At 43.4% G+C, this 132929-nt stretch overlaps 2 protein-coding genes across 3 annotated transcripts; both read right to left on the reverse strand.

Annotated features, from left to right (window-relative positions):
* Positions 1-22054: 22054 nt before the first annotated feature.
* Positions 22055-36291, reverse strand: NEK2 (NIMA related kinase 2). Its single transcript, XM_028724707.2, has 9 exons — positions 36085-36291; positions 33817-34034; positions 31484-31724; positions 30356-30438; positions 30027-30153; positions 29511-29733; positions 28473-28527; positions 28326-28396; positions 22055-23070 (listed from the first exon to the last, which is right to left on the reverse strand). Exons 1-9 carry the CDS (start codon positions 36178-36180, stop codon positions 22841-22843), a joined length of 1344 nt encoding a protein of 447 aa, XP_028580540.2. The 5' UTR covers positions 36181-36291; the 3' UTR covers positions 22055-22840.
* A 20490-nt stretch (positions 36292-56781) lies between these two features.
* LPGAT1 (lysophosphatidylglycerol acyltransferase 1) lies at positions 56782-121549 on the reverse strand. 2 transcript variants are annotated; one of them, XM_028724706.2, is made up of 8 exons: positions 121235-121549; positions 118082-118349; positions 91385-91503; positions 85864-85959; positions 83984-84257; positions 71560-71686; positions 65692-65798; positions 56782-63761 (listed from the first exon to the last, which is right to left on the reverse strand). In XM_028724706.2, exons 2-8 carry the CDS (start codon positions 118317-118319, stop codon positions 63610-63612), a joined length of 1113 nt encoding a protein of 370 aa, XP_028580539.1. In that variant the 5' UTR covers positions 118320-118349; positions 121235-121549; the 3' UTR covers positions 56782-63609. The 2 variants fall into 2 exon arrangements, with proteins under 2 accessions (XP_028580539.1, XP_077781687.1); XM_077925561.1 differs by lacking the exon at positions 121235-121549 and adding an exon at positions 119364-119587.
* Between the last annotated feature and the right edge of the window lie 11380 nt (positions 121550-132929).

Here is a 132929-nt window from a genome sequence, read left to right on the forward strand (position 1 = left end):
GCTCACCAGGCCCAACTGTTTGTGCTGAACTTATATGGGCCTGTGAGAAAAATTGGGAGGCCACTTTCATGCAAGTTCTTATGAAAGGGGAGAGGGAGTCAGACTGAACCCCGACAAAAGGCCTGGCAGAACAGCTCCGTCTTGCAGGCCCTGCGGAAAGATGTCAAGTCCCGCAGGGCCCTAGTCTCTTGTGACAGAGCATTCCACCAGAATGGAGCCACAGCTGAAAAAGCCCTGGCTCTGGTTGAGGCCAGCCTAACCTCTCTGTGGCCTGGGACCTTCAGGATGTTTTTATTTGAAGACCGTAAGTTCCTCTGTGGGACATACCAGGAGAGGCAGTCCCGTAGGTATGAGGAGAATGAAAGTTGGGGGGGGGGGGATGAGAAATAGAGAGAAACCAAAATTGAAAGTTTTGTCCCAACCAAAATTGAAAGTTTTGTCCCAACAGTTTGGCCCTGGTTCCCCTCCTGTTTCCTCTTGCTGCCTACCTCCTGACTGGACATAGACAGAATATGGCAATCAGAAGCAACGTCAGGGGAAATTGCTGAAATGTCCAGTAAAATCCAGATGTATGGCAACCCATGTAGATTTTGGTGTATTTTCTTTAAAATAGCTGAAAAACTTGTTCTTATTCTTTAGATTTTGCCAAGAAAAGCTCAACAACTTTGGGCAAAACAAAAAAGACAGCAGGGAGATGGATGTGGAGAATGCTGTGTGCGTCCTCTGATGGCATGTTGTCCCTAACCTGGAACCGCCTCAAAACAACATCTTGTTTATTAGCAAAAGCTACAAGGTGGCATTTTCGCTGCTGCATTCTAGTGTGTCTCCCTTTTTAAAAATAGAACAGATTATAGACTCATTCCACAGCTGGCATCTGTTCTTCCTTTCAGATATTATGCATCCATTCTCGAATTCTCTTTTATGTGAAGCCTGTCATTCAAAGGATGTTTGGGGAACATGCAGAGATGGGGGCTTCGGCCCCTTGTGGGCTACAGATATACATTTGTAAACCTGGAGCAGAGCTCACGCACAAACATACACCACACACAAATGTGAGGACTTTATTCAAGCATTCAGTTAACACATAAAGGTCAGGGGATGGAATATTTCAGAGCCTCCAAGTGTCCCTGTTTTCCAGGGACGGTCCCGGGTTTACAGAATCCATCTCGGTTTCAGATTTGATCCCAGAATGTCCTGCTTTTCCTTAGGATGCCTCTATTTTCATTAGAGAAAAGTTGCAAGGTATGAAGTTAGCTGACCTCGATGCATCTGAAGGCAGCCCTGTATATATTTTATTATGTTTTTATATACGTTGGAAGCTGCCCAATGTGGCTGGGGCAGCTCAATCAGATGGGTGGGGTATATAGTGGTATCTTGGTTCTCAAACGCCTTGGTACTCAAACGTCTTGGTTCCCAAACGCCGAAAACCTGGAAGTACGGTAAGTGTTCTTGTTTTCAAACACTTTTCAGAAGCCAAACGTCTGATGTTGGCTATTGTTTCCAGGGTGCCTGCACCAGTCAGAAGCTGTGCCTTGGTTTTCAAACATTTCGTAAGTCGAACAGTCTCCCGGAATGGATTGAGTTTGGCGCTTTTATTTTTGCTATTTATTTTGCGTTTTTGAGGCTTTTTCGGTTAATTTGTTTTTGTGACTGTGTGGAACCCAGTTCAGCTACTGACTGGTTGATTGTGTGACTGAGGAAATGGATAAAAGCCCCCCCATCCAAACAATGGCTATTATCAGTGCAGGTAAGAATTTATTTATTTTTTAAATTTTTATCATCTACAATACTGTCTTATTTGTTTTATATAACAGTACATTGATTATTGCTTTCATTTCATGGATCAATGGTCTCATTAGATAGTAAAATTCATGTTAAATGGCTGTTTTAGGGGTTGTTTTTAAAAGTCTGGAATGGATTAATCTGTTTTGCATTAGTTGCTACGGGAAAGTGCACCTTGGTTTTGGAACGCTTTGGTTTTGGAACGGACCTCCAGAACGGATTAAGTTTGAGAACCCGAATGTCTCTATTATCATCAGAAAAATGTTGGAGGAGGTTTGATATTTTCATCACTCAAATAATGAGCAGTGAGTACCAACAGGATGGCAGCCAGAAGAGGGCTGGTGGGGAACAAGAAGGAAGGAACCCTGAAGTCTGCAGAAGTACAAAACATTTTTTTAAAACACAGTAACTACTAAGGAGGCACAACACTCCAGAAACAGTGCAGTGAAAACCGGGTGTGCTCAGTAGCCATGGAATGTTGAATCACTTGGAAAAGAAACCCAGGGCTGGATGGAATGGAGTATCCCAGGGAGGGCATGGCTGGCTGAAAACCTGAGCAGGAACACTGCTGCCTGGAGAAAAAGATAGTTCCGCATTCGTACGTAGACACCTGTGTGCTGTAACAGCAGTTTTGAGAAAGCATGGGGAGAGAAATATTTCAAACAAATAAATATTATATAACACACATAATTTGGGTGGAGCATGTAAATTACATGGAATGAGGCAGCGTTCTGGTCAGCACCACTTCAGTCTGCACATTGTGGCTGAAGTCGCAGCAACTGTGGTCAATAAATTACCTTAATCTGAAGTAATTACTACTGAATCCCAGAATAACTGGCTCAAATTATTGACCTAAATATGAGGCTGGTGCATCAAAAGCAGCAGTAGCTCTTTGAGGCTGCTTCAAAGTCTCTCAAAAGGTGCTCCCTTGATATTGAGATAGGGGAGCTTGCGTTGTTTTGTTTCAGAGTGGTGGTGGGCCAATTTCCATGGCAAGTCTATCAAACATTTCCAGTATCAAAGGAATCAGAAGGCCTTAGCGCGAAACATTCAACACACACAGAGATCTATAATCCTTGCTTGACCTTTGTCCCCTGTCATATAGTGGTCAGCGACACCACCCCATAGAGCATCGACTCAACAAAGAAAATTAAACTTTAAATGCTAATGGGCATGGATCGATGAGGCTGAAATTCCTCCAGTAATGTTTAGGAAATACTGGTAAGTGTATCCAATAGGTTGCCTTTTAGAATGGTGAAATGATCAAGAATGTGTGAATACAGGGGTATGGTTGTTGTTTTCTTAATCTGCCCTCTATGAGCCTTACATGTCTTGTGGAAAGGTTTGTTCACACACACACACACACACACACACACAGAGAGAGAGAGAGAGAGAGAGAGAGAGAGAGAGAGAGAGAGAGGCCGCTGTTATGTTGGGGCTGGATTTTAGATAACAATAGTCCAAGAATTTGCATGTGATCTACAGGCATATGCAACTTGGCAGATGGCAAGTCTCAAACAATGGGCCTCATGTCAGAAAAACTGGTGGTCTGGAATAAAAGGGGCACAACAGGCCATATGGTGGTGGTATATATTTGAAATGAGGAGAGGGAGTTTCTACGTAATTTCCAGTTAAATATAAACATGATACATTGGGATACCATTAAAAACATTAGTAAATAGTGACATTCTTGGGCACATTAAGGGTCATTGTACTATAACAACAGTGATGAAGGTGGCTTGCAGAAAATGGAAAATGGAAAAGAAGTAATGGTTTAAAATAATAATAATAATGACGGCTGCAGTTAATAGCATGGAAATCTTAGTGCACAGAAGCTGATGAGCTTCAGTCTATTGCAAGCGACAATTTGGCAAACTTGTTCCACTGGTTACAATGAGACCTGGCACAACAAAACAAACTTTCGCAGCAATAGACTAATGCAGAGAGAGAGATGAGCATATGCTGGGATGTTTGTTTCTACAATCTCCACTACCTGTGGTACATAAGAAGAGCCCCACTAGATCAGGCCAAAGATCCACCAAGTCCAGCATCCTCTGGCTAACCAGATGATCTTAGACTCATAAAATTGCAGAGCTGGAAGGGACCCCAAGGGTGATCTGGTCCAACCAGCTGCAAGGCAGGAATCTTTTGCCCACAGCTGCCCCTGGGTGGGCTTGAACCACCAACCTTCTGGTTAACAGCCAGATGCACTGACCCACTGCACCACATGGAATGTCCCCAAGCAGGAGCTCATAGTCACTCTTCTCACCTATGTTCCCCCAGGAACTGGCAATGGCTGAGAGAGACACCCATTGGAAACCCTGGAGAGCTGCTGCCGGTCAGTGCCATAGGGTAAAAGGCAGTGCCATATGTTCCTGTACCTCTCTGTGTAAGCCTTATTCATCGGGTCTAACAATAGTCATGAGGGACGCGGGTGGCGCTGTGGGTAAAAGCCTCAGCGCCTAGGGCTTGCCGATCGTCAGGTTGGCGGTTCGAATCCCCGCGGCAGGGTGCTCTCCCATCGTTCGGTCCCAGCGCCTGCCAACCTAGCAGTTCGAAAGCACCTTCGGGTGCAAGTAGATAAATAGGGACCGCTTACCAGCGGGAAGGTAAACGGCGTTCCGTGTGCGGCTCTGGCTCGCCAGATGCAGCTTTGTCACGCTGGCCACGTGACCCGGAAGTGTCTGCAGACAGCGCTGGCTCCCGGTCTCTTGAGTGAGATGAGCGCACAACCCTAGAGTCTGGCAAGACTGGCCCGTACGGGCAGGGGTACCTTTACCTTTACGTAACAATAGTCATTCGGTGTGAAATTCTGCAGTTCCCTAGTGTGCAGTTTATCCGGGAAGAAGCAAGAACTGAGAGACTATCTGGAGACCCTGGGGAAAATAAGTTGCTGTGTGCTCCTGGGATATATGTGGAAGTTTTTGCCTTGGAGTGTGCTGGCCGCCCGTAACACTGCAGATCCAGCAGTACAGCAGGGACCTGTCTCATAGGTAACCCAGGGAGCAGAGGTGCAATAGCTTCCATGGGGCTGCCCCACATGCTGCTCTGTAGGTGCGAGACCAAAATAGGTCTAGGTCATGGAATTCTACTCAAAATTCATCCAGAGCAGATTCCAGCATATAGTTAGCTGAGTAAAAACTTAAAACACGTTGCAGGATTCCCCCAAAAAACAGACCAGAAGCAATTAATATTACATCCAGCAGAGCTTTACTGCTACTGAAGGCAAATGAGCATAATGGTCACGAATCCCATACATTCAGGATTGGCACTGTCCATAAGAAATCCAGTTGCAGCAGACTAAACTTAAACTTACAATAACTTATAATAAGTCTAAAACCTTAGCACTAAGCATCTTATGTACAGAACACCACACCAGAAGGAAGAGAGACAGAAAGAAAATGTGAAACCCAGGCTCCTTCTGGCCTTACTTTTATAGTCAGCATGACCTTGACAGAAAAGATAACAGAACCAGTTTAAGCCAGCTGTACTCAGTTTCTCTGAAGGAATAACCCAAACATTGTGAACCTTCTGCTTGTTTCTTTCACACAGAAAAGCTTTCAAAAACCTCTTGAATTAATCAGAATAGGAAAGATATCTACACATCAGAACAATACTTTCTGCACTAGGAAATGCAAACCCAAAGGTCTAGGCTGCAGCTTGTGCAGGTGTGTGGTTTGTGTTTGGGGTGGCCACACACAATGTCTGCCTTGGCCTTGCCTGCCCGCTGGCATGCAGATCCAGAGGGAATATGACCCTTGGACTGGTGTAGGACCAGTGAATTAGTAGAGATGTAGATAATCCCAAGGATTGATCCATTCTGAAATAAAAAAAAATATGAATACAGGCAGAGCAGAGCTGCAATATAAGCAACACATCATTATGCAGAGCTCAGATACCGGTTGCAAGGAGTTCGTCAAGGACATGTTAATGCACAGTGTCTCTAAATCAGGGAAATTTTGGCCCTCCATGTGTTGCTGGACTACTTTGTCCCTGACCTTTAGACATGCTGGTTGAGGGTGAGGCAGATGGCAGTTGAAGTCCAGCAACCTCTCGATGGCTACAGGTTCCCCATCTCTGCTTCAAACAAATGGAAGATCGGGAAATCCTTTGGTAAGCTGTTTATTTATTTGCATATTTAAGAGGCATACCAGTCACATAACGGCTGAAACTAGACATCCTAAATAAAACTGTCTTTTTTTTTTAAGGTCCACACATATTTTCTTAAGTAGATCTAATGAATCCGGATTAAGTGCCAGAGAAACTGATAACAGCTCATTAAAAATGGATCCTGCATTTCTCAGGAGGCTTTGAAGTCTATCCTCCCTAGCTCTAAGTAGGTGAAACTGAAGTGGATTGAAGTTACCATTGACTTCCAGTGAGTAAGGCCACACATCTAGGCCAGCAGGAACCTGGGGCAGGAGCAATGAAGGAGGGAGGTATGCAGATAGCACCACACCCAAACCCTTCATCGTACTCTTGATATACCAGCCTATATGCCGTATGTATGAAAGATGTGTGGGGTGATAGTCAACTAAGTTTTACTCAGAACATACCTACTGAAATAAATGGACCTAACTTAGTCATGTTCATTAGTCTACTCTGAATTAAACACCTTTATCAAACAACAATTCCCAGGATTCTTTGGGCGGACGGATCCTTTAAATGCCTACTCGAAAGTAAGGTGCCACCCTAAAGCCCAAGCAGACATACAATGGGAACCAAGGAGTCTCCGATGACTGAATAATTAGTTGGTTGGCATCTGTCTCAGGAGACAACGGAGGAGCATGCCATTGGGGGTGAAGTCAAGCCGTTGGAGAGTTACAGCACCTGCTGTGGCTGTAGAGACTGATACAGGAGAGACATGTTCTGTTGCAGCTGGGGCAGATGAAGGCTTCCGGTACCATGGTGTCTCTTCTTCCTGCGCTCCTCCCAGCAGTCATTTTTCTTCTGGTCACTACTGTGGATACACAACCTCACTGATTGTCTCTAGGTGCTGCGGTCGTCTGCCAGGGATTCCCACATGGCTGGCTTGGTGTTGCCAGCCTTCGTGTCATGTTTGCAGACATCTTTGTAATGCAGAATTGGGCTGCCAATTGGCCTGGTGCCTGAAGCCAGCTCCCCGTAGAGCATGTCCTTGGGGATCCTGCCATCTTCTATTCTGTGGACATGACCAATAATTAGATCCTAAGACAAAAAAGCCCAAACTAGTTATGTACAATCTCGCTGCTTCCCTGCTAAGATGCTGAAGCAAGTCAAGACTTTTCTGAATTCTGATTTTTCATCTCGTTTTCCAAAACGGATGCGGCACGTCCGGTTTCTGTATCAGCCTCCCGTTTAATAAATGTCCTCATGAGTCTTTTGTACAAGGTGAACTGCCAGCCACTGATTAACCCAGAAACAATAATGCTATTAGCAGAGCCTTTTGTCTTAAGCAAAGGTTACGTTGCCAAGCTGTGACACAAGCCTGATGCTTGATAACTATAATCTATGATTGCGATGACACATAAGAGAGATGTTACATCTGGGTGCAGGGGAGATGTGAACAGTATTATTTCAACTACATTTTTCAACAGAGAAAGCAGTTACCCTTTCTTTCTTTCTTTCTTTCTTTCTTTCTTTCTTTCTTTCTTTCCCCAAAAGTGCACAGTGAGCCTGTTTGAATGTCATGTCTCCCTGCACACACACTCCCTCCCCCCGTATAAATGTATGAAAAAATCAAATCTGCACCTGTTTCTCTGTCCACCCAATGCACTGTTCCACCTGAATAGATCACCTGATTGTCACCTACATGCATGGTTTAACTAGGAATCAACCATGCAAGTTGCATGCGTGTTAAGTGGTCATAGGCTGATCTGTCCCTAGGTACACTGGCAGGGACACCACACTTAGTGGGTCGGTGGAGAGGACCTGCACACACTTCCCGTCATGCGCCGGGCTAGGTAGACTGTGGCAAAGAAGTGCCACCTGTACCGATGACAAGTCTTCCCCTTCCTCACCTCTCCAGAGTGGATTTTGAGGAGGCAGGGGTAGGGAGGGGACTGGAGAGCAGAGTGTCACTGAATTCTACTCAATATTGATTCAGAACAGAACTCCGACGTATAGTTAGCAAAGTAAAAACATGTTGCAGGGTTCCCCAAAATTAGACCAGAGGCAATTAATATTACATCCAGCAGAACTTTACTGCTACTGAAGGCAAATGAGCATAATGGTCACAAATCCAATACATTCAGGATTGGCACCGTCCATAAGAAATCCAGTTGCAGCAGACTTAAATTTACAATAACTTATAATAAGTCTAAACCTTAACGCTATATACAGAACACCACACCAGAAGGAAAAGAGATAGAAAGAGAAAGTGAAACCCAGGCTCCTTCTGGCCTTACTTTTATAGGCAGCATGACCTTTACAAAAAAGATAACAGAACCAGTTTAAACCAGCTGTACTCAGCTTCTCTGAAGGAGTAACCCAAACATCATGAACCTCCTGCTTGTTTCTTTCACACAGAAGCTTCCAGAACCCTCTTGAATCAGTTAGAATGGGAAAGATCTCTACCCATCAGATCAATACTTTCTGTACTAAGAAATGCAAAGTGACACAGAGATGGGAAGGAGGAAGTTCTGAAGTAGACGGCTACTGTGTTGTATGCAACTCCTCATTTTACAGATGGAAGCCTAGTGCTAATGGAATACTGTCCAGTGCTTTGATGCCTTGAGCTCAGGTAAAAGGCAAACATTCTGGGCCACAGCCAAAAACTGAGGAGGGCAGCCCCTACAAACCTATTGACTTAACTGGGTTTAGGAACATATCCCTGCTTTCTGGACTATGGCACCAATCTACTAAGCCCACACTATTTATTGCTTATGCAACATGTCGCACGGAGCAGGAGTTGTGGCCAACTATTTTATACGTAATATATTCAAAACTGCACAACCCATTTGCCGCATAATTCAAAAAGCTTAGTCAGGGAGCAAGCAGGCAGTGGCATCTACTGCTCCTCCTTACCACCACCTTAGGGTCTCAGATTTCAGCAGCACTCTGTGCAATGCCAAAATTTGGTGCCCCCCCCTTCCTTATCTTTCATTCTACATCATAGTTGTGGCGACTCTGAGGCTCTGTGACCAGCACGACTGAACTGATTGTGCTCCCCTAAATCCTCTTCGGCCACCACCACCATTGGCAGGGCAGAAGAAAGAGGTGGGTGAACAAGCGAGTAGCTTGCAATGGTGAAGAGTAGGAGCAAGTCCACAAGGGCTTCTTGTCAAATGGCCCCATGCTGGACTATGGGCTCACGGCAGGTGCCCAATCCTGGCAACCCTTGACAACACCTACAAACATCAAGGAATACCATTGAATAGAAACAGGTGGCTCTCTTCATCGTCTCAACTTCCCGTTCATGCTGGCTCTCCAGTGCACATTTGAACAAAAACAGATTGTCCTGACACAAGAAAGGACAAGCTAAGAAATGTAAACAAACACTTTGTCCAACAGCTAATTAGCAGCAGCAACTAGCATGCAAAAGAACACTAGAATTGTGTGCTTTACTTCTGTCTGGCAAAAACATGAGTTGAGCCTGCTGGAGCCTACCAGAGTGGTGCATGCTCTAGTTATCTCCTGTTTGGACTTCTGCAATGCGCTCTACATGGGGCTACCTTTGAAGGTGACCCGGAAACTACAACTAATCCAGAATGTGGCAGCTAGACTGGTGACTGGGAGCGGCCACCGAGACCACATAACACCAGTCTTGAAAGACCTATATTGGCTCCCAGTACGTTTCCGAGCACAATTCAAAGTGTTGGTGTTGATCTTTAAAGCCCTAAACGGCCTCGGCCCAGTATACCTGAAGGAACGTCTCCACCCCCATTGTTCTGCCCGGACACTGAGGTCCAGCTCTGAGGGCCTTCTGGCGGTTCCCTCATTGTGAGAAGCAAAGCTACAGGGAACCAGACAGAGGGCTTTCTTGGTAGTGGCGCCCTCCCTGTGGAATGCCCTCCCACCAGATGTCAAAGAGAAGAACAACTACCTGACATTTAGAAGACATCTGAAGGCAGCCCTATTCAGGGAAGTTTTTAATGTGTGACATTTTAATGTATTTTTAATCTTTGTTGGAAGCCGCCCAGAGTGGCTGGGGAAACCCAGCCAGATGGGCGGGGTACAAATATATTATTATTATTATTATTATTATTATTATTATTATTATTATTATTATTATTTAGCCCAGCATCCTGCTCTAATAATGGCCAAGCAGGTGCAAGATCTAATAATGGCCAAGCAAGCAAGATCTGAGCGCCAGATAAGTCTCCCCTCCTGCCATTTTCAGCAACTGGTATTCAGATGCAGCACAACCTTCCTTGCTTTCTAGTAGGAAGTGCTGAATCAATACGCTCTTTTCACAACCACTCATTTGACAACTCCAGATTATGCAATGTTTTTATTTCGAACTGGGTGTAACCCAGTTTCAGTATCACAAAACCTTCGCCTTGCTCTGCGACTTGGCCGTTTGAGAAGACTATATGGATTTGTTGACAAACTACAGAGCAAAGTTCTGATTTGGCTCAAGAGCCCAACTATCCCATTGGCTGGAAGTGTTCAAAACGTGGATTAGTGTTAACCTACCTCTAATTATATTCTTGGCTTTCACCATATCCTTAGTATCAAAAATGAGGAAGAAGTCCTGTAAAAGTGACTCACAGAGGAAGATGTCTCAGAAGATACAGAACAGGTGTGTTTGCTGATGCTTTAGTTACAAAGTGCTTGATGTGCTGGCTATTGTCACAATCTTTCGAGAGATCTATTTTCTCCTTCTTTAGGTAGTCTAATCTTTAGCAAGCAAAGAACAGCATGGATTAATCCTCAATATAAATTTAGAAACATTTAGGAACTGCTTAAATTTTTATAACCGCTCTTAAGTACGGTAGTGTCCATAAAACAGTATTACTGAATACATAGATTAAATTTCCAAATATGAAAAACAAGTGTACATAACTAAATTATATGTCTCAGTGGACTTGTTGAAATAATAGAAGTTTATTGTGAGGTTGTTGTGCAACATAGTTCTGCTTATCTCCTGAGAACGCATCCATTGCCCTGTTTCTTAACTATATGAAATCTATAGAGAGACAAGTTACTCACAAACAATTCTTAGAATTGAAAGGTGGAATGGCTCATGCTATCTCTTCTAGCTCTGGATTTCTTGCCAGAGCAAAGGGATGAATTAGATGGCCCTTAGATGACCCTTTTCCACTATGATTCTCTCATTCTATGACTCAGCTCAGCATCCTTGTGAGGAATATGCTATCAATGCCACTTCAACCATCCCTCCCTACCAAATATTCCAGGACTACTGCCTCCTCTGGTCCAGTTGTTGCATGGGACTGATTTGCTTGTACTAAAATTCAGGTAGGGGCAGGAAGTTGAGAGGGGGAGGGATAGAGCACTATTCAGAGTCCTCTGCAGTATAACAAAGGGAAACACAGTGGGAGTCCAGCCACTTTGTAAACAGAATCTGAGACAGTCACAGGGAAACTAAAAAAAAAACAAAACAATTTAAAATTCAGAATTAAAAACAGTTAAATTGCAATCGTGTGAATAGGATGGGTCTTGAAAACATACATCCTCAGTATTTGCTGGAGGTTTTATAGTGAAGGTGCCATATGGACCTCTGTAGGAGGGAATTCCACAATGTGGGGCTGCCACAGAAAATTCAGGCCATGACACCTGAATTTCTGAGAGTGGAGGAACTACCAAGAGGGTCTGCTTTGCTGACCTAGCACATGGGAGGGTCTATAGAGAAATACAGTGGTACCTTGGGTTAAGAACTTAATTCGTTCCAGAGGTCCGTTCTTAATCTGAAACTGTTCTTAACCTGAAGCACCACTTTAGCTAATGGGGCCTCCTGCTGCTGCCGTGCCACCACCACACGATTTCTGTTCCCATCCTGAAGCAAAGTTCACCTGAGGTACTATTTCTGGGTTAGTGGAGTCTGTAACCTGAAGCGTCTGTAACCTAAGGTACCACTGTAGGTGGTCTCTCAGATATTTCAAGTGTAAGTTATTTAGGGCTTTAATAACTAGTGCGAGCCCCTTGCATTGGGCTCACAAAGGAATGCAGTCCCTTGAATTGAGCCCCTTGAATCGGGCCTACAAAGTTAATGCAGTTGTTTCAGAACAGGGGTTCAAAAGGCAACCTGGCCACTGCATTTTGAACCGGTTGAAGTTTCTCAGTAATCTCCAAGGAAAGCCCCACATAAAGCACATTGCAAATAACCCATTCTGGTAGTTCTTAAAGCATAGAGTACCATGGCCAAGTCATCTCTGTCCCTGATGGCCCCCAAGTCTCCTTTGGTGTTGCAGGCCTCATGGGATGACAGAGGGGCACCCTCTCAAACAACCTGTCAAATATTTTTTTTTAAATAATTTTTATTAGTTTTCCAAGCATATAATAAAGACAAACAATCAAACAAAACAAAACAAAACAAAACAAAACATACAAACATATAAACATGTATACTTTCATAATCTTATCTTCCTGCACCTTGCTTCCCGGACTTCCCCATACCTCCCCTTTTCTGCATCCTTGTTTTTACCTTTCTTCAGCAACCCTCCAACTGATTAATTAATTCACTTTCATTCTAATTTCCTTAACTTATTGTTTACAGCTGCAATTCTCTATTTCTTAACACCTTAACATCTCAGTACACCTCAATTTTACAACAATTTTTAAGATAAATTTTGAATTTCTTCCAATCTTCTTCCACTGTCTCTTTCCCCTGATCACGGATTCTGCCGGTCATCTCTGCCAGTCCCATGTAGTCGATCACCTTCGCTTGCCATTCTTCCAGAGTGGGTAGTTCTTGTGTCTTCCAATACTTTGCCAGAAGAATTCTTGCTGCTGTAGTAGCATACATAAAAAACGTCCTATCCTTCCTTGGCACCAGTTGGCCGACCATGCCCAGAAGAAAAGCCTCGGGTTTCTTAGAAAATGTCCATTTAAGAACTTTTTAAATTTCATTATAGATCATTTCCCAAAAGGCTTTAATCTTCGGGCAGGTCCACCAAAGGTGGTAAAAGGTACCTTCAGTCTCATTACATTTCCAGCATTTGTTATTGGGCAGATGGTAAATTTTTGCAAGCTTGACTGGGGTCATGTACCACCTGTAAATCATTTTCATTATGTTTTCTCTCAAGGCATTACATGCCGTAAACTTAACACCGGTGTTCCATAACTGTTCCCAGTCAACAAACATAATGTCATGACCAATGTCTTGTGCCCATTTAATCATAGCTGATTTCACCGTTTCATCCTGTGTATTCCATTTCAACAGCAAGTTATACATTCTTGACAGGTTCTTAGTATTGGGTTCTAACAGTTCTGTTTCTAATTTTGACCTCTCCATCTGGAAACCTATTTTCCTGTCCTGTTTAAATACCTCGTTTATCTGAAGGTAATGCAACCAGTCTCTTACCTTAGACTTTAATTTCTCATAACTCTGTAGTTTAACTCTTTCACCGTCTTGTTCTAAAATTTCACAATATTTTGGCCATTTAGACTCCATATTAAGTTTTTTAGTCTCTTTAGCTTCCATTGGTGATAACCACCTGGGAGTTTTACTTTCCAATAGGTCTTTGTATCTTATCCAAACATTGTATAATGCTTTCCTAACAATATGGTTTTTAAAGACTTTATGCGATTTTACCTTGTCATACCATATATATGCATGCCAACCAAATCTATTGTTGTACCCTTCCAGATCCAAAATGTCTGTATTCTCAAGAAGCAGCCATTGTTTCAACCAGCAGAAAGCTGCCGATTCATAGTAGAGTCTTAAGTCCGGCAGGGCAAACCCCCCTCTATCTTTTGCGTCAGTTAAAATCTTAAATTTTATTCTGGGCTTTTTGCCCTGCCAGACAAATTTGGATATGTCTTTCTGCCACTTCTTGAAACAGTCCATCTTATCCAAGATCTGGAGTGTCTGAAATAAAAACAGCATTCTAGGCAATACATTCATCTTAAGCAATTCGGCCTAACAAGGAAAGTCTCAATCTTGACCATATTTCTAGATCTTTCTTTACTTCTGTCCAACATTTGTCATAATTGTCCAAATTTTGCCTGCAGTGCTGAGCCTGTGAAGGTTCTGACCTATGAAACCAAAAAGGTTTCCCACCCTGGTTTAAGTCAATGTTAAAGGAGAGGAAAATAAACTAGTTAGAGGGAAATAAACTTTTCACCTTCATTGAAGAGGGTTGATGAACTGATGCCACTTTATCCTTTCTCAAAAACATGACTGATGTAGCGTATCTTGACAACTCCCATATTGTCACTGCGTTCAGTTGAACACAAAGTACTTGACATCTTTCTAGTCAACCTCATTATACAAGTATCATTGTTTCATGACTTTGTTCCACTACCCCGGAAGTCATTATCTCAAACGATCTTGTGTCATGATTTATTGCCCTTCTTATTGCCTTGTTTATATTACCAGCTTTAACATGTCTGGATTCTCCAAACAGTGCAGTTTAGTGACAGGGCACGGGAACATCAGTTGGCGCATGTCCGGGCTATGCCCCCTGCATATTCTGAGGCACTCAAATAGCCTATTTAAACCAAGGGGATTGACCATAGCTCTGTTGGAAGTGCAACAGCAGAGATCATTCTGCGTGCAACTTAAGGGTTAACTTTCCTTAGCGTTAAGGTCAATTAGCTAAAAGGGGACAGCTGGAGGTGTTGAGTGGATTTTGACTGAAGGCAGTGAAGGCACTTTCAGGACCACACCCCTCCTCTCAGAGTATCACCTCTGACTTAGTTCAAAGGAAACCGCCTCATGGGTCAGGAATGGGAATTTTAATTTTAATGATCTTATAAGGAAGTTACACAGAAAGGAGATTCCAACTAAAACTTGGGAAGAACTTTCTGACAGTAAGAGCTGTTTGACAGTGGAATGGTCTCCCTCAGGAGGTGGTGGACTCTCCTTCCTTGGAGGTTTTTAAGCAGAGATCAGATGGTCATCTGTCATGGATGCTTTAGCTGAGATTCCTGCATTTCAGGGGGTTGGACTAGATGACCCTTGGGGTCCCTTCCAACTCTACAATTCTGATTCTGTGACGTTGATTGTGATCTCCTGGGTGTGATTCAAAGTGCTGGATTTGATCTTTAAACATGTAACTAGTTTGTGGGCCTGAGGGCACTTCCAGGTGCTTACTCCTTTTGGATGTGATTCAGTCACTTACAGGGAAATTCAGGTTGCACAATGCAAGTCGATTTGGAACTCTTGCACAACAAACCTGCTTTCCAAACAAACAAAACCTGGGCCTTTTGCAATAAGGAAAGGGGACAGAAAATTCTCACACATATACAGCTCCCTGCAGAATTGGTACCTAAGGTAGCTGCCTCATGGGCGTAGCTGATCAAGTAAAACAATAGAAGTAAAACCCGATCAAGTAAAACAATAGAAATACTTAACTAACTAACCAAACACATCCGTTCTGCCCCGCTCCCCAAAGTCCTGCCCCTCCCAACAAAAATCCTGACTATGCCGATGCTCTGCCTCATGGTACAGCAGGCCCTAGCCCTGCCTACTGGCTGTGCTGGCTGGTACTGATGGAGTCCCAAGAATATCTGGAGGACCACAGGTTCTCCTGACCTGACTGAGGTTCCCTGGGATTTAAGACAGACAGAGGTCTCTGCCAGCTCTATCTGAAGATGCCAAGGATTGAACATGGGACCTTCTACATGCAAAACAGATGTTCTACCTCTGAACGATGCCTCTTTAAGTTTGCTGCCCAATTATTTAGGTCTCAGTGGTCACTGTGCACCTGGGCTTTTGCATCCCTGGTGATGAGCAGCTATGGAAAATATTAATGGTCTTCAGGCACTGTATATCCAAGTGGTCATAGGAAGCATCAAACTACAGCAAAGGTAAAGATTAGGTCACAACTGGAAAAGCTACTGAGTGATAGGATTGACACCCTTGTGGTCTTGGCAGGAGTTTCTGTGCCTTTAATTCCCAGCACTTTCAGATTACCTGTTTATTGAGCATTCATCTTGATTTATTTGGAGGGAGATTAGATGCTGGCTAGTTAATGAACATTCACTGGGATTTGTTTGCAGGGAGGATAGCTGATGTTGCATCAAAGCTCACATTTTCTACTGTGTTTTCCCATCACTTTCCTTATCACAATAAGTTTGAGCCTTTTCGGAAGCAGGTCTGTTGCATCAGACTTCTCAATCAACGATCAAGTAGGAAGTTCCCTTAAATCCCAGGTTCTTTGAGGCAAAGAGCTGTCTTTTGTTATGCTAACCTGTTAAGCACCATGCCCACAGATCTGAACAGGAACAGTAGCACATTATGTTGATTGGTAGTAAGGGGGGGGGGGGAATGGCAAGGGAGTTAACTTTGGTGATTCATTGAAATTCTCCTTGGGTTCAAAAGGTGGGCCATGGTTTGGAGAGGAAAACAATTGGGAGAAAGGCCCATTTGACACAGTGAGCCTAAGGGTAATTCTTGCTATTTTGAGCTGGGATACAACTGCATATTGGCAAAATTAAGTGTGCGATTATAGCGGATTGTGAGCCCTTGTGCCACAAACCAGCTTCCCCAAAAGATCAGACTTTTGTGTGTGCGTGCAATAATGCTTATTTAAATGAGCCCCCATAGCCACTAGACGTCTGTGAAAATTTGTGCCCTGGGCTTTTCAGACAGCTTTGTGTGTCCATTCTTCATGCCACTGTTTCTCAAACTTTCCTCGTAGGGCTGTAGTTCAGTGGTAGAGCACATGCTTGCATGCAGAAGTCCCAGGTTCAGTTCCTGTAATTAAGAAGATTACATGCTCCCTACTGGAAGAGCCTCCCATTCTCACAGTGACCAATTAGATAATAGAATAATAATAGAATAATAGAATAGTAGAGCTGGAAGGGACCCTGAGGATCATCTATTCTAGTCCAAACCCCTGCAATGCTGGAATATGCAGCTCCATGAGGCGGACTGTGGCAGCCGCCTCGGGCGGCAGAACACCAAGAGCAGGGGCCCTGCTCCTTGGCCGCTGGTGGGGAAGTGGTGGCGGCAGCAGCAGCAACTTCAAGGTCTCACAAGATCTCGCCAAAATCTTGCAAGCTCTCACAGGATCTTGTGCATGCCGTGAGATGTTGCAAAAGCCCTGCAAGATCTCACCAGAACCCACCATCGCTGCTGTGCAACCCAGAGAAGGGAGCCTTTAGTGACAGCAGGGGGGCACCTTCCCATTTGACCTCAAGTAGCAGAACAGGATGCTTCCCAATTGTGACTCCCAGTAGCTGGCATTCTGGAGAAGGAATACATCCTTTGGGGGTAGTAGCCATTGATAGCTTTATCCTTCATGAATTTGTCCAATCCTCTTTTAAAGCCCTACCGCTGCTTTAATGGGAAGGATTTTTTTTTTTTACTTTTTTCAGGGGAAATGTGCTTTTGGGCTTGGTGTAGGGAAGATCTAGGCATTCTTTTGTGACTTGGATTTTAATCTGATAATTGTAGGTCTTTAAAAGGTCACCTCCGCTATCCTGTGCTTGGGGAACTAGATGTGTTGTGCATATACAAACCCTACCAAATTCTGACCACTGCTCCTGTTAGGTGGTAAGGAGGGATTTATGAGGCAGGGCCAAATTTCCTGCAGCTATTGGCTTCGTCTTAATCTGAATCCACCTGGTCTACTGCCTCTAGTGATGCAAGACCCTCACAAAAGCAAGTGGTTCAAAACTGTGCATCAAAAACTCCTTACATGCGGTCTACACTCACAGTCCCTACTATCAATGGGCCTCACTAAAGCAAAGAGTCTAATAGGCCAGCGCCTGAAAGACATTGAACGACAAAACAACCTGACTATCGTAAAGAAACTGTGCCCATGGTATACCTACTTTCCCCCTTCTCATTTTGACTCTCCAGCTTCATATTTGTCTAAACTAACCATCCCAAAATACAGACGTGCCTTTACATTGGCTAGATGGGATGTTCTTCCCTCTGCTGTACTCGAAGGTCGTTACCAAAAGACTCCATTTGAAAAACGACTATGCCCATGTGGAGATGGTAACACGGAAACAGTGTCCCACGTCCTTCTTTCTTGCCCCCTTTACAAAGACCTAAGGAATGAGATTATTACCCCACTCATTCTCTCCAACCCCGGCCGTTCACCAGACATTACACTGTATTTTCTATTATCTGATACGGATAGTCAGATAACAGAGAAGGTCGCGAGGTACATCGAGAGAGCTGCGAAATTGAGGGCCACCATCTGAGTGACAGACTTGTTCACCCGACGGACCTCCTTTTGCCTGTTCTTTTTTTCCTTTTATCCCTATTTTCACTTTTAACTCTTGTATGGCTGTGGCCTGTTGGCTTTGCTAATAAAGTTTTGATTTGATTTGCTGAACACTATAGAGGTGTTACAGATAGGTAGCCGTGTTGGTCTGCCATAGTCAAAACAAAAAAATTCCTTCCAGTAGCACCTTAAAGACCAACTAAGTTAGTTCTTGGTATGAGCTTTCGTGTGCATGCACACTTCTTCAGATATAGAGGTGCTTTCTCATGACTTTTGCTTAACTAGAAAACTGAAAGCTCCCCTGAAATATCACTGGATCTGGTAGCTGTGTATTTTGGTCTTTCATTCATTCATTCATTCTGGAGAATATGGCCCTTTAAAAAATTGTTCCTCCCTCTGTTTTAACCACACAACCCAATTGTCTATTTCATTCTGTGTCAACTTAAAGCGTTTCAAATGGACAGCTTGGATGAGGTTTTATTTTATGGCACAATCTTAAGGTTTCATGGCATTGAGTTCCTGTATTATATTTAATTGGCGGCTGTTTTTAGCTGCCTCATTTGGTTAATATTAATTATTTATTTATAGCACATAAGTGCTTATTTTATTATATGCTTTCCTGCAGCTAGAACAGGATTCCTAACCAACAGAGAATGAATGAGGCAGGCAGCCAAGCAAATAAATAAGTAAAACTAGTTATGTGACACACTTTGAGCCTGTTTAAATTAAGTATTATTATTTTTTAAGTATTTACAAGTACATGAGCACTTAGGCACCGATATGTTTTGCAGTGAAAATATGGTCCTCAAATTAATCAAGGACACTGAACAATAAAGTCTGAACTAACAGACAAACATTTCAATTACTTGGGGTCATATAAAACAGCAGACATCAACATGAATTTCCTGCAAGCAATGACAAGGAAGAAAATCTCAAGTTTCCCATTTGCCAAATGGCTCGAGGGCTGCAAATTAACTTTGCATGCTAATCATTTAATGCTTATGAACAGCGAGCAACCTGGGAAGACGATTGTAAGTGCTGGTCCCATAAATCACGTCTCGTTCCATTTTGTTTGAAGAAGCCAAACAAATGCTTGATGTGCATCTGTGCAGATACTGTATACACAGTGGACCAAGCCCAAAATCACAAGCACTCTAAATTCCATCAGCTTCAAATCTGAATCAATATTTAGTGACACGTGCCTGTTACTGATGGTCACAGAAAACGACTTCCCGGAGATTATATGCAGGATTAAGTCAAAGAAATTCCCAAGCGTGGCCTTTATCCTTCTGCACCATCCTGTGTCAGATACAGGCAAATCTTTGCTGTTATCATACTAACTTTCCAGCCTTGTTTGGCCGAAAAGATTAAATGGAAAAGCAGTGTAAATGACGCACAGTATTAATGCAGTATTAATATCAGCCTATCAACTGTTCCGCAGTCATAAAAATTAATATTTAATCTTTGGCTGTATTCTAACAGTGATCTGAAATAACCTTTAACGAATTAAAGCTATAATCCATCCTATAAGCACTTATATAAGGATAAATCTCATTCAACAGCGTTTGAAGTACACATGTATAGGATTGCATTGCTTGCCTTCAATGGTTTATGACAGTAGGGGGATAACCCGCCAGAAGTTGCAGAACTACAACACCCATCATTCCTAGCTATTGGCCATGTTCACTGGGGCTGATAGACATTGTAGTTCAGCAGCATCTGGAGGGCCAAAGGTTCCCTACATCTGCTATATACATATACATTCAGGGCAAGCCTATAGATGTCTGCTCAGAAGTAAGTCCCATTGACTTCAGTGGGACTTTCTCCTAGGGAAGTGGGTATACGATTGCAGCCTTACCTGGAAGTAAGCCCCACGGAACATCCGGAGGCTTTCTCTGGAGTCAGCATACCTATGCAAATGAATTTTTGTTGTTTTTGATTAAAAATACAATAGGATCCAATGTAACCATTTCATTTTAATGGTCAACATTGGGGCCTCCCCCTGCATTTCCTTGGGTTTGTGCCTGCTGACATTCTGACTACTTCAAAAAGAGTTGCACATTAAGTATACAAGTGGGAAGATTTTGCTATGATGGAGGCTACAATTGTATGAACACTTAATCTAGGAAAGGAACACAGTAGGATTTGGTCCTGCATAAGCATACATAGCAGTGGGATGCAAGTCCCATGGAAAACAATTGAATGGGATTTGCATAGGGGTGCGGTGGAAATTTAATCAGAGGTAATCTCTTTCAAGATGGGTGTGAGCCAACGTAACAAAAAGTGTGCATTGGCTAGGGCAGTGTGGCTTCTCCTCACAGCAGGACTGTGTGATTTGCATGCAAAAGGTCCCATGGTCTGTCCCCTCCTTCTCCTGGTAGGGCTGTGAGACACACATCTGAAACCCTGGAAAGCCACTGCCAGTCAATAGGCCCAATACTGAGTTAGAAGGACTAAAGGTCAGATGCAGAAGGCAGCTTCCTCTGCTGCCCAGTGCAACTGCCCCTTCCACAAAATCTGCCCTCGATTGGAATCTCTGGAGCAGATTTGGGGGTCACATGGGAGTTCTAGGGAGATGGTCCCTGCTATCTCCAGGTGCAGCAAGGACCAGAAGTCCTGTTGTGCAAACAGAAAGCGGGCAGACATTGGATGCTGCCCAAGGATGTTTGCTTCCACATGTAAGCTTGGAACTCAATGGGACTTATTTCTGAGCAGACAAGCAAATCCTTAGCGGGAGGTAGCAGTAGCATTGCTGGCTTGGACGAGGACCCTAACCTTAGACTCCCTCAGCCTATTTCTGCTGCACCTGGAGAACAGCTTCCTGTTGGCCAACTAGCCACACCCATGAAGAGCAAAAGCTTTGCTACAGCTGTACCAAGTTAACTGCAGAAAGCCTATTTATTCTGAGGCCACCATAGGCTGGTGAATGCTAGTCTTAGGCTCCCCAGTCTTTCCTCGCTAGACCTTAGGATGGCAACATGTTGGAGAAACCAGGTTTGGTAGGTTGGTTAGATCTGCTACTGAAGAGCAAGAAGCTTGCCACAGTTAGTTGTGGGTTGTTTCTGGGGGTGCAAGAGAGGGTAGCTGCCGCTGCCCCTTTGGGCTGAGGTTAAAGGCACGCTTCATGGGGGGGGGGGGTTGCTTGTGAGCAGGCTTGTTCCTAGGTGAGAGAATGGAACGGATAGGGTGAGATATTATTTCCCCTAGGTACCAAGAGCAAGGTGGAAAGCTGGGGAGCTGCTGTGTGGTGAAAGCATGACTGCAGCTCAGGAGTGGGATTGGTGGGTGTTCCAGCACCTCTTTTTCTAGAAAAATAGCACTAGATGTAAAGAGTACTGCAAGCATTTGGAAAACCTAGCTATTCAAGTGTCCGTGGAACATGTTGCTATAACAGCTTAAAATTCACATTTCCAGTTACTTTTGTAGTTTGTAAACTGGTATGCAAAGGGGAGGCACAAACCAATGAAAACCAAGCACTTATCTGGCAGTTCTCACTGAAGGCTTTCACTGATAAGCCATTTCTAGGCTGTAATGCAAAATTGTGTGTGTGTGTCCGCATGCAAGAGAGAGATTTAAGGAGACAGAAAGCCTGCCACTCATGTGCCATGTGCATATGACCAGGCTGCAATGAAGACAACAGCTATCCCATTACTTCAGAACATGCGTGTATTTCAGAGGAGCTGGGTGGCCATGCTTTTCTAAAATAATGTAGCATGTGAATATAGGTTAAAGGTAAACTCATGGGCCAAATTTATTTGACAGTAAGCTCTACTGAAGCAGACAGGCATTAATTTCACATATAGGCACTTGCAGCGGAGGTGTAAGTCGGGATCACCACATCAACAGAGCAAGTGCACCACCTCCAGGCCATTGGAGAATTAAGCTATTTAAATTCTATCCAACGTTTTGGATTAACGAAAGAGATCAAAAGTGGCTTCATACATTCATCACAAGGTGAGGAAAAAACAAAAAGGCATACAAGACTATTTACACTTCTGCTTTTAATAACATCCAAAGAGTATGTATGCATCCTGACCTCTGAAATCTCCCTTCCTGGGAAATTTATGATCTTCCTTCAGACGTAAGAACTCATGTACAACCATATTTAATGTATAAAACCTCTCATGAGAAATGAGTCTTTAAACAAAAGGCTACCTGTAAATTCTTTTCCTCCAGTCAAATTTTGATATCTACTCCGTTCTGTGGGGATGTCCTGGAACACATTACATACTTGGCTCTTTTTTAACATTTTTCATTAAACAATGTAACATTTCAGTAAACTTTGCAGGGGGAGTAATTCAGCTAATTAGAAGGAACAGATATTGTGCTAGGTGCAACATTATGCTTGTAAAAATCCAACTATTATACACACCTAAATTTAGAGACTCAAAGTGAGGGTTTTTTTTTTCTTCTGATGCAGCAGAATCACTTCCTTAAATCTTATATCCAGTGTTGTGCTATTTGTTAAAATCACATCGTAATCATTAAAAAAAATTCTAGCTAACCACGCCATGAATATTTATATTTAGAACTGGCCTAAGCAATGCAACACTAGCAAGCCAAATGCATAAAAATGCAAACTCTAAGGAAAAGAGTTATTCGCACACAACCACACAAATATTTACATTTATTTACACAGAGTTTAAAAGACTATTTTAGCACCTTTTCTAAAACCATCCTACGCAGCTTTTCATCACACACGCCACAGGAAACATCAGCTTAAATGACACTATTGAAAACATCACAGTTCTGTACACGATACACACAAATATTCAGCGCATTCCGAGAAGCTGGCGGCTTTTGAGCTGGTAGTGTTTCTCCATCTCACAAAGGGCTTGAGCCCGCAGGTTGGCGGCGTAGAGACGCTTCTTCAGATTACAACCTTTTTCTTTCGAGAGGGGGAAATTCTCCAGGCTGTCCTCAGACTGAGCATTTTCTTTGCTTTCGTCACCAAACTGAACCTTCTTTTTTCTGGTAGGAAAGACCGGCAGCGCTTCGTCATCTTTAAAAAAACAGAAAGATGCTTTTCAAATACTTAACTCTCGCTCACTGAATATTAGTTTATTTTTTACTCTGGGGGTGGATAACCTCTGGATCTCTGATGTCGTTGGGACTCCCAACTCCCGCCATTCCGTAATGGCCATTCCATGGAGTTGGGAGTCTGGCAATGTCTGGTGAGCCAGAGATCAGCCACCCCTAGTTCACTTCCTTCCATTTTGAGTTTTCAGCAAAGGTTGCAAGTGTTCATACCCCTCTACAAGGCGAAATTTCGATTACACTGAAGGTTCCACAGTTGCCACACTCCTTGTAAGAAAAAAAATTCATCAATATCACTGCCTTTGGGGGGGAGGGAGTGTGTGTACCATGCTATTACAGGGGCAAAGGCGTTCAGTAGTAGTAATAATAATTACTACTATTTATACCCTGCACATCTGGCTGGGTTCAGTACTCTTATAGGGCTTATCTGGGAGAATGTGCCTTCTAGACTGTGCACACATTATTGTGAAGGGAAGGATTATCATATAGAGATCTTCTGTGTGTGAAAGAAAGACAGAAATAAAACTCGTTTGCCTTAGGAAACTCAGAATAGGGTCTAGGAAAAAAAGAGCCAACGGATGAGGGGCCTTGTTTCTTACTTTAAATTCACCTCTGAAGGACAATATTGGTCAATGCACTTTTATTTTATAAAACTGAAGCAATTTGAAAGTATGAACCAGTTTAAAACCATGTCAAATGGGTGCAGCATAAACATACTTAGTTGAAGAAGATAAATTTCATGTGTGGCAATTGTTTATACACAGGAAATTGGCAAGTGAGCACTTTTCATCATGCATATATTCTCCTTACACCCACAGTATATAACACTGCTCCTTTACTGAGTTTTAGTGTTATGTGTTTTTATTATTTTACACTGCACAGGAGGCTACATGTTCCATACAAAAGGGTGGTTTCACTGAATGATTTTATTACATGTTTATGCTCAGGCCACATCCACCAATACATTTAAAGCAGTATCAGACCACTTTAACAATCATGACTTCCCCCAAAGAATTCTGGGAACTGTAGTTTGTTAAGGATGCTGAGTTAGGCATTCCCTATTCGTCTACCAGAACTCCAATTCTCAAAGTGGTTGACCAATCAACTGTTCCTCCCACAGAACTCTGAAAATTGTAGCTATGGAAGGGGAGTGGGGTGTGTGTGTCTCCTAACAACTCTTAGCATCCTTAACAAGCTACAGCTTCTAAGATTGCTTGGAGGAAGCCATGACTTTTAAAGTGGCATCATAGTGTTTTAAATGTATGGTGCAGACATGGTCTCAGACTGCATACCCCCATGGTCACAGCCAGCTTGGGAGACAGTTTATGCCAAGAGAAACTGGCCCACGATTACTTAGCAGGTTTTGTAGCTGAGGAGGGATTTGAATGCAGGTCACCCTATTCTAAGAGCCAAAAGTCTAGCAACACCTGGAGGTTCCCCATCCTTGATCTAAGAGCAATGATTAATCATGGTATAAGTATCTCAAGCTCAGTCTTCAATTTGGAAACAGATTTCTTCTCCATTGGTCAAGGGAAGTGTCAGATGTCAGCAATGATGGGCAGCTGCCAATGCCCATGTCTAAGGAGAGCACCCCACTGCCAATGCATGGAAGCCTCAGGCCCACCTTCAGCTGTCATCTTCTATTAATGATGCAACAAGGAGAGCCATCATCCACTGACGTCATCCTCCTCTTCTGGGAAACTGAGGGAGAGGTCAGTAATTTGGCAGTTTTGAAGGAGTGTCTAGACCCTGGAAGTAGCACTGACCCTGCTTATCAACTGATGGACATAACCTAAGATTCTACTGGAAGCAGCAGCAATAATATTTTTATTTGTTCAAGTCATGAGAGAACTGAGGAAAATTGGGCAACTAGAAGGACACAGCTAAAAATGGAAAACGGCCCAACTTTCCTTGAGTTAGGTAAAAGCAGTCTTCTCCAATCTATTGCCCTCCAGATGTTTTGAACAACTTATCAGTTGCCAGCAGCATAGTCAGAGATGATGAAGTTATAGTCCAACACTCCTAGTGAACAGCAGGTAGGAGAAGGTCCCAACTCTGAAGATACTGAATACTACTTGCTCTCATGTCTGTTCCAGAACTTGGGAATGCACTGCCAATCTGTGGCTACACCATTATATTTGTCTTTATCCCCAGCCAACCAAACCCCAAGTGCATGCCATTGTATTGTTTTCTCCCACTCATCCAGCCCTTCTCTGACCTACCTTGGACAATGTACCATTTACATTGATAGTGTGGGGATATATATATATAACAAGCCCACAAAATGTTCAGCTTCAAAACCCATTCACCCGTGGTACGTTAGCCCACTTCAACTGCAGCATATATCTAAAACCTGAAAGTAATCCCTGCACTATATGTCATGGAACCATATCTCGATTTTGGGTACATATTCTAGACAATAGCTAAAGATCAATAATATAGCTGTCTTTACTATGCCTCTTTTTCTGAGGAGTCACTGGGCCTCCTTTGCACATCACAGTAAACCATAGTTAACGGTTTATCATGAGCATGCTGTTCCGTGGCACTTTGCTCCTTGATGCTAGAAAACAGGAGAAACAGATCATGTTCTTTAGCTTAGCATTATGCTAAGACAGATGTTGGTCTGCTTACCTCCAAGAAACACAGGATTAGTAAGCCAAGAACAAACCTAAACTACAGATCTTGACTTCTTAGGAGTGAAATGAACTATGATGCCTGACTTGAACATAACACTATCGTGGGATTGTGGAAGCGCAAGTGGAGAGCAGCTTGCTCAGAGCAAACCATTAACTGTGGTTTACTGTGATTCACAAGCTGGAACAATATCACAAAGAATTGCCTGAATGTAGAAGTAGATATTCAAACAGGCAGACTTGTGTGTTGAACTGTAAACAAATAAAAGGTAAGGCTTGTTTAAGGCTGCTTGTGTTTTGCTAGTCTGTGGCAGCCATTTGCCAGAAACCATGGGCAGGGTGGGGGTAAGATTAGACAAATAAGAGCATTTTTCTTTCCTTGTTTGCCTTTTGCAAGGTTTCAGAGGGCTTTGTTGTCATTTTAGGGTCAGAATTCCATGGTTGGCAACGCTTTAGAATCCCCCCCCCCCCAAGAATCGATGGCAATCGTTGACCAATTACATGAACACTCACCTAACAAATGATTTCCTGAATATGCATTGTGTTTGGATAGTGGGACTGGTGTGTATACAGCTTTGCTTACCATGAATGGTGGTAATTTAGCCAAGCAATTTCTCACATCAAAAGTATATTAAAAAGGTGACTAGTGGGCATACAGAATTGGATATTTTGCAAGTAAAGGGGGATTCTTATGTTAAAAGAGCCCACTAGTCAGGCCTCCTTTACAATAGTTTTGAATAGACTTTAATACCTCATTGTAAGGCACTGTAGATTACCTTTTTGATGCAGCTTAACTGCAATACTTTCAGATTTTTTGGCCACAGGAGATGTGAAGGCCCAGAAAACACTGGGCAAATTCAGCAAGCCCTCCTTTCAAGGACTTTCAATACCCCCAACCAAAAATTACGTATTTTAATGATAAGTAAAACCATACATAACAGAATACAGCCTGCATATGGAACAATAAAAGGCTCCTATATGCAAGAGCTGTATTATTACAGGACAGCATCCAGCTAGGTAATATTCTGAATGTACTCCCTGAAATCAATGGACTTTGGTTACTTAAAGTCCATTAGTTTCAAAGGGGCATCACCCAGATAATGCAATTGTTAAATTATTACTCAAGTCAAGTGGGTTTGCCCAGTGAAGCAGGTCCCTTAGAACAGAGCTGGAGTGGAAAAATATCAGGTTGGGGTTTTTTTGCAGAAGCTTCATTTTGATTCGAAGACTACAAAGAAGTTCACTTCCTGAAGATGCTTTGATATCACACCCTTTTTGATAAGTCAGATAAATAAGAATTCTATCATCATTTAAGTTTGTGGTGATTAGCGAAGACTTGTCTGTGATTTTGAAGGAAAATCCACAAGGAAAAATGGTCTTTTAAAGAGGCTACATTATTTGCTGGATTTCTTTACTAGGCCTATTGCTCAAACAGCAACATACTAGAATTTGGGTTTTGCATTGACTAGACGCCCCTTGGCATTTACTCTGGTAGGCTTCCAGAAGTCCACGCAGCTAGCTGCATGGGGTTTTAGGCTTCTGTTTATTATAAATGAGGCCACTCATGCTGCCTGACAAACAGCTTTTGAAATGAAGAGCGGGGGTCCCAAAGAAAAATCAAGTTTAAAGAAAAAAATCAAGCTGCATCAGTTCATGGTATCCCAGGCTATATGCCTAGATAACAGCATAGAACCTAGAATTGCAGTGTTTTAAAGCAAGATATATGAAAATTGACTAGACTACAGTCAAAGAAAAGCTACCCATATTTTGGCTGCTTTTGAATAAGGCTTAAATCCCTATCTAGTTTGGATATGCATTAGGATGTACAGCCCATTCTAAATGGCCTCCAAGAACAAAAACCTACTAACTAGTAAGGCACCATCATATAAACCCCAAGTTAGCCTAAATTAGCCTCTTTGCACAGCCATTTACAAAGTGGTAAGTTAAAATATATTTTATTTCAGGATTAACTTTAGAGTTCAAGTAAGCCAAAATTGGCTCCAAGTTGTAAACATTTAAGAAGACAGAGGTATAATGCACACACACAGATCTGGCACTAGAAAGTGACAGCTGAATGGTAGAAAATATTTACTGAAGTCATGATGCCTCCCATCTTGGGTAGCAGCGGTATCTAAACTAGGCTTAGCAGTTAAATAGCAGAGGCAAAGAGAAGCAGAGAGGTTTAGGTTGTCCAACTCTTCATTTGTCTGAGTGGCAAAGATGTCAAACACCTCTGCCCCTGACCAAACCTTCAAGAAATTCACAGTATACAGCATTTCAGAAGCCTCCTCTTAAAGTCATGGTTTACCATACAGATGAGGAGCATCAACAGCTTGAAGTATCCAGTATTTACTACTGGCAAAGGGAAGTACCACCACAGTGGGCATCCAATCTGGCCCCTTCATACACATATTAAGCCCACCCTAATCTGCCGCCGGTATTAAAACATACTGGAGCTGCCAGGAAAGCTGGCTCAATATCCACCATAGAAGGAGCGTTACTAGAGAGGTCACTAGTACTAAGGCTGGTAGCATCTGGGGATTCCGGGTTTAGCAGTCCGTTAAGAGCTTCCAACATCTTCTCCTACCTGGGCATGTCGCTGGCTGCAATAGCTTCTGGTCCTTGAATAAGTTGTAATTCTTCACCATGTTCTCAGCCCTGTTTAGAAAGGAGCTGGTTAATAAAAGAAAAGCCTTTTTCAAAACAAGACACTTTTAGACATTTTAAAACCAACCTAGACAGTTTTTCTTCTGCCAGTCGCTCCCGAACACACAGTTCCCGCTCTCTCTCTGGAACAAAAGACAAGCCATGTTATCCAATTGCGGACAGTGTGCACCTATGACAGCTTTTTATTCTGACCAGTAAATGGCCCATGGGGAGAGCAGCATGCAACCTGCATAGTATGTGAAGTCCCTTTGCTTCTATGAACAGTGTCCTTGGCTTATTATAAAAGGATAAACAAGATCCATAACGGAAAACACACGCAAGCACAGTAGTGTCACTGCATCCATGTTTAGGCACCATGAAACTATTAGTTGAATATATCATCTATTCAGGTGCATTCCAAGTTACATATGACTTGACCCTCATTCATTCCAAATGTGCTGCTACATCATGCATGCAAGAAATGTGGGGGGTTGCAGGTGGTGCTGTGGTCTAAACCACCGAGCCTCATGGGCTTGCCAGTTACAAGGTCAGCAGTTTGAATTTGCAAGGCGAGGTGAACTCCCGCTGCTCTGCCACAGCTCCTGCCAACCTAGCAGTTCGAAAGCATACCGATGCAAGTAATAGTATAGTATAGTGTATTTTAAATTGGGTTTCAGAGTTTTAAGGGGTTTTTGAATGTTTTATGTAGCTTTGTAGTAGTTTTATGTAGTTTTTCCATTTCATTGTCCTGCATGGGACAATGACAATAAAGATATCGTATTGTATATCATATAAATAGGTACTGCTGCAGTGGGAAGGTAAACAGTGTTTCCGTGCGCCCTGGCTTCTGTCGTGGTGTTGCACCAGAAGTGGTTTAGCCATGCTGGCCACATGACCCGGAAAGTTATCTGTGGACAAACACTGGCTCTCTTGGCCTGAAAGTGGAGAAGAGCGCTGCACCCCAGTCAAATTCGACTGGACTTAACCGTCCAGGGGACCTTTACCTTCCAAGAACTGTATTAACGTTTCCTTCATGTCACCGAAAGAATGCATCCCACTCCCCATTGAAGACACGTCTGGAGCAGGAATCCAAACCCCCACATCCCATTGCTGCATTCGTTCTTACGTTCTAGCCGGTGTTCCCTCTCTTTTATGGCTCGCTCCCTCTCTTGTAGCTGCTGCTCTTTCAGTTTCAGCTCATTCACTGGAGTTCCAGAAAGTCTTTCTACTTTATCTTGCTCTCCTGATCGTCGCCCTCTTCTCTCCAAGTTTCTCCCTTGCTCTTCCAATACCAGGCTGGCTATCAGAGGGTTCTGCAGAATTTCTTCAACTGAAGGCCGACAGTAATCCTTGAAACCAGGGAGACTTATTATAGTCACTGTGCAGAAATATTATGTTTAATAAGCCATTTAAAGTTTTTTTCAGGCAGCAGCACATTTGGGGGATCAAATTATGTAAACAGTACTTGTCTGGATTGGGACTGACTGCAGCCACCTCTGCTGCATCAAAAACTAATATGGAAGGGTCATAAACACTTCCTTCTTTGGGGAAATGATAGGCAATAGGCCAAGAATGCGGACAGAAGCTTCCACCAGCAGCTCGTTGGACACCACCCTTCGTACCCTTGAGAAATCACCCTTACCTTTAGGTGCAGCATCTTTGTGATGAGTTCATTCAGCTGATCTGAATAACGGTATGGGATCCGCCTGAACTTCCCTTCCCTTATCTTTTCTGCCAACTCCTTTTGGTTAAAGGCTGTGAATGGAGGCCTAGAAAGAGTGAACAAACATGCTCTTCCACTTCACCGCAGCATCAACTTGAAATGAATTCTTATTTATTTGTTCTTTCTAGAATGTTTTGGTGCCCATGTTTTGATTTAGTTGCTTCTTCTCAAGAGCATTCTATACTGTGAAATGAGCTTAAATGCTGCCAAATGCCTGCCTAGAAACTTTTAGCTGGTACTATACTTACGACAACGCACACAACTCGTAGAGAAGACATCCTAAAGACCAGATGTCAGATTTCTCATTGTAGGACATGCGATTTATTTGTTCCTAACAGGGGGGGAAACAGAATATATTAGTACAGAATATACTAATAATTACTTTGCAAATTAGATGAAATGTGGCCACAAAATTGGTTACCAGTATGCATTCTGGAACATTACTTAGGTGTTAAGCATTAAAAAACACATAGTAAGTAGCATTCCATGATGGCAATAACACTTTTAGTGCTAACTCATACTTGCTGCTTACTGTATTTTAGGACCGTCAACTTGTCCACCTTTTGACTTGACTGTGTCAATATAACATTGAAAGAGGAAAGTCACATTGGAATTCAAACCTGTCTCCAGCAGTTGGTGTTAAGAGGGTTAAGGTTCACTTTTCTTAGTGAAATTTACCATTATTTTTTTCCCCTTTTCTAGAAATACATTCTTTCTTAAAATTAATAACAATGAATGATACGAAACCAATTAAACTGAGCAGTTTCTAAGCTGCAATTCACTTAAGACTCCCCTTAGGAAGCATATATTAGTATGTTAACATTTAAATATTAAGAAAAGATTGAAGGCTCCAAAATCTGTTAAGGAAGCACATGCAATTAAATTTCCATGACTTTATGAGTTGACATGTTTTAAGCCCCCTGTTGATTTTAAGTAGGTTTTGCATTTTTTAAAATTACCTGCTTTTAACTTTTCTTATGGACAATTCCAGTGTTGTTCTATTATTTGTAAACTACACAGTTTTTTATGATCAAGCTGTATATAAATATTGTAAAACAATTGTGTCAATATTTACAAGTTTTACCATAATTTTCAAGCTAAACACAACATTTAAACCAGTGTAATTTATTTAATTCTTCTCTATTAAATATTTCAGTTGTTATTTCTGCTCTCTGAAAGATAGTCTGGAGATATTTTATACAGTATACAGCATGGCAAACTTTTACTTGTATTTAGTAATCAAAACAAAACAAAACATGCTATATTAGATACCAATTAATTTAAGTCACTGCTGCTGAAAGGTAAGTTAGATCTGGCAATCACAAAGCAAAAATGCTCAAAATCCAAAGCAGTTGCTTTCATCTTGGGACACTTACTGGAGACATATAATATGGTGTGCCAACAAATGTTTTTGCAAAACTGGTATCATGGTGAAGTATCCTGGCCAGGCCAAAGTCACCAAGCTTCACATTCTTCTTGCCATCAAGGAAGATATTTGCTGGCTTTAGGTCCCGATGAAGCACAGTGTGGCCTCCATCACTCCGCCTGTGACACTCCTTCAAAGCCAAGGTCAGCTGGGTGAGGACGCGAAGGACAAAGTTTTCTTCCACATAATGTCTTTTGAAAGAGGAAACAACTGGTTATTTTGAGTACCTTTAAGCCAAAATCCATTCTCTCTCTCAGCCCATTTTCAAATATTCCATTACTTTGGTAAAGAAACTCAAAACATGGGTCTATGCAGATAGAATAGGGGTGAAGCTAAGTAGCTTGAGTCCCCAGGGGCCAAAACTGCACCCCTTTTCAACAGGTGTTCCCCAAGTGCAACAATTTTCCCATACTGTAGAAGTGAATGGTTGCCATTCATTTCTTTGGATAATGTGTTTTGGATATATGTGTTTTGGTCACAAGCATACATGAAAGTAACTGAAAGCTAACTATAATCCCCTGAAAGAATCCCACAAATAATTGCCTTGTCTTATTATCTAAATCCCATTTGTCCTTGGTATTATCTCCCTGTTCCCTTGTGCTGTTTTGAGGCAGAAATGTCCCAATTATGCTAACAGTTAAGAAAAGGAGACACTCTTGTTTCTCATTGCCACATTGCTGAACCTCTGAAGACCTCCAGTACACAGAGCATTTGGAAGAGAGACAGTCTTATCTAAATCTGCATGCATGCCAGACAAGGAATCTCTCCTGCAAGTCATTATCTTCTTCAAACTTCCACACAAGTGAGAAAAATCCCCGCCTCTTTCCCCAAGTCCAAGAGGCAGACTCTTGTCTCACTTGCACAGCTGTTAGAGTACATCAGAATCTAAAGTTGCTGTTTATCTTCTACAAACCTGCATCCAACAGAGGCATGACTGCTGCTCCAGGCCCTCTGACAAAGAATTTGGGAGACAGCTTTTTCTAATATTACTCATCCAAGCATGGATCGGGTAAAACTGCAGGTTTTATTTTTATTTTCCCAATGCCAAACTGTAGCTATCTCAAAGAGTTTAAGTATAAAGGATATTCTATCTCTGGGCAACTACTTGAAAGCCCCCATAATCATTTCATTACTTGCTAGCAGACTAAACTTTTCACCAGTTTTTTTAAACACAGGAAAATGCAGCGCCAAAACAGGATTCCAGCTCAACAAATTAGACATTTTATTTATTTAATTTTATAAAGCCAAGTGTAAGACATTCCAACTTTTAGGCTATTTTACAGAGGGACATGGGTTACTTATGAGCAAACTGTAAATTGTATTTTTTAAGTCTTACGTCAAAGATTTTGATGCATTTCAAATTTAGTATATCATGTTATGTAGGATTATTACACCTGTATTGTAGTGTTCACTACTGACAAGGGTGATATCCACGGTTAAGGCCTCTCTCACTGTATATTTCTTTAGCTGCCAGGTCATTTATCTAGAACAGCCAAGTTAATGTTTTAAAATGCACAGGACATTGTCCTAATTTCCTTGATACTCTCTTGTAGATTTCCTATTCTAAAGGGGGAAAAACAAACTGAAGTAATAAAAAATAAATAAAAGAATCCACAGGAATATTCCTCCTGAGGATTACAGGGAATAAAGACAACATTTACTAAGTATGTAATTACTTAGGAAAGTGTGCGTGCATGTCCAAGCAAACTGTCATTTCCCCACAAGCAGGCAGTTTGTGTAGTAAGTAATCTTATTTCGAATCCCCGCGACGGGGTGAGCTCCCGTTGCTCAGCCCCTGCTCCTGCCAACCTAGCAGTTCGAAAGCACATCAAATTGCAAATAGATAAATAGGTATCGGTCCGGCAGGAAGGTAAACAGCATTTCCGTGCGCTGCTCTGGTTCGCCAGAAGCGGCTTAGTCATGCTGGCCACATGACCCAGAAGCTGTACGCCAGCTCCCTCGGCCTGTAAAGTGAGATGAGCGCCGCAACCCCAGAGTTGTCCACGACTGGACCTAACGGTCAGGGGTCCCTTTACCTTTTTAAAGCAAACTACTTGGTTGCCTGTATGAGTTAACATCTTGCCAAGTGGAAAATAAAATTTCATCAGTGTGGTAAAAATTGGCATCTCTAATCAGCAATAATCTTGCACCCTCAATGATAGTTGGCTCAAAAATTAAAACTCAATTTCTGGTTGCTGGCTTAAAATACCTGTGACCTCTCATAACTAATTTAATAACCTACAGCACAAGATAATGTCATGATAATCCAGAAGTTTTACATACCTTTCTTTTGTACATTTTGCAATCAGAGTTGCCAGGTCTCCACCTTCACAGTATTCCATCACAATATAAAGTGTTGTATTTGTCCTGTCAATTATACGGTCATAATACCGGACAATATTCGGATGTTTTAGTTCACGAAGCAAGTTCACTTCGGAAACAAGCATTTGTTTTTCAGATTCTGTCATAGATCCATAGTCAAGTTCTTTCCAGACCAAGACCTGAAAAAGGAGCAAGCCATCTCTAGACAATAAACATATAAAAAACTTGAAAAATACAATGATTTTAAAAGCTCAATGGACTAGCATCTTACTTTAAACCAATACAGTGGTGCCCCGCAAGACGAATGCCTTGCAAGACGAATGCCTCGCAAGACGAAAGGGTTTTGGGTTTTTTGAGTTGCTTCGCAAGACGAATTTCCCTATGGGCTTGCTTCGCAAGACGAAAACATCTTGCAAGTTTGTTTCCTTTTTCTTAAAACCATTAATACCCAAGGTGCATTGCTTCACAAGACGAAAAAATTCGCAAGACGAAAAAACTCACAGAACGAATTAATTTCGTCTTGCGAGGCACCACTGTATAAATCTCACCCCCGCACCCAACAGCAGCAAACCTGACCTCATCTCTCCACTGCTTCCACAGCAAGAGATTCACACCTCATTTTATTAGTGCAAGGATCACTTGTGGTGGCTTTGTAATTTGAGATTTTGCTCATGGTAAATCTTCCCATGCCAAACATACTAATAAACAAAAGCTGCAACTTCCTTCTAAACGTCTAGCCAACCTAATGCACAACTGCAGAATTAAGAGCACAACACAGTACAATGCTCTAATGAGGTTGGGGAATCCTTTCATGTGCCAGAACCAATCTGACGCTTTTGCTAGCATATGTATATGGTGTCTCAGGTCCCATGCCCAGAAGTCCAGGTAGAAAAAGAGTGTTTCTGAAGCAGAGATGCAGCAACTAAGACCTTAGTCCAGTTCCTGCACAAGAGTATTAGAAGTCAGAGACCACATTGCTTCCAACAGAAGGAAACATCCAGAAACCCCACAATAGCAACTAACAATCAAGGAAAATAAAGTAGTGAGCTATAGAGCCACCTCTACTTCAGGGAGCATCCCTAGAAAGCAGCATCTTGTCCCTCTTCACCTCACCCACAAATACAAAGACTGGGGCCACACATTTGGCTTTTAGGGGAGGGAGGCATGGAAGAAAAGTAGCAGGAACGCAGCCTGCATGCAAGGCCTGTGTTGTGGTGCAGCAGTAAAAACAGGAAAGGGAGGGGGAGCTCAGAGAAATGGTTTTTAGCACCAGGGCTGAGCTCTAACACTAAAGTCTGTTTCTGATTCCAAGCTTTGTTTTGCATCAAGCTTTCTTTGGTGGTATCCCTATGCATATGTTTTAAGACAGGGATAGTGAATTTGTGGCCTTCAGCTTTCCTGAGACTCCAGTTGCCTTCAGCTCCAGGCTACATGAGCACTGATAAGGCTATCAGTTCATCACAAGGGCTGCATGCCACCTTCAGTGCCAGAGACAGCATATCTCTGAATACCAGTCACTGGGGAACAATAGCAGGAGTGGGCTTGATTACTGGCTTCCCTGAGGCATCCCACTGGCCACTATGAGAGAAGGACGCTGGATGAAACCCCCAGCAGAGAAAGGAGTAGCCGGAGCAACTGCAGAGCAGATAAAACTTCTTCCTGCACTGTATTTGCTGCTCCTACTGCTATGTTTGCATAAGAGAGCTGCTGGACCATTCTTGGAAAACGATACCCCTGCTCTAATTTACAGCAGCTGGCCTTGACACTGAAATTCTGGGTGTAAGGAGAGACCTATCTGATGACATATAACTAAATAAATTAATCATCATCATCATCAGTGTTTTTTTCTGGGGGGATGCAGAGCTACGCATACCCCTAAACTTTTTGTACTTTTCTCCATTTACTATATCTATTTTTCCCGATTTGAACTATAAAATGGTGATTTTCTTGAGTCAAAATGAGAGTACCCCTAAACATTTTTTTTTAGAAAAAACCACTGATAATAACACTAATAATATAATATGGCTTTTGGCCTTATCCAGTAGGGCTCTTCTCATGCTCGGAGAGAATCATGGGATTTGTAACACGACAACATCTGGGGAAGCACAGCGTTCCCACCCGGGCCCAGGTCCTGCCCTTCCGCAGGGCTTCAGAAGGGCTCCCACAATCCTCCGGGTTTCCCACAATCCTCCGGGGCGCTCCCCCCCCCCCCTCGCAGCCTCTACTCACCTTGCCGTCCGACCTCCGCCGCACCTTCTGGCACCTGCCGTAGGAACCGGCGCCGATAGTGAGAAGCACCTCGTAGTCCTCCGGGCGGCTCGGCATCGCTCCGAGCTCCGCGGCGGCCAAACGACCCAAACACAGAGGAACACGCAGCCGTCCCCCAGCGCAAAAGACGTTTAAAAGACGCCGCGCCTGCCGCCGATTGGTCTGCCGTTGCCCACGCCCGCCCGCCCTCTTTCCAATTGGCTCGCGCGGCCGCCGAAGTCACGTGCCTCCCAACGGCTGCTCCTCTGCCCGGTCGCCAGGCAACCGCAGCTGCCGCTCGAGGGCGGCGCGAGAAAACTTGGGGCTGAGGTATTTTGGGTACGCGGCTTGGGCACGCGGCGGAAGCGGATCCCAAGTTGCGCTTTGATCGTGCCCTGCCAGTCAAAAGACGTCATCAGGCAGGCGACGAGAATGTATTTTTACCAAACCGAACAAACCCAAGAGTTGAACATAAGTCATTACAGTATTTTTGGTTCCATATCGCAGGCATTCGGCTCTTCAGGTGACGTAGTGGCTACCAGGGACAGGATGGAATATAACTATATATTTATCATACTCCGAGTAGACCCGCTGAAATGAATGAGAATGTCTGCTAATTTCCATGGAGCTGCTCTGAGCAGGACCCTGAAGACCCAGGGAAGGCGAAACCCTTTTCTTTTTCAATGACACCCTTAGCCTCTCATGGAAAGACAAAATCAAGTGCATGTAGCAGAACATAAGAACTGAGTCAGGGTACAGTGGACAGTGGGAGTTTATATCATTGTATCTTAGTATATTCTGCCACAACCACCCCCTCTCTCTCCACCGCCCTCATTTGCCTTTGGGGTGAATATAAACTGCTCTTAAATAATTATAATGAGCTGTCATTTATTGTTCCATTTTTAAATTGTTTACGATCTTCCTTGCATTAGCCAAAATAGATATTCCCACTTTCCAGATAGGGGAATGAAGGCTGGGAGAGAGTCTCATGCTACACCAACTGAACTATGTGTCACGGCTTTGCAATTTGTCCACAATCAGACACAACACCGTTCATGAGACTGAAAATGGCTTTTAATTCCCAATTTCAGTTCCTAATTTCTTATGGAATTCATAAGAAATTATGAGCTGAAGTTTTGCATTTAAGCAGACCTGGCTTAGATGCAAAGCTTAGAATTGCAGTAAGAAGAAGGACAATGCACTGGGAAACAAACCAAGTATTTGGCAGTTTGCAGCTAAGTGGTTACATCTCTGAAGACTCCTTGCACTTTTTGGTATCATTGCAATCATCAGAGGATGGGATTTTAGCCACTTAACCTTGTTGTTGTTTAGTCGTGTCCGACTCTTCGTGACCCCATGGACCAGAGCATGCCAGGCACTCCTGTCTTCCACTGCCTCCCGCAGTTTGGTCAGACTCATGTTCGTAGCTTCGAGAACACTGTCCAACCATCTCGTCCTCTGTCGTCCCCTTCTCCTTGTGCCCTCCATCTTTCCCAACATCAGGGTCTTTTCCAGGGAGTCTTCTCTTCTCATGAGGTGGCCAAAGTATTGGAGCCCCAGCTTCAGGATCTGTCCTTCCAGTGAGCACTCAGGGCTGATTTCCTTAAGAATGGATGCGTTTGATCTTCTTGCAGTCTATGGGACTCTCAAGAGTCTCCTCCAGCACCACAATTCAAAATCCACTGAACCTTGGATTGCTGCTAATATACTATGGTAGGTTTTCAATCATTGCAAGTTGATATCCCAAAAGTAAGCCGTTGTATATATCCTGCAAAGAGGGCACAAGAAAAAAAGGAAGAATGCCAGAGCAGGTTCTGAAGGAACAAGATCCATGTCATATCTAATTATTTTCTCACCTTGGCTCTGAACATGGAAATTATGTTGATATCACTGATTCAGATTTTAAAATTGTTTACAACCCTATCTTAAACATTCTTACCAGAAAGAATGTTCTATTGGGGAATATTTGGGAGTGGTCTGTAAGGTGGTTGGTCATACTGACTTCAGTCAAACAGATTTACTGTATTTACTCGAGTCTAATGCGCCATCAAATCTAATGTGCATCTCAGTTTTCAGAACCTTGAAACCAAAAAAATCATTTCCTGGCGAATGTAAATGTGCCATCAAATCTAATGCACACCTGATTTTTCACAACGTAATTTGGCCAGAAAAGGTGAGCATTAAATGTGAGTAAATACGGCAAATTCAATCACTTTGGGACTTAATTGTGAATTGAGGTGAAAATCTGAAAAACTGATCTCTTGAAAAATAATGTTAATGGAACCTTTGCTGGTTTAATATTGGATGTTGTGCTGCAACATTTCCATTAGATGGCACTTGGCCATCACTTCAGATATTGAGGGAAAACAGCAAAATTTACACTTTCAGGATTTACAGATTTATTGTGGCATGAATTTTTGTGAACTCATTTTGTTGGATGTACTGGGTGCCCTTACACATGTGTGAATATCTCACCTACACAGAGTGGAAAGTGAGGTCAGAATGACATGAAATATAAAAGGCACAGATGATCTGTGACATTCTATGGAAAAGCTAAAAGCACAAAAGATGAATGCACAGTGAGTCATTTACAACAGAAGTCATAAGTCTTAAAACCTGTCTTTTCAACTGCTTTGCTGTTTTAACACCTTTGGCCATGTTAGCAATTGTTGTGCAATTGATTGAAGTTGTGAATGGGTTACTGTGCTTATATCTAACAGTTTTCAAACTTTTATTTACCATGGTCCATTTGAGATCTCAGTGTATAACAACTTTCTTTGTTTTACAAATCAATGCATGTATTTAACTTATTTAAGTAACTATACTTTAGTCTTTCTAATTCAATGGATGAAGAAAAAGAAAACAGCAACATTCCATTACGCCCCTTCAGCACTGGCATCATTATCAAAGCCAGCATCAAATTTGCAGACGCTAGGCCAGGCTACTGAGAAAGGCCTCTTTTAACTGGACTCTAGGCAGTGTTGGTCTGTTTGATAACCCAGACATGCTTAAAACAGCCTTGATATATTGTCCTATTAAAAAATCAAATAGAGAACTAGGTATGGATATTATTGACTGCTTCACAGCCTTTTTGTGGTCCACCTGAATGAGACTCATGCTCCAGAGTTTGAAAACCTCTACATTGGCATGGTACAGAAATATCACAAACCTTTTTTAGCTCCTTGCTAATTACCATTCACCCCTTTGAATGCATGTGTATATTATATTTGCCAAAGGCAGTGGGGGAGGGTCCTAATCCACAAAAAACTGCTACCACAATCAGGATTGCAATCTTATACACACCTGGGGGTAAGTTTCTTTGAACTTATTGAAGCTTACCACTGATGAGACATGCATAGGATTGCAGTGCAAATCTGTTTAGTCTTTAAGATGCTATAAGATCCTGAGCTATTTGTCTTCTGGAAATGATCCATAAGGCAAGATTAAATACATATGAAAGCTTCACATTTCATAGCTGAATAGCTTTGTGTACTGATTGAGTTAAAATGCTTTTCCAGTAAAAAAAATAATACATAGCATACTTTCTGCCATGCTGCAGCTTTAACATGTTTGTGTTTGTATTATTAACATACATCATAAATGGTCAAATTTAATTAAATATATACTAACAAATATCAGTGATTCTCTTAAAAATTATTTTTCCAAACAGAAAATGTCTGTATCACATTTGCTGTTAAATTTATCACAATTTGTTTCCAGGAGAATGAAAGTTCATAATAACATATATCAGAATAAATTAGATAGTGACATATCTCAGTCTCAGCCAAACAATACTGCTGTGTCTCCTTCCTGAATTATGTATGGGGTTTGTGTGTCTCCTTGTTGCAGCATTCCCAGAAACTATGTGAAAATATTTGTGAAATGTAGCCTTGAATTCATAATGGCCTGATTCAGACAATTTCCCAAAGCCTGGACCCATGCCATGAAGTATTTTTTTAAAAAAACAAAAATTCGCAAACCATGATTAGAGCTTTCCCTCCAGGCAGAATCAGAAACCCTTGCTGAATCCCACTGGGGAAGGCAGAGCCATAACTACGGGAGGGATATTGAGGTTTTTTTGCCCTGGGTGAAGCCTCCAGAGGAGCATCATTGAGGCTCCCAGCCTGTATGTGCATGGGTGGGTGTGCCAAATTGGATCTTTGACCTGGGTGAAAGGGTCAACCTGGGGAAGGGCTGCAGCTCACTGCTAGCACATGTGATAGGAATTTTGAGGTCTTAAGGTAAAGGTAAAGGTACCCCTGCCCATACGGGCCAGTCTTGCCAGACTCTAGGGTTGTGCGCTCATCTCACTCTATAGGCCGGGAGCTGTCTGCAGACACTTCCGGGTCACGTGGACAGTGTGACAAGCTGCATCTAGCGAGCCAGCGCAGCACACGGAACGCCGTTTACCTTCCCGCTGGTAAGCGGTCCCTATTTATCTACTTGCACCCGAGGGTGCTTTCGAACTGCTAGGTTGGCAGGCGCTGGGATCGAACGACGGGAGTGCACCCCGCCACGGGGATTCGAACCGCCAACCATGCGATCGGCAAGTCCTAGGCGCTGAGGTTTTACCCACAGCGCCACCCGCGTCCCTTTTGAGGTCTTAGATATATGGAAATGTTCATAAATTTACTAACCAAGCACGTACATAGATCAGCACAGGAAGACCAACCTGGAACCATTTTGATTCCTAAACTGAGCAAATGTTTTCTCTGCAAGGTCAAAGTGGGAAACCTCCCCATTGTCTCTTTCCTCACAAATCCTGTCTTAAGGGCACATTTAAGATATGAATAGGGTGTGAGCCTGTGACCCGGCCCAGGGACTAAGTATTTATCATTACAAAAGACTAGCCAGGCTACACAGGCAATCCAATCAAGTAACCTGCCAAACAGGAGATAAACAACAACAGGAGAAAAACAACATTCAAATTTCTGTTTTAAGACCGCCTTTTTGTGATGTAGGTATGATGTATCTGAGGGGTGGTCTTAGGTTACACCCCTTCTGTGATGTATGTATGATGTTTCTGGGGGTGGTCTTGATCTACAGGATGGGAATTTCAAAAGTCTTTATAAGGCCTTGTATGCCATTTTTCTGGGTCCCTCCTCTCTCCTGCGGGTGAGGGGAGCACCCTGTTGCAACAGATCAATAAAGATAAAGCTTACTAGCTGCTTTGCTTCTCAATATTCTCTGGTTGGAATCTGTTATTCTCTCCTACCAATAGGGAACCTATGTAAGGACTCTATGGGCTCTTGGATACCCCATAAGGGGAAAGGGCAATTTTTGTTTACAACAGACATCTGCTTTGCATGCAGAAAGTCCCAGGTTCAGTATCTTCAGGTAGAGCTGTGACTGGTTCAGCTGAAACCATGGAGAGCCCCTGCTCTAGATGGCTCAATGGTCTGACTCAGTATAAGGCAGATTTCTATGTTCTATTAGGTTCAATAAGTTGCATTCCAAAACAAGGGTCCTTCAGAGTGCAGCTTCAATTATGCTAAAGGATGCTCTTGCAATGTTTTTATGAAGCCGGGAAGGCTGTAATTCTACACATGGGTATGCATAAGGTTGTGTTATCTGTGCGTTGCTATTATTGCCTGCAGCTGTGGTCCTGAACACATTTTCCTGGAAGTAAGCTCTTACTGGATGAAGGCCTTTATGTTAATCATTCTTATAGGTTAACACCTCCACACACCCATGCTCAGCTGGCTGAAGTATGGTGCTGACAACATTAAGGTTGCAGGCAGTGCTATTTTGGGGGGGGGAAAGGTGCCAGAGCTCACTGGGAATGCCTCCCTTGTTCTCTTAATAATGGCAATAGCACCCACCTGAGAGGTGCCGGGACTGAGTTCTGGCTGGAAAAAACCCTGGTTGCAGGTTCGATCCCTGTAAGGGGCAGCTGCATATTCCTGCAATGCAGGGGGTTGGAAAAAATGAGCTTCAGGATCCCTTCCAATTCTATGATTGTATGAGATCTCTCTCTCTCTCTCTCTCTCTCTCTCTCTCTCTCTCTCTCTGTGTGTGTGTGTGTGTGTGTGTGTGTGAGAGAGAGAGAGAGAGAGAGAGAGAGAGAGAGAGAGAGATTGGGATATAAGGTTATAATTCTGTTGTTTAAATGCTTTCAGACAAAAGTTGTTCCAACCACAGATCACATGCTTGGGCAGAAATCCTAAATACACATACTAGGAAATGAAATTTGCTTCAAAGTAATTCCTTTAGGAGTGGCATGTTGAAGCAGTAATTGCACCAAGACCCAGAGCATGGCCATAGCAATTTGTTCAGACCTTAACTGCCACTCAGTTAAAAATAGTTTTCAATTTCACAATGTTGAGAACGTGAAACGCACATTTCAGATTGTCTTTGAGAGGAAGAACTTAAAAGGTTTCTTGGTTACTGTTGCATTGCTGCAGCTGGGTAATGGGTGAATCATTGACAATTCTGGTTATAGTGACCTTACAGAAAGGAGGATTCTCTTACATTATTAGCATCATAAATAAGCAGTGCCATTAGACAATGGAATTACAAAAACAAAACTTTACCACATATACCTGTCAGGTTAGATTAAATTGTAATTGTCAACTTTAAATATATAGCTTTAAACGTCTCCCATGCAACAGAATCTCAAGTGTGATTACTCAAAAGTAAGCCCTATCTGAGTTCAATCTGACTTCTTTCCTTGCAGGTGTGCTTTGTATTGCAATCTGAACTCATAAAAAAAAAACATGATTTATCATGATGGGAATGAGTCATGGCAAGTCTTAGCGTCACACACTCCCCACCCTTCCAGTAGATATTTGAAAGTTTTCAGTCCCATTTTTATTAAGCATAGCTTGTCTTTTATTTGAACCTGACAAACTGTGGTTAGCCTTAACCATAGTTTGTTCATAAAGACTAGCCACAATTTAGAATTTGAACAGAAAGCTAAGCTGCCACTGATATAAAATAATAGAAGTGAAAGCTTTTGATCTTACTGGAGGAGGAGAGGGAGTGGAGAGGTGCACAACCCCAAGGCTCACTTGGATTAATTCCCGCTCACAATAAATCACAGTTTAGCACAACGTCTGAACACAGCTGCTTTGTCATTCTGCTTGTATCTCTCCATTTATATGGTTCAGTCAAACCTTTATCACTGGACATTGCAACTTCAGTTTTATAAACTGGTAATTATTAGCTGCAAGGTAGTTGCTAGCTCAGTTGGTAGAGCATAAAACTCTTAATTTCAGGGTTGTGGGTTCAAGCCTCACATTGGGTGAAATATTCTTGTGTTGCAGAGCGTTGGATCAGATGACCCTGGTGGTCCCTCCCAGCCTTACGATTCTATGAAATCTATGTGCTTTTTTAGACTGCAGAAGAGGGTTCAGTGGGGTTGGAATTCTTAAAACATGGTCATTGCAACCATTGTTACTGCAGGTTAATGTGCAGAAATAATGTTTTATTTCCTTGTGAAAATCTTCACTGTGCTGTGCTTGGCTGGGGCTGATGGGAGCAGTTGCAGCACAAAACAAGCCACATGAAGTCCCAAAATGAGCTGTACTCTTGTCCTCAGGTTCCTTCTAAGAGCAGACAGCTTTGGGGCTGTCGTTTGGAACAAATCTAGTTTATTATCCTTTGCAGATCCTACCAGGCAGATTCACATAGCATAGAAGAAGTAACTTGCAAATACTGTAAGTACCCTTATATAAGAATTTGTTGATGTGTAAAGCCTAGGACTGCCAAATGACAGGCTGGGGGGGATGCCAGGCTACTCTGATACATTTACAAGTGTGTACAAGTGTGTAGAAATCGGCCTCCGAAACTTTTCACAGCCTGAAAATAAACGTTATCTCCGTCTGGTGTCTGTACATAAGACTTCTGTTAAAGATTCTTCAGTGCATATTTAACCCTAATAAATATACAGGCTTGCCAACAGCAAGTTATACTAATGACATTTTCGGGGGGGGATGTTTTCAAGAGTATTTTTTAGAGGTTGTAGAGCTGCAAAAATGGCAAGACAAAACAATGTAGGTTCATACCAATTTATCAGGCAATAGCATTGTGCACCTCATTTGAGCAAAAATGTCAAGAGAGCTGGGAAGATAAATTTTTTGCTTTCAGAAGTTGATTAAGATATGCGAGCTGTTGTCCCCAGTGCTTTGAAGCCCGCCTACCAGAACTTTAACTGGGAAAAGGAGGAAGTAAATGAAACAGATAAAAAGCACAAAGCAGGTTTTTTTAAAAAAATAGCATGAGGAAAAAAGATTAGAAACCTACACAGAAGCAAACAGAGGAGACATTTCTCTTAACAATCAGCATGTAGGTTTTTGTTTGTTTATTCTCTGACCAGTTTTTCTTGTTTCATCCTCTATTTCCAGGTACAGTAATCTCAAAAAACACATATAGGATAACAATCCCATTTAAACCAGTAGAGTAGGCTTCCCCAGCCACCTGCCTCACCCCAAGGATCCCAGACAAAGAGTTGTTTAAAACCAACATCATGATGATTTGAATAACACGATCCAGCCATCCTCTTAACTCCATTTTCTATGATGCACTGCTTCAGATCCATTTACATCCACTTCCGTCTTCATAATCTCCCACAAGGGCTATCGTCCATTGTTAAAGCACATGTCTCAAATTTCTGTTTTGCCCTGGTAATGTTGGGGTGGGGGGGTGGGATGTCTCTCTGAGACTTTAGTTTCAGTACATTTCCGAGCACAATTCAAAGTGTTGGTGCTGACCTTTAAAGCCTGTTATAGGAATTCTAAGGTCTCATATATATAAATCGTATGTTCATAAACTTACAAGGCAATCACATACAAAGTATATAAATAATAGTACAGGAGAGCAATCCTGAAGCCATTTTGACTCTTCCAGTGACCTCAAATATTCTCTGCAGTGAGGAAGGAAATAGGAAAGCCTCCTCATTTCCCCTTTGCTCAAATCCTGTCGTAAGGGCATGCTTGTGTATAAATAGGGTGAGCTTGTGACCTGGATTCAGGAACTAAGTATTTAGCATCTCAAAAGGAATGGCCAGGCTGCCCAGGTGGAGCAATCAGTGACCATTGTCATGTGTCCTGAGAAACAGGATTTCTGTGGTAGAGTGCCCTCTGTGATGTATTTCTGTTGGAGACTGCCTCCTTCTGTGATGTATGTATGATGTTTTGGGGGTGGTCTTGAGCTACAGGGTGGGCAATTTCAAAAGTCTATATAAGCACTTGCACACCATTGTTCGGGGTTCCTCTGCTCCCTCCCTGTGGGGGACCCTGTTGCAACAGTTTAATAAAGACCAGGCTTATTAGCTGCTTTGCTTCTCAATATTCTCTGGTTGGCCTCTGTCATTTTCTCCTACCAATAGGGAACCTACTCTGTACGGGCTCTTGGATACCCCATAAGGGAAAAGGAGCAGTTGTTTTTTTTCTTATAACAGTTCTAAATGGCCTCAGCCCAGTATACCTGAAGGAGTGTCTCCACCCTCATCATTCAGCCCAGACACTGAGGTCCTTCTCTGAGGGTCTTCTACTGGTTCCCTTATTACAAGAAGCGAGGTTACAGGGAACCAGGCAGAAGGCCTTCTTGGTAGTCGTGTCCGCCCTGTAGAACACCCTCCCTTCAGATGTCAAGGAGATTAAGAACTACATAACTTTTATAAGACAGTTGAAGGCAGCCCTATATTGCGATGTTTTTCATTTTTGATGTATTATTATGTTTTATATATGCTGTAAGCTGCCCAGAGGGGCTGGGGAAACCCGGCCAGATGGACGGGGAAATAATAATAATATAAATAATAAAAAAATATAATTATTATAATTATTATTGTAACAACAATAGCCAAGCCTTTTTTTGGTCTGAGGGCCACATTAATCTTTGGTCAGCCCTCCAGGGGCCACATGCCAGTAATGAGCATGGCCAAAAGGGCACAGGCACCCCACACTCTCACACAAACACAATCGTATGCCTCGTACAGGAGAAATATAAATGCAGGGCACACCTACTCTCAGTGGATCTATGCAGATCAGGTCACCCTCTCCTCTCATCAATCGCCATTTTGTGCGCTGTGATCTTACATGATTTCACACAACGTTTTCCCCCTGGGGAAAAAATAACACATTTTGGGATGCCACGCAAGATCATGGCCCCCTGAAAAGCACTTTTTCAAGGGGGATCATGGTGCAAAATCGCCTGAGATCATGGGACCAAAAATGGCTGCCATCTTCCCGCAAGAGAAAAAATGGGAGGTCCCGTTTTTTTCTGGGACGCTTATGGGGTATGGTATTTTTGAAGTGCTGCAAGATTCAACAGCAGCAGTGAACCCAGACTGGTGCCCCCATCCTCGTGCATCAGCTGTTGGGGGCGGGGAGAGTTGAATTCTGCATTGTTCTGGTGCACAAGCGGTGCAATGGCTACACATCACTAGGACTAACCCTGGAAAATCACGGTTCTAAATGCAGGGAACCTATATGGATACAAAAGACCACACATGGGAGGTATTTGCCATGAGTTTCCACAGTCTCTCTCCCCCCGCCCCATGTTTATATTAGCGTAACTGTAGGGCCTGAAGAAAAATCCCGTCAAAATGGGTTTCTTACTTTTTCAAAAAAATGGAAACAATGGGGTGGTTCACAAACACCAATGAAAAACTGCCAGGTAGCCAGCCTTCTCTGCTCTCATTAATGCTGGAGGCCGCGAGGAAGAAACATTATTAGATTAGGGTGACCTCCAGTCTGCAGAGCATAACTTAATCATAACATTTCTGTGAAAATCATTACAAGGGATGGCAGGCAAATGAAGTCAGGCTAATTAGAACGTTGCCAGGACACTTAGCGCTGCATAGCACACACACATGCTTAAAAACTCAACAGCAAATTTACAGGGGGTGGGTTGGAGGAACTTGTTCTAAACCACAGAGCTCTGGAAAATATTAGTTCTTACCTTCTTTTAAGCTAAGGAGAGACAAAGAAGATTTTTGTCGCAACAAATAAAGTGGTAGGACGGTGTCAGGAGTCAGGCATAGGTCAGCAATAAAGCACCCAATGTTAGTGATGCTAATACTTTATTCAAAGAAAGAAAACCTGCTCAGTCCTAGTGCTCACAGCAACCCATCCAGGAGGTCTTGCCCCATTGAATCAGTTGCGAGGAATGAAGGTCCCTGCCTTCCCACTGCTCCCTAAGGCTCCAGTGTGGTGTAGTGGTTAAGAGCGGTAGACTTGTAATCTGGTGAACCAGGTTCACTTCCTCGCTCCTCCACATGCAGCTGCTGGGTGACCTTGGGCTAGTCACACTTCTTTGAAGTCTCTCAGCCCCACTCACCTCACAGAGTGTTTGTTGTGGGGGAGGAAGGGAAAGGAGAATGTTAGCCGCTTTGAGACTCCTTAGGGTAGTGATAAATCAGGATATCAAATCCAAACTCCTCTTCTTCTCTCTCAGTTCTTCAGAAGGCTAAGGTTCTGTTGTCCTATATCTTGTGGCTCTGCCCTCGTCTCCCTCTGACCGCACATTGTTGTCCCATCACCAGTCCCCTGGCTCTGAGCCTTCTTCTCTCCCTCCACTCCTCAGCATCCAGCCACTCCATGACAGATAGAGCCGTTATTGGTGCCAATGGCTTGCGGCCATCTCACTCCAGCTGCTACTGGTTCTAGTAGTGCTCCAAAAAGTACAAACAGGCTCTTCACTAGGTGCCTAGCTCTGCTGTCCATCACCATTCCAAACAAATTGGTGGATAAATTCATGCAGTGGCAGACCTTGGGTTCTCAAATTTCAGTGCCATAGGATCGCTGCCTTTAGAATCTTATAGCTGCTATTCTGTTTTATCATAATGAGAGCTTGATGATGGATTGCAACAATGGAATCCTAAGGCTGGACAACACCAGCAAGATCTATTGCCTGCATGCCTCTAGAGCGCAGCCAAGAAATGGGTGCCTGGATTCTACCTGCCTGCCACAGCACAACCTGGTTTCAGCCATAAGTCTCCATGTCTTGAGGACCTAGTTCCAGAAGTTGCTGTACGATTCCCATCACCCCTGGCTGAGTCTGATGAGAGTTGAAATCCAAAAGAACAGGAGAGCCACAAGTTCTCCAGCTCTTCTTTAGCTTGTACAGTGCAAAGGTCTGGGGCTCAACGACAAGTGGCAGCAGTTCATTCCTCATCTCCTGAGCCATAATAAACTTAGCTTGAAACCAGTGTTACAATTTTGGGTTAATACATTCTTCAGCCAATTCCACAGCCTATGGAGTATGTCTAATTAATTTAATCATCACCCTTAGCAAGAGAGCATATTAGCTGCATGACCTCTCAGGATATCAGGATTAGCAGATTGCATAGAGGAGTTGCAGGGCACCGAGGAAATTGAATTAGCAAATGCTAACGAAGCTGGGGACTTTCCACACTCGTGAGCATTAGGGGGTTCTGTGCCTTGGGGATCAGGGACACCAGGCGTATTCTTTGCCAGATTGTGCAATGTGGGTACTTCCTTAGGGATGGGGAGTAAATCTGCATTTGAGTTTTGTATTTATTGAGCAGCTTGTGATTCAAATGACCTAATTAACACACATACACACACAAAAATTCAAATGAAAATGCATACTGTTCCAGGAATCAATTGGCAGTTTCAGATTCAGCTTAATAAAGGATTTTAGTGCACCTGATTCTGCCTAGCATAAAAATTCTATTCTGATTTATGCCCACTGAATGAAGGTAGGTTAACTCTTAAATTTCCCCCGCCCTCCTGGATCTCAGAGGCATGCCAATAATCTGCAGTAGTGTTTTGACACCATTGCACTGCTACTAGGGCAGGCTGTCTTCAGCAAAAACCCATATTGTGGCAGGACAGCAGCAAGGAGAAATGGGCAGAGATGGAGATGAGAGCTGAGGTGAAACTTTATCCTTGCCTACAGCTACTTCCTACCCCTGCATCAATGTAATGTCGTACCTTGCAAAAGAGGTGCTATAAGTTAAAACCCTTCACACCATATACTGAAAGCACCTCAATACTGCTTTAACAGTCATGGTTTCCCCCCAAATAATTATGGGATCAGTAGTTTGCTAAGGGTGCTGACGGTTGTTAGGAGACAAGTCCTCCTCTCCCAGAGCGATAATTCCTGGAGTGGTTTAGAGCTGGGATAGCTCAGTCAGTAGAGTATGAGACTCTTAATCTCAGGGTTGTGGGTTTGAGCCTCACATTGAGCGAAAGAGTCCTGCATTGCAGGGGGTTGGACTTGATGACCCTTGTGGTCCCTTCCAACTCTAACAATCTGTGGTTCTATGGTTTAACAAGAAATACCTCTTCCCAGGCAACTTGGAATTGGCCCATGGGCCTGAATCTAGGGCACCATGAGGTGCCTCTGCAGCTGCCTCAGATGGCTGGGGGAGCATAAAAAATTAAGATGCTAATTAGCAAAAAGACGCAATGTTTTCTGATGGTTTTTTTATTATTTTAAATAAGACATTTTAACCGAGCACATTCCAAATTAAGATGATGACAGGAACTTGCTCATCACAGCCCAGGAAAGGAGGAAAAGTTGCTGGTACAGCAGCGGATATTGGAAAACAGCAGCACAGAGATTCAAGAAAAAGTTATAAATTGGAGGGTTGGGGAGGGAAACTCCGAAAGCACTACTTCCAACCTGAAATATGAAATGGGAGAACGTTCAGTGCAGCCCTGAGGGCTACTAATATACAGAGAGGTTTATTACGGTCATCAGCTGTGTCCCATTTATATAAAATCCAGTACTGTAATTATATTATCTTGTCTGTGCACCGAAAGCATGCCACCCACTGTTCAGTGTTGTTGTGTTGTGGGCATGGCTCCAAAGGTTTTCTGGCTGCCAAGTATGTTCAAGGTATGCAAGAGGTGCAAGGTCATGCATTGGCTCAATATATTGGACTTTGACTATCGGAAAGTTGAACTGTGGCTACAAGGCAAAAAATAAATAAATGCTAGTACAGTGTTATCATTTTGTTCTCCAGTGCAGTGATTGGAGTTCTCTATAATCGTGAATCTTTTTGAGAGTCAAATTTAACATTGTTTGACCCAAGCATCTCTAAGAGCAACTTAAATGTTCTAGCTGCACAGCACCATCCTGGGATTTGCTACTTGTACACAGTCAATCGTGACACAATGCTCATTTATTAATTTTATTTATAAAAATACTGATAGACCATTATTCTTTTTTTAAAAAAAAAAAACAAACCAAAACAAACCATAGTGGCTTACAACTGTTGTACATAAAACTATATAAAATGTTAAAATCAGAAATCAGCTAACTGTTGTGTTCTTAGTTGCCTGGATAAGCCCGAAGGCATAGAAAACTTTTCAGTGGGCATTTAAAAGTTGGAACGAAAGGTGCTTGCTGAATCTCTGTTGTCAGAGTATTCCACAATACCGAGCCAATGAAACTTAAATGCTTAGTTTTGTTGTTGTTGTCAAATGAGCCTCACCAACTTGGGGAACAACCCATGATGCTCCTCTGTGACTGAGCTGGAATGTAAGGGTTCAGATGGTCCATTGAGGTACCCTGGACCTAAGTTGTTCAGGGCTTTGTAAATTACTACAAGGACCTTGAACCTGCTTTGGTAATAGATGGGCAGGCAGCACGCAGTTTTAACAATGGGGTCACATGCTCTGACGCCCCCATTGGCCACAGTCTGGCTGCCACATTCTGCACCATCTGAAGCATCCAAATCAGGCCCAAGGTCCCACAGAGAGCGCATGGCAGTAATCCAGCCTGTTGGGAACTATTATACATTATTATGAGACAGACAGAACAGCCACAGTTGGGCTTATCTGCTATGAAACGAACAAGTTTACAATTGTGTTTGAAGCTGGCCATAAGATGAAGTCTCATAAAGATGAAAATGGAGAATGCATCTCCTCCACATTCTAATTTCACCCTCTCTCCCCACAGCAGGTAATGAAATTATCTGCGAAGTTTCATGGTAATAAAAGGTTCTTATTTAATTAGCTCTATCTAGAGATGTGATATGCCTCCTGCCCTCCCCCCACCCCTCTTGATGTCAAGAGAGAGGCTGGTGTTTTCAAGGTTGACGTGTATTATATAAAAACAGCAGAAATGAACAAATCCAGACACTCTGGTGCCTTCGGCTGAAGCAGTTCTCTAAGAATGAGCCAGCCAAAGTTGAGCACATTGAAGATTTCAGATGTCGTATTGCAACTTCTGAGCATTGGCCAGGCTTGCTGGGGCTGATGGGATTTGGAGTCCAGAGACACAAGGAGAGCACAGTTCATCACCCCACAATGTAAATAATAAAGCAAATTTGCATCTATCTGTTGACTTCACATAATTGATTCTTCTCCAACTAGCTATGGCAAGGGCATGATGCTTCATTTTTAAAATTAAAATGGCCCTGGAAGTACAGCTATTTCATTTTCTGCTCCTTTATTTCCTTTCCAAGTAACAGTTGAAGAAGGAAAAAAGATATTAACATGTTAATCTTCAGAAAATAAAAGGTCAGCTTCAATATCCCGAAACCATCTGGGATCCATGTTTTCAAGATCCAAGTGTTCTTGCCAAAGCACAGGGTATGTCAGCTTCTGGTGTCAGTTACCCTGCTTTGACTTTTCTTCTAGTTCAGCTGATACTGGAGTGGGGGGCAGCTGTTCAGGGCTAAACCATGAATAACTTTTCCTGTTCAGCTTTAGGGAGCCAGCCCTAGAGGGCTGGACTCAGGCGTAGGTCCACAACAGAAACAATAAATCACCCAAGGCCCAGTGCAGTCAAATCTTTATTAAAGGAAACAGACCACAGCTCAGAGCTAATAGTCTCAGCAACACTTTCTAGGCAGTCTTGCCCAAAGGAAGCAGTTGCAAGGTTCCCACCTTCCCAGTGTCCACTAGGACTCCTCATCTTCTGGGTCTTTTCCATGCAGTCTCAGGCTGTGTCTGCACACAACCACCCTTCTTCTCTCTGCTTGTTTCATTTCTCTGTGAGTTCTAGGAGACTAGAGAGGAGAGGAGCTGGTCACAGCAGGAGGGGGAGACTCACTGGATTCTTCAGCAGCCTGCCTCATCTCTGTCTCCTGGCCCCTCTCCCCTCTAGCCTGAGTCTGAACTGCTCTCTGCCACAGCCTCTTCCTGCTCACTAAACCCTGTTGCCTCTCAGCTTCCACCGCCACCACCTCGGAGTCTGCTGTCTCTTTTCCCTCTGACCATTCATCATTGTCCCACCCAGTGCCGAATTTACATATAAGCTAAACAAGCTATAGCTTAGGGGGCCCCTCTCTTGGGCCCCCCCAAAAAAATTTAAGGGGGAAAACTGGATGTACATTTCCAAAATATAAGATAAAAACAAATAAAATAAAACCTACATACAGCAGCACCAGTGTTTCCCTTTTTAAGCTCAGCAGAGAGAAAGATGGGGACAAAACTGGAGTTAATTCGGTCTGCCTGTTATTGGCTCTGACTATTGTGGGTCTCTCCGCCTTCCACCCAATGGGCACCAGCCATTGCTGCCTCCTTAGAATACAGAAGGGAAACAAATCTGTATGCTCCCCTTTCTACGATATGGGGCTGGGCTGGGCATGCACTCCCTCCTGTACAACCCCTTTTCCCCATTGAGAAATAGAACATCTCAGAATGGGAATCAAGGGAGCTTGTATTTCTTCATTCCAGATAGTGTAGAGGTATTTGCCATAACCCCCAAATTGCAACTCTTCTGAGCATGCTCAAATATGACTCCAATACTGTTATGGTAAGTGTAGCACTGATGTCAACTGCAATTTATCTCCTTTTGCAGACACCTTTAACATTGTACAGAGGGGGCCTTATAGAAAATATGGAAAGACACTTATGCATTATATTTGTAGCTGGTGTGCCCAGAGCAAAAACAGAACACCTCATGCCATATTCCACGCATTGTGGTCAACTCATGTTTTCATACACTCTGAAGATTTTAAAAAGCAGAAGAAAACAGCTATAGGAAAAAGCCATCTTCTGACTGAGGCTTCCAGACTGTTTGACAGCTTGACCACCCTTTATCTGTTTACAGAAAAGGATGAGGAAATCAGCTGGCAGCTCCAATATTGGGCAATATACAAATATTTAAATGTTGAATCCAGAATGAAAAAGAACTTGTACCTTGCACCATTCGCCAGGACAACCACGGTGTTGAGTCTGTGTAATGTAATGGTTAAAGTGTTTGAATAGGTCTTGGGAAACCACAGCGTTCAACTCTCCATTCGGCCAAATAGCTCACTGGGTGAACTTTGGCCATACAGTCTCTCGATCCAATGCCTTTTATTGGAGGAAAGGTGGAGTGTAAACACAATAATCTACTCTATATTTTGAGAAGTTGTTTGTGTATCAGATGAGGGAGCAGATTTTCATCTAGCTTTGAACAGAGTTGGATGCTGGTCTGAATCAAGGTGGTGGAATGGACCTTTCAAAACTGCATTGATTTTAACCACAGATTTCAAAATTGCCCTGATGGCTTGGTTTCCTGGAATTTCATCAGCAATGCCTAGTATAACATTGCTAGTAAATACCGTAAATAAGCAAGCAATCTGGATGTAATCCCCAATGACCCCATAATTCCTATTGCTTATTATTTTTTTAAAGACAACTGTTACACAGTTTACAAAAATAAAGAGAATTGTAAAAAGAAAGAAAGAAAGTAACCCTCAGTTTGAGTCTTGGAATTGGCACTTGATAGTATTGTATGGCATTTTCACATGCTACATATATCTCGTTTTTGAAACCACATGCAGCCTAATTGAAAATGAGCTTCTTTATCGTTTGCAGCTTTACATTTAACTTCTGAATAAAACATAGATGATAAAAATAGATGAATGTGCTACCTAAACTCCTTAAATGCATACTTGCATAAACAGCAAGAAGCATGTGACTCTGTTAAGTCAGCGTTGGTGCTAATTATTCCGCCTGGTCTCCTGACTTTGCTGCATGTACCTTTAACGAACACTCAAGTTTTGCATTAGGTTTGTCCTTCCTATCACATCAAAAAGGCTGAGCTAAAAGACTTAATGCTTTAAAATATTTAACATTTCAACCACTTATTCTCCATGTATTCTTCTACCTTGCACTGGATGCCGCCATCATTCATTAAATAAGAATCTCACCCTCTCTTGTTGAGGGTAATAACACCCAGAAGCCCCACTCCAAAATAGGCACATTGGTCATTTCCATACAGTTTATTGAGCATTAATCCTGATATGTTTACACAAACTTTGTAGGGAGGTTCAGCAGCACCTGATATTTATTAAGCATGCCTTTGGATTAGCTGGCGGGGAGATTATATGATGTTCTGAGAGCCAGTGTAGTGTGTGGTTAAGAGCAGTGGACTCGTAATCTGGTGAACCGGGTTCGCTTCCCTTCTCCACTTGCAGCTGCTGGGTGACCTTGGACTAGTCACACTTATTTGAAGTCTCTCAGCCCCACTCACCTTACAGAGTGTTTGTTGTGGGGGAAGAAGGGAAAGGAGATTGTTAGCCGCTTTGAGACTCCTTAGGTAAAGTTAAAGGGACCCCTGACCATTAGGTCCAGTCATGACCGACTCTGGGGTTGCAGCGCTCATCTCACTTTATTGGCCAAGGAAGTCAGTGTACAGCTTCCGGGTCATGTGGCCAGCATGACTATGCCGCTTCTGGCGAACCAGAGCAGCACAGGGAAACGCCATTTACCTTCCCGTCGGAGCGGTACCTATTTATCTACTTACACTTTGACGTGCTTTCAAACTGCTAGGTTGGCAGGAGCAGGGACCGAGGAACGGGAGCTCACCCCGTCGCGGGGATTCGAACTGCCGACCTTCTGATCGGCAAGTCCTAGGCTCTGTGGTTTAACCCACAGCGCCACCCGCGTCCCTTTTGAGACTCCTTAGGGCAGTGATAAACTCTTCTTCCGTCCAGTAAGTGTTATCCCACACATTCCAGATGCAATGTCCCATTGCTTTCCTAATTTCAAAGTGTCTGAATTTTTTTTTTGGGGGGGGGAAGCAAGTTTGTTGTGCAAGTGTGCCAAAACAGCTTTAGTTGTGCAACCTGATTTTGTTGGTGCTGTGACTGAATCTCACCCAAAAATAACAACAGTGCAGAATCCCCCCTGCTCTGTTACAACCAGGACACCTATTTGCAGAGCTTTGAGGGAATGGCTCAAGGATACAACTGGCTACAAAGGAACACAACAAATTTCTCAGACTGTCAAGATATAAATATGCCCCCCCCCCTTTGTTTCGTTTGGCACATCTATGCACTTAGAATTGCATTGCATCTACAGTAGACCAGCTATTCAGGGGTTGCAGACCTGGTCTCTCAAAAAATGGGTGGCAGTAAAAGGGAAACAGGGACGCGGGTGGCGCTGTGGGTAAAAGCCTCAGCGCCTAGGGCTTGCCGATCGAAAGGTCGGCGGTTCGAATCCCCGCGGCGCGGTGCGCTCCCGTCGTTCGGTCCCAGCGCCTGCCAACCTAGCAGTTCGAAAGCACCCCCGGGTGCAAGTAGATAAATAGGGACCGCTTACTAGCGGGAAGGTAAACGGCGTTTCCGTGTGCGGCTCTGGCTCGCCAGAGCAGCGATGTCACGCTGGCCACGTGACCCGGAATGTCTGCAGACAGCGCTGGCTCCCGGCCTATAGAGTGAGATGAGCGCACAACCCTAGAGTCTGGCAAGACTGGCCCGTACGGGCAGGGGTACCTTTAAAAGGGAAACAGGAAATTAAGCAGCATTGCCATTGACCTATTGTTGCTGTTTTGGTATTATGGTAACTCACGAGTGCTAATCCTTCTTTCTAGTCCATGAGGAGTGACAGTGATCAGCATGGGAGTTTCCCTGTCCCCTTCCTGAACCTGTTATTTTAGAACACTGATCATCTACAAACATGTTTGAGTACACACCCAGCAAAACCTTTAGCAGTGGTGTAAAAACGAAAGTGAATGCCCCTCCTAGTAGCTTTCTCCATTTCTGATGTACAGTGGTACCTTGCTTCTCAAATGCCTTGGTACTCGGACAACTTGGAACCCAAACACTGCAAACCCGGAAGTGTGTGTTCCGGTTTGCAGACTTTTTTCGGAAGCTGAACGTGCTCCGTTTTGAGTGTTACACTTCCAATTTGAGTGCCACACTTCCGTTTTGAGTGTTATGCTTAGGTCTGTCTGTTTTTGCTATTTATTTTGTGTGGGGGTTTTTTGCGGGGTGTGTGTGTGACTGTGTGGAACCCAGTTCAGCTACTGACTGATTGTGTGACTGCAGTACATTGTTTATTGCTTTCATTTTATGGATCAATGGTCTCATTAGATAGTAAAATTCATGTTAAATTGCTCTTTTAGGGGTTGTTTTTACAAGTCTGGAATGGATTAATCCATTTTGTATTATTTTCTATGGGAAAGTGTGCCTTGGTTTTGGAACACTTTGGTTTTAGAACGCTTTGGTTTTGGGCTTCCGGAGTGGATTAAGTTTGAGAACCAAGGTACCACTGTACTTAGATCTAGACTGGCTTGTAGAGTCTGGCAAATGCTTTCCAACATACTCCTTTGCAACCTCTAACCTCATTTCCACTGTGGTCTTTGCTATTTTTCCAATGCCATTCTGGTACTCAAGTCAACAAATTTGTGTTAGTTTCTGGCCAAGGTACATTACATAATTCACATGACCAGAATCAGTGCATCACATTCTCTCTGCCCACATGTTGGAGCTGGGGAATCCAAAGAGCATGCTAATAGATTACCCAAAAGACCAAGCACAAAGAGTCCTGAGAGGTATAAACTTTATTGATTTATATCCAATCAGCATGTTATGATATGATCACACCTGCTCATACAGCTGACATTCTTATAGCCAAAAGACAGATTCCCCCCCCCCTTTTAAAAATACATATTTTCCCCCTAGCAGGAAGGAACTTTACAAACATTATTTATATTAGGAATTAAAAACAATGGCTTTTGTCAAGGACGTGCAGAACAGGGCTGGTCAGCACTGGATCTTGTAGTGCTTTAAACTTCATTCCCCCTACCCTCGTTTTGATTTTAAAAAATAACACTTTCATCATCAGCACAAAGAACACAAATCCAAACCCAAACAAAATCCAGAGGTGAAACAAAGAGGTAGACAGTAACCACAAGGCACAGTTCTTTGGACTGCGCAATGTGCTTCGGCTCGCTCCTAAGAGTTCCATTTGTTTCTACTTTCCTATTACGGCCACTTTGCTTAAAACATTGACACCGCTTGACTAAGGATTCAGACTAATGGCGCCTCCGTGCAAACAACCAGGGCTTCCACCAGGTTTGCGTAGGACTCAACCTCGGATGGTGTTTTTATAGCACGCCCTGCCCAGCCACGTGCAAATCTGAGCTACAGTGGCAACTCACAAAAAGGGTCGTGCCATTGCACAATCACGGCTATAGAGGCAACCGCCCTTTGCGCCTGCAAATGAGTGTCTCTACAGTAGTTCTGCCAGCTTACAAAGCCACACCTTCTCCCTGTGGGGTTGCTTTTAACCTGAACCAGGCCTTAGTGTTACTAGAGCGCTGCATCACAGGACAGTAAGTCCATGGCACCCTGTATTGCTTATTTTAAGCTAAACGTTCTTTAAAGTGGTTGCATACATTTCAAACAAACAAACAAAGATACGTTATGGCAGCAGCCTCCTTCTTTCCCTTAAGCAACTCTGAAATGTTCATACCTTTATATTGGTCGCTAGATCTCTGCAAACATTTATGCAGTTATTACCGTGACTGAGTTAAAATGGCAGGTGACAATCCAGTCCCTTCTTGCAGAAAAAGACGAGTCTCTATGCTATTCCTGAGAGCTATAAATAGAACTATTCCAGCTGGAAGCAGAATTAACAAACCATATATTTAGCTAACACGCATACAAACTTGCAGCAAGAACAATTAACACAACCAATTCAATGTTTTATGGGAAACAAAATGAACCCGGCACATTATTTCCCTTTCTTGTCTATTAGCAACTGTAACATGGAAAACAGAAACTCCAAACCCAATAATGCCATATATTTGCCTGCGAAGAGGAAAGCATTTTTGGTATCTGCGGAAGTATAAAAAAAGAAGAATGTTGATTGGTTATTTATTTTGATAAATAAAAATCAACTCAAAGCACAAAATCCAAATGTGACCAGTCCTTTAACAGACTTACACCATGGTGCCTGTAATCATTCCAATCACATATGGCATAAAATAAAAGGGGAAGAAAAACAGTTACACAAAACTAAAGAATATGGCATCCCAAACCCCATCATCTTCATCACCATCAAGGAGGAAATTCAATGCAAGGTTGTACTGGACATTTAAGAAGTATAACAATAAAATGCATAGACTTTCTCAAAGCCACCATATGTTTAAGGAATTTTCGCAGACAGGTATACAACAGGACAACCTACAAGTTTTGTACAAGAGTAACAAAAGCAATTCACAACTAATTGTGATGACCTTGCAGTTTAATCTTCCAACTCCCTCCTTGCAAAACCAAGCATGTAACTCTGCAAAACATGCTATTTCATACGTTCATTTTCATGTGGCTCCCCTCCCCCTGCAACCTCTCGCCAGTATGGTAGCTTCAGCTGTAAGCTTCACTGTGTCTGTTTTGGGGAGAAACAGAAATCCACAGCCAAAGGCCAAGTGTCAGTGCCATTCCTTCATACCAACCTGTACGCTGAGAAGTCCAGAAAGAAATTCATTAACTTTGGTCCCAAGTGCATGTAACATTTTGTCTAGAGGAAATTCTCAAAGCTTTAACTGCTGCCCCACACAGCTGTTTGGTATCCTTGTTTTCTACGGACAGATGGGATGATGCACTGAACAGTCAAGAGGACGGAAGGCAGCTTTGGGGCACAGAACACCAAGTGCTGCAGCGTTAGGATATAATAAGGGGGTCCCCATTCAAATGAAAAGAAGCTGTGGAGTAGATGTTAGTAGGTTAGGCATGGTTTGCATAATTGTATTAGACTGGCCCAGTTCACAGACTCATGCTCTATCTCTCAATGAGCCATCACTTAACATTACTTCGCATTGCAATGCTTTTCCATAAAAGCAGTTCGCACATTCAGTTGTGAGTCATATGCTGAACAAACCAAGTTTCAAAAACACACGTTTGCAGAGCAGACCTGACATCCCTCATATTTTGGCTGGATTTCAAAGGAGTATGGTCTTGCTTCCTGAACACCACAAAACCTTTGGATCTTTAAAGTAAGGTTTACAATTGTAACAAGTTCTTGCTAAAAACAGCATAATGAGTAAACGTTAAGAAAGCTTGCAGAACAGTGACTATCAACTCAAAGAGTGGGGAGGAAGGGATCTGTGTGAATGGCACGCATCACTTTAAAGCGGTTAAGGCCGTGATGGTTTCTTGTTAATAAATGGTTAGCCTTCAAAACGCTTACAATCTTCTTCAGTTGATGTTTTACACTACCTAGTTAACATACTGATGCAAATTTGCAAGGCTAAGAATAGGTTCAACTGAATCTCCAACACCCACATCAAACCTGAGAAAGCATCGTAATTTTTATCCTTGTGTTTTCTACTGTTCCATAATGCTTAAATGGAACTGTCTCATGTAAAACCGTTAGATTTGTTAAAACAATGTTCCGTTGGGCATATTATTCTACACAAACTATTCTGGATAGAAAATAAATATGCAGGCCATAGTAAAACAAGCTTTGTAAGTGGGTATTTGACATCCACCATTCAGGCTTTGCCAAAGAAGCCCTCATTATCGTGGACTGCTCTCCCCAGGGAGGTTCGGCTGGTGCCTTCATTATACACCTTTTGGCGCCAGATGAAAGCGTTCCTCTTCAAGCAGGCCTTTGGCCAACTAACATCTGATGCCCTTTTAAGTGTGCTGTGGGAGGGAGGGATTAAGTGTTTGTTTTTGTTCTTATTTTTATCATGTACTTGGTGTTCTTTATGTTGTAATTCAACAGATGAAAGGCAGTATACAAATTTAATAAATAATAAAATAATTATTGTTCAGAGTCAATTCTAACATTACATCCTCCAGTCACGCTGCTGAAAAATGCATGTATGTGTGTTATGAGAGTCACAATTGCCAGGTGAGTTTTGCATGATGACCCCAACGCATCAAGTTATGTCCCATGGCTGCTAATGCCCATAAGATGGCATACAAGTATGGTAAGCTTCAGCATGGGATGAGCTGGCTCTACACTGTTTTTCAGAGAGAAAGCAAGGGTGCCTATTGGAAGTAGTTCAAGGCAAATTAGTGGTCCCTTCCCAATCTTCAGCTATTCTGATACAATTATATAAATGCACCTCTTTCATTGTATGCATACATAAGAGGAACATGAATTGTAAGGTGAGCTAGCTGCTGCAAAGATGGAACTGCGAGGTGCTCATCTAGATGACTCGAACAAATGGATTAAAGTTACAAAAAAGGAGACTCCGACTAAACATGTCTGATGTTTTATTATGTTTTTAAATGTGTTGGAAGCTGCCCAGGGTAGCTGGGGCAACTCAGATGGGTGGGACTTAAATAACAAAATTATTATTATTATTAGGAAGAACTTTCTGATGGTAAGAGCTGTTTAACAGTGGAACGGACTCCCTTGGAAGTTGGTGGACTTCACTGGAGGTTTTTAAGCAGAGGTTGGATGGCCATCGGTAGTGTGATCTAGTTGAAATTCCTGCATTGCAGGGGATTGGAACTGATGACCCCCGGGGTCTCTTCCAACTCTACAATTTGGATACAGAATTGTAAGATACTGTCTTATGTGGGATTAGGTGATGCAAAAGATGTTGAGGAAGTTCATTATATTCCAAGAGGCAATGAATCCCCTGTCTCCTCTTTGTAAGAGACAGACAACCCAGGACAATGTCCACTAATGAGAACAAAAGAGCCTGCTGCAAGAGGCCAATGGCAGCATCCTCTTCTCAGAGTGGCCAACCAGATGCCTATGTTGAAGCCTCACTCACTAGGAAATGCTGTATTAAATGGAAGGCTCAAGCCACCATTAACACAGGGTGTTTTCAACTGAACTACTGTACTCAAAAACAGACGGGACCAACCTACTGCATATATACAGCGTTTCATGTATATACACACACACATGTAAAAAATGTTCTGTTAACTAACTTTCCATTCTTCTGTATTCCCCAAATGTACTCTGGATTTGGTTCTGCTGAATTCAATGCAGCCATAGCAGAACAAACAGGAAGTCTGATGAAGCAGCACAACGCATACCTAGCATTTAGATGCAAGCATGGGCATAGCCAAGAGGGGGCAGGGGGAGAAGATGCACCCCCATCAAGTAAAACAATAGAAATACTTAACTGACCAATCATGTCGGTTCTGCCTCCCCTAACAAAAGTCCTGCCCCCCAAAAAATCCTGGCTTGCCCATGGATGCAAGTCTTCATTTTCAGTATAATCATGCCCTTCCTAAAATAGGTCGCATGTCCAAATAAATTATACACTAAAACAGCAGCTGCTGCTTTGCATCCCAGTTCAAGATGTTTGTCATTCAGGATCGAAGCCACATACACCATTACCAGAAATGAACTCCGTAACAAATGAAGCAAACTGCTTGCTATAACTCAACAAGGCAAGGAGGATTAAAAACCAAAGAACTCTGGCCACTCCCACCCCCCCAAAGGCTTCCTTCTGCAAGAAGTGCTTTACTTAAAATGGATTTAATTTTTATGTTTTATCCTTAAGTTTGCATGAAGTTCAAAAAGCAGTTCTGAACGACAAACCCACTTTTTGCCTTGTATCTGCGGTGGTCTCATTCCAGTGAAATGTACCGGAGTTATCTTCTAGAATGAATGGCGGATGTTGCCATGCTAAAATGCATTTCATTATTTAAAAACACTATTCGCCTGTATTCAGTAAGGTGACATTTCATTCCCAGAGCTAGGGGAAATTCATCTCTTCCCATTCCCCCTCTTCCCTACTCAAAGCAAAAGAAAAAAGGATGATGCTGTGGTTTTATATTTTTATTTTGTATACTACTCACCAAAATTGGTTCTCATGTGATTTTTTTTGGGGGGGGGGGGAACCAGGAGAATATATACCTCAAACTTAGCACAGACAACTACTGTTGGCTTGGCTTGGCTCTTAGAAAAACTTACAGTCCATAAAAAGACAACATTCTGTCATTCAAGCTTCGTTTGCACGTCTGTATGTGGAAATTAGGAACTGTTTCCTAGGAATGGTTCTTTTTAAATATATCTTCATATAGTGATACAGACAGGATGCCAAACGTTCCAAGAGTGATAGGTAACAAATATCTTTCCTTCAAAACCATTATAAAACTGTAACATTATAACCTGAAATCCTGCTTTTGTGCCAGTCTGCCTCTTAAATTAAAATTCCCTTTCTATGACAGTGACACTTTTCAGCAAGATGGCAGATTTCATAACGCTCTTCATGGTTCAGAGAATTTTTACATTAGTTCAGGATGGTAAAGCAAACGTTTTACCCAGTGACTAGACATACTGTTTATTTTATTTTTCCTATAAGCAAAGAATTGTGGCGCTTGGCATAAACTCTCACATGGATGTTCCAGGTACTGTTGTGTCAAATGGAAATAAAAGCCTCTATAAAGATTAAAAACAACACCCACCCATATCATCTGGGCTAGACTGTGGCAACAGGTACACACTTCAGGGATGGCAATCCACAGACCTTTCTGAACTGCTAACAGCTATCAAGAATCCAATCTGTCATGGACAGCATCTAAATTCCTTTCAAGCTATGCTCTTTTCTATCACTGTATTGCGTTTTCAAAATTGTTTTGCAAAAAAGAAAAAAAAAGAAAAAAAGATCCCAATTTACAAAATGCATTGTAAAACCAAAACGGGAAGCAGGTTATGTGATGTGCCATATGTGAAGTACCTTTACAAGAGGATGCTCTCAAGAGATTTGAAGACAGAAAACATGGTAAGAACAGATGAGTCAATGAGGTATGCACAATTTCTTCAATACTTCATGACACAGTTAATGCCTTTTGCAGAGCGCTTTTCCTTTTCTAGCTTTCCCATACAAGATCTCACTGAGATATTTTTTTTCAGAAGAAGAAGAAGAGAGAGAGGTCTCTACTAAACAGGTAACATGGGGCAGTCACAATACCATAACCAGGTCTGCAGAGTACATTAAACAGATCCAGCATGATTAATTACAATACAACTTGAGCTTGTGCAGATGAGGGATCTCTACCACAAGACTTGCAGTACAGGCTACTGGAGAGAAAGTTGCTGAAGATTCCGAGTTTTTACTACAATGCTGAATACTACCTGCGGTGAAAGCAATCTTGCTGCAGATGTTCACCTGTGGTGGTTGTATAATTGTATCTCCTGTTCAAACACCGAATTTGCTGACGTGGATGTGCGAGGAAGACACACCCTTTAAAAATATGGACAGTTCTTAAAATACATCATTAGGTTGCTGTGTTACTGATTCTCTCTCCTAGCGGAGTTTAAAATTCCCGAAGGGGGAGAAAGTCCATCCAGTAATGTTCCTTTATCCTGGTATATTCACATTTGAACATAACATGATGCACTCTGTCAAGTACCAAGTTCCTCTTGTTCTTAGGTCCCATTCATTCACCTTTTAAAATAGGCATTGATAAAAATACTGAAGAATGCAGTACCACATACCACCTGACAAAAACGCAAACAACTGTACGAGTATTAGCCACAAATTGCTAAGGGTCATCTCCCGGGAAACAATTTCTGTCTGTCCCTGCAAAGGGGGGAACGCTCCTGGAAGAGAAGGAACAGTCTGTTAGTTGCATATTCCAGCTGCCTTTTCAGAGTGTTGCCACATCATGGATAGAACAAGAACTCGGTGCAATGCAGATGTAGAACAGCACCTTATTCATCAAGATACAGGTTACTCAACAAGCCAGACTTTAAAAATCCTTCTCATAACATAATTAAGTTTTGCTAGTGTGTTTTCTTCTTCTTTGCAGTAGGAGAAAAGGCAGAATTGGATCTACAGGATTTTGGATTTGTTTAGCTTCTTAATGTAAAGGTAAAGGGACCCCTGACCATTAGGTCCAGTCGTGACTGACTCTGGGGCTGCGGCGCTCATCTCGCTTTATTGGCCGAGGGAGCCGGCATACAGCTTCTGGGTCATGTGGCCAGCATGATTAAGCTGCTTATGGCGAACCAGAGCAGTGCACGGAAACGCCGTTTACCTTCCCGCCGGAGCGGTTCCTATTTATCTACTTGCACTTTGATGTGCTTTCGAACTGCTAGGTTGGCAGGAGCAGGGACCAAGCAACGGGAGCTCACCCCGTCGTGGGGATTCAAACTGCCAACCTTCTGATCGGCAAGCCCTAGGCTCTGTGGTTTAACCCACAGCGCCACCCGCGTCCCTGTTCTTCTTCTTAGGCCCTCCTTAATTTTCCTGAATTTCAAGTGAAATTAAGGAAGCAACGGCTGCGCCATTTCTGCAAAGAGACAGCATGAGAATGGCTTGGCAGATTTGTATACACATTAATATACTGGATGTGTGGCGTATGTAGTAATTAGAAACATAGAACTGTAGAGTTGGAAAGGATCCAAAGGGCAGGTTAAGCTATTTATTTGTAAAGGAACCTCCAGCTACAGATGGTATCAGATTTCCCTAATATGCACAGGGTGGGGAGCTGATTACTTGGATCTTCCTAGAGAAAAAGGGCTCAATCAGTTAGGCCAGGCTTCTTCAAACTCGGCCCTCCAGATGTTTTTGGCCTACAACTCCCATGATCCCTAGCTAGCAGGACCTGTCGTCAGGGATGATGGGAATTGTAGTCTCAAAACATCTGGAGGGCCGAGTCTGAGGAAGCCTGGGTTAGGCTTTCAGAATGAGATTGTAAACATTTGTTAAGAACTACCTTGGGCAGCATGATAGCAGCATATGAAGTTAAAATAATGCGTGCGTTTTAAAATGCTTCAGTGCTCACTGGGGAATCTTCCTCCACTTCAGCATTACCACTGTTTACAAGTTATGCTTTCCCCTCTTCACATGTCAGAACACGCCCTCCAGCTACTGTGGAAGGAGAATTTTCCAGTTGCCCTTCCCAAAGGCTCGTGCCGCTCTGTATCTAGACTCGTATGCAATAGCATCACGAAGTGCAGCAAGACAGTAAGAGAATATGTAACGCCAACTTTTGCATTACCCGCATGGCTGATCCCATGCCTGCAATCTTAAAATTCATGCTGCAACAAAAGCCCTACTGAATTCAATGAGGCTTACTTCTGAGTAGACACGTAAAGGACTGGGCTGAAAGTGGCACATTCAATACTTTTTTAAAAGAGTCATTTCTATATATTTTATTTATTAACAGGCACATAATAAAGCCAACATTATATAAAAAAAGAAAAAGTTCCGCAAAATTCAGGCACGTTAGAAATGTAATGCCCAAGACCTGAGATGATAACTAGAGAGGGGGTTGCTTGGGGAAAACCCAGGAAAATTGGGAGAAACCATAGGGCTTTCCCAATTTTTCCATTTTGGGGGTGGGGGCGGAGGTAGAACAAGAAAACAAACCAACAGAAAAATTGGGAGAAAATGTCCACCTTCACATCTCTAATGATAGTGGGCAGCTTAATCCTGGGCTTCTAATTAGTTGACCATTAAGTGAAAACATGCTTGAAAGGAGCTGAGTATTAAAAATGCTTGCTTTTTATCTTAAGAAAGTGTTACCTGTTTTGTAAAAGTGTGACAAAAGATCCTCCTTTTCAATGAACCGTTGATATAACCAAATGGTGAGGGCTGCAGGCTCAACAGGTACATCTTTAATTGGAAAAATCCTGCATTTCAAAGACAGACAGAACAGTACACTAGACATATGAAATAATTTCCCATTTGTAAGGTGAATCAGGTGAACTCTGGAACAGGACCTGGCATATTCTCCACTATTTATTCATTCTATTCACAGAAGAACTGTTTGCATAACCCATTACACTTTTTTAAAAAGTGACCCAATTGTTGGACTCATCTCTTGCAACAATCTTTAGGGACACACGTCAAATACCTTAGATTCAGGTAGGTAGCTGTGTTGGTCTGACGCAGACGAAATAAAAAATAATAATAAATTGTCCAGTAGCACCTTAAAGGTAAAGGTACCCCTGCCCGTACGGGCCAGTCGTGTCCGACTCTAGGGTTGTGCGCCCATCTCACTTAAGAGGCCGGGGGCCAGCGCTGTCCGAAGACACTTCCGGGTCACGTGGCCAGCGTGACAAGCTGCATCTGGCGAGCCAGCGCAGCACACGGAAACGCAGTTTACCTTCCCGCTAGTAAGCGGTCCCTATTTATCTACTTGCACCCGGGGGTGCTTTCGAACTGCTAGGTTGGCAGGTGCTGGGACCGAGCAGCAGGAGCGCACCCCGCCGCGGGGATTCGAACCGCCGACCTGACGATCGGCAAGCCCTAGGCACTGAGGTTTTACCCACAGCGTCACCCGCGTCCCTAGAGACCAATTAAGCACCTTAGAGACCAATTAAGTTTCTAGGTATAAGCTTTCGTGTGCATGCACACTTCTTCAGATACACTTCTTTTCAAATACCTTAATTAAAGGTAAAGGTAAAGGGACCCCTGACCATTAGGTCCAGTCGTGACCAACTCTGGGGTTGCAGCGCTCATCTTGCTTTATTGGCCGAGGGAGTACAGCTTCCAGGTCATGTGGCCAGCATGACTAAGCTGCTTCTGGCAAACCAGAGCAACGCACGGAAATGCCATTTACCTTCCTGCCAGAGCGGTACCTATTTATCTACTTGCACTTTGATGTGCTTTCGAACTGCTAGGTTGGCAGGAGCAGGGACTGAGCAACGGGAGCTCACCCCGTCGCGGGGATTTGAACTGCCAACCTTCTGATTGGCAAGTCCTAGGCTCTGTGGTTTAACCCACAGCGCCACCCGCGTCCCTATACCTTAATTAGTCAAATGCAATCAATCCAAGGGCGTGTCTAAGCAAAAAAAGAAAGAAAAAGTCCTCACCTGTTGGTAAAAGACTATTAAAGAGGAGGCAAAACAGTTCTCCCTAGGAAGGAAGATGCAGTCATTGCAGCCACTAAGGAAGCTCTCCTTGTCAACGCACCCATTTTTATTTTTATTTTGCAAAATGCAGACTCTGAAAGTTCTTATATTCAAACATTGGTTCCCTGTACCAAACCAGTCCGATTCATATTTCACAATGAGGAGCGTCCATCAAGTATATTTATCCTGGCACATTTCTTCTCCAACTTTCCTCTGCTCCTTTCTCAAGGCCAGTTCCCATTGTATCTTCAACCTTTATCATTCTATTCATATGTAAATAAAACATGTCTGCACATATGCAGTGCCTTCTGTTCCTGAACTCCTTCTAGTTCCCTGGATTCAGAATTTCAATCTAGTAAACAAAGTACGGACAACTAGTATGGCCCTATATTTTGGAAAACAAGCCTCCTCGGGAGAAACTGGCAACTCTCTCAGGCTCCCGGCTTGTTCACCGGTGTCCTCCCTGGCTGCAATCCCCACAAGTCCAGGGTAGATCTCAATAGGCGACATTTCCCAGCGTGGAAGATGCACACCCCCTTCTCCCCCTTGCTTCCCTAGCAGGGAAAGAAGATAGCCAGAAAGTCCTTTAAGGTAAAGATACCCCTGCCCGTACGGGCCACTCATGTCCGACTCTAGGGTTGTGCGCCCATCTCACTTAAGAGGCCGGGGGCCAGCGCTGTTCAGAGACACTTCCGGGTCACGTGGCCAGCGTGAAGAAGCTGCTCTGGCGAGCCGGCACCAGCGCAGCACACGGAAACACCGTTTACCTTCCCGCTATAAAGCGGTACCTATTTATCTACTTGCACTTAATTGTGCTTTCGAACTGCTAGGTGGGCAGGAGCTGGGACGGAAGACGGGAGCTCACCCCACCGCGGGGATTCGAACCGCCGACCATACGATCGGCAGGTCCTAGGCACTGAGGTTTTACCCACAGCGCCACCCGTGTCCACCTTTACATCTTGTTTATTTCTGACTTTGCAGCACTACAGAAAACATGTCCGAACAGTTCAGTGTTCAGCAAGCAAGTGGCAAAGACTTCCTTCACATACGCAACAGGAAGGTCTCATATTACACACTTCACAAAGACTTTTCCAGCCTGTGAACTTCCGGGAAGATTCTTTCCCACAGCTAGCCTCATCATGTGATGTAAACATCGAGCTGGTTTGCAGCTGCGTTGCATTCATATCGTAACATCGTATATCCCTGCCACCTGCCGCAAATGAGAGCGTTTGGGGGGCAATTCTGCACCAAACAGGAGTTTTCCTTAATGTCAGAACCGCATCATTTATGCCACAACAGCCAGGGTCAGTCCTCAAAGGAAGAGCATCCTTTAGTGCCATCACCATAGCACTTAACCCTATGCCCCAAATATTCCAGAACACAAGATCAAACTGCACCCCCCTCAAGCCTTCATTATACATATCATAATAGGATGGCTAGCTAGAGGAACATCATTTCATTGCCCCATCACAAAAAGTTAATTTACTGAATGGAAAATTTCACGCTCACTTCAACCACCAAATATTTATCTTACTCATTTCACCAATAAATTCCCATTCACATCATCACAGCCTCTCTTTTTCTCCAGGATCTTGCTATTGCGTTTTAGCTTCAACAAGCCTGGAAGATATCGAAAGGTCAAGAAAGTAGCTGCTCTCCACTCTCATTAGCGAGCTCTTTAACGTAAGTGCCTTTTGGCTTCTCTTATGTAAGACTGCTGTGCACTGGCCTTCAAGTTAAAGGCATGAAATGACTAGTTGAGTTTAGTCTCCAAAAAGAAAGTCTTTCATAATAGGATTCTGTTTGCTATTCCACCTTTCATTCGCTCTTCCTACACTGTTATGTTTTCATTACCTTCAGCAGATTTCTGAGTGCTATTTAAACTCTAATTCACAACACTGAAAAGATTTGCAGGAACAGGCTGCAGCTGTGTGTGCAATGTTTTATACAATACACATTCTCAAGGGAGACCTGGGAGGTGACTGAATAGGATTATGAAGTGCCAGGTCTCAGCTCTGTTCAAATGTTCTTCTCCACCCAAGCATTTCCACCACTGATCTGTCATCCTGGTCTCCTGGATTCACAATTGCATGCATACCAGTAGATTCGACTTGACCATTGGTCTTAGCTCTCTCCCTTAATGCTTCAAGTGGAAGGTTCACCTTTTTAATGTTTAAAAACTGCTGCATGGCTTTCAATTGTCACCATATAAAGTACAAAACTGCTCCAGGGGTTACATGGGAGGGTAAAATGTTCCTTGATAGTATCACAGGCAACTGAAACTGTGCACAGCTGGCTTCTGCTGAAATTATGCAGAACATTTTCTACGGAGCTGAACTCTGGAACGGTAAGTGGACTGAAGAAAAAGGGGAACATGCATTTCTAAAATAAATATGATAAACCCACTTGACTATTTTTGTATCGAATATAATAACCCTCCTTAAACCCTTCTCTCCTTCCGCTGTGTGCCAGCTTCAGCCTGAAGATCTTGGCTTGTTCTAAAGCAGAGTTTTGCATCACACAAAAAGTGGGGGAATCTGGCTTAATGCAGGTCAGGATCTTCATGGCGAAGCCAGAGTGTGATGGAAGCAGCAAAGGGGTAAGGGGGGAGTACTTGTTACTGGATTCATAAACCAGACAGGAATGGCTGTCCAAACTGGACCCGAGAAAGAAAGAGCAGAAGAAAACAGTAAATGCTGACCCTTCTCCTCTTCCAAATATATTTCTCCCAAGTTATTTCAGGCAACTCAACAGAGAAGCAACTTAGTGGCCAGACTTAGTGATAGGTCACTGTGGAAAGGTGGGCTCAACCCCCACTCTCTAGCCTGCACTCAGTGGTCTGTTAGTTGTAGGCTTTATGCATTAAAACTAAATTTAATTGGCCCCCACTATTCAGTAATTTTTCCAAAGCCTCTATCAACTTGCTTTGTGTCACTATCAGAGGACCACTTTATGCTGTGTGTGGCAAATCCAGGGTAGATACATTGAAAGCGAGTCTTGTAGTAAACACTACTATTGTTTGCATCTAAACGCATGGTGGACATATGGCAGGTGAACGCAAGACTAACCAGACTTCTTTGGCAAATGTGCATGACTGATGTCTGACGTCACACCTGATGAGCAGGTCTTGGTGATACACCTGTTCATCCATGATCAAAGCATGGATCCGCATGGTTTATTGCAGACTGACCTGGCATTCAGCATTCTTCATTACAGATGTCATGGGCAGACCCAGTAAATGTTTGCCACATTTGCAAGAGCCACATTGTATGATGTTATGTAAGATCGCCATGGATGGATGGATAGGGTCTCTATGTCTAATTATTAGCCAAGTGAGAAACAACTTCCTTGCTTTGGTTTTCAAAAGACACATTTGACCACAACTGAAGTACTGGCTTTAATTCAAGGAGTATGCTGTTATAGTCTGACTTTCTTATGCTTGTTGTTGTTTAGTCGTTTAGTCGTGTCCGACTCTTCGTGACCCCATGGACCAGAGCACGCCAGGCACTCCTGTCTTTCACTGCCTCCCGCAGTTTGGTCAGACTCATGTTTGTAGCTTCCAGAACGCTGTCCAACCATCTCGTCCTCTGTTGTCCCCTTCTCCTTGTGCCCTCAATCTTTCCCAACATCAGGGTCTTTTCCAGGGAGTCTTCTCTTCTCATGAGGTGGCCAAAGTATTGGAGCCTCAGCTTCAGGATCTGTCCTTCCAGTGAGCACTCAAGGCTGATTTCCTTAAGAATGGATAGGTTTGATCTTCTTACAGTCCATGGGACTCTCAAGAGTCTCCTCCAGCACCATAATTCAAAAGCATCAATTCTTCGGCGATCAGCCTTCTTTAGGGTCCAGCTCTCACTTCCATACATCACTACTGGGAAAACCATGGCTTTAACTATACGGACCTTTGTTGGTAAGGTGATGTCTCTGCTTTTTAAGATGCTGTCTAGGTTTGCCATCGCCTTTCTCCCAAGGAGCAGGTGTCTTTTAATTTTGTGACTGCTGTCACCATCTGCAGTGATCATGGAGCCCAAGAAAGTAAAATCTCTCACTGCCTCCATTTCTTCCCCTTCTATTTGCCAGGAGGTGATGGGCCCAGTGGCCATGATCTTCGTTTTTTTGATGTTGAGCTTCAGACCATATTTTGCGCTCTCCTCTTTCACCCTCATTAAAAGGTTCTTTAACTCCTCCTCACTTTCTGCCATCAAGGTTGTGTCATCTGCATATCTGAGGTTGTTGATATTTCTTCCGGCAATCTTAATTCCGGCTTGGGATTCATCCAGCCCAGCCTTTCGCATGATGAATTCTGCATATGCTATTGATGAATTCTTTCTTATGCTATTGGGAGGTAAAAAACCTCACTTTTCCCCAGAAACTTCTATCTACAAGCATACCTTATTGAAAATAATTTGCTTGTCCAAAAATGAAGAAAGCAATGTGAAAAATTTATTTCAAGCCAGTCATATTCAAAAATACAAGTACCTAATGTATTTTTCCCAGGTCTCAATTTAAAATTAACAGAAGACAAACATATTTGTCCTACCTGTAATGTACATGTGTAATTGTTGGTCGCCTGTAGCCAAGAATCCAGGTCTGGATGTCTAGGGGTTCAGCTTTGGGATATGCAATGGTTGTATCTATCACCCACTGAAGACCTTTTGATTTACTTTCTAAGAAAGGGGATTATAGAACAAAGAAAGGAAACAGAAAGAGTATGATTTTCAATTCTTAGTATCATACTTCTGTTCTAATACAGTACATCACGCCAACTCATTTGATAATAATCTGCATTCTATGATTTGATGAAATACCACCATACTACACAATGCCAAAGCAGGCAGGAACATGTTCAGCTCTTACTTCTCCAATTAGAGAATTGGCAGAAAACTCCCTTATATTCCAAATCATAATATACAAAAATGGCTATCCTTGACCATGACGTCATACATTTCAATTATTTAAATTCTGGTTATCCAAAGACCCCACTTCATCTCCCTCCCTCCCCAATCCCTCTCACCCTGTTCTCACAAAAAAAAATAAATCTACCTTGTATCTTCCATATAGCCCTAGGAAGGAATAATTCAAGGTGTATTATTAGCACTGCTGCTTGCTTTAAAGAACTTCTTATTGAAATACATTGATGTTTCTATGGCTGTATGTACATTAGTAGGATTATTCAGATATACAATGTGAGGATGTTTTAATAACAACATAGAATCATAGGATTATAGTTGGAAGGGACCCTGAGGATCATCTAGTCCAGCCCCCTGCAATGCAGGAATATGCAGCTGTCCCATACGGGGATCAAACCTGCATCCTTGCCATTATCAGCACCATGCCCTAACCACCATGATTTAAATTATCAATAAGCATTAAAGGTACACCATTAAATTTCTGGCATTCTGTCAACAAGTGAGATGCTAATTAAGCCAAGCACTTAAAAAGCTTAACCTAGTGCCATGTTCGGTGTAGGAGCACTTTCTCCCTGGGCAGAGGAAATGACATACGCCTGATACACCGCTGAAGCCTGCAAGTGCTTGCAACCTCTGGTCTCAACAGGCTTAGTACACAAATCTGTTTTCAATACCAGGATCAGCATGGAATGTATGAAGTAGCATCAAAGAAGACATGGCAACCTACTAATATATTTGTTTTGGCGCAAGTTCTCATCGCCTAGAGACCTTTCTTCTCTTAGTTACTCATTCTCTTTCAAGCTTTCAAAAGCTTCTTCATCACACTTTCTCAACGCATACAGAGCCCTTTTCAAAATATTTTTTTAGCAAACAAAATAGCGGCTATTATTTAATAACTCTTTAACACAACAATATATAGATACACACTTTAATTTATAGCCCATTTACATTAACACTTCATTACTATTTAAGTAGAAGTTTTAAATCACAGGAAACCATATATTCACAATCAATGACTAGAGGATATTCTCAACGCCAAGGAAAAAACCATCATCATACCTAAGAAAGGAAGCCTTCATGGAAACAAGAACCAAAGTACTGTATGCCAAACTGGTTTATGATGACAAAACTACCATGAAAATAATTGAGAGAAAGAGAGCAACTGAGATAAAGTTAAGCATGTTTTATTTTCACCCAAATTAATTGGCTAACATATTTGAAAGGTTTATATGTTGCCTCTCAGCTAAATAGCATTCAAGGTATCTTAGCCACAAAATAACTCAACCACCATAAAAAATACAAAACAGGAGGAGAATAAAATACAGGTGGCAACCATTGTGCGTGGGGGCTTCCATGCTGGCCCCCGCATGTGTCAGCAGAGCGCACAAATGCCCTCGCTGCTGCCCTGTTCTGTCCACCATTCTGCCCTCTTCCAGGTCCAAAAGGACCCCTTCATTGGCAGTTGTGTGTCAACTGGACACACACAAAGTTATCACCACCTGTAGCGCGCAGACATAAAATTACGGACAAAAGCGGCCGTTAAAATACAGTCATACCTCGGGTTACAGATGCTTCAGGTTGTGTTTTTTCGGGTTAAAGGTAAAGGTACCCCTGCCCATACGGGCCAGTCTTGACAGACTCTGGGGTTGTGCGCCCATCTCACTCAAGAGGCCGGGGGCCAGCGCTGTCCGGAGACACTTCCGGGTCACGTGGCCAGCGTGACAAAGCTGCATCTGGCGAGCCAGCGCAGCACACGGAAACACCGTTTACCTTCCCGCCAGTAAGCGGTCCCTATTTATCTACTTGCACCTGGGGGTGCTTTCGAACTACTAGGTTGGCAGGCGCTGGGACCGAGCAACGGGAACGCACCCCGCCACGGGGATTCGAACCGCCGACCTTTCGATCGGCAAGCCCTAGGCGCTGAGGCTTTTACCCACAGCGCCACCCGTGTCCCGTGGTTTTTCGGGTTACGGACTGCCAAAACCTGGAAGTACCGGAACGGGTTACTTCCGGGTTGCGCTGGTTGCGCATAAGTGCCGAATTGCAACCCGCGCGTGCGCAGACGCACCGCTGCGGGTTGCGAACGTGCATCCCACACGGATCACGTTCGCAACCCGAGCGTCCACTGTAATATAATCATGTGTCACATTTTAACTGTATGCTTTATTCTCTACATAGTGCACTGGCCCGTAACTCTGTGACATGTATGCCTTTCAAAGGCATACTTCTTATGCATATAATGGACTGCTGAGAAACCTTAAGCCAAAGGACAGGTTGATTTGTTTCAATAAATATGTGTAATGCATTATGATTTCTGCCAAGAGTGACAACATTGCAACAGGAAAGAGATGGTTCCCAAACCCCTTCCTTACATTCTTGACACATAGATCTCAAGCAGCCAAGCTATTTTGATCTTTCCAATTAGAATACTTTTGTTCTGCATTAGAAGACACTGAGAGTTTCTTTTCAGCAAATGGTCCAATTACCCTGGTGTGCTGGACTTAGCAGCCAGCTACATCAACTTTTCCCTCCAGGGACTGCTTGTTTTGTTTCAGGTTTCATCCTGGCTTCCACTTCTTCCATGCTATATATGTTGATATTCAAATACCCTGGAAAATTAAACCCGTAATTCCCCCAAGGATCATCTGCATACATTGGAAGCCAGTATAGGCTACCTTGCATCGCAGAAAGAAATTACAGCATGAAGAAAGTAGCTCTCATTGCTCTCTCCATTTCTGTTCTTAAAACCAGAAGATAGAAAAGGAGATGTTGCAAGCAGCACTAGCTCCAACCCACACGTACACACTTGCAAACAGTTGAGGGAGCCGCTATAAAAGCAATGTGCCCTGACCAATGACCTGATCTGCACACTCTGTCTCTGCCAGAGGCGAAAGGGGAAGAGTGAGAGAGAGAGCACACATGCACAAGCTCCACAGCCACACTGTATTACTGTACTTCCCCAACTAGAGAAGCAAAAAGAACTGTTCTTCCACGCTCTTCCTCTTTTCTGAAAACAGAGGACTATCTGTGTCCTAGTGTGCAGTGATGGGGACCACGAACGTAAGACGCTGGCTCATACAGAGTCAGACCATTTGTCCATCTAGCTCAGTGCTGTCTATGAGACCAGTGGCATGTCAAGGCTGGACCACAGGCAATGAGTGGCATGGAGAGTCAGGACTCCATGACCACCAGTACCTGAGGGCAATCCAGAAAGCTGGACCAGGGAACAAGCCAGGGGTCTGGACCAGCAAACAAGACCACAGAGGGAAGTTGTGATAGAATCAGGTAGACCTTGTGGTTTGGAAAAGAGTCAGCTGAAAAACAAAGTGCTTTATACCCCTTCCTGCCTGGGCCAGCCTAAGAGAGAAGATTCTTCCCTGATCTGGTGCTGCACATGGCTCAATGCATGGGGAAAATGGGCGGCAGCTCTTTACACAGCAGCTTTCTGGTGTTGATAACAAGATTTTTTCGTGCCCTAGCTGAAAGATGCTAAAGACACAACCAAGGGTCTTCTTTGTGCAGATGCTTCACCACTGAGCCATGACCATTCCCTCAAAGGCTGCATCTGCTTGCATGAGGTAATTCTTATGCTCTGAGGGCCAGGGGTGCCCTGAATTCAGTCTTGCAAGGTCTTTTTAAAAGGTCAGATTGCCCACCAGTTTATTTTACAATTACAAAGCATACTTTTTTGATTATTTAATTTCTATGCCGTTTAATATATTAAAAAATACCTCTAAGCGGTGTACAAAAAACTGAAGCAACAACAATTAAAACAAAATACAGTGGTGCCTCGCAAGACGAAATTAATTCGTTCCGCAAGTCTCTTCGTCTTGCGGTTTTTTCGTCTTGCGATGCACGGTTTCCCATAGGAATGCATTGAAAATCAATTAATGCGTTCCTAGGGAAACCGCCTTCAGACCAGGTCCGGGGACAGTCTGTCCCCGGACCTCTTCTGAAGGCTGGGGGGGGGGGGGACAAGGGCTTTTCTTCCCACCCCCAGCATTTTAAAAAACCCTGGGACAGCGGAGGACTTCTCCGCTGTCCGGGCGATCTTAAAATGCTGGCGGGCGGCATTTTAAAATCGCCCCGACAGCGGAGGACTTCTCCGCTGTCCGGGGCGATTTAAAAGCCCCTGGGAAGGCAGGCAGGGGGGACAAAGACTTTCGCCCCCTGCCCGCCTTCAGAAGGTGTTCCCGCCCCCCGCCCCGCTTCGGAACAGCGTTCCGAAGTGGGGCGGCTGGGGCAGGTGATCCCGCGCCCCCTCCCCGCTTCGGAACAGCGTTCCGAAGTGGGGCGGCTGGGGCAGGTGATCCCGCCCCCCCTCCCCGCTTCGGAACAGCGTTCCGAAGTGGGGCGGCTGGGGCAGGTGATCCCGCCCCCCCTCCCCGCTTCGGAACAGCGTTCCGAAGTGGGGCGGCTGGGGCAGGTGATCCCGCCCCCCCTCCCCGCTTCGGAACAGCGTTCCGAAGTGGGGCGGCTGGGGCAGGTCTTCCCGCCCCCCCGCCCCGCTTCGGAACAGCGTTCCGAAGTGGGGCGGCTGGGGCAGGTGATCCCGCGCCCCCTCCCCGCTTCGGAACAGCGTTCCGAAGTGGGGCGGCTGGGGCAGGTGATCCCGCCCCCCCTCCCCGCTTCGGAACAGCGTTCCGAAGTGGGGCGGCTGGGGCAGGTGATCCCGCCCCCCCTCCCCGCTTCGGAACAGCGTTCCGAAGTGGGGCGGCTGGGGCAGGTGATCCCGCCCCCCCTCCCCGCTTCGGAACAGCGTTCCGAAGTGGGGCGGCTGGGGCAGGTGATCCCGCCCCCCCTCCCCGCTTCGGAACAGCGTTCCGAAGTGGGGCGGCTGGGGCAGGTGATCCCGCCCCCCCTCCCCGCTTCGGAACAGCGTTCCGAAGTGGGGCGGCTGGGGCAGGTGATCCCGCCCCCCCTCCCCGCTTCGGAACAGCGTTCCGAAGTGGGGCGGCTGGGGCAGGTCTTCCCGCCCCCCCTCCCCGCTTCGGAACAGCGTTCCGAAGTGGGGCGGCTGGGGCAGGTCTTCCCGCCCCCCCTCCCCGCTTCGGAACAGCGTTCCGAAGTGGGGCGGCTGGGGCAGGTGATCCCGCCCCCCCCCCTTCGGAACAGCGTTTTAAAATGCTGGGGGTCGGGAGCGAAGCGCTGCCGACCCCAGCATTTTAAAATCTCCCCGTGTCCCGGGAAGGTTTTAAAATGCTGGGGGTCGGGAGAGAAGCGCTGCCGACCCCCAGCATTTTAAAATCTCCAAGGGACAGCAGAGAAGTCTCTGTCCCGAGGAGATTTTAAAATGCTGGGGGTCGGGAGGGAAGCGCTGCCGACCCCCAGCATTTTAAAATCTCCCCGTGTCCCGGGAAGGTTTTAAAATGCTGGGGGTCGGGAGCGAAGCGCTGCCGACCCCCAGCATTTTAAAATCTCCAAGGGACAGCAGAGAAGTCTCTGTCCCGAGGAGATTTTAAAATGCTGGGGGTCGGGAGGGAAGCGCTGCCGACCCCCAGCATTTTAAAATCTCCCCGTGTCCCGGGAAGGTTTTAAAATGCTGGGGGTCGGGAGGGAAGCGCTGCCGACCCCCAGCATTTTAAAATCTCCCCGTGTCCCGGGAAGGTTTTAAAATGCTGGGGGTCGGGAGCGAAGCGCTGCCGACCCCCAGCATTTTTAAATCTCCCCGGGACACGGGGAGATTTTAAAATGCTGGGGTCGGCAGCGCTTCCCTCCCGACCCCCAGCATTTTAAAATCTCCTCGGGACAGAGACTTCTCTGCTGTCCCTTGGAGATTTTAAAATGCTGGGGGTCGGCAGCGAACGCTTCGCTCCCGCCCGCCAGCATTTTAAGATCGCCCGGGGCAGGCGGGGGAAAGGCAGGCGGGGGGGAGCAAAGACTTTTGCCCCCCGCCGGCCTTCAGAAGAGGTCCTCTTCTGAAGGCCGGCTGTGGGCGAAAGTCTTTGCTCCCGACCGCCAGCATTTCCCTATGGGCTTTCGTCTTGCGATGCAAGCCCATAGGGAAATTCGTCTTGCGAAGCGCCTCCAAAACAGAAAACCCTTTCGTCTTGCGGGTTTTCCGTCTTGCGAGGCATTCGTCTTGCGGGGTACCACTGTATTGGAAAAAGACAGTTGTTGTTGTTGTTATATTATTATTATTATTATTATTATTACATATAAATTAATACCAATTCAGTTTCCTCCTAACACACCCTCCCTTTCAGCCTTTGGGTTCTCAGCCAGGGTCCAATCAAACCCTCAACTCACCCATAGAAAGCTCACAACGAGAAGTTGTGGAAACAGTGGATTTTATCCTAGTCTCTCACTCTAGACTTGCTTTTGTCCTCTGCCCCTCACCCTGCCACCGGAGTGGGGGGGGGGTGCGTGCGCATACCCTCCCTGAGCAGAACAGAGACACGCTCTACTGCTGCCCCATGGCTCTCAGCGCCCTCACCTTTCCTTTCTCCTGCCCCTGCTTGCCTCCTCCTCTCAGTGCGCAGGCAGATGTTCCCTTAGCAATCGTGCCCTGAGTGCTGCAGCGGCCCTGCCCACCGTGCTACAGCCTCAGAGGAGAAAGAGGAGAGCAAACGAGCCAGGCAGCACGAGCCAGAATGTGGGCCTGGTGAGGGTGATGGAGTATAGGGCACACGGGCTTCCACCTCGCTACCACTGTCGCCATGATGCTGCCATAAAAAACCTGGACATTTTGCAAAAAAAATTTAAAACCTGCCTGGAATCTTTACCCTAAAAAATGACGACACGTCTGGGGGAAAACGGACATGTGGCACCCCTGCCATAGGTCCCAAATAGAGGTGGGTCACAATGAACCCCTGCCTGCCTCCTCCCAAAACACCAGGGAGGGTCCAAAAAACCCTGGACAAGGCTTAGGCGTAGGTGCTACTCTTGGCCAGCTAAGGCCCAAAATTTGGAGAGATGAATGGAAAGAAGTGGTTCACCAATTATTCCTCCTCAGTCTCAGGTTACAGACGCTTCAGGTTACAGATTCCGCTAACCCAGAAATAGTACCTCGGGTTAAGAACTTTGCTTCAGGATGAGAACAGAAATTGTGCAGCGGCGGCAGCGGGAGGCCCCATTAGCTAAAGTGGTGCTTCAGGTTAAGAACAGTTTCAGGTTAAGAACGGACCTCCAGAACTAATTAAGTTCTTAACCCGAGGTAACACTGTACTTAAAATTAATTTGGGGCCAAAGGAGGGCCAAGGCTGCTCATCACACACACACCCCAATCCTTCCACTTCAGGTCATAACTCACTGTAGGGTATATTATTATTATTATTATTATTATTATTATTATTATTATTATTTACATTTGTATACCGTGCTTTGTCCAAAGATCACAGGGAGGTTCACAATATAAACCAACAAAATGAGAACACAAAATACAGAATAAAACAAAAACAAAAGCAAACCAACAGACCCCCTTATTGTGTCCTTAGGCCTCTGAGCCCAAGACAAACCTGCACTATGGCATCAGAGCTGAGGGAGACAAAAGAGGAAGCTCACCTCCTTGGCCTCCAGCTTTTACCACAAAAGTGCCAGAGTAAAGAGCAGATCAGAGACTAATGCTTCTGAAGAAATCCCAGTTGTGCTACCAGAAGAAATACAATTTTGTAAATACTTCAGAGACTATACCTAAAAAGATTCTTTCTTTTTTTTTTTTTACAGTGTTGCTCCACTCGAGAATACTCTTAGTCTTTGCTTCCTCTGGAAGCAAGTAAATTAGCCCACGGGGATATGAATGGAAACCCTGCAGGCTGCGGCATGTATTTATCTATCACTCTCTACAGGCCCTTCCTTCCCTCTGGGTTCCTTGCAGTCAGGGGCTGCCAAGTGCAATAGCTTGGCCTGGCAGTTCTGAATGTACTCTTCAGTAGGGCGGCTTTCATCCAGTGCCAAGGCAAATTCTCACAACACTCAGAGCAATCAAAGAAACAGAAAAGGAAGAAACGTCTTTTAGCAATACTACCCGTTCGAGGATAACGTTTTGGGCTACACGAATCCCAGCCAAGTAACAAACAAATATATAACACCCATACACACTCTCCATTTAGAAGTTTAGCAACCAGAAAAGTAAGGCATCTTTGTGCCACCAATATAATTGGGAGTCATAGCTTTGGAAGGGAGAGCAGAAAAAGTGTAGTATTTATTAAATACAGCAATAATAGATATATTGCTTGTCTCAGGGAAGCCCATCTGATACTAAACAGTATAGCACAGACTTAGATATCTAAATGGAAGCATTTGATTTAAATAAATTCCTGTGTCTTGATATTAAAAATCTGCCGAAACACTGAATTGACAAAGTGACAGAGCTGCTTGTGGGTTTCGTGGAAGTGAATGTCTGGTCTAATGCTGGACTATAAGACGGATTCGTGGTCTGATCCAGTATGTTTCAAAATCATTTCCCCCTTTGAATATCCAACCTGATGAAAAGATTTTAAAATAATAATAGTTGGTTGAAATAAAAAGATAGGGTCTCACTCAAATCTGTTTCTCATTTTGTGGGACCTAAATGCTTAAAAGCAGGCAGTGTGGGCTGTGCTGGATACCTAGAGCCAGGGTAGGATTCATTGGTTATGCATGCTGACAGACCAGAAAAAGCAAACTCCAGATCTAAAGCGAAGAGCATATTTATCTTCCCACATAAACCAAACAAGACACCCCCTCAGTTGTGAGCTGCAGTAAAGATTACAAAAGGTACTCTACCTGCATTCAATGGGTAAACATCAATTTGACGAATATAAATAAGCCAGCAGATTATCCAATATTTGTCTATCATTACCCAATTTTTATCATTAAAAGCCAGCAATATTTAACACTGCATTTCAAACGAAAGCTCTAAAGTATTAATAAACAAATAGCCGGGCACATCTCAGCCCCATCTGAAACGATTCAGGAAGGCATTGTTATAGCATATTGCTGCTGCCTATAGACCAAAATAGGTAATACAGGTGTTTTAGACTGGATATTCCATTCATTTGTTCTACAGGTGGCAGTAGCACATTGTAGCAGTGACATGAATGTTTCCCTATTAATTTAGATTTCTCAAACACTGTGCCCACTTCTCACTCATAAACTTATCTTATTTCCTACTCCTTCACCTCTTGTACTGTTCATCTCTTATACAATCTCTACTTCTCATTCCTGGTTCCTCTTCATAGGCTAATGCCAGCCTTAAGTAACTTAGAAATATTGGGCTGGTGCTCTTTGCAGGATTACAACATAAACAAAAGGTACTATGGTTATACAGAACAACTAGGGCTGGGTTCATACAGGTAAACTATTTTAAATCAATTAAGCCTGGCCAAAACTGGAATTAGGCACAAAGCAGCATGTTCGAGGGTGAGGAGGCATCTATGCATCCATCTGTGTGCAGTATATAACCAACTCACAAATTTAAACTGGGTCAGCTATTGCACACAAAAGAAAACACTTCTTTAAAATGACATCAGAGTTCTATCATATGAGGTCATAATTCAATAAATAACACATGCCGATCTATGTAAATGAGATTTATTCATTATCTACATTAATAAAAACTTTCATCAGTTATCAGCAAGTAGTGCATTCCAACAATTTTTTGCAAACTATTTCATTCCATTACACCTCTGTCACTGAACACTTAATTGCTCAGGTTCAATGTTAAGGTATTTGCAAGCCCATTTTGGTCCAATGAGGATGTTACTAATGAGACTTTCTAACACATCAGGAATAATGCATAAACACTCCAATAGCAGGTTTACAACAATCAGTAATCACAATCTTTAGCAGAAATGTGCTCCTGAAAATTGACTCTGCAATGTGATCATTTTAAAGAGCCCAAATGAATTGTGACACACAAAGGCATCTCTTTAAAAAATGGACAACAACTGGAAACTGCTTATACTGCCAAAGTCCAGTATTCTGATAAAGTTTCTGTTAGTCCACATTAAAAAAACAAGATAAACCTTGAAGCAGTGGTGTGTGAAAACCAAACTTACATATAATCAGACACTATAATCTTGTAAAATGAAGTCCAGGTGAAAAACAGAAAACTCTCACCCTGAGGAATACCAAAGAATTTGCTATGTATGCACCACGTTCTTGACGAGATTTAGGATATCCTGTAGAGTTATATAAAACAACGAAAGGAAGGACTGTAGACAGGACACTGCTGGCAAGACCAATGAAACTGCCAAGCAGCTACAATATGCTTCATCAAATACTGAGCAAGACCAACTGTCAATGTCAAGGTCTCAAGAGAGAAGAAACCACATTTGGTGTGCCAGAAGCTGGCCATTGAACAAAGAACTGAACGCAAATGAATGAATATGCCTTTTCCCTTGTAAACTCGCATTCCTACAGATACCTAAATTCAGCTGAGTCTCAGATCTTAAGTAATTTCACTTACATGGTGAACATAAATTGCTTGTTAAATTCTGCTGTATCTCCAAAAAGTCAGAGACTGTTTTGCAAAGCAAAATACAGAGAAAGCTCCCCCAGTTTCTCATATTAATTTTGAACACAGCTGAATTTTGGAAAGCATACCTCTATAAAGCCCCGTAAAAACAATGCTACAAATTCAACACACCTTCACTCTGAAACAAGTAATGTAGAAAAATAATGTGGAAATTCTTTTTCCGATGACAAGGCCACACACAAGTAACACCCAGGCTACATTACTATAATGTGCTGTACAGGAATTGCCAAAACACAATCATTATAAGCTCAATTGGTGGAAAAAGGAAAGTTGGATGTTGCCAGTATGTGGATAGTTGTAACTCAAATAATGTACAAGTATAGCAAGAGCGAAATATATCATGTTTATTAAATTCCTACCCCCGTTTTCTTCTGGAAATTCAAAATAAGTAGCAGCACAAAGGTACAAATAATCTAGGCAATATCAAACAGCATGATAAAATATCATAATAATGGAATCAGCAAACACAACAGATGATCAGTTCAGTTTTCCCCAAATACTTCTTTAAAGAGCCAAGTTTTCATCAGCTGCTGACACTACGCAGGCCTCTCTAGGGAAGAACATTCTACTACAGCATCAGCACAACCAAAAGGGCCCAGTTCATGAAGAACCCATCTAAGAGAAGGTGGCAGTCCTTTAGATGCACTAGGTTATGAGTGATGGAATAGAGGAGGTAAAGAAACACAGCCAAAAGACTTCCTTTGTTCTTAACACAGTAAAGCAGCTGGGGGGAGAAACAGCAACAATAACTGAAGACACAAAGCTAATTAACGGATGTGTTGCACCCAGAGAAGCCTGGCTGCAAAGTTGGCTGGGGGGGGGGGGTTGCTTTGCAATTGGGTGGGACAAAATAACGTTCCTTCAGCCCATGTTTCTTCTTCACCCCTGGCCCAGAATTAATTTGTTCATACAAAGATGCCCAGGCAGTGTTATTAAACCGATAGCCAATGGAAAAGAAATTTCTCTTTTTAGGGGAGTAACGGAAACTTATTTTTAAAGAAGTTGTTTCCATGGGATAAAAGTCGGTGCTTTTCATTTTCTAGCCCACAGGCTCCATGGTGGAGATCACTCCTGTAAGGTAGGAGGAAAGGACTGCAGTAGAAGTGTTTTAAATGCAGCCTACAGCAAAGAACTTTGAATTCTGAAACGCTGCAGGTGAGAGCTATATATTCTCCTTCCGGCAATCAGACTTATAATAGACGCACAACAGGGGGAAAGTCAACAATATAGAAGTAGTAATTTGCACTTCAGTCTCTAACACACTCACAACTTCCCCTCCTACACTAATAGGTGTATACAGTACTCTTATGATCCCAGAACAGTTAAATGTATGTGGTTAGATAATCCAAGGAGCACCAAGGCATTTCTTTAAAAAGGAAAAAATAAGCATTTATTAATTCTGGGATGACTTGAATTTGCTATAGCTTGGAAGTGCTATATATTTTTGGATGGTCCAAAAATCCAATTCTATTTTTTTACATTAAAAAATATTTTTATGTAAAACATAAAACCTGACACTCATTTTGACCTGATGCTGATTCTGAGATCCCAATCAGCTGCCAACTGGTTCTATAAAAAGTTAAAATGACCCATACCTGCTTCTGGAGCATCGCCACCTGCCAGAGTTCCATTTTCTTGCTGAGCTATCAGGTTTTTCAATATAACTTGTGTGGCCCCCAGTCTTGGCAGTGTAACGTGTGTAAGAAATGGCAAATTGTTTTTCTTGGCAAATGCCTGACTGGTCTCTCTTCTTTTTCGAAGAAAACCACCTTCTGGAAACAATACAATCCACTTCCGATCGCGGCTCCTATAATGTTTTTCTAGATGTTCTTGGAGAAGCAAAAGCTGCTGGTCACGATAAGCTTTTCCCTAAAAGGCAAATGATAAATAGGGACACGTAAGTACAACTTTCTAAGAAAGTTTATTTTCATAATGCTGTTGTTTACTTAAAAGAAATAATAATCCCAAAACAAATTATCTCACTTGGCTGAATTTAGAGTTGGGAGAGAATTCCTACCCACCCCTATTTCCATGTAAACACTCTTGTCACATACTATCAGAAAGATAATATAATCCCCTCCACATTGCCTGTGACAGCCTTCCCCAATGAGGTACCCTCCAGATATTTTGGACATCCAGAAGACACCAGATTGGAGAATCCTGGTCTAGAGCCTCCAGGCTGCCCAACTCACAACTGCAGGGTTGTTTCTTCATTGAAATCCGAACATATAGAGAAACATGATATAGCATTGATGAAGTTTTTTTTTAAAAAAAAAAATTCTAGTTTTCATTTAAATACAATTCAATAGTTTAACATTACTTCTAACATTTCCAATCTTGACTTCCTTCCTCCTCTTCCTGCAGTTCCTTAAATTTATAATTTCATCCATATTCTAAATTAACTTATTCTTTTATTCATCTGTTTTAAAAGAATATATAAATTGCAGGTTATTACAATAATCCTGCCAATGTCTTTTCTCTGTTTATAATTTGTTAGATATTCAATAAAACATTTCCATTCTTTTATTTTTAAAAAAATGTCATCTTGATTTCTTATTCTTCTGATAAGTTTCACAATTTCTGCGTAATCCCTAAGTTTTTGTATCCATTCATCTCTCATCAGGACTTAATTGATGGAAGTTTGTTTATTTATATCACATCTCAGAGGATGATGATGGGGTCAATGCTAGCCATTTCTTACAGACATGTATTCCACAAGAAACACAACCTTTTACTTCATACTTCCCTCTTCACCAGCTATACAACACTCCCAGATCCACCAATTCCAGTCAAATGGCTAGATCAAGCAGCTGAATTTTACTGACCTGTAACTTATGTCAGTCAAAAGGTCCTATCAGTAAAACCCACACCAAATTAGGTGCAATTAGGCTTGAAAGAATATTGTACCTGAGGAGGAAGTGCTAGGATGCCTTAATAGCCCCAGAGACTCTATAGCATAGATAGGAAACCTGTGGCCCTCGACATGTCATTGGACCCTAACGCACATTATCCCTGATCACTAGCCATGCTGACTGGGGTGGATGGGAGTTGAGTCCACTATGTGGAGGGTCACAGGTTTCCCACATCTGCTCTATAGAAAGTATTGACTAGTTTCCAGGAATGAAGAGGCAGGCTCAATTGCCCTGAAGACATTTCTTTACATTCCATTTCAACTACTATATATTTAGGTATTGCCATATGTTTCCTGCATTCTCTCTTCTCTCCTCCCCAGTTCTCTTTTAGCTACCTGAACAATTTTGGGGAACAAGTAGGATAAATGTACTCCTAAATAATATATTATCTTTGAAACATTAATTTGGGGATAAACAGTTGGTTTTGTGCCAAGGTACACTGTGGAAATGTTTTTATACACTATGACTACCTAGCATAGTCGATGAAATGGGTGACCACTTTGAAATCAGATGATGCTACTGATACAGTTTAAAAAAACAAAACAAACAAAAAAATCCATTACCTGTCTTATAAAGAAGTCTCCATGAATTAGAGATACAATGCCAAAGTTTGTATATTTAAAAATATAATCCATCAGCCACATCATCTTACGAACAACCTGGGGAAGTTCAGACAAGAACCTGTCAGTGCACTCCAAAGTAACACAACAAATAAACAAGCCAATGTACAAAGTAAAACATGGTAACCCTTCAGAACACATTAGCTAGCAGAAAACCATTTTCCTTACTAAGAAGTCTGAATATAAATGCCATCGAGAATAACACTGTACAGATGTAACCACTAAAAGACTATTACCTTTCAACAAAGTCTTATTTGCAAAAACATACTCTCCCAGAATTCTACTCCCACTCAATCCAGCATCTTCACTGTTTTCATTTCACAGAGGGGAAAAATACAGATTTGATCTCTATTTGTTAAACATCTTGGGTAAATCATTTGATTCTTTGGAAAAAAAATCTGTCACTTCCAATTAATCTGTATTAACAAGCTTTTACAATGACTTTCATATGCACTTTTTAAAAATTAGTTTAAATAGTCCTTACTTTCAACTGAATACATTCCTTGAATTGGTTTAATTGAACAGATGGGCTTGCTTTCTTGCAAGGGAGAGCAAGAGAATATAAAGGAAAAATCTAAGATGGGCTTCTCATGATAAGCTATACAAGAACAGCACCTATTCAATGAATTATCTATTGTATTCTTTGTACTGTTCTGTTTCAGAAGGAGAATATCTACACTATTTAATTTTAAAAGATCTCTGCGGGTATACAATGAAGTAGGGAGTTTTGAAATATGAAGACACTGGCAGAAAATAATCAAATTTTTCCTACCATCATATTACCTTAAACAGTGTTATGTATGCATTCCGTCCACCATACTTGGAACATTACAAATTTCCTACACAGAAAGCACGGTCAAGAGAAGAAAAGCCATGAAGACCATGTAAGTTGTATGTGTTAATCACATTCACCTATTTGTCTGCACACAAGTTAAGTGTGGGGAAGTGTAGGGAACACCAGCTTCTCAACATAAAAATATGCAGTGAAAACAGATGCATTCAAGGAACTTTTCACACTTCTTCCTGTATGAAGATACTTTTTATGTAGGCAGTTTCTATCTAGGAAATTTGTAGTGTTTACATAGTTCTCAGAATGTAAACCTTCTGGATAGAAAATTCAGGTTCCCCCTTAATCCAGTTACCCAACAAACATCCAACCATTCAGTCTCAAATTAATCTGGAATGCTGGCAATCAGAGCAAACAATATTGGGCAAGATCTGTATTCTGGAACCTTTTCATACCAACGACACATCTTTCACTCAAATGTACATTCAGGGACCCACTTAATGGGACACTATATATCTGTAAGGTGTTAGTGCTGCTGCTGTGACCCACTTTATGTCAGGTTGCAATGCACAAATGGACCCCAAACTAGCAGCCAGTGGGCCAGAGAAACAAAAGGTCCTAACCCTATATGCTTTATTGGCATTGAGTGAATGGCTAGTATTTAATCAAGGAATGGGTTCATCTATTTTGGTTTAAACTTTGCCATACCAGTATATTATATTAGTTATATTAAAAGCTACAGATGGGCGAATTGACCCATTATAATTCAGAATCAGGCAGCCAGGTTACCAGTCCAGGGTTATAAACTCAGGCAAACTATTTCCTGTTTTACAATCTTCTGAAGCACCTCTGAATTTTCGCATATGCACATCACCAAAGCAGATCTTGGAAACAAAAGTGTGAATTTGGCATTCTTTTTCCACCCCACGAATCACAAGGCATCCTTCTCATGTGGGCTTCATTTACAATAATGAGTAGATCAACATGGAACCACAGGCAGAGACAGCAGCTATGGAACAAGCCAAACAAGCAGATGCAGTGACAATGCCCATTCCTATTTGTTGAAAGACTCAGTATGCTGCTGTCGTCAATGTGGAGACTGCTTCTGCCAGTTGTTGTTCCCAATTCCAGAATGTAAGTGTATTTATTTCTTTTGGGGGTGGGTGGGACGGTTAACTGCAGAGGCGCTAGACTCCTTCACTTATTTTTATTATTTAAAATAGTAACAATGACAATGGACTGGATGGAAAGTTTGCATTCTCATCCAATGTATTATTTATTTTTTAAAAACTCGAAAAGAGTGCCTAATTAAGCAACTTTAAGACAGAAATAACCAATTTTTGCTTCATTATTAGAAGTTTGTTTGGTTTTTGTTATACTTCCTTTCCTGCCTTTTTGTACTTAAAATAATTTAAAGTCAGGAAATATAAACATATCATGTTTCAGCAATTATCAAAAATAATAAACACTGTTTCTGTAGATAACCAGCTTTACTTTATTGTGCATTAAACTAGCATGATGGTATGAATATTGCAGTGTGGGTTTTCATGCTTGTTTTGAAAAATAGTTCATTATGGACTTCAATGAGGACTTCTTCAAAAATGGCTCTTTGATGAAGGCTCGGTCCTTTCTCCTTCTTCTCATCTTCCTGCTCCACATCTACTGCTTCTGTTGTTGCTGTATGATACATGTGCTGGGAAGCCCCAACTGAGTTTTTAAGGGTCCACTGGCTGCATCTTTGGTATCCGTGACTGGTTCAAATATGAACATTGTCTGTTGGCAGATTATTTATGCTGCCAGTTACAATCCTTCCAGCTGTGCTGAACAGACTCTCAGAGTGGATACTGGTGGGAGGGCTAGCAAGGGAGTCCAAAGAAACAGTGTGTGCTGAGCGCCACAAATGCCACTTGTGTTCCTGATAAAAGCATATAGGTCCTTAGGGCTTTGTTAAATTCTGGCACACCCTCCCCCTCACAAGTTCCTGCCTTGTCGCTGCTGCAGCTTCATGTCTGGTATAAGGTGAAGAATCATTTTCATTTACGAGTCCCAGACAATCCACCTGGGACTTCTGCAAGACGAACGAGGGATCAGTCTCAGTGTCTCTGGATGTTGCTGAGATTTGTTCCATAACCTTTGAAAAATTGCTACTCAGTGCATCAGATACTTTATGCTGTACCTTACAAACACCTACTGCGTTTCGAGACAAGCCATCAGTTTCTCCCACCAAATACTCATTCATCCTACCTAACTTGTTTTAAACGGGACCTTCCTCCCTAAATAGTTAATGAATCTTGGGGTAAGGTAACCAGCAGTCCACCAGATAATCTCCCCCTGAACTGCCTTGATATGCCTATTGGTCAGAAGGCTGCTTGTGAGAAAGGTCCTTTATTATTTGAATGAAGTGAAGGTTGGAAGGGGGGGAAAAACCACCATTGATTTGGGTTGTTTGCAGAGGTACAATACTACTACTGCAGCTTGCAGGACATCCTGCGCTAGGCAGCACAGTGGTAAGTTGTTGTGGTGGTCTCAATCTTTCAGTCTTGTTTGTGAAGATACCGTTTGTTTGCATTAATCACTAATACTCCTTGCAGTTTTATGTGTGGTCTGCCCTTCAAAACCATGTTTTAGCAGTGAGGTATGTTGGATCCTACCATCATACAGTGTCTTCATAATGTTTGTTGCACTGTCTGCTTTGAAATCTAGGCTGGGGAATCAGCACTCAACTGAATGACTGCTGTCAGTTTGCATGCAACACTGACTGCAGCATGTACACAGCCAAATCCAGGTTATGTTTAGAACCACCTGTTGTGTCACCAGACTGCCCATATCTGCAACTGTAAACCAATGAGTAGTAACAAGACATGTAGTCTTGTACTCATTAGCTATTGCAAATATCTATGGTAAGATGTACGGTCCCACCAATGCCATCTTCAAAGTTTGTACTGGGAGCATCTTGTAACAGCAGCTGAAAGTGCAAAAACTGCTGTTTGAAAAAGTAGTTCCTTCCAGACAACTTCTCTTGAGGGACACAGTGATGGATAAATACTCCAAAATACAGCTTATCAAGAAGGGATAATGGTACCCTCCCATGGTGATTAACTCTACAAGCCACATAGACCATAGAACTGTAGGGTTGGAAGGGACCACGAGGTGAAATTATTGAGTTCCACTGTCCTGGGGTCATTGGGGTACCAGGTTTGCTTCCTAGCTAGCATTTGATGCAGACTGAACTGAATTCCGCATGCTACAATTTTGTGTGGAGATGGTGTTGGGGAGGACAACAGGCAGGAATTTATGCAGGTACTGCAAAAGGCTGAACACAGAGAGAATGCATTGCCTTTCTCATCTCCTTCACAGTGCCACCCAGAACCTGAGTCAAGTCGTGCTTTACTTACAAAAAAGAAAAAAGAAACTTTATATTTGATACGGGGGGGGGGGGGTGTCAGTAGTAACTAGCTGGAGGAGAAAAGAATGCCCAACCACGAGCAAGAAAGAAATGATGCAAATCAACATGTCTGATTCTCCAAAGTGATTGATGCTTGTATAGTTTCTGATCCAAACTTTTAAACTGCTTTGCTACACTTTGTCAAAAGAATCAAAGTGGTAAAAGGAAAATTTCTTTGAACATGCACAACATGGGATATTTTCATCTCCTTCGGTAACTAAAGGGTTACAATAGGCAAAATCTGAGCTTGCTATAAGATGGAGTTCCACGCAGATGACAGAGGCACAGAAAAGAGAGTTTAGCTTGTAATAAATTTCACTGGCTTCAAGTTGGGGTTCATTATGCAAACAGGAATTATGAACCTGCTGGGTTTACCATTTGAACAGACTAATTAAGAATTCTGGTATCATCACAATTACATGCACACACGCAAACTACTGGAAGCAATTTCATTTTTGGACTGATGTTCAGAACAATTTATTTTAACCCACATTCATTTGATTAAAAAACAAACAAAACAGATGGATGGCATGTATTCACTTTTATAGCCTTGCACTAACTAGAAATAAAACACTAAATCAAATGCTTCCCATTTCAACCATCTTGGAGTAAAGACCATAAATATTTCTAAACAAATATTGTTTGCAGGCCATATCACATTTTCAGAACTGAAGATAATGGGAAATGCATAATTCTCATTTTATCACCTGAACATAGCAGTCAAGGTTTATGAGCATTTTATTATGAAAACTAATGCAATGCAGTGCATTTTTATTCAGCAAGCATTGTCTACAGTACATGAAGGCAAAATTAAAAGGATGTTTGCTATCCTTGAATGCCCCCTGCTTTGCTTTCCATTCCTGGGTAACATTCACTGTGCAACTTCAACTCCTTTCCTCTCCAGAAGTGGACATGGGGAAGCATCTCTTACTTTGTGCCTTTCCTCAGTCACTTACTTTGATCTGCTTTCCTGGGCCACTTGGATTGCTAAATGATTCCTGCCCTGCAAACAACTCTGGTGTCTGTATGCCCTGCTTCTATAGCACAGCCACCTGGGGGATCTGGGCCACTCTGCAGGGGAAGGAGGGCAGCTAGATCCATTAAATGGATGTGAATTTGAGTCTCAGGGCTAGGTACCAGACTTGGCAGTGGTCTCCAGTGCTATGATTCGGAGCATATTCTCAATATGGCCTACCCAGTATGAAACAGCGGTGAATACAAAAATAGCATACCGTGCCTTTGTCCTGAAGGCACATCATTAGGGTGCAAATGTCTCCTGTTGCTTGATGGTTCACCAACATCACAGCTTCATCTTCTGAGATGGTTTTAATATCATCTCCCCATTCTATGACTATTTTGAAAAAAAGGGAAAGGAAAGACTTATTTAAAACCACATATTTCTAAAAGTTAAAAATTCTTTTAAAATGTCATTACAAGCAAGTTTAATTGGTGTGTGTGTGTGTGTGTGTGTGTGTGTGTGTGTGTGTGTATATATGAGTTAAGCAAAATTATTTTCTTCAGCACAATAGAAACAGTCAATTTCATTCAAAAGGCATTCTAGCAGACCACATTAATCTATAAACTTAGAACAAACATAAAGAACCCAAAAATCTGCAGCAGTAAGATAAAACTGAATTGCAGTTCCCGAATTAAACATCAGAAAGAACACATTCACTAATCAATACATTGGTAATTAAGTAAGGATGACAATATTGGTTACAGAGCGTACTATCTTTAAGGGTGGGAATCGTCATGAAATTGACACAGGCACTTTAAACGTGTCAATTCAAAAACAGGAATCTGTATTCTGACACCTGAAGATTTTAAATGCACTAGATAGCAAAAAGGATATCAGGCATTGCTTGGTGTTGCAAGAGGAGAACAAATCAGTGACCCTTGGCCTTGTAGGCGCTCCTCTTTTCCTCTAAAGTGGACTAGTTCAGAAGCTTTTCACTTCTGTTTCTACTTGTTAATGTAAAGTATGTTTGATTTAAAATAAGCCAGCTTCAAACCATGGATTATGAAGTGACGTTGTTCAAACAAACTGTGGTTAATGTTAACCATAGTTTAAGGCAGAGGTGGGGAAACAATGATTCTCCAGATGTTGTTGGCCTCCAACTCCCATCACTCCAGCCAGTGTGGCCAAGTAACAGAGGTGATGGAAGTTGTAGTCTTGCAACATCTGGAAGGCCACAAGTTTCCCAGTCCTGGTTTAAGAGTTTGGATGCAATGTTGGATGTGGTTAATGAAAACCAGCAGCTCATTGCAGTCATGCCAGAAAAGCAAAGGGCAGCAGGTAAAAGGTCCCCCCCCCCCAAAGGAACTATTAATGCAGGCAGGAAAACAAAACTCTCAATAGTATAATTCCCACACTTCTTGGGGACAAGACAGCAGTAGCATCACAAATAATTTATCAGCTATATCTAATGCACAGGCTGTGCTCACTCTTGGAAAGGTGGGGACCCACCATTGTTTTCCATTCTTTTGTAATCACAATGATCAATTTAGTATTAAAGTACTGTAAACAAACAAAATACAGCAAGCCCACAACTTACGCTCCATTAACTTGTGCACATTCCGCATTATGAGCTTGGCAAAAAATAATAAATTTAAATAAGGGGGTGGGGTAGAAAGGGGACGGGCATCCGTGAAAAAAGACTTTAACGATCTCACCTGCCACTGAACCCAATGTGTTTTGAGCATGCGTGAATTTGGTTTTAGGTACTATTCCCAGAATGCAACCCCCGCATAGGTTATGGGTAGTGATATGAGGTGAGAAAATTCTCTGGAGAAAATTCTCAAGAATGGGAATATTCTCGAGAATATTCTCTGCTAGAAAATTCTCTGGAGAGTATTTTCCACAAACTGTAAATTCTAATGTAAGAACCAGTTTCACAACCCACATTAAAAAAAATCTAGTAAATAATAAGTCAAGCTATGATATTGCCAGTGTTAAGTAATGGATAATTATTTTTTTGATCCAGTTACATTACTGGGCATTGTGTCATTCACCATTGGCAGTTCTGAAATGTGAGCTACAGAAAACATTTTTTAATTTTAGTTTTAGTTTTTAAAATGCTATTCATTTAATTTGATGAACATTTGAATTTGTATGTATTTCAACTATATGTAATAGCATTTTTTCCTATTTTGGTGTGACCTTATTCTTAGCGATTCTATACCCTTGGCCATACAGTGTGGTTTTTTTTACACAAAGTAGCTTTAATGCTTTATACACTTAAACTAACAGCATGTGAGGTGGCCTTGATTTAAACAGCTGATGTTTCTATATTTTTATTTAGTGCCAGTAACTGGATTTTGCAGTGCCATTCAATGGTACAAGGTGCCATTTACCAGAGAATGACATACTGAAATGTATTATCATATAATGATAAGATATTTAATGTTAATGGCTTCTTTTTTATATGTATGCTATTATATGTATTTTTATATGTATGTTTTGTTTATCAAGCTGTGTTTTAGTCACCAAAACAGTTATTAAGTGCTAGAGCTATTAGAAGCACAAGATAGCCTGTTACGGTTTTTGGTAGCTGTAATAGGCTATCTTGAACAAGTTTACCCATGAATAAACATGCATATTAACTAATTATATCATTTTCAATGCATTAAAATTATATCATTTTCAATGCATTAAAATGAAAATTCTCCTATTTTAAATGAAAATTCTCTAATATTCTCATTAATCGAGAATATTCTCCAAAAGATTATTCTTGAGAATTTAACATCACTAGTTGTGGGTTTATGGTACTGCAATGTTCTGCATATATTTGCCCTTGAAACTAGCCTGAAAAGCATAGATGGTCCAGAATGCTGTGGCAGATAAACATGTTTAAGCAATATTGCAAAACACCTGAGAACACTTCATAACCTGGGAATTTGGCGAGCACCTCTATCTGCCTATTGTCATCACTATCAAAGGACCAGATTAAGTGAAGTAAAGGAATGTGGTGTTTGGAGCAGGGCCCCCAGTGGTGACTCAGGGCTGTGGAATGACCTCCAACAGAAATTCTGATTGTATACTTCCCTTTCGGCTTTCTGTCAGTTATGTAAAGCTCATTTATTTAGGAAAGCTTGGGGGCATGAGGAATTGATGGCTTTTAAAAAAGTCACTCCTGAGTTTTACTCTGTAGGAAAGCTTGGATTGCTGCACTGCTTTTTCTGCGTTTATAGATATGATGTTCCCGTAAATGTTGATTGTTGGTTGCCTTAAGCAGTTCTAGAAAGGTGGGCTTAAAAACAGTAGTTTAACAAACAAACCAAAACCAAGTACCAGAAATTTGCTGTGTGTGTTGCAGCAAAAGCCAGAGACACTATTGTGGCACCTTAAAAGCCAAGACAATGATGGCAGGCCAGAAAAGGGGTTCTCAAATGTTCTATCCTCAAGCCACTTAGTATGCTTACAGAGGCCCACCAGACAGAAAATGGGAGATACAGGGGAGAAGCCAGTCGCAAAACAGTGGCAGAGCTTGGCATAATCAGCTGGCAATTACCGTCACCACTTTCTACCAATAGCTAATCCATATCTGATTACTGCTCAATTCTTTGCTGCGGCATTTGCCTTGTGGCAAACTATTTCACAGCTTAGCTTTCCTTAAGAAGTTCTTCCTTTTATGGAATCAACCCAAAGATTATGGCATGGCTTGCAGGCTATGGCACTGAGGCCCAGTTAAAAGTGGTCTGTGGCCAGTGTCTGAAAAAAGTGGGTTAAGTTTTGTGGACTAGAATCCACTCCACCAGATCAAAACCTAGTGCTGGCAAGGCCCTAAGCAACAGGACAGAATCAATAGTGCTTGTGACCTGTACAGAAACGAATGAATTATATTTAATCTGGCTGGGTTTAAAGTTTGCCATGGCTCTGTGGTCAAACCCTCCCTTCCACAATGTCATGCTCGCAAGCGACCCTTTAGCCTTCAGACCGCTGGAGCAAGGAAAACAAACATAGTTTGAGAGGTGGTTTTTGTGCTTCTTTCCATGCATAAAGGCTTAAAAAACAAACAAACTGCTCAATCTATCAATCACCAGGAGTGCAGCAACTAAACAAGAACATTGATGTGCTCCCCTGTGAAATGACCAAGGAGCATCCAGAGGTAAACTGTTTAAAGGGCTACTGAACAAGAACAAGCACTTCCATTACAAATTGTTCCTATTGCCGGACATTTGAAGACTGCACCTACAATCAAGTAATAAATTACAGTACACCAAAGAGAGGGAGGGAGGGAGGGAGGGAGTAATGTCTACTGCATGGCAAAGTATTTCAGTTTCTGTTTATTTGTAACCATAGACCCGAGGGCAGGCAACCATAGCTCTGAGTTTAGGTGGTTCACAACAGAGGCGTAATATAAACAGATCCATGAACCAAAAAAGCGAGATGAGAACATATTCAGATATTAATGATTTAAAATACACATAGGCAAAGTGAGGAAGGCCGCTCTCATTCCTTGCCAGGTGCAATAATGGTGCTTCTACCTTCCTCTCCCTCCTGCAATTTCTGGGTTATTACTTGCACTCAAAGTGGAGAGCTAAACTTGGAGAGAGGACTGGAGGTCCATTATTAGATCTCCCATGGTTCTCACCCCCCCAAAACCCAAAGCAGCAAGGAGGCTGGCCCAAAATATTTTGTCACCTGAGGCAAACCACAAAATGGTGTTTCCTTCCACCAGGGGAGAAGGGATGAATGAAGATCTACATCAGGAACAAGGGTTGGGAGGAGACCAGCACTGCTTCCTATTTGCTAAGAGGTCGCTGTAGAGGTGGAATGGGGGGTGGCAGGTGATACGTTCCTTAGAGACCAGATCTTCTGCCCCTGTGGATGCTGCCACCTGAGGCAGTTGCCTCACGTTGCCTCATGGGTGGGCCAGCCCTGAAGTGGGGAAATGGAGCTGCAGGATAGCAACTTTTAAAATTATTCCCCCCTGCATATACCTACGGGCTCCCTCCCATCTCATTACAGCTCAGCTGCTTAGAGTGCGGTGCTGTTAATGCCAAGGCTGCAGGTTCGATCCCCATATGGGACAGCTGCATATTCCTGCATTGCAGGGGGCTGGACTAGATGATCCTCAGGGTCCTTTCCAACTCTACAATTTTATGGTTCTATGATCAGTAGTGTGAATAGCAATGGGAGCATTCGATCCCCCTTCCTCCGTGCAGCAACCCTGGAACAATTACTCCATCTTGCCTCATTTGAAAACTAATCTTTGTGAAGTTCTCAGTCGAAAAACAGTTATTCACTCAACTCATTTGTAACTCTATACTCCAGGTAGGGCAAACTCCAGCCTTTATCAGTAACTATTTCTGAAACCTCCCTCCCTGTATCATGTTATAAATGTTAATGGTTCTGCCTTGGGCAGTTTTTGTGCTACTTCTGCCTAGTTTGACTTTCTTCCTCCCACCAACCTTCAAGCTCCATAAGTCAAAGTCCTCCTATTTTATTACAAATGTAGGCTGAGGGCTTGAGGAATGCCTTTCATTCCTACCTGCCTTGAATTGTATGACATCTCTAGTCTCTTCTCTCTTGCAGAGAGGAAATAAGAGCACAGCTTGCAGCCAGCTTCCACAAGGCTCCCTTGCTCTTGAGTCTAATTCACTGTGCACACAGAAAAATAAGCTCCCAAGAGGAAACTCGCTTAACCATGTGTTTCAACAAATAATTTCTTCAATTAAATGTGCTCTTATTCATCGGTTTAAATTTCTCCTGCTTTGTCCTGAGGAATGAATTAGACTGTGCAGCAAGCAAATGTTTATAATCCTTTTTTAAAAAAGAGAAGCCCAGTAGTTTGAACATGCTATGGAGGCAGGAGTTCATATCCAACTGCAATGAACAGTTTTTTTAAAAAAACAACCTAGCTACCCAACAACCCTGATTGCTCAGTGAAAGTCGCAACATGTTTAAAACCAAAGCATGAAAGTAAAATAAAAAGTAAAGGTACCCCTGCCCGTACTGGCCAGTCTTGCCAGACTCTAGGGTTGTGTGCCCATCTCACTCAAGGGGCCGGGGGCCAGCGCTGTCCGAAGACACTTCCGGGTCACGTGGCCAGCGTGACAAGCTGCATCTGGCGAGCCAGCGCAGCACACAGAACGCCGTTTACATTCCCGCCAGTAAGCGGTCCCTATTTATCTACTTGCACCCGGGGGTGCTTTCGAACTGCTAGGTTGGCAGGCGCTGGGACCGAGCAACGGGAGCGCACCCCGCTGCGGGGATTCGAACCGCCGACCTTTCGATCGGCAAGCCCTAGGCGCTGAGGCTTTTACCCACAGCGCCACCCACGTCCCTCCGCAGCGCCACCCGCATCAATGTTACAATTCTTTGTATGAACAACAAAGACTTTCGTGGGACCTTAAAGGCTAATGGTTATATTACTTATTCAGCATATAATTAGAAGTATGTAAAATATATTGATTTTTAAAAGGATTTAGGTTTGAGTAATGGAGCAGCTTAATGCATGCTACTTATTACAGTGCATATAATACAAACTGACCCATTTTGCACTCCACATTAAACTAGAATTTATATGCTGCTTGAATGTAAAAAAAAAGCCTCAAAGCCGTTAGCTAATGGTTTACTATGTATGCACCTATCTGGCCTGTTTGTCTTCTCTTCATATTCAATTTAAAACAAAATACAAAAAAACCCAAAAACGATCTGAACCAGAGATTGTGGTTTTGTTTCATTTTTGGATTACCGATTGCGATTTATTAGAACAAATTTTGGCAAGAAATCATGATTTGTTGGAAGCAGAATGATTATGATCCCTTGGTGTGGACATCAAAGGGATTGTGACTTGTTTTCTACCAGTGCCCAGCTAACATGAACGGGGAGGAGCAAAATAATGGTAAGTCATTGTTTACGTTTGTCACTGTGATGGCAATAACACTAAATGAGAACGTAATGAAAATACAGAACACAAAATAAAAACCCGAACCAGATCTTTCACAACGTCTCCAAGAAGTCCACATTTGTATGACACAACCAAAGGAACTGAGAAGATTTCCTTAATTCAAGTGGACTTTGCCTCCCTGGACTTGGTCTACATGTGATCTGAGAGCTGCATTGCAAAATTTGGAGAAGATGAAAACTAAAGGAGAATTATGTTCCAATTCATGTATTAGTGAGGGAGATGTGAATTATATCAGTTCACTTAAAAACACAGACCATGCAAAATTCTATTCTAGCCCAAGATTTATGTTTTAATAATAATGATAACAACAACAACAACAACAACAACAACAACAACAACAATTTATTTATACCCCACCCTCCCCGGCCAAGACCGGGCTCAGGACTGCTAACACTGAATATAAATACAGTAAAAACAGTAAAAAACAACAATAGTTGATTAAAATAGAAGTTAGAATACAGTTTAAAATGCAGCTTAATATGCAGCCTCGTTTTAGTGGTAGCCCATAGATCAAAGCCATAAGGGGAGAAAATATTCACTGGGGCCAACTATCCATGCTGGTCATACATGGGCCAGCAAAAAGAGCTGAGGGAAAATTTATATACAAATCCCATAGAAGGGGTTCCATTAAAAAAAAATAAAAATGGGGAGGGGGGTGTTTAGACTGAGTCCAGCCCAAAGGCCAGGTGGAACAGCTCCGTCTTCCGTCTTGCAGGCCCTGCGGAAAGAAGTAAAATCCCGCAGGGCCCTGATCTCTTGCGGTACGACGTTCCACCAGGCCGGGGCCAAAGCTGAAAAGGTCCTGGCCCTAGTTGGGGCCAATCTAACCTCCTTGGGGCTCGGGACCTCCAAAGTGTTGTTATTTATGGACCTTAAGGTTCTCCGCGGGGCATACCAGGAGAGGCGGTCCCGTAGGTACAAGGGTCCTAAGCCACACAGGGCTTTAAAGGTCAAAACCAGCACCTTAAACCTGACCTTGTACTTCACTGGGAGCCAGTGCAGCTGGTAAAGCACTGGATGAATGTGATCCCGCGGCAAGGACCCTGTAAGGAGTCTCGCCGCGGCATTCTGCACCCGCTGGTTTCTGGGTCAGCTTCAAGGGCAGCCCCGTGTAGAGTGAATTACAGTAATCAAGCCGTAATTACCGTATTGTGGATTTTAACACTGTATAAACACAATTCTGAAAAGCATTTTAAATAAAAATAAAAATAAAGACATACTATATAAATTCTGAAAGAAATACTGTCTGCTGCTTTGGTTGAAATCAAACCAAAAAGGCAAAAACACAGCACTTTGGAAGCCTCAATGGTCATCTGATCATCAGTGCTTGCAGAATCTAGTGCACAGGGCTTTGCAGGCATTTGCCAAACAGCTGAATAATGGTGCCTGCAAACCCCTTTTGGCCAAAGCCTGTCTTTACCTGTCCCCACCTGACATCATAAATTACATAAGGTACAAGCCAAGTAGGCGTAACTTGATCAACACAGTCTGGTACACCTTATTATACCTGATCTAGGGCAGAACATTTTTAAATGCTTTAATCCAAGTTGTTCTATGATGTCTAACAATTTTAAAAAAATAATAATATTAAGATGTTCCATGTAAAAAAAGGCTTGAACAATTGAAAAGTTCAGTGATATACAAGCAGCTAGTTATTTAAAAGCTTAGTTGCGGAACAAAGTTTACTTTAGCCTTGACTTTGAACTGCTTCTAACCACATCTTGCTATTGGTATACCAACCTTTGGCATGGCCCAAGTTCTGGCTGCTCATTAACACTTGGGTTGCCTGACAAAATCCTGAATGAAATAGGTCAGAGGTCAGTTTCTAGTCTCCCCAAATCATTCGCCTTTTAACTGAATATAGCTGTAAACGATGAACTTTCAAAGAAGCAGCAAAATACATATAACTGGGAATGCAAGAGAGGGCAATGACGTTTTAAAAAATAATCTCCTTTTTCAGCCACTTCCTATCTGCTTTACACAGTTCTCTTCACTTCCGCATCTGCATAGGCCAGGGGAAGCCCACATGGTACCCTCCATATCTTGTTGTACTCCAACTCACATTAGCTCCAGCAAGCAGGGCCACTCACCAGGGATGATGGGAGTTGTAGTCCAACATCAGAAGAGCACCATGTTGGCTTATCCTGATGCAGGCATTCCTCTCTCCTAATGTTCTACTTTGCAAATGGGGCAGATCAGCTCTCCTAGTGTGGGTGGCAGTATCTTAAATAAGCTGTTTCTATTTCTGTTCAGTGATAAATAGTGTGATGAATTTGGTTAGACCAAATCAGCAAAACGTACATAATATGTAATTTGCAGGATATGGCTTTCCAGGGTGCAGAACTTTGGTTGATTTGAAATTAGCAGACCAAAAAAACCCCCTGAAACTGTAGATACCTTAAATTTTGTATTTGTCTGGTTCACTGCTACATCCCAAGTCAGTCCATAATAAGACCCATTCATGATTTGACTATGGATGAAGAGGCTGATCTGATGTATATTACCGAAATGTGGATAGGGGGATCCTCACGCGACCCAGTTATGTCTACTTGGGTACTTTGGCCACAGTGACCCACACACTGGTAACTTCCAGGACTATACTGGAATACAGACTACTGGAATTCACTCTAAGTAGGGCTGCCCTTAACACTGGTCTGAAACCAAAGCTAGTGCAGAACAAAGCAGATAAACTGCTGATCGGGCTACCTGCCGTGAGCATTTTCCACCACTTCTGAAAGAACTGAACTGGGCAGTGGGCACCGAGTTGCTGCTGAGACAAGTTTAAGGTTTTCTTGTCAACTTACAAAGTAAACAACTTGGAAGCTGGACACCCTCAACCTGTATATTGAGACCTGTCTGGTTGTGTCAAAGCATGCTGAGGTCCCATCTTGCAACAACTAGGAAATGACCCTTTCAGTTTTGTTACCCAGTTTATGGAATCACCTCCACTCTGGAATAAGGTAAGCACCAACTTTTGATCAGCTTTTGAAGAATGCTAAAAAGACTTCCTAGTCTATGGCCAGTTTGGATGCAAACAGCAGAAGATTAATTCATTTCACTCTAAAACTGCAACCACACCATACATTTAAAGCATGCCTCTACCTGGGGGGCGGGCGGGTTGAGAACTGTAGTTTAAGGTGCTGAGAAATACAGTTCTGAGAGAAATAAACTACAGTTCCCAGAATTTGGAGGGGTAGGTGCTTTAAGTATATGGTGGGTTCAAAGCCCAAGCCCGCCTCAATCGCATATAAAGCAGAGACCAGATTAGATTTTTAGAGGAAAGGGAACTAAACCCATCACTCAAAGATTACCTCATCACTATAGAGATGTAAGTAGCAAGCGCAGGGTTCAGAGCTGGTTTAAACAAAAGGTTCTGCCACTGTCACATCTAGTTTGGTTACTGACCGTCATTATTCAGGGCTATTTTCAGATTTGCAATGTAACACTGTTAAGTAATATTTGCCCTGTACTGCAGTGTGATCCAAGGGCTTAAGAGGCAGCCTAGAAGAGATTATGTCTTTTTCTCAATGTAATATGAAGAGAACAAGCAAGAGGAGATAACAGGTCCGGATCACAATAATGTAAACCATTCATCCAATAGTCAAGAGATGAAGATAAAAAGGAAAATAACAAAGCACTACTGAATAAAAAGCTAAACCACTGAACGCGATGACAACCTCCACAACAAAGATGAAGAAAACTTTATACAATAACCGTTAAAATAACTCGCCTATCGGAATAACAATGAGATAAAATCAAGTAAGCCCATTCAACATTCAAATCCAAGATGTACTTTTTAACATTGTGACTGCATAAAAGAAGCTTCCAAGCCTAAACCATGTTCTTTCTACAATTGCCTCAAGATATCTCCAGTTTTAATTCAACACATGGCATGTACTCATCATACCAAAACTGAGGAACAGCAAAGGAGGAGTTCAATCTATTATAAAAAGGCAGCAAAATACAAAACTAATTCCACAGCACATTTCAGCCCTGACCTTTCCAGAAGTAAGCAATTTATTCTAAACACAATGATCCATGTCAGCATTTCAACAAATTTATTGAGGACCAGGTCTTCCTGGTAAGAGCTCCCCTGAAAATGTTATGCTTGCTTTTAAAATGTACAGTGGTACCTCTGGTTACAAACTTAATTTGTTCTGGAGGTCCATTCTTAACCTGAAACCGTTCTTAACCTGAGATACCACTTTAGCTAATGGGGCCTCCCGTTGCCGCTGCGCGATTTCTGTTCTCATCCTGAGGTAAAGTTCTTAACCCGCTACTTCCAGGTTAGCGGAGTCTGGAACCTGAAGTGTTTGTAACCAGAGGTGTTTGTAACCCAAGGTACCACTGTAATTGAAATTACCTTCAATCCTTTAAGCCCCCTTGAGTCAGGGGAAAAGGATAAACTGACAATCACAAGTATCAATATTAAAAGGTGTTAGGTATATTTTATCTATTTTAAAGGTAAAGGGTAAAGGGACCCCTGACAGTTAAGTGCAATCGCGAACGACTCTGGGGTTGCAGCGCTTTATAGGCCGAAGGAGCCAGTGTTTGTCCGCAGACAGTTTTTCCGGATCATGTGGCCAGCATGACTAAGCCGCTTCTGACGAAACCAGAGGAGCACACGGAAACGCCGTTTACCTTCCCACCGGAGCGGTACCTATTTATCTACTTGCACTTTTTTTTTGCGTGCTTTCGAACTGCTAGGTTTACAAGAGCTGGGACAGAGCAACGGGAGCTCACCCTGTTACGGGGATTCAAACCGCCTACCTTTCCCCCCCTGTTTTTTTTTTTATTATTAAAGATTTTCTTGTTTTACAGAAGTGTAATGCCTCGTATTTTTCCCATGTAACATTTTTACAAATCTGTTTCATTTGTTGAGACATTAGGGGGAGGAGAAGAAAAAAAGGGGGGGAGGGGGTGGAGGGAGGGAAGATGGGTGGGGTCGGGTGGCGATGTTTCTATTATGCTTAATATATGTAGGGTTTGGTGTCAGCGTTGCTTGTGCTGTTCACTTGTGTTCCTTTGGTGGTGAGAGAGGTTGGGGTTGGCCTAGGGTGTGGTTGTTTGTTTGTGATTGGCTGTGGTAATCTTTGTTTTCGTGTGTGAGTGGGGTGGGTGGGTGTTTTGGATCAGGTTAGCCATATTGATTTGTATGCTGTTTGTGGATCATTGTTGTTGTCTTGTTGGGCTGTGTATGTGATAAAGGGGAGCCATACCGGGCTAAAGGCGTCTTCTTCTGTTTGTCCCTGTGTCAGTTTCAGTTTATTGGTTAATTTTTCTAGTAGGGCTGTTTCCCATACTATTTGGTACCATTGGTCCATGCTTACTCCTGACAGGTCTCTCTAGTGTCTGGATATGGTGTTTCTGGCTGCTGAAAGTAGGTGGGTTATGAGTTCTTTGTGATGTAAATGGGCATTGTTGTCTTGGAAGATGTTTAGTAGGGCCAATTCTGGGGTGGTGTCTAATACTTGCTTAGTTATTTTACATATTTCTCGTATGGCTGTTGTCCAGAATAGTTGGATTTTGGGACACTCCCACCACATGTGGAAGTATGTGCCTGTGGAGGTGCACCCTCTCCAACATTTTGTGAGGTTCCTGGGCGTATTAGCGCTAGTTTTCTTGGTGTTAGGTACCACCTGTAGGTGAGTTATTTTCTTTTCATTGATATGGATTTAAATGGGGGTTTAGACCACATTCCAACCTTTTGATCAGTAAGCCCAAGGCTCAGTTGTTTAGACCACAGCGCCACCCGTGTCCCACACTTATCTATTTTATCTAAGTCTAATAGCTGGAAGACTGCTACAACAAAGTAATCCTCAAAATGTGCCAGGTGTACTGCAAAACAAAAAAACCCCAAACAGCCACATTCAGAAATTAAGCCCCCACCATTCAATGTCCCAGGGATAATGGAAATAAAGTTGAAAAAGCAAAACAGTATATCGGCAATTAGTTATGGCAGCAGTGAACAAAAAATAGGGATTTCAAGTTTTACTATCATGGAAATAGTTTACAATGGGTATCAGAATAGAAAATCCAAACACACTGACTATCCAAACAACAAACCTTTTGTCCAAATTTTAAGCTTCTTTAGGATCAAGCTCAAGATCTAAGTTTAATTGGCATCAACACCTAGAATTATTATTATTATTGCTACTACTACTACTACAACCACTACAGAGAATGTGGGACAGAAATAGAATACTTAATCTAGAAGTAAATTAAGTCAAGCTTAAATCCCTCAATTGCTGTGATTGCCTGCAAATTTAATAAATAATAATAATCATCATCTGCAATACTGATTTCAACCAAATGTTATTTTTATGAATATACACTGTAGCAAGAGAATGCCTTCACGTATATAAGATCTTCAAGCCTCAACAAATCACTGAGGTATAAAAATATTAGGGCAATCAAAAGCCGTATTGGTTTTAATAGTTACAGTTCACTAACTACCGTATTTTTCGCCCTATAGGATGCACTTTTCCCCCTCCAAAAATGAAGGGGAAATGTGTGTGCGTCCTATGGGGCGAATGCAGGCTTTCGCTGAAGCCTGGAGAGCGAGAGGGGTCGGTGCGCACCGACCCCTCTCGCTCTCCAGGCTTCAGGAGAGCCCCACCGTCAGCCCAAGCTCGGAGGACAGCGGGGAGGCGCAGCGCGCCTTTCCCGCTGTCCCCCGACTTGGTTAGAAGGCTGGCGGAGGGCTTCCCCCTCCTCCAGCCTTGCAAGCTCCCAGAGCGATGCCGAAGCTGCACGCAGCTTCGGCATGGCTCTGGGTCCCGTTCTGGGGGCTGGGGGAGGGGGAAGCTCGGGCTTCCCCCTCCTCCAGCCCCGCAAGCTCCCAGAGCGATGCCGAAGCTGCACGCAGCTTTGGCATGGCTCTGGGTCCCGTTCTGGGGGCTGGGGGAAACTCCGCTTTCCCTGCCCCCAGCCTCACAAGCTCCAAGAGCGGAGCCAAAGCTGCACGCAGCTTCGGCATGGCTCTGGATCCTGTTCTGGGGGCTGGCGTCGGGGGAAGCCTGAGCTTCCCCTGCCCCAGCCCCGCGCCTGGGGGGGGGGGGGAATAATTTTTTCCCCTTTATTCCCCCCCCCCAAAATCTAGGTGCGTCCTATGGGCCGGTGCGTCCTATAGGGCGAAAAATACGGTATATAAGGAAATTGTAATGTAAGCACTTTCAGGTGAGGATATTAAAATCTGAGTTAATAATAGATAATGGTAAAGCATTTGGTGTCTCTAATTTATTCTTTAAAATGGAATTCTCCTGTAAAATGAAACAGTGAAAGAGATGTATGATCCGATGAACCTAAAGAGTAAGGCATCATCTAAACTAAGCCTTGACCATATATTTAGAACCACTGTGATATTTTTTCATTATTTGCTAATCTGACCAAAATAGTTCTGACTAGATGACATACAATAACTTATAGCAGTGGAATCAAAACTCCCCATCACTCACTAAAAATGCTGAGGTTCTTGGCCAACCACTTACAATATTTTCCTGCCTTCTGTAATGTGCTGTGGTAGAGCCTGAGACTGTATAATATTCTACTGCTTGTGGTCAACTGTTCCATTTTCACATAAATATTATAAATGCAACCTACAGAATAACAGACATGTTAATAAACTGAAAACCTAAGTTATTCCTCATTATATATGAAAAATTTGCCAGTGTATCATCATTGGCTGTTCTCCTACAAGGTTAGTACAGCAAGGATTTTACCTGCCAAATATTGGAGACCCCTAATGCAAAATGTTTGAAGAAGAACATTCACTACTATGCTGTTATTACTAAATTAATACACTGTATGGGACTAATGAAGGAAGGCACCACTATAATTAATCGCTTAAAAGCTGTTGAACTTTAATTACAGGTGGAGCTCAACTAAGTTTTACTCAGGGTAAAGGTAAAGGGACCCCTGACCATTAGGTCCAGTCGTGACCGACTCTGGGGTTGCGGCGCTCATCTCGATTTATTGGCCGAGGGAGCTGGTGTACAGCTTCCGGGTCATGTGGCCAGCATGATTAAGCTGCTTCTGGCGAACCAGAGCAGTGCACGGAAACGCCGTCTACCTTCCCACTGGAGCGGTACCTATTTATCTACTTGTACTTTGACGTGCTTTTGAACTGCTAGGTTGGCAGGAGCAGGGACTGAGCAACGGGAATTCACCCTGTCGCGGGGATTCGAACCGCCGACCTTCTGATCGGCAAGTCCTAGGCTCTGTGGTTTAACCCACAGCACCACCCACATTCCTTACTCAGAGTAAACCCACTGAAATTAACAGACCTTGTTGTTTAGTCGTTTAGTCATGTCCAACTCTTTGTGACCCCATAGACCAGAGCATGCCAGGCACTCCTGTCTTCCACCGCCTCCCGCAGTTTGGTCAAACTCATGTTAGTAGCAACAGACCTTAGTCATATTCATTAATTTCAATGGGTCTACTTTGAGTGAGACTTGGTTGAATAACACCCGTAAGGCACAAAACACCTATAATCTGTAACTGTTAGACATTTATTTATTTAATAAAATTTATGCACATCAAAGCAGTCTACAGTAAAATCAAGAAAGATTCACAACCCTACTCTAAAACATGCAAAAGTTACAATACAGTGGTGCCCCGAAAGACGAATGCCTCGCAAGACGGAAAACCCGCTAGATGAAAGGGTTTTCCGTTTTGGAGGTGCTTCGCAAAACGAATTTCCTATGGGCTTGCTTCGCAAGACGAAAATGTCTTGCGAGTTCCTGCAGGGTTTTTCCCCTTCCCCCCCTTTTTCCCAAGCCGCTAAGCCGCTTTTCAGCTGATCCGCTAAGCCGCTTATCAGCCGATCCGCTAAGCCGCTTATCAGCTGATCCGCTAAGCCGCTTATCAGCTGATCCGCTAAGCCACTTAACAGCTGATCTGCTAAGCTGCTAATCAGCTGATCCGCTAAACCGCTTATCAGCTGATCCGCTAAGCCGCTAATAGCGCTAATCCGCTAATGGGCTTGCTTCGCAAGACGAAGAGACTCGCGGAACGGATTCTTTTCGTCTTGCGAGGCACCACTGTACTGAAATGGATTAAAATTACCTCAACTCTCTAAGATTCTGGATAGAAAAATAAGAAGAGTTTGGACTTGATACCCTGACTTTCACTCCCCTTAAGGCAGGCATAGGCAAATTCCGGCCCTCCAGATGTTTGGGACTACAATTCCCATCATCCCTAGCTAACAGGACCAGTGATCAGGGATGATGGGAATTGTAGTCCCAAACATCTGGAGAGCCAGAGTTTGCCTACACCTGCCTTAAAGAGTCTCAAAGTCTCCTTTCCTTTCCTCCTGCACAACAAACCCTCTGTGAGCTGAGTGAGGCTGAGAGACTTCAGAGAAGTGTGACTAGCCCAAGGTCACCCAGCAGCTGCATGTGGAGGAGCGGAGATGCGAACCCAGTTCCTCAGATTACGAGTCCACTGCTCTTAACCACTACACCACACTGACTCTCTAAATAGGCTTGTCTAAACAGGTATGTTTTTAACAGGCGCAGAAAAGAGCCCTGTGAAGGCACAGTACTCAAGGGGCAAGGAGTTCTAAAGTGTAGGCTCTGCCACACTTAATGATCAAGTCCTTACAAATGCAGAACATGTATTATGTGACACCTGTAGTGGTGTGAATTCCGCCAATCAAAGTGGTTGGCTGGACATTCTCAGGGTAAGGCGATCTCATGGGCAAACTGGCCCTAAGTTGTTAAGGGCTTTATATACTAATAGTAACACTTTTAACCTGGCCTGGTAGCAAATTGGCAACCAGTGCAGGTCTCTGACCACTGGTGCTACATGCTGACTCCTGTCAGCAATGGTGCTGCAAATGATAACGTTATGCAAGTTACAAAACATTCCACTTTTCTTGGATATGAGAAGCTCTTTCATGCCGATCTAGTTATTTAAATCTACAGCCAAAATTCTATTAAGTTCTATGGTCCATATTATTCTGATAAGAGTGTACAAGATGTACGCTTCATAGAGTCACCTCAGGAAGAACACCCTGGTATGTTTTACTCATAGAGACAAATAATAAAAAGGTTTATTTGCACATTTTCTTCTTTCGTGTCATTTAAGCAGAAGTCCCTTCAGTTGTTTCTAGTCTCCATTCTCACGTACTTCCCATCCCAAAAAGCATGCTGAATTACAATTTTTCAGCCAGAACTCAGCACCTCTCCGGCACCTCTCAGGTGGGCGCTATTGCCATTATAAGAAAGCGAGGGAGGTGTTCATGGTGAGTTCTGGCACCTCTTTTCTCTAGAAAAACAGCACTGAATAAATCCATTATTAATAACATGAGAAATCGTTTGGTCCCAATTGCCAGAAAAGGAAAAAATCATAATCCTTGTCATAACTGAAGTACTTCTTGTTTATTCATATAATAGTGCAAGAAGTGGCAATGGTAGAACACTTTGCTTCCAGTAAGAAATGCTCATCTAACCACAGGACTATAGAAAGCACAGCTTAATTGGTATCACAGTATGAATTCGCTCGCATCATTTTGTTTAGTACAGATTTAATTGGATCCCCTGCAAGAGAGACATAAAAACAATACAGATGCAGTTTGTGCAAAGGAATCCTAAAAATCTGCCAGTCTGGACGCACCCTGACAGAATCAAACAAGTCATAATTTAGTTATTGCCAACTGTCTATAAAAGCTGTGGTTTTAAAGCGGTGCCCATAAAATCCATTAGAACCATTGACCTTACATTTCCTGTGGCAGGCATGGTGTATTGTAGCTGCGGTGAGGCAGAGCAACAGTAGGACTGCCAGCGATGACTCCATGCTTTTCTGGATTTGTTCTGCTCTAGATTAAAAAACCCCAATCTGCACGCAGAAGCTGGCTTTCATGCATACATCACTTAGATTGACAACTGTAGTGTACACTGGATGAATAACCATCCATGCATCTAAGAGAGAAAGCTGCCTATTCACGCTGCATTGCTTTTAACACGACATGCATTCCAATACGCATCCTGTAGCAACCTGCCTGACATAACCTAAATTGAGCTTAATATTTGCGATCAGTTTTTTTAAAAATGCTATCAACAACGCAACCCAAGTAATAATCTACAACATCCACTCCCTTTATATAAAAAGGTGTGGTAGGAAGGAAAGCCAGGAATGAAGAGGCGGCTGAGGATGGGGAAAGAATGCCAGAAAGGGAAGACTTGACATTAGGAATGTAAGCCAACAGAAGATGGGAGAACTGTGAGTTTCAAGGTGATGTATACAGCAGTGAGAGTAAGATAAGGGGAAGGGGGGATTTCTTGCACTAGAAACCCTTTTGCTTTCTAGCTGTCACTAACAGCTGCCCCTTCATAGATCCAGACCCTCCACTTCTATGTGTGGAGGGAGATCTGGATTAGGCCACTGAGCAAGCAAGCAAACAAACACCAAGTAATACAAGTTCACATACATTACCTTCTATTCAATTTAGATAATTATTTGCTTTTGTATTATTATTACATGCTGTTTAATCTGTACTGATCTTGCGTCCATGGCATCAACCGGAAGGGTTTGATCCAAAGAAGTGAAAAGAGACTTCTGAACATGCAAAAGGAGTTTCCCACCTCTCTTCTCTACTGAAGCCCACTTGAAGCCTCTGGAAGTCTGTTTGAGGGACAAGGATCCTCTATGATGTGCAACGAGCTAAGAGGAAAACTGGTGGAATTGCAGAAGTGCCTATTTGCACAAGGCACCTTTGGATACAAACAGAAAGCTGCTTGGGCCTAGAGATCATCTAGTCAAACAAAGTTAATCCTTTGTGTTCGTAACCTGCAACTGACCCTGGGGGAGACAGGTAGACATGGCTGGGAAAGGGAGTGGATTAATTTGGCCTGTGTGTTTCCTTCTGTTCCACCCTCCTCAGTTGTCACTTGAACTCCCTAAGGCTTGTGCTGTCACCATTCATCTTTCTCTTGAGTACAGAGCTAGCCCCCCCCCCCGCGCCCAGTTGAATAAAAAGGGTGCGCACATGCCCTGGGTGAGCCAAGTGACAGAAGGGAAAAGATGAAGAAAAGGGAAGAAGAAACAGAAGGGAAAAGATGCCCAACTAATTCACTCCCTTCTATTCCAGCCCCCCCCCCTTCTTCTCCCAGGCTTCTAAGCAAAAATCAGCGGTATGACTCACTGGGGGCAAGTCAAGTGACAGCGGGGAGTATGGGGGGAAACAGACCTAACAAATAAATCTGTTTCTTTTCCAAGCCATTTTGGATGTCAAACATGTGGGTGCAGACAGCAGGCACAGGTATGCAGTTCCCTTACAATCCAGGTGAGAAGAGAACAATTAACAAGTTGTGCATTCCAGATTCTGTGCAATGCACATCCTCAACTACAGCAATTCCTTTGTGCTACTGGAAGGAATTTTTTTTGTTTTGACTATGGCAGACCAACACGGCTACCCATCTGCAACTGGAGCAATTCCTTTGTTTTTTATTCTGCCCTATTTTGAAGCTCACGGGTTAAACATTTATTTTTATTTTTTTAAAAAGGGGAAATACTCTAAAAAATAAGCTCAATATTATTCCTATTTTGCAGATGGGGAAATATAAGGATGTGAGACAACAACTTGCCCACACCTTTTTCCCTGGTGGGACTCAAGGCAGCTACACACACAGCCTTGAGTGTGGTATCCATTCTAGGAAAGAATGTGAAAGTCCAACATTCTGAAATATAGCTACCCCAAGCTCTAGGATGCTGGATGCTTCTGAAACAAGGGACAATTCTTCAAAATTATGCTGTGGTAAACATCTTTCAGAATTGCAGTAATATCATCTTTATCATTGTGCGGAAACCCTTTTATCTTCTCACCAATTCAACTCAATTGTAACTCCCCTAGGCCAGTGTTTCCCAACCGGTGTTCCGCGGCACACGAGTGTGCCGTCAGACGTTGCCTCGTGTGCCGCGAGATGCCTGGAGGGAGGCGGGCGAGTCGGGCGGCGAGAGGCGGGGCGGCGGCGGCGAGGAGAGGCCGCGCCTCCTGCTGCTGCCTGGCGCTCCTCCTCGCAGCCGGCAGCGCTGCCTGGGCGCCTCCGCGCGACTCTGCCTCGCTGGGTTTGGTCTCCCAGCAGAGACGGGTCACACGCGCCCCTCCCTCCCTCCCTCAGCCTGCGCGGAGGGAGAGCCAGAGAGAGGCATCGCTCCTGTGCGGCGGGAGAAAACTTTCACTTTTGTGCGTCCCTCCCGGCGTGACGCTGCGCGCTGACGTCACGGGGCGGGGCTTTAATGGTGGTGTGCCGCGAGATTTTTTTTCAGTAAACAGGTGTGCCGTTGCCCAAAAACGTTTGGGAAACACTGCCCTAGGCTATAATCCATACACAAAAGCCGAAACGCATGCCAGCAAATTTAAGTTGCAGGTCCCTGCCAGAAAAAGCAAAATCAATAGCTGAAATCCTGATATTCCTCCTTGGGAATCAACTTGTTGCGGAAGAGTTTTCTGTGTGCGGTAACCAAATGCCTCAGTTGTGATCTGTTGTGTACCCTTTCTACAATCCCAGCAACAGTGTCCCCTTTGATAACACATGAAACTAGATGTACCACACCCTCAGTGGATAATATGGTTCGAGTGCAAACTTATTCTTCTCTGTATGGACACGCCTTACTCTTTGGAGATGAGATATTCCATAGAAAACAGGTTTTCATTTTATTTTCCCTCAAAATGAGGTGGTTCTTCCATTTTCCAGTGCTTCATCTAATTCACGTCTACCACTTTCAAATGTTTGTTCTCAGAATTCTGCCAGGGTTCCATAGCCCTTAATTATCTATTTTGTCCATTTATAGATCACTTATTGTTAACAGATTCCAAAGCAGTTTACAATAAGGAAAATCCAAGCAAATAATCAAAATACAATTGTATACATTAAGACCAACTAAAGCTCTAGAACTTTATGAAAGGTGTATATGCCACCTCTCTGCTAATGAATAGGTTACATGGCTCTAAGCCTACCTGAAGCCTGCCTACACAGCAAAGTTTGAAAGAAGAATAGACATACCTCGGGTTACAGCGGCTTCAGGTTGCGTCTTTTTGGGTTGCGGACCGCCGAAACCCGGAAGTACTGGAACGGATTACTTCCGTGTTTCGGAGGTCGTGCATGCGCAGAAACGCTAAGTCACACTTTGCGCAGAAGTGCCGAATCGCAACCTGCGTGCGCAGACGAGGGGTTGCAAACGCTGCGGGTTGCAAACGTGCAGCCCGCACGGATCACGTTCACAACCGGAGTGTCCACCGTAAGGAGTTTCCCTTAGAAATCTAGGAGCCAAATATAATGTATGGATTGCTATGGTAACCTCCCTCCAAAACTGCTGGAGAGACCTGAGCTGTTTCTGAATTTCAGCAGGGACCAAAGTAGCCTTCTGAGTGGCACAGCCCACCTACTCTAGAACTCAACACCAGTAAGACACTTTGTCAAGGGACAATTACATAATCACATCTGTTCGATGTGAATTCCCTTCAATATTATAATCCCAGAAACAGGCAAGAAAAATCCTCTGATGATTTATTCTTCGGTAATTTTACTGCAACACATTTTTTTTAAATAGATTCTAGCTTTAAATATGATTAAGAAAAGCACTGTAATAAATAGGCAAATTATTTTCCTGATCTTCTTTTCCAGCTAGCCCAAAGGCACACATCTTACACAATATGAATAAGTTAAGGTAAATGTGGGTGAAGCTAAAAAAGGCAGAAGTTACCACAAGATATTTTGCATAGGCCACAACTGTAAAACACATTCACTTTCTTTTATAAATTGTTTTAAAGAGACAAAAAGAAAGCCATGCTTAATTTCCCAACTGTGTCATTTCCCACCCACAATTAATCTATCAGAAACTAGGTACAGCCTAGGAAGCCTACTGCAGAAAGAAAAACTGTATACCATGTGTGCATAGTCAAACCACCCTCCCCATGTTAACAGTTTTTGAGTTCCATCTTCTATACATGGTGTCAATAATGGAAAGTTGCTTTTGGGTCTCTTCAGTAGCGGAGGCAGTCAACGTGTTTCCCCAAGGCACTTGTGCTAGCTATACTGCCTAAATAGTTCTTTTAAATCCTGAGAATCAAATAATTCTATTGAAGAAAAGGAGTGTTTCCACCTCGCATGAGAGTTCTGAAAATACAGCATACTCAGAAACAAGGACTAAAAAAGAAACCCAACTGTATTAGGCTTTTCATATTGCATTATTCCATGGCAATTACAAAGTTCACCCTTGGGTGTTTTACTACAACCCAGTCAACACTGTTCCACAACCAGATAGAGGTAAAATTATAAACTACAGTTGCATGCTGCACTGAACTTTGCACTATTTCCCCTATGAACATCCTGTCACCAGAGTCTACGAATTCACTTCCACTTTGTCCCAACACTCCTACTTTGGTCTCTCAGTCTCTTCTCTAGCTGGAATGTTTGCCAAGCCAGTTGTGACCCTCTAAAAAAGAGCAGCCTGGTCTTTTATGCCTCAGTTTATTGGATGCACAAAAGACCAAGTTATCTGTAACCTAATATAATGAGAACAAATTATGACCTATTAATGGACAACAGAAAACGCCAAGTTCTTGTGTGACTCCCAACAAACATCAAAACACTCTTGGCTTACCAACTGCGGCTTGTTTGGAGAGAAACAAACCAAAAGCTCTAGTTCATAGTAAGTCAACACTGAGTTCTGTTGGTCTACCTCCCAGCAGTGTAGAACAGAGCAGGAGCAGTTCAACGGTATGCACTAGTGAACTGCTTGTTTGTAGTAAGTCATAGTTTAGGGCTTACTATGATGGGTGAATGGGCTCAGTATCTATGCTTGGGTTTTCCTTCTCTAATTCTACTTTCTTTCTCCCCTTTTGAAACTCACAAGCAAGTTCTGTCACCAAATGAACTGTTATTTACCTCCTAATTCCTCCTCCTTATTCCAACATGAATCCCTTTGTATCTTCGTAGCACCAATCACCTTTCCTTTATTTGGTGTGTCTTTTTCCAAATTCTCTCAGCATCGCCACATCCCTCCTTCTCATTCTATCTGCCCCGATCTCTTCTATTCTCTATAGATTTAACCACATAGTCGCCACCCAATCTAAATGATGCCTTTGTAATTCAGTGAACCTTTTTCCCTTTCTTGTAATAAACCATGTGCATATACATTTTATGTCTCTAAGTCTTGATCTCATTACCAATTCCTTTAATTGGAGACTCAATTTTCCATGGCACACCATGACTCTTGGTTAAAGATCCAGACATATGGTTCCACCTGTTCATGAATAATCAGTGATGTGTAGATGAGCACATGAGAGAATACCATTCCTATTATGATTTCATCCACTTAGTACTAAGAATAGCTCAAAGCAAAGAGTATAGTTAGTTTCGATATATAGTTTTCTGGGAAGACCCTTCCCAAGAACTGGTCACAGAAAATAAGAAGTCTCAGTTGAACTTCATCCTACCTTACTCTTATATAGTCTGTTGCCCAAATTCCTTTATCTCTAAACCCAACTCCAACACCAGAAGTAACCAAGGACGAAATAAAAATGCCTATGACAATACTGAGAACCTGTTCAGCTTTCCTCACATGTGCACCTCTTTTGGTGTTAAAAATATAGACACACCCACCCTTCAGTTTATTCGTGAAGCGTGCAGACAACGAATAAACACTGCCATGCCTAGTTTGGCCTTAATATTGAAGCCTTATTTTGAAAACAGAAAACAAAGAACAATGCGTTAACAAGATATTTGTGTTTTCTTTTGAGTGTTATTGAAGAGCACACGCTTAGAAACAGCTGAAAGTAGAAATATATAACCAAGCATAAATTGTCTCAAGTACTCTTATAATAGTAGACAAGCCAGCTAATTACTAGGCCACAAAACTATTTCTGGGGGTTTTTCTGCATATGTGGCAAAACCAATTTGTCACCATAAATAGAAAATTTAGGCGAAGAAGCAGTCATCTGAACTCTGCATCACAGTTCCACTCTGTTTTAGCACAAGAATGCAAATAAATGTTGACACCTGCGGAGTTAAAGACAAATGCTTGAGCAAACGCTAACAGATGACATAACTGTAAAGCACATGGCACAAATGTAAAGAAAGAACTGAAATAGTTTTTCTTTTTTAGGGCCACTTTCTAAATCTTCCAGAATATGTGATCTTATGCAAATAAGCACTGGCACTTACCTTCTAAACACTAAGGAGCACATCAAGTCTTTTAAGAACATATTCACAAGTATTATAGGTATATGGAACGCCTGAGGTAATGATAATTGGGGAGGGGAAGGAAACAGGGAATAAGAAATGTACTTCTCCTTTCTTAGCACAAACATCTACAGGAAAAAATGCACTGGCTCCTACAATTTCATATGTTCAACTAATTTCTTCATGTATGGCATAAACAGAATGATATCATCACTTGGTATAGTTTGCATGAGCCAAAACATTAGTGTGAACGAACAATATGTGGTCTCCCAGAGAGGTGATTACAACTACTTTTCTTCTCCTCTGGTCATTCTGCTGCTTTAGCCATGGTTGGCATAATGTGTTGTCGGAATCCATGCTTGCAAGGAGCTGTAATCAAAGTTTGTACTATGGTTTACAGCTTGTGGTTTCTCTAGAGAGCGCTAAACCTTGAGCTCAGGTATGGATGACATGCTAAGCCAAACCATGGTTTAAATCGGCAGAACAACTGTAGGAGCAACGTGGTTAAGTCATGGCGTGCATTATTAGCACGATATGCTAACAAGGACCATATATGAATCCTAAACAAACCTATACAATTCTTAAGTTTGTAAAGGAAAAAAGAGCTAATAGGTCTGTCATAATTTCAATGGCAGATTATGAATATACCTCATGCCGATAATGCCTTTCACGCAACAGGCAGAAGAAAAAACCTTCTCCTGCTGTCAGAAGAAATGAACTAAAAACAAAAGCCTTTCTGAACCACTAACATCATCTAATATCACAGAACCATTGGCCTGAATTTTAACTAAAATTGTCATATTACATCCTCAGAATAATAAATGGGGTCTTTAACCTCATCATTTTTACAGTAAACGTCACATACCTAACACAGTAAAGCATCAAAATCCTCTTTCCTTGCTGGAATAATTTTTCTTCAGTGTGTGTGTGTGTGTGTCTGTGTGTGTGTGTGTGTGTGTGTGTGTGTGTGTGAAGACCTCAGATGGAAACTTTCCATTGTGAATACCATGTAGACTTTTTCTGAATAGGCATCTTTAAAATCTACAGCATGAAAAGAGTATCTGAATAACCTCCCTAACGGGGAGAGCACTTCTGAAGCACTGCGCTACTCAAGAAGCCCCAAAGATGTGGGATGCTTTCCAGTGTAGGGGCCTCAAAAGCACCTTTGAGCCACACTCCAGCTATTTGTACCTTTTGTGAATGTTGCTCGTGAACGACAAAAGACTAACAAAAATACAAACTTGCACCGCATTCACATTCACATTATAGGCCAATTAAAACTTTAGTGAGAACATTCTAAATATGAACAAGAGCTAGAATCATTGGATTCCAACAAAACCTCATCTTAAAGCATATGGGGTTTTTTAAAACAATGTTTTACTCAGAAAAGCCCATGATAGAGTAGAACATGGATTATTATTATTAAAAAGGACAGCTGTTCTTGAAGGCTACTTTGCAGAGAAGTGAGGAAGTTCTTTCTAGATTCTAGTGCTATACTGACAAAGACTCTAATTAAAATATACTGACTAGGAACTACTGGAAATCCCCCCTCAACAAACATACAGGCAATCCTCTTTTTGCATGGGGGTTATGTTCTGGACGCCGAACACATAAGTGGAGGCATAAGCCTATCCCTTCCCTTTTTGTAACGTCTTTATGACTTTGCGGCGGGGGGGGGGGGGTCACTTCTGGTTTCAGCATCATATGTGATCGTTCGCATGTCATTCAGACGCGCCTAAAGCAGTTGTTGCCTGCACTTAGCTCAGGTTCTTTAAAAGTCCTACAGTATTAGTTTCTGTTACTGCTGCGAGGCACTATGATCATGTCTAAGCTCTACAAAATATATACATATATATTAGTAGATAAGAGAACATTTTGCAGCATAGAGGCATGGGAATTTCTGTAGATACTGAGTTATCTACCTCTTTTTTCAAACTGTGAGCATATCAATATCCAAAAGCTACTATTACACACTGTTCTAACAAACAAAAGCAAGCCAAGAACAGTCCTCATGCATCTTTATAGTTCGGGAAGCCATTAGTAAAATGGAAGTCACTTATTAAGAATTTCAGAAAAAGCAAACCTGTCTAGTCAAACTATTTATAATATATGTCTTATTTCCCCTTTTACAAACGCAGACAAGTGATTGTTGTTCACTGGCATATCCACAAATTTCGATTGTCCAAAATCTGGTAAATGGTAAGAGTCACAGAAATATGTACATAAGTATTCACAAAATGTATCTAGAGCTGTCAGCATTCATAACCGAATGCCCATGTTTTCCAGTTTGGACATTTAATATCATTCACTCACATGTGCACATATAATTCATGCACATAAAAAAGCCAGTTCCCAATATTCTGTCACACCTTATCACAATCATAAGACACAATCTGGGATAGAGCTCAGGAAGAATAAAACCTATGAACGTTTAGTATTAAGCCATATGGAAAACAGGAAAGTACCACTGTTTTGAAGTGGGGTCAAAATGCACCCATCACTCCTGATGATGGACTTAAGGAGTTATCACCAATATAGATCTCATAGAAGGGCATGAAGTGTCCTACTATTCTGGAAGCCTTATAAGTAAATACAGTATTATGTTTGTATTTACTTTGCAACAAATCTCACCGATTTCAAAAGGGCTTCCTCCTTCCCCAGAGAAGTCAACCTGTCCTACCCCTCCTTCCTTTGGCTAAGTGTGTCTTTAAGCCAAAATTCAGCTATTCGACAAGCACTGAATATACATCTCTATTAATACATAAAAAGACTTTAGGAGACTTCTGTATACATGCATAATCAATTCCAAGTAGTAAGTTGTTCTTACCTGTATATCCTGCACACCAGCCCCAGGAAGCCACCATAGCTAAAAGCCATTTAAATAATACTCCTTCAATATACCAGAACCGTTTACTATCCAACAATCGGAGAGGTTGCAGTACTATTAAATACAGAATGTAGGACGGAATAGCGACAAGGTTATTGGCAACCATGAAGCCAAATCTTAAGAGTGCTTTCAGAAATATATAGGCCGCCCTTCGGGCCTGTTCTAAAGTCACAGCCATTCTCTTCACACAGGAGTCTGTAGTCGTTTCCTACAGAATAAGAAAGAGAGAAATTACTCAACACGAAGAAGACAACTTCCTCCTTACCAATGTCCAACAAGGCCTTATTTCAAAGAAACAGTTATGTGCTTTGTATGTATTGAGTCACCATAGCAAAGATTTCCCCCACTAATTGGCCTGTTTGCACACACATCATCTATTGAGTCATAACTATCTTTCCAGCCTGATAAGGAGCTTAGGATTTTTCCTTGGGTCTACCGCAAAGAATGCATGTACCCAAGCTTACTGTTAAAAACTGACACACCACAATCTACCTAGCTACAAAAGGATCACTTGTGTTAGTTGTTAAACTATGTTTGTGGAGGTTGTAAAGAAATCTCAGAAAACCCTTCCCCGTGGACCTAGGGTTTCACTTTGTTTTTACAGACACATATGAGTATAATCACATAAACTGTAAATGGACCCCATCAACATAATTCAGTCTTGTAATGTTATAGCACGGATGAAAAGGAAATGCACATTTGTACATTCCATGCTGCAAGAAGACAATCAAATGCAGTAACTGTGCGCTAAGGGGCAGTCCATTTGTCTGCCCCCCTCAACAAACAAAGTGGGAAATTATTATGGGTTACACTAAAAGCAGGGTGACAACTCCCCTTTAGTTAATAAGGGGAGGTGGCTGAGGGGGAAACAGGCAACCACCAGCTGCAGAGAGGACCTTTTAGCAGTTACAACCAATAAGCATTGAAGCCAGACATTAGAATACCTGAAATGGCCTCTCTAGCCTTCAAGTTAGTCAGGAAAGAGTGGAGACATCCAAACATATTAGGGGGCAGTCAGTAGGTAAAAGCAGAGATAAACAGGAGAAGGAAGGGCAGAGAATCCCAGGCTGGAAATGGAAAGCAGGAATTGGGTGGGGGGGGGGAGAGACTAAGGAGGACTAGGAAGGGGGTGGGACGCCAGCAGCCTGTGGAAGGCAGGAAAGGGATAGTGGGCAACCACAACGCCAAGCCAACCAACGGGACTCCGCGGATCATCACTCACCTTCTGCTGCGCAGAGGGAAGGAGATGGCAGGGCCGAGCGAACTGGGCCCGGCGGCGGCAGCAATGTGCGCCCTAGTTGGCAGCGGCTGCTGGTGAAGGAGGCGGCGGCGGCGGCAGCAGCAGCAGCTCTGACAGGAGGGCGGCGGGCTCATGGACACGGAGGTGGCTGGCCTGGCCCCAAAGTAACGGGCTGGGAGCCGGCTCCCTATTCCGTCTGCAGCTCCCTGAGTGCGGGGGGGAAGAAAGGCGCGAAGTGAGCGAGCGAGCGAACGGGAGAGGGAAGAGAGAAGCGGCGCCAACGCCGGGGGCTGCCAGCCCGGCGAGGGAGGTCGCCGGCAAGAGGATTTGTCCCGGGGTTGCGGCTAAATCCGCCGCCGCCGCCGCCTCCTCCAGTCGCGGCTTTCAGGGCCTATCGCGCCCGGCTCTCCTAGGCTAAGCTTGGCGGCCAGCAGCCCCGCGGGCGGGTGTCCCCCGCATCTCCCACCGAGGTGGGTGGGGTGCAAGAGGGCAGGGCAAGAGGGCGGAGGGCAAGGAAGCATGCGCGACACCTGTTGGGGTACAGAGGCGCGGCGAGGAAGGGGAGGATAGAGGTCGTCTCGGGAACTCCCCGCCCCGTTACCTTTCTGCTCCTGCAGCGTATTTTGGGGGCAGAAGGTGGGGGGCCCCTCTGAAAAGCCAGGGGTAAGGGACGCCTCTGCGCCCCATTCAAATATGGAGAAGTAGGAAGAACTCGGCGGTGCTCTTCCTGCAAGCGCCCCACAGAGGGGAGGGAGGAGCTCGGCAGCTCTCGGAAGGAATCTCGGAGTTGCACGCCGGATAGCTTCGATTATTAATCATTATTATTGTTATTATTACTCCGCTGCCCCACCTCAACCTATCCATAGGTTGTCGCAAGGGCGACAAGAGGCAGATGCCAGGCAATGCTGGGGAACATCCAGCTCTGACCAGAGCACCAGGCGTGACCCACATGTCGAGTATTCACCCACTGGGGAAAGGGGCGGGGGGGGGTCCTCGGGGTGAGCCACTCGGGATGGAAGGTCCTCTCAAGGGCAGAAACGGTGTCATTCTGCTCCTCAGTAAGGTGGGCTCTCAGTCTTCCCACCAGACAACGAAAAGAAGCTGGGATGAGGTCAGGCTGCCCCCGAGAAGTAGTCCAGTCCTTCCCTTGTGCTCCCGCCTTGAGCTGTCGGTTTTGGGAAGTGACCTTTTCCAGAGCCTGAAACTGCCCATTCCCTTCTCTCCCGCCGCCACCATGCGGGGAATTGTCTCAAGGGCACCCGAAATAAGGGGACTTTCCAAAAGAGCATCCATAGGGCAATGACTACCACCGCCATGCACTCCGTGTAAAGGGAACCTCGCAAGGGCGTCAGTGGGGCGAGTTTCCCGGTTGTCGGGAAAGAGGAGGATCTTAAGGACACCCCCTGGTGAGAAGCCCTTTCCCTCCTGCCTAGAGAGGGCTGGCCTCTCAAGGGCACTATTGGGGTGACGGCCCCCCCGCCCCTCAATCCGAATTCAGAGGGACCAATATCCGTATTTAATCTTCCCGAGGAGGTGGGGAGACCCTCCTCCTCCTCCCCTAGAAGAGGAGGAAGGACCTTGGGAAAGCACCACCGGGAGCCTCCTCCCGGCCCGCGCGGTGGCTGTGGAGCGGGGACCCTCTCAAGGGCGCCAAGGGGCGCGGGAACCCGTCCTCCGCTTCTCCTCCGGAGGGAGCTGCCTCTCCAAAAGCCCCAGCAGGCGGATGAACGGCGGCCCCCCCCCACACACACACACGCACGCGCGCCGCTCCTGCTTTCCCTTTTCCCGCCACCCCCAACCAGCGCCCCATTTATTCTCGGGTAAGCGCGGACGAGGCGGGGGTGCTTCCGTACCTCCGGCCGGCCGGCTGCCTTCCCCAGGCCGGCTCCCAGGAGCTCGCGGGATGCATAGCGGCGGGCCGGCGGCCGCCACAGGGCCCGGCCAGCCCTCGCCCACCTCTCGTGCCGGAAAGAGGCTACGCCGCGACGGCCCGCCGCCGCCTCTTGGCGCTCGGAAGGGTCCCTCTCGCTCGCTCCCTTTCCGGCTCCCGAGGAGGAGGAGGCGGCGGCGGTGCTGGTGGTGGTGGAAGCGGCGGCGGCAGCAGCGAGCGAGGCAGGAGCGGGCCCCTCACTGCAGCAAGCGCCGCTCCCTCCGGCCGACAGCTCCCTCTAACGAGCCTCGGAAAGCTGGCAGGCTCAGGCGGCCGAGCCGAGAATCCCCCCGGCGGCGGGCAGGGCCTCGGCAGGCCGCCTCCTTCACTCGACCCCCGCCCCGCGCCCGGAAGGGAAACGCGCGCTCGGCGTCGCCCTTCCCTCGCCGGGGAAAGTAGGGGGAAGGCTCCTGTGTCGGGGTGGGGTGGGGGGTTCCCCTTCTCTCTCTCACTCAGCAGGGGGAAATGCAGTATTATAAATAGCAGCCCTATATATAACTTAAAACATATGCTGCTATATGTTGGCGCGGACACACACACACACATATATATATATGCAAAAGGGGGGGGACAATAGGAGCCCACCCCACACACTTCCTCCTGCCTCCTCCTCTTACTGAGCTTGAGCAAAGCGAGAAAGCTGCTGGATTGGATGGATGCAAGACCCCACACTGCCCTTCTCTCTCCCTCCACCTCTTACATTGTCATTAACCAGCGACCCCTGGCTTGGAAAATGTCGCGTGGAAGGGCTCGAAGCGGGCACGACGAACACGGGCACATGACTCGTGTGCATGCTCGTGCCTAACGGGGCGCGGGGAAAGATGGACAGAGAGGAGGCGGGGACTCGAGAGGAATTTAAGGCACGGGCAAGGGGTTTTGGGTTCGGGGAGTCGGGGGCCATGCCTCACCCATAAGGGCCTGCAGATGTATGCCCTGCGAGGGTTGGGTTGCAGGGGGGGGGGGGGAGAGAGAAGCTTGCTTGCTCAAGGTTTAAGGAGCAAAGACATTGGGGTTTTTTGGCGGGGGTGGGGGGTGGACAGGCGAGGTTGGAGTGGATGTGGGAGGGCCGGGAAGTGAAGTGGGTCTGAAAACCGAGTGTTAATTTGGAAATGCAGCTTTCAAAACATTTGAGAGTGTGTGTGTGTGTGTGTGTGTGTGTGTGTGTGTGTGTATACATAAATACATATATCATTTTATTTGTATGCCACCTTTCCATAGTTAAAACTATGCTCCAGGCAGCTTACAACATGAAATAAAATCACATACAAACATATTTGTTGTCGTCGTTTAGTTGTGTCCGACTCTTCGTGACCCCATGCCAGGCACTCCTGTCTTCCACAGCCCCCCCTAGTTTGGTCAAACTCATGCTGGTAGCTTTGAGAACACTGTCCAACCATCTCGTCCTCTGTCATCCCCTTCTCCTTGTGCCCTCCGTCTTTCCCAACATCAGGGTCTTTTCCAGGGAGTCTTCTCATGAGGTGGCCAAAGTATTGGAGCCTCAGCTTCAGGATCTGTCCTTCCAGTGAGCGCTCAGTGCTGATTTCCTTAAGAATGGATGCGTTTGATCTTCTTGCAGTCCATGGGACTCTCAAGCGTCTCCTCCAGCACCATAATTCAAAAGCATCAATTCTTTATGGTCCAGCTTTCACTTCCATACATCACTACTGGGAAAACCATAGCTTTAACTATATGGACCTTTGTCCGCAAGGTGATGTCTCTGCTTTTTAAGATGCTGTCTAGGTTTGTCATTGCTTTTCTCCCAAGAAGCAGGCACAGCAATAAGCAATAAAAGATTTCTGCATTGCAGGGGTTTGGACCCTCAAGAGTCCTTTCCAACTGGACAGTTTTGTGAGTATATGAAAACATCAAGAAAGTACACAAGTAAATTGAAACAATTTCCTCATAAAAATAAATTATAAAATAAAGGTACAAAAATTAATATCAGTAACAGCAGCAGCAGCAACATCCAACACCCCCCCCCCCCCAATATCCCAGCCCAGTAGCCTCAGTTTTTGTAGCTGGAGTCAGGGCCTAGCTCTCCCAAGCCAGGTGGGAAAAGGCCTGCAAGGCCTTCCAGCTCTCCCAAGCCAGGTGGGAAAAGGCCTGCAAGGCCTTCCAGGACTTACAGCCAAGATTGTAGGTTTCTGGGGTCACGAAGAGTCGGAAACGACTAAACAACAACAACAAGCACATTGATTATTGATACAGCAATGCCTCCACAGTACTCTATTCCCCTTCCCACCCAGTTTTCAATTCCCCCCCACCCCGTCAAAATATTTCCTTGACACCGAGTGCTTGAGATCCCACTTAGGGGTTTTGTTTGTACCTCTGCAAACCTAGGAGGTTTCACCTAATACGCTGATATCTCTGTCTAGTGTGTGAACTGTGGTGTTTGGTCACATAAGCAACAGCGCTCATCAGAAATAGAAGGAACACTTAACAATCTATGTTTAACTGATCTTGCATATGTGCGTTTTGCTTTAGGGAATGCCTCCGATTAGGGTTGCCATATTTTGAAGAGCAAAAAAGAGGACGCTATGATGGCCATTCAAAGCAAATAGATGCAATTTGTCTCAAATTTTACCTCTGAAAAAGAGGGCACATGGTAACCCTAAATATTAGATAAGAATTTACATTTCAATTCCATGTAGTCTTGGGAAGAAATGTTGGTTGTCATGCCAGTCTGAGACGTGAGCTCTCCTCCTCAGGCACTGAAATTGGCCAAGAACACTGCTTTGCAGAGCAATTAACATAAAGATCTGGCAGTGGAAAAGACAATGAAGTGTGTTAAAAATCTATCTGTACAATGAAAGAAGAAAACAAAATGGCTGCCACACTGCTAAAGGCCCAGAATGAAATCCACAAGGGGGACATGAAGGCAATCACACTCTCCCACTGTCGTTCCCTCAACAACTAATTCTCTGATGCAAATTGCATCTGAAACATGAATTTCTTGAGATGGTCTTCTCATCTTGAACCACCGTAATCTAGGGAAGGGCTACAGCTCATTAGCATAGGACATGCTTTACATGCAAGCAGCTGAATCCCCGGCACTTCCAGGGGTGGGAAAGACTCCCATTTGACACCTTGGAGAGCTGCTGCCAATACTGAGCTTGAATAATGATAATAATATCCCGCCCATCTGACTGGGTTGCCCCAGCCACTCTGGGTGGCTTCCGACAGATATAAAAGCACAATAAAACATTGAAATTAAAAAAACTTCTTTATGCAGGGCTGCCTTCAGATGTATTCTAAAAGTCAGATAGTGGTTCATTTCCTTAACATCTGCCAGGAGGATGTTCCACAAGGCAGGAGCCACCACCAAGAAGTCCCCGTGTCTGGCTTGCTGTAATTTCACTACTCGCAGTGAGGGAACCGCCAGAAGGCCCTCAGAGCTGGTCCAATGGTCTGCCTCCATATATAGTAACGTCTTCTGTTCCTGTCACAGAAAAAAAACAGCAGCATTATGTCTATGAAGCCACAGGCATGGACGGTGTTAATGCACTCCTCAACAATGACACAGCTGAATGCATACTATTTCCCGCCTACTACCGTAATAGGGCTATTTTGACCCTCCCAAACTCACAGCACTAGCCTATGCATGCCACTTCGCTCAGAAATAATTCCCATTGAATTCAAGGTTAGTGTAATAGAACTGAAGCTTTAGAGCTGTTCTGTATCGGTGTCCCAACTGTGAGTCACTTGACTGCCAGCTGTGAAAAGTAATCCATGTGGCTAGCATTGTGCACAGTGATTCATGAGGTAGGATCTTGGCTGCAGAACTACATGATACTGTTCATTTGTTAAAGGTACAACATGAGACTCCCCTGTTGCCTGTGCTTTGAGACACTGCACTGTACATGTCTGTTCACTGGGGCTTTCTTCCAGGTGTGTGCCTTAGGCTGCAATTCTGCACGCAGTTACCTGGCAGGAAGTCTCATTATTAGACAGTGCACTGTAATACGGCTACTTTGGGGAGCTGGCTGGAGGCTGCTGATACAGGATACCCAGATAAAAACACTTATTTCAGGATCTAGCAAGCTGTAGAAGCAGTGAACTGCTGATTGTCTTTTTCCATTGACATACAACTCTTCATACAAAATCAGAGCAGTTCACAGATGCCAGTGTAAACTACACAAAGACTTTGTTTGTGAAGTAATAAAGCACCCTTCAAAACGTTCTTCCCCTTCCTGTGTCAGAACAGCCGGAGCAGGTGAAGACACCCATCATTTTCAAAAAGCACCCACTGTATCTTGTGTCACATTTTTCACGTACTAGTAGTGGTTGTTGAATTATTTAGGTCTTTGGGGATATTAAATTTATCTTTTTTAAAACAAAGCAAAACATGTTTATTTGCAAATTGACTTTTTTTTTAACCTATCATTTATCCAAGAAGTTTCAAAAGGTGATATATACCAGGAGTTTAAATTGCATAGTGAATAATCTCCACAAACATATAAACACGGAAAAGACATAAATTATTAACAAACATTAAATACGCCCAATTAAATGTCGTCAAAACTTAACAATTGCGCATTTTGTCATGCTCTGTTTACCACATGCTTACAAAGGCTGCAGCACTATCCAATCCAGATTGTCACGTTACAGATGCATTAAAACAGACATGATATTGAAGTCTGCTCATTAGCACACAGTGCTTGCCAAAACCTTAGGTAGAGCACTTGATTATAATAAAAGACCAAGCTGTCCCATCACAGCAATACTGAATACCGCTGTGGCAGTGATGAAAGAAACTTAACTTGCTTTACCTAGCTATTTACTGTGGAGTTACAGAAATTTTTAAAAAGAGAGAGAGAGAGAGAATGTAACCAATTTTTTAAGAGAAGATCATAGTGTTGGAAGTGGCATGAGTGCACCATTTAATAGTACAACCAACAAGCATCCACAACAGATGCCCAACTTCTGTTCGGCAAACAGGGATGACAAATCTGTGGCCCTTTGGATGTTGTCATCATCCCTGACCGTAGTCCCTGCTGGCTAGGGCAGATGTGAGTTGGAGTCCAACAACTTCTGGAGGGCCAGAGATTAGGCAGCCATAATCGAGGTCTTTTTCCTAAAGCTGAACTACGATCTTCCCTTCTGTAATTTAAGACCAATAAATCAAATCCTGTCCTCTAGGGTAGCAAGAGACAAATCTTTGCCCTATTCTGTGTGACAGCCCATCGTATTTGAAGGATACTATCGCTGCCCCCACCTTCCCAAGTCTTCTCCAGGCTAACTAGTTTGATTATCAAATTTCTATACCACTCACTATATTAAAAGTATCTCCAAGTGGTGAACAAAAAACTGAAGCAAAAACAGACAAACCAAATATTACAAGCATACAGTTACATGTGTATGGGGTGTTAGGGGAGGGGTTGTCCCTATGGTGGGGGAACATGTCATGCTTTCTCTCCCTACCTGCAAATGAGAAGCAAACGTTACCCGCAACACTTACCAAGTTCCCTTTCCTCTCCCATGTAACATGCAGAAATCATTACTGTTTATTTTTATGTTCCTTTTTTACCTGCTCTTCACCGTAATATCACAGGGTAGAGGTAGAGGGGGCCCTGACCATTAGGTCCAGTCGTGACTGACTCTGGGGTTGCGGCGCTCATCTCGCTTTATTGGCCGAGGGAGCCAGCGTACAGCTTCTGGGTCATGTGGCCAGCATTATTAAGCCACTTCTGGCGAACCAGAGCAGCACACGGAAACGCTGTTTACCTTCCCACCGGAGCAGTACCTATTTATCTACTTGCACTTTGACGTGCTTTCGAACTGCTAGGTTGGCAGGAGCAGGGACTGAGCAACGGGAGCTCACCCCGTTGCGGGGATTTGAACCGCCGACCTTCTGATCAGCAAGCCCTAGGCTCTGTGGTTAACCCACAGCGCCACCCACGTCCCAATATCACAGGGTAGGTTACAGCAATTTGAAAATAGATGATTAAAATCAGTTAAAATTACAGTCAAAAGAATAGAGTCTGTCCTCCTGTCTTTTTCTCTCTCTACCTATATCTCCCATGTGTCAAAAGCCAGGGAATGAGGTGCATCTTCAATGATGAAGGTGCCAGATGTACATCTGTGGGGAGGAAATTCCACAACTTAGGGGCTGCTAGAAAAAACGCCCTCTCCCGGGCTGCCAGCCCATAAACATCTGAGGGCCATGAAACTACCAGGAGACCTTGGATTGAACCTAGAACCTTTTGCATGCAAAGCATGTTCTCAACCACTGAGCTGCAGCCCTTCTCCTAATGCACATTTCTAAGCATACAGCCAACACGTGCCAGAGAGGCAGCAGTCAACTGCACACATCAGCTGCATGGCCATAAGGAGAAGTGCAGAACTGAAGAGCTGGTGAAATTTCCAGGCCCCAGGCAGGAAGGGAAACCCGGCTTCCCAACCATTGCCGCAACCCAGTTTCCAGACATGCCCCTTTGTCGAAGTTCGGTTTGTCAGAGATGCCCCTGGTTCCTGGGCCCTTTTTTGCATTCTGCTCCCAAAGCTGTTCTTGTTATTATTTATTTAATTCGTTACCTGCCCTTCCCCCATCAGGCGGGTTACAAGAAGTTAAAATTCAGTGTTAAAAACAGTGTAAAACAAATTGCCGTCACAGGAATGGAGCAGGCACTGAAAACACATGTCTTGAGTTTCAAAAGCCCTGGATAAAGAGGTGGGTCTTCAGCATATAGTGGAAACTATATACAGTGGTACCTCAGGTTAAGAACTTAATTCGTTCTGGAGGTCCGTTCTTAACCTGAAACTGTTCTTAACCTGAGGTACCACTTTAGCTGATGGGGCCTCCCGCTGCCACCGCGCCACCACTGTGCGATTTCTGTTCTCATCCTAAGCAAAGTTCTTAACCCGAGGTACTATTTCTGGGTTAGTGGAGTTTGTAACCTGAAGTGTCTGTAACCTGAAGCGTCTGTAACCCGAGGTACCACTGTACTGAAAATGACAGACTCGCCTCTGTGAGGAGGGAATTCCACAGCCTAGGAGCTGCCACAGAGAATGCCATCTCCAGCACCCTGCCAGCACCCTGAACCTCTGAGGGCAGGAGAACTACTAAGAGGGCTCCCTCTGCTGATCTCAACACCCAAGAGGGCATGTTGGGAAGGATGGGGTATTTCAGTAATGAATGCATAGCATCCCTCCATCATGGCATCACTTCATGTCATCAACTTGAGTTGGGGAGGCAGGAGAGCACATCATCTGGCAATGGTATGTCTTAGAAGGTCATCAAAAGACTCAGCAGATATGTGTATTCAAACTCACTGATTATGATAGGGAAGTCTCTGGCTGATTATCAATGAGGGTTTTTTTTTTTAATCAAAGTTGACACTGAGCATTCAGGATGCAATCAATTGTGTGCAGGTACCAAGACCCAAGTACAAAGCAATTATCAGCTGTGTTTACTGCAAGTTAATTGTACAGCTGCTGAAGGACAAGTTCCAGCTTGCTAATCTATTTTAAAAAGGAGAGGGAGAAAAGAGCTTGAGGAAAAAGAACTGAAGTAGTTCATCTGCATGCAGATTAGATCTAAAACTCACCCACATGTTGTGGAACTCCCATGGACAAACTGCTTTATGACTAATCTAGTTTCTACTTATCTGCTGAACGATAGTGGCCTGTTAAGTTCGAGGCAAGATGGGTCAGCAGGACTCATCGCAAGTGAGTTAATTATTTGCTGATGTTATTTTAAGTTATTAAAATATTAACCTTGGCGCAATTTTTCAGTTTGTTATTTGTTCACATGCTAGCGGATCTCAGTACTACAGTACAGACAAGGCTCCCAAAGCAGCTTACAACAAATCAATATGCAACGAAAATTAACAATGCTAAAAATGATTTGAAGTTCCACTGGTAAAAAGACCAAAGGTCACAGTATTTAAAAGCGAGCAATTACAAAACTTAAAAAACCCTTACACTGCAATCCTATGCATATCTACTCAGAAGTAGGTCTAAGTCCCTTTGCGTTCAGTGGGACTTAGTTTCAGATAAGTGTGCATAGAATTGCAGCCTTAATTCATTAAGCTAAACGTACATCCAGATTTATACTTCCAATAATTCCTCTGAACACAACACTGTTCAAGATGAGCTAACACAGTATTTTAATTCTGAGGGCATTGGTGTCCCATTCTAGGCATTTATGTGAATGTACCACACATTGGGACTGACCTGTCAAACTTTCACGACATTTTCAAAGACAGCAATGGGCATCTGTGTCCATACAGATAACATTAGACTGCAACTCCCATTAGCCCCAGGCAGCATGGCCAGCAGTCAGAGGTGTTGGGAGCCATAGTCCAAGGTCATCCAGATGATCACAGATCCCCCCATCCCAGTCTTAGGAGGAGAGGCCTTGAGTTCAGTCTCTGTTCCCTAATAAAATAATGTCATCATGGCCTGAGGGTCCACTAAAATCTAAATGATCATTATCCTGGGAATCTCATAAACATTTGCCTTATTATTGTAGTACAGTGGTACCTTGGGTTACATACACTTCAGGTTACATACGCTTCAGGTTACAGACTCCACTAACCTAGAAATAGTGCTTCAGGTTAAGAACTTTGCTGCAGGATAAGAACAGAAATCGTGATCCAGCGGCGCAGCAGCAGCAAGAGGCCCCATTAGCTAAAGTGGTGCTTCAGGTTAAGAACAGTTTCAGGTTAAGAACGGACCTCCGGAACGAATTAAGTACCTAACCCGAGGTACCACTGTACAGCAGAAAACTCTGAGGGTTCCATGCAGTGCTATTTTTCTAGAAAAAGAGGTGCCAGAACTCACCACAAACACTTCCCTTGTTCACTTATAATGGCAATGGCACCCATCTGAGAAGTGCTGGAACTGAGTTCCAGCAAGTTCCAACTGAAAAATGAAGCACGGACAGCTTCATTTTACTACAGAATGCTGACAACCATCTCTTGACATTTTCATGAATGGCTTCTTGCAAATCTTGGCGTTGCCCACACTCCTTCTAGGTCTCTGTAAACAGCCATCGACTTTGCTAATCTCCGGTGTGGGAAGTTGGAATGGCAGCATTCCAGGTGTTGGGTCTTGGCCCACATTCAGAACTTTGGAGAAGGTGATATCATCGGTTGTTCCACTTGCTGGCACAGAGCCACTGCCCCAAGTGATTCGTTCTCAGCAGCACGGTGCCCAAGACAGTCTGTGAATGGTCTGATTTAATACCAGAATACACCACAACGTAGTTTGCTGATGGGGACTGGATAATGCATATCTGATTTCTGAATAACATTTTGAAAGGCATTTGTCATCAGGGCTTCCCTTCAGAATGGTAAGGTTTTGCCTGGCTTCAGCTTACTCTGCATTCAGGGTGCTCCCATGGCTAGTTTTTGAAGCCGTGTGCCTGTGACATTAGCCACAATCTGTATCAGTCCTGTACAAATACCACGGTTTTATGCATTTTCTGCCTCCCTCAAACCAGCTTAAATCCAGCTAGAAAACCTAAGCTGCATTCACTTTGTGCTTAAGCCTGGTGCATATATTTGAGACAGTCACTGCACATGTGCAGATGGATGTGCATGCACAGACCAAAGCTTTGTTAATTGGAATTCTAGGGAAGTTGCAGGGGCAGGGAAACAAGAAAGACCATGCACATCGGGCGAGTACATCCCTGCTCCCTCACTGATGTGCACAACACTGTGCAAATGTGGCTTGAAACGCTGCGGTGGAAAACAACCTTGCTGCATTTTAAGCCATTAGTGTGTGCGCACTCAGAGAGCCGAACTACATGTGATGCTAAATGGATCATTAGAAATTAAATTAGGTTTTTAAAATGTAATAATAGGCATTGGAGATGGGGGGAGGAATTTTCATTGGGACCACAAGAGTGGGGAGATTTAACCATTCCATTCTCTGCCTCAATCCTGATTAAAATTTCCCATGTGCTGCTGTCAGCCTTAGAGGGCAAAGCTCCCATGGGCAACAATGGGATATTTATTTCTTAGGCAAATACCAGTGCATGGGGCAATTATTGGTGGGCACAACTGGGAAAGCAAGAATCAAATCTTGTATCTGTAAATGGTGCTGTCCTGATTAGCCCCACCCCAATTGGCTTTAAAATACCATCACTTAACATAGGACAATTCCAGGCAGTACAGTGGTACCTCAGGTTACATACGCTTCAGGTTACAGACTCCGCTAACCTAGAAATAGTACTTCGGGTTAAGAACTTTGCTTCAGGATGAGAACAGAAATTGTGCTCCGGCGGCGCAGCAGCAGCGGGAGGCCCCATTAGCTAAAGTGGTGCTTCAGGTTAAGAACAGTTTCAGGTTAAGAATGGACCTCTGGAACGAATTAAGTATTTAACCCGAGGTACCACTGTATTTATTGTGGGATCGATGCTGCTCAGACATGCCAGGTGGTTGTTTTTTGCAGCAACCAATGCAAATCCCAGAGAGAAAAGAAATGACATTGTCATCAAAATGACAGCCTGTATCCCCAAACCCTTCAGTCCAAATCTACTCTTTCCAGCAGTGGCATAGTCTGGGTTGCCTGTGCCCAGGGCCACACAGAGAGTGGAATGGGGTGGGAGGGATGGAAATGGATGGAGTACACATGCACATTCAATTGCCTTATGGCGTCCGCATCACCCAGCAGATCGCAGACAGAGAAAAGAAAAGAAGAGTTGTCCTGTTGTCTGGAGAGGCCACTTCCTGTTTCACATGTAAAAGCTGTTTTCATTGGAGCTCAGCGACGGAAGTACACAGCTGTACTGAGGCGGCACCAGAGTGTTGAAATTTTGTGCCCCTAACAATGTTGCACCCGGGGCAAGCGCCCCTGTGCCCCCTCATGCTATGCCACTGAAACATAGCTGTCAACTTTTCCCTTTTCTTGTGAGGAATCCTATTTGGAATAAGGGAATTTCCCTTAAAAAAAGGAAAACGTTGACAGCTATGCACTGAAATCCAAAAAGTTGTTTTTTTAATTATTTTTTAAAAAGAGCCAATGACCCACTTGCAATATGTGAATGACCCATTTGTAATATTAAGCCTTGTGTCCGGAAGTGCTTCTAGTTTCTAATGACACATTTAGCACCATGTTTATTATTTATGAGGCTTTGTAGTTTCTTGTCACAAGCGTCGCAAGGTGACTTACAAATAATAGTAAAAATACAGTATGCAACCTTTAAAAGCACAGTGATTTAAAAGGACGCACAATAGAAGGTAATCAAACCATATAAACCAGTGGTGTCCAAACTTTTTTCAAAGAGGGCCAGATTTGATGAAGTGATGAAGTGAAGGGCTGTGAGGGCCGACCAGGAAATAAACTGCTGCAGGGGCCGGATTAAACCAACCGGTGGGCCACATTAGGCCCCCAAAATGGATTTTGGACATGCCTGATATAAGCAGTCCCTACATCCACTAACATTAGTCTAACCATCACAGTCTTCGGGGCACCAGATAAATGCCTGGGAGAAGAGAAATGCCTTTGCCTGGTGCCAAAATAGATCAGTGCCAGCAAGCCTCCCTGCAGAGAGCATTCCCTAGAGGGGGCCACTCCGGAAAAGACCAAACTAGACATGATGTCATTGGTATCAAATTAGCCTTGTATGTTGTGATTGTAGTGGGGGGGGGGGGAGTTGGCTCAAGGCCATA

This window comes from Podarcis muralis, chromosome 3 (assembly GCF_964188315.1).
Source record: "Podarcis muralis chromosome 3, rPodMur119.hap1.1, whole genome shotgun sequence".
In the NCBI taxonomy this organism is placed as follows: Eukaryota; Metazoa; Chordata; class Lepidosauria; order Squamata; family Lacertidae; genus Podarcis; species Podarcis muralis.

What these genes read in the sequence shown, in the direction of transcription:
- NEK2 (XM_028724707.2), bottom strand. Translation starts at nt 36,180, where the DNA reads ATGCCGAGCCGCCCGGAGGACTACGAGGTGCTTCTCACTATCGGCGCC. An exon ending in CACCATATTATATGTCTCCA is followed by an intron (nt 30,439 to 31,483) that starts GTAAGTGTCCCA and finishes CCCCCCTGTTAG; the next exon opens with GAACAAATAAATCGCATGTC. An exon ending in CAAAGATGCTGCACCTAAAG is followed by an intron (nt 29,734 to 30,026) that starts GTAAGGGTGATT and finishes CCTGGTTTCAAG; the next exon opens with GATTACTGTCGGCCTTCAGT.
- LPGAT1 (XM_028724706.2), bottom strand. Translation starts at nt 118,319, where the DNA reads ATGGCTGTGACTTTAGAACAGGCCCGAAGGGCGGCCTATATATTTCTG. An exon ending in CTGGTGTGCAGGATATACAG is followed by an intron (nt 91,504 to 118,081) that starts GTAAGAACAACT and finishes TTTTCAAAATAG; the next exon opens with TCATAGAATGGGGAGATGAT. An exon ending in GCCTTCAGGACAAAGGCACG is followed by an intron (nt 85,960 to 91,384) that starts GTATGCTATTTT and finishes GAACTTCCCCAG; the next exon opens with GTTGTTCGTAAGATGATGTG.